This window comes from Cebidichthys violaceus, unplaced genomic scaffold (genome assembly GCF_023349555.1).
Source record: "Cebidichthys violaceus isolate CVI_PGR_0920_01 unplaced genomic scaffold, fCebVio1.0.p SCAF_28, whole genome shotgun sequence".
Taxonomy (NCBI): Eukaryota; Metazoa; Chordata; class Actinopteri; order Perciformes; family Stichaeidae; genus Cebidichthys; species Cebidichthys violaceus.
Window position 1 is genome coordinate 211399 of NW_027176461.1, and position 143082 is coordinate 354480.

General features: G+C 42.0%; 7 protein-coding genes across 10 annotated transcripts; 2 read left to right on the forward strand and 5 right to left on the reverse strand.

The window, feature by feature from the left end:
• Positions 1 to 1490: 1490 nt before the first annotated feature.
• Positions 1491 to 38841, reverse strand: stard9 (StAR-related lipid transfer (START) domain containing 9). The gene is made up of 32 exons (XM_068721467.1): positions 38613 to 38841; positions 36161 to 36230; positions 33115 to 33231; positions 22862 to 22978; positions 22714 to 22746; positions 22568 to 22629; positions 21870 to 21982; positions 19721 to 19863; positions 19562 to 19629; positions 19273 to 19370; positions 18886 to 19113; positions 18168 to 18265; positions 18000 to 18077; positions 17636 to 17713; positions 16897 to 17076; positions 15837 to 15888; positions 15324 to 15449; positions 14590 to 14672; positions 14322 to 14359; positions 13655 to 13848; positions 12985 to 13465; positions 6221 to 12808; positions 5667 to 5870; positions 5387 to 5570; positions 4964 to 5104; positions 4732 to 4831; positions 4121 to 4281; positions 3900 to 3964; positions 3531 to 3733; positions 2473 to 2552; positions 1876 to 2034; positions 1491 to 1749 (listed from the first exon to the last, which is right to left on the reverse strand). Exons 1-32 carry the CDS (start codon positions 38657 to 38659, stop codon positions 1624 to 1626), a joined length of 10515 nt encoding a protein of 3504 aa, XP_068577568.1. The 5' UTR covers positions 38660 to 38841; the 3' UTR covers positions 1491 to 1623.
• A 278-nt stretch (positions 38842 to 39119) lies between these two features.
• Positions 39120 to 49751, reverse strand: cdan1 (codanin 1). Its single transcript, XM_068721903.1, has 28 exons — positions 49672 to 49751; positions 48464 to 49182; positions 48162 to 48362; positions 47737 to 47927; positions 47535 to 47651; positions 47342 to 47420; positions 47118 to 47238; positions 46440 to 46549; positions 46187 to 46276; positions 45983 to 46058; positions 45617 to 45822; positions 45375 to 45507; positions 45057 to 45200; positions 44738 to 44904; positions 44490 to 44571; positions 44270 to 44359; positions 44128 to 44182; positions 43831 to 43967; positions 43634 to 43737; positions 43194 to 43343; positions 42955 to 43018; positions 42748 to 42826; positions 41628 to 41824; positions 41387 to 41494; positions 41234 to 41297; positions 40877 to 41088; positions 40226 to 40333; positions 39120 to 40099 (listed from the first exon to the last, which is right to left on the reverse strand). The coding sequence occupies exons 1-28, from the start codon at positions 49747 to 49749 to the stop codon at positions 39977 to 39979; spliced, it is 4005 nt and encodes a 1334-aa protein (XP_068578004.1). The 5' UTR covers positions 49750 to 49751; the 3' UTR covers positions 39120 to 39976.
• A 2172-nt stretch (positions 49752 to 51923) lies between these two features.
• ttbk2a (tau tubulin kinase 2a) lies at positions 51924 to 66758 on the reverse strand. Of its 2 annotated transcripts, XM_068721721.1 has the most exons (15): positions 66668 to 66758; positions 65106 to 65253; positions 63657 to 63730; positions 62314 to 62454; positions 61873 to 61977; positions 61554 to 61619; positions 61294 to 61386; positions 61034 to 61159; positions 60664 to 60821; positions 60299 to 60506; positions 59962 to 60185; positions 59307 to 59859; positions 58169 to 58510; positions 56369 to 57369; positions 51924 to 56013 (listed from the first exon to the last, which is right to left on the reverse strand). In XM_068721721.1, the coding sequence occupies exons 1-15, from the start codon at positions 66734 to 66736 to the stop codon at positions 55566 to 55568; spliced, it is 3756 nt and encodes a 1251-aa protein (XP_068577822.1). In that variant the 5' UTR covers positions 66737 to 66758; the 3' UTR covers positions 51924 to 55565. The 2 variants fall into 2 exon arrangements, with proteins under 2 accessions (XP_068577822.1, XP_068577823.1); XM_068721722.1 differs by lacking the exon at positions 58169 to 58510.
• A 6035-nt stretch (positions 66759 to 72793) lies between these two features.
• On the forward strand, positions 72794 to 81009 carry tmem62 (transmembrane protein 62). The gene is made up of 13 exons (XM_068721526.1): positions 72794 to 73350; positions 73733 to 73844; positions 73958 to 74095; positions 74531 to 74576; positions 75013 to 75154; positions 75463 to 75587; positions 75863 to 75985; positions 76558 to 76713; positions 77271 to 77430; positions 77606 to 77804; positions 77916 to 78011; positions 78197 to 78315; positions 78534 to 81009. Exons 1-13 carry the CDS (start codon positions 73150 to 73152, stop codon positions 78852 to 78854), a joined length of 1938 nt encoding a protein of 645 aa, XP_068577627.1. The 5' UTR covers positions 72794 to 73149; the 3' UTR covers positions 78855 to 81009.
• Positions 80948 to 84815, reverse strand: ptgr2 (prostaglandin reductase 2). Of its 2 annotated transcripts, none has more exons than XM_068721527.1 (8): positions 84562 to 84815; positions 84318 to 84436; positions 83853 to 84044; positions 83585 to 83755; positions 83035 to 83244; positions 82593 to 82802; positions 82426 to 82465; positions 80948 to 82348 (listed from the first exon to the last, which is right to left on the reverse strand). In XM_068721527.1, exons 2-8 carry the CDS (start codon positions 84318 to 84320, stop codon positions 82284 to 82286), a joined length of 891 nt encoding a protein of 296 aa, XP_068577628.1. In that variant the 5' UTR covers positions 84321 to 84436; positions 84562 to 84815; the 3' UTR covers positions 80948 to 82283. The 2 variants fall into 2 exon arrangements, with proteins under 2 accessions (XP_068577628.1, XP_068577629.1); XM_068721528.1 differs by having other exon boundaries at positions 84277 to 84436.
• Positions 84816 to 85140: 325 nt separating this feature from the next.
• On the forward strand, positions 85141 to 111872 carry mideasb (mitotic deacetylase associated SANT domain protein b). Of its 2 annotated transcripts, none has more exons than XM_068721554.1 (13): positions 85141 to 85507; positions 89966 to 91763; positions 93794 to 94063; positions 94648 to 94987; positions 95271 to 95337; positions 97838 to 97980; positions 98674 to 98777; positions 101936 to 102011; positions 103030 to 103118; positions 103889 to 104032; positions 104638 to 104757; positions 106425 to 106624; positions 108255 to 111872. In XM_068721554.1, the coding sequence occupies exons 2-13, from the start codon at positions 90225 to 90227 to the stop codon at positions 108493 to 108495; spliced, it is 3333 nt and encodes a 1110-aa protein (XP_068577655.1). In that variant the 5' UTR covers positions 85141 to 85507; positions 89966 to 90224; the 3' UTR covers positions 108496 to 111872. The 2 variants fall into 2 exon arrangements, with proteins under 2 accessions (XP_068577655.1, XP_068577654.1); XM_068721553.1 differs by lacking the exon at positions 85141 to 85507 and adding an exon at positions 87450 to 87952.
• Positions 111873 to 120629: 8757 nt separating this feature from the next.
• crip1 (cysteine-rich protein 1) lies at positions 120630 to 125692 on the reverse strand. The gene is made up of 5 exons (XM_068721802.1): positions 125518 to 125692; positions 122203 to 122297; positions 121374 to 121431; positions 121033 to 121077; positions 120630 to 120877 (listed from the first exon to the last, which is right to left on the reverse strand). Exons 1-4 carry the CDS (start codon positions 125555 to 125557, stop codon positions 121040 to 121042), a joined length of 231 nt encoding a protein of 76 aa, XP_068577903.1. The 5' UTR covers positions 125558 to 125692; the 3' UTR covers positions 120630 to 120877; positions 121033 to 121039.
• Between the last annotated feature and the right edge of the window lie 17390 nt (positions 125693 to 143082).

Below are 143082 nucleotides of genomic sequence, written 5' to 3' on the forward strand. Positions count from 1 at the left end.
GGGTATGTTCCTTCACTCTGTGTCTTCAGTATTTGCATTTCTTTCTCTTTGGTTCCCCCGGGAACATCTTTAGTCACAATCTGATCGCTGCCAAAACAGTCATGGACCTTCAACTACTGTAAATAATTATGGCTTCATATATGGAGACGGCTGACCTGGCTTTGACTGAGCACAGTCCTGCCTTTGACCAGCGTCTGCATAGCTTCAACACTGTACAAACAAAAACAAAATCACTTTTTAATATGTAACATTAATAAAAAAAAGGCATTAACAGTTTTGTGCAAGCGGCCGTAAACGCAGCACCGTGCTCTGCTCATAAAATATAATGACCCCATCACAACTACAACACACATTCAACAGCATTTTAAACAGAAGGCAAGAGGAACAAAATAAATACCACATACATCAAAAACAGGTGAGAACAAAAGGCTTTAAAACTGAGCTTATGCAGATTTGGGGTACCATATTGTGTCCATGTCTTACTGCAGCTTTAATAATGCATAAAAGGGAGGTTGGGGTTCAGCTACAGAGCATCATCTCTGGATCTTCAGTATCTTGCTCAAGGACACTTCCGCAAGCCAGATGATCTGGCTACTTTGACTTTTTATATCCCAAAAGGTTCTTAACACCACCTCCCTGTTTTGCTACAAAACCGTTTGTAAAGGGTTTGGGTTCCTGTTGAGAGAGAGTGCTGCTGAGTGGTTTCAAATGACATTACAAATAACGGCTGAGGAGTAGCTAAATCATTCTTAGGATTCCTTCGATGCAACACATTACCATCCAACAGGGACTGCACGGAAAGTATTGGAGTAGTTAAACCTTATTTCACTTCCTCCCCGGGGCTCTTAATGTTTTCTCTTAACCTTTAAAAAGGTCTTTAATTGTAACAATTGATGTAACTAACATATATATTGCAAAGAGAGGCTGAAATAACAATTCAACAACCCCCAAAAGTATTCATACAGTCCCTTACATATATTTACCTTTCCCCTTTGAAGTTCATGTTATCAATGTTTTATGTAACCTTCCGATTATCTGTTGATCGACTCTTTAAATTTGATTTAAAAAGGTTTTCTAGCTATGATGTTGACTTTGATGGCTTGGACATAATAGTCTGTCCACTTTACAATATGGTAGAAATCAATAGAGACTATACAGCTAACAGGTATTAAGGGACTTCAATGGCGGATACTCATCAGTTTATGTTAAACCTATTTCGTCACATTGATGAAGCGATTAGGTGGGGTAGCTTTGTAGCCTTGGATAATTAATTATTAAGTGGTCTAAACCTAAACGCAGTCATTCCCTTGGACTTCTAATTAATCTTTGGTACAATAGGATTGTTATTGTTGAATGCATTCATGTACATCGCAAATATAAAAATACAGTCTCAATATTTTATCAAAGAATACACACACATATATATATATATATATATATATATATATATATATATATATATATATATATATATATTAAAAAAAAGCTGCTTCAACTTTGTGACTGGAAAACAACATAACAGTGCTCTTGGAATAAAAAAAAGTCAAGTAAATGAATTTCAGGTGCAAATTCAAAAGACAGACCAACTCCATGCTGGAGACAGTTCAGTCTAAGTGCTCACTGCTAATGCGTCGTCATGAGGCCTGTGGATTTGGCGAGGACAACGTCAAGATCAGCGATGACTGCTGCATGTCTTCTGGCAACAGTGTTCAACAGTCGCTGAGGGAAGGACGGCGTTCCTAAGTCCACCTGGAGAAGGGCGAAGTGAAATAGCCATGAACTCTTTCACATGTAGCGCTGCCTGGCAGCCAATAATTGTAAGGACGAATCTGAGGTGGAATTAACAAAATTGACATTACAGCAACAATATCTCACCTGTAACAGGTAGACGACCCTGGTGGCTTCCTGTCCACTACGTCTAATTGGCTGCAGGATCCAGCAACTGGGCATCATCTCCCCCCGGACGGCATCCACACTGGGACGAGGCAGAGACTCCTCGAACACAGACTGCATTGCCAGCACACACAAGCCACCCTGAGGCCGAGGGCAAAAGACATAAATCATCAATAAAACAGGCAATGCAGCCTTTTTGATCAGCCAAGAGGCGACTGTGCACTGACACTGATAACCGAACAGGTTTCTTCCACACCCACTGCCTCTGGGTCAGTGTTGTTTACGCTCACTGTTGTTTCTGTGAGCGTGAGTAGTGTCTAAATAGCATGTTCTACATTTTGTGGATAACAAACTGAATGCCACGCCGTTTATCATAAATTGAGCTTCATTAAAAAAAGACAGCACTGTCTGGTCCTGGTTTCCTGCAACACTACTAATCTTACAGTAAATGGGATTTTCTCCTTCAAACTGAAATGTGATTTTGTGAACATCCCCGCTGCAAATGCTCAGTGGACCTCATACAAGGGCGACAAGCAGTAATCATCAATACCGGCTGGTTGATTTTGCAGCTGCGCTCACCTGTTTGGACTCGGTGCTGATGCAGCAGAAGTCCCGCGGCTGGCTGAGGTGGCAGGTGGACGGATCTGTTAGTACATAAACTAGACAGATATACAAAGACAACGTGTCAGATAAGAAGCATAGTTGATGAAAACCTGGAAATAAAAGAAAAAATATAAAAGAATTACGGCAATGGAACTCAATGGTATAGCTAAACGCGGTTAGAAAGCTATTTATTTCAGAAAAAAGGCAAAATTCAACGTAATAATATAAACGATGATGTTGCAAAGGTATTAAATGCCACGTACTGCAGGTGTGAGAGTGGAGTTGGTCATGCATTAACACAATAAGCTCGTCAGTGATGAATGGGACTGTGTACTGTACTGTACTATACATAGCTATTGGACGCAGACTCATCATTTGAAGCAAATACATTTGCAGGATCCATAAACGCCTCGCTAAAGTATAAATAGTTTTGCAGCAATGACAAAAATAGAAATACTTTTCTCTATTTTTATTCTTGCAACACTACAAATAATATTTGCAAAGGTAATCTCTTCCATCACATGAAGCTCACATTGCAAATAACTAGAATTTATCAGCATTTTATAAACTGCTACCTTCCTTGATGTGTATCGCATTCTAATGTTTCAGGTCTACTAAAGTCAACGTTATTAGCATGCATCATCTCGCATTAGCGCAACCGCCTACTAACATGGTGGAGAAAGTATTCAGATCCTTTAACTAAGTCAGTAGTATTAGCACAATGTAAAAATACTCCATCACAAGTAAAAGTACTGCATCCAAAATGTTACGTAGTATGCGAGTAAAAACAGAAAATGTTTCAGCATTATGTTCTATAAATGTTTTAATGTCAAATCAAAATGTATAAAGTAAGTAGTAACTATATTTGTCAGATACCTTTGGTGAATTGTAGTGGAGTAGAAGCGGCATACAATAAAAATACCTAAGTCTGCACTGTAGTATAGCTCTTTGACTAAACTTACTTTGTTGCTGTCCACCACTGGTACTGTGGTGTAAAGAAAGCGTGTGAGGAGGAAGCAGACATGTGAGCTCACCCAGCTGAGTGCTGTCATCTAGTGGTCGTGTCCAGACAGAACGGACGGACTGATTATACGTGTGAGTCTTGGACAGCTGGCAGATTGTGGTCCACAGACTGTCCAAAGGTCTGTCCAGCTCCACGGCTCCAAGAAAACCATGGACAGATGGGCTGGAGGAGGGCTTATAGTAAGCCTGGACACCTTGTTCTTCTCCCTGGTACCTAATTATACACAGAATTAATACATTAGCAAATTAATATTTGTGATTATGTGATTTTAAGTTGACTTTTCACTTTGCAGCTCACTAATCTCAGACAGTGACGGAGTCCTTATCTTGAGGGTAGATGATTTTTGGATGAGTTCATTAAAGAGAATGACTGAGCTCACCTCCAGCCTGCTGTGGCCTTGCTCATGAGCAGGTTGCTCAAATCCCCAGAGGAAGCCAGTCGCACCTGTGGAAGAAGACATTTGCAATTCAACCGGATACAAACGTTTGAAGGAGTAGAGAAAAACTGGGACAATCGTAATGTTAAGTCAATTACAGTGGCATTGGGTGTTTTTACTAAAATGTATTTTTGTTTTTTTTAAGATCAGGTTTTCTGAGGTACCTCAGCCAGAGCTCGACCGAGGAGACCAGATGTGATGTCCTGATAGGTTGTGGATATGGAAGAGGAGGAGCCAAAGGAGGCGGTGCGTTGGCGTGCACTAGTTGAGGGTGATGAAGCCATCAGTGGCTCAAACATGGTGACAGGAGGCTCAAGGCGGACATCTAGCGAAACACATAGATGTTAACATGGAATTTCAACAAAGAGAATGTGGGGAGGGGGGTTAAGTGCCGCACCAGTGACAGACATGGAACAAAACTATTTTGGAAACATACTTTATACTTTATTTAAAATTGAAAAAGATGTCAATGTTCTACACAATGGAATAAATGTCAGCAAAACTGCAAATGAAGATAGACATTTTTCAACAAAGATGGACTCCAGTTATTGACTTGACTGTCTAAATGTGAGGATGTGGACTGATGTGGACAGATGAAACAAAAGTCCTCTGTCAAGGACTGTTTAACACAGTTTGATGTTACTGAAACTGATATTTTAATGAAATTCAAATAAAGGCAATGGTTCTTTGTATTCGAAGGGGTTGTTCTTATTCTAAAAATTGAGCATACTTTTGAAGTCTGTTTGGGTTTTATGAATCACAGTCCAGTCCTCACCATGGGCAGATAGCCAGGCTCTCTGTGACTTCACACTTTGAGGACCACATATTGGAGGACGTGTCCTGAGCTTCAGCCCGTCCTCCTGGAACCCTGGGACCTGAAGGGAAACAGTAACAACGACACAATTACCCGCTGAGTTGCTTCAAAAGACAGATTTGCAGTGTAAAAATAATCCAAAATATGTATATACATTGCTGGATTTTCATTTCAGTTATTCAAATCTATTGACCTGTCCAGTCAGAAGTGGTCTGTTGCCGTGCTGTAGCGTGTTTCCACTGTTGTACCCCGATGTTGGTCCAGAGGACAGACTCAGGCTGGATCCTGTGCATAAGGTGCTGTTACTGATTCTTGTCCGATGTCTCAGGTCATCCTGAGCAGGGGGAAGGGAGATACCAGTGAAATTATACAGTGGTGTCATAAATAAAACCAAGAGAGTCCCTCACAATTCACTTCTCATATCTTGTAATAGATTCAATGTATTAGCAAATGAGGTGTTCTTATTTAATCAGAGAAAAACATAAGATATTTACATATTATATTCTATGATTGATAACTTATCAAATACATCTGACGCAGAGCAACTTGTAATGAAACAATGAATTTGATATATTAAGAAATAATCAACATATTGAGAAACAATACAAAGACTGACTGTGACTTCCTGAGACAGGGCCTGCTGCTGAAGCCTCTTTTTCTCCTGCTCAGTCCTTTCTCGCAGTCGTTCTCGTGCCTTTGCAATCTCTGTCCTGGCCTCCTCTCGGGCTCGGCCGTAGTCGCGCAACAGCTGCTCAATGTCAGACGGACAGTGGCCCTCTCCTCGTGGGGGGTCTGGTATTCTGTCATTTAGATAATTTAGTGTGAACTCAGTCACGTTTTCCAACACTAAGCCTGAAAACATTAATATTTAAAATGTAGGGTCTATAGAGTCTTACCTGGTGCTATCTATCACCTCTTGGCGGAGCTGTTGTAGGTACTCTTTACGGCGACTGGGCATGGCGGCAGACACCTTGGAGGAGGAAACAGCCTCTTGTGGAGATGAGCGAGGATGTTTGCTGGGACTCAGACTCCGAGCTCTCCGGTAAGTCTGGAGACGTTCCTCCCTCTCCTGCCTCAAACCCTCAATACTCCTGCGGTGTCTGAGAGGAGAGATTCAAAGAAACAATAAATACAAAAACACAAACTTCACTCACAACTTATTCACTGTGATCAGATATTTCCTGCTCTAAATTAGGAAAATTTGCCAAGAAAATACAGTCTAAAAATTTCTCAAAGTTCTCGTCTAGCTGCTTGTGTTGAAACAATATTAAACACTGATGCACTTAAGACATTAAACCTATTTTGTTAGATGAAAAAAAGAGTTTGTTTATTTATCTTTGTCATTGTACTAGCACCAGTATTGACATTAATAAAACTAAACCAAGCCCGAATCAGAAAGGTAACTGCATCATATGAAAATAAAGAGTGTTTGGGTCGTTTGTATCCTCACCTATCATACAGCTGCTGTTTTGTGGACGCAGAGGTCGGTGGCTCCAGCTCTTCTCTGGTCCTCGGGGACAGCATCTTTAACAGGGTATCAGTCTCTCCGAGGCCGTAGTGTAGCTTGGCCTCCGTCAGCTCCACAGTCAGAGGTGTCGGGTTCATGTTGAGGCTGACCGTTGCCATCACCTGCTCTCTCTCCTGTCGCAGCCTCTCTATCTCTCTGGCCCTTCTGTCGCTCTGCGCCGCGGACTCTACGATAGAGTCCATCTCGCCCCACTCGGCACAGTTTCTGCTCCCGCCGTCGTCTTTGGTAGGAAATGTGCTCGGCTTGTTGGAGTGTTTTGACTGCTGAAGGTTGATGCCCGACCAGTTGGTGAACTTGTTGTGCATGGGCAGGTCCTCTGGGGCTAATTGGTGGTGTTGAGACGGGGATGCGCTGGTGACGGGTTCCATGTTCACGAGGACATCTGTGTTGCACTCGCTGGGCGCCAGTGACACCGTGTCGTCCTCTTGGACGCAAAAATCGACTCCTGCAGGTCTTGAGTAGATTAGTGTCTTTCCATGTGTAGCTTTAGCCTGCTGTTTGTGCACACCAGCTGGTCTTAATATGGGAGAGATGTGGTTCTGCATAGTTAAACCATTTGTTGAAGTAGAAGTCCTCCACTGCTGAGAGGAACTCCATTTGGAGTCAATAGCATTTCTCCTGTCAGTGTCTGTATATCTATCCAGTGATGCACTGACGCTTATAGAGCCTTTAGGGCTTGAGCAACTCATTTCACTCACCTTCTCAAGGGATACAGATTCTGATGCACAAGAGGAAACATCACAATTGTGTCTAGGCATTTGCTCCTCCTCTGAAACAGTTGTGCCAGCTGATAGTTTGCTAGACGACACAGTCAGGTTGTCTTTCTCAGAGTTACGATGTTTATTTAGTGTTGATTTGTCCCCTCTCAGCTTCATACGTAAACTTGTTCCCACAGTTTGAATGGGAGATGACGCACGGTCTGTGTATGTAGCGTGTTTCTTTAAAGAAAGCGTTGGGTCATTCCTTAAAGAGGGACTGTGATTTTCTTCATGGCTGCTTTTCGATGACCTGCGAGAGGCTTCAGATATTGTAACACTTTTGTGACACAGGGCCTCGGGCGTGCTTTGCTTTGAGCCTCTAGAAGAAGCAGATCTTACACGTCTTCGACATTCGCCCGCCGTCTTCAAAAGAGGGGTTTTATTCTCCGATTGTGAGGCGGGCCTTTGTGCTGCAGCAGAGGTGTTAAAGCTCCGATCAGGCATGCTCTGCATCTTTTCATCCGTACTCTTCACCACACAGTGCACATTCTTGTCTTGGGTCACACCGACGACCTCAGAGCCGATCACTTTGACGATCACATTGACCTCATGGGATTTGGACCTTTCGCTGGGTGTTTGATGAGCAGCGACTTCCTTCACGGCTGGTGTTGAAGACCTCTCCGTCTGGATCCCGACATTGACGGCTGTTTGAGTTGAGCAGTCTCTCTGTGTGCAGTCATTAGACTCACTGTAAGAGACGCTAATATTTGACATGTTGACACTCCTCCTCGGACTGGACTTGAGGGCTTCGCCTGTTCTCATTCCCTGGACGTCTCCCAGCAGGTCAGAGGTGCTGTCAATCAGCTTTGAGATGTGAGCCGACATGCTTTCCATACTCGCCCACGCTTGAGATTCTTTTATTCCTACTTTGGTTTTCTGTGTTGCACGCACATCGGTGTTACTCCTTTTGTGCCGCTCTCTCCTCTTTGGAGCACTACTGCTGTTGCCGATATCTACTGTCTGAAGGCCATGCTCAGTTTGAGTGCCATACTCGCATGTCCTCCTCCTTTGGGCAGGTACTTTGCTTTCCTGGGACTCTTGCTCAGGCGAGTACACAAGCATCATTTCATCCATCTGACTGGAGTTGTGCCCATCGTTACTTGAAGAGCTGCCGGTCACTGTCAGATTTGCTAAATGACGGTGAATCCCAACAGATGCTTGTTGACAGGGCGTGAGCTGAGATGATTTGTTCCCTTGTTCCTTATAATCCTCCACACTGCTCAGCGTACTGGAGAGCCCCTTGTTGGTGGCATAAGTGCTCAGATGGGAATAGAAAGGCGAGTTCTGCCCGTTCAAACCATTGTCAACACTGCAGCATCTCGTTATACGTTTCTCAGCGCTGTTCAAAAGTGGAGATTTACAGGATAGGTCAGCAGCACTTCCGAACGCAGGGTTCTTATAACAGTGGTGGTTTGAGTCATCGCCTTGCCACTGGTGAACGAAAGGGTTGATGTCGCTGGAGGCAAAATGCATCGGGGAGTCCTGTTGTGATTCAGTTTTCTTTGCATACGGGAGGACGAGTTCTACATTTGTCCTTTGTGTCACAACTTGTAAAGAGTGTCTTTTTTGGGTATAATCTCTACTAGCGTTAACATCACTTTTACCCTGAGTTCCAGCAGAGCAAGACTTCATCTTTGATCTGCTCACTGACACTGTAGAAGACATATCTGCATCTTTACTTCTAACCTGTCTGACTTCTTGTTCGCCAAGCTTTACCCATTTAGACGAGAGCCGGCCGTGATGCACTCTGGTGGTTTTGTCATCCTCCTCATCCTCATCCGATGACTTAGGAGAGGACTCAGTGGAAGACATGGGATGAGTCTGGATCTTAGTCTTTCTCAACCTCTTTGACTTGGTCTTTTTAGACACAAGAGCAGTTCGGTTCTGTCCGTCACCAGGTGTGTTAAGCTGAACCTCTTTAGATATCACAGATCCATAGCATTCTGTATGTTTGACGGTATTCTGTGGTAATGTGTGTTGCAGCTGCACAGAACCAGAACTACTTGCTTCATGTTTTGACTCTGCGAAGATCTTTGGAGTCTCTTTGTCCTTTTTCATAATACAATCTTTTTGGCTGTCAATTTGAGTATCCTTAACAAATGTGCACACTGAATTTGATACATGTTGGCATTTGTTGTTGGGATTCACATTGATCACACAAGACTGAGTCAAGGTATTTGAATGACTCAGTGAACAACTGAACTCACCCTGTGCTGTGACAGAAGGTTTACCTCCTCTTGCGTTGTCACCAGGAGAAACAGCGACCTCTTTCGTAGAGTTGCTCTCATCAGTGGGTGTGTTCTGGCTGCTGTGACGTCCGTGCGGTTTGAACTGAAGTGTTGATGTGGCTTCCATACTGAGATCCTTTTCGTGACTACAGCCACAGTTTTCTTTTGCATCACCCATTGCTGAAGGTGTTTCCGGGGGTATTTGGTGAAGTTCAGGATTCACAGCGGGGGCATCCAAAGAGCTCCGTGTGTCCACCTCATTCAAGCATGTATCGTTGATGACAGGATTAAGATGGGACGTTACTTTTTGTTTACCTGAATCATTGATATCTTGACACGAAGCATCTTTCGCCACAGTTTTTTCTTCAGAATCAATGGCGGAACCACTAATTGAGGACAAACTAACCGGTTGCAGAGTAGGGTTGCCAGTGGAGTGCTCAGACTCTCTCTGGCTGCTGAGTGTCATATTTGATTGGACATTGTTATTTTTGGCAGAGGACATTTGGAAAGCACAATGATAGATCAGTGGCTTGTCTGATGTCACATCTGAGAAGCTATGCACATGGTCAATCTTCTGTGTTACTTCAGTAGATTTAAGCATTTTGCTCTCCTGGCTCGTCCCTAATTCAGCTGGTAGACCTGATGCCAGGTGTTCATTGTTGTCCAATGTGTTTTCAGTCTTCATCCTTTCAAGTGCAAGGTGTCCTTCAAGGATTGCTCCTTTTTTCACCTGATCACTCGATTTATCTCTCCACTGTTTTTCTTTCCATCCATTTTCATCACTCTTACAGCCAAAATGACACGCAGAGGACGACAAGGCATACATGCTTTGACTCCTGCTCTTCCTGTCATCCTCGCTGACAATCAATGACAATCTCATGTGCTCTTTGACCACTTCGGAGATTCTCAGGTCAATGGCACTACAAATAGCATCTGACTTGCATATGTGTTTTCTACTTTCTTGATGTTTTCTCGGTGTATCAAATTGTGATTCCCACCCTTTTGTTTCTGCAGATACTTCCTTTATTGTTACATCTGCCTCTTCAGCTACTTTCCTCTCTCCTGCAGAGGATCCACGCCGAGGGACATTGTCACCACATTCAGAGTGCTCAAAGATCTGTCCAAGTTTCTTTCTCATGGGATCAGGAACTGGCAACGCCTCTGAAGCCACCGTGTCTTGTATAATGCTGCCATCAACACAAACTGAATCAAATCTGGAGCTGTTATCTTCCACAGCAGATTGTTCCCCGTTTGAGTCACTGCTGTTATTATTGTCATCAGGCCAAATGTCTTCCTGATTGTCAACTGGTGCGGAGCAGAAAGTTACCAACTCACTGCCGTTGCTCCTTTTTGGAATTTTCAAGCTGCCCACGAAAGCATCCTGCTGGTCTTTGTTCCTCTTCCTGGAATGTTTACAAGATGATTTAACAAAATCCTGCTGTAGTGCAATGTGCTGCTCAGTCAGAGCTCCTTTGGTGTCAGCCTCATCCAACATTTTGTCCCGTGTAGAAGATAAATGTTTGGCGTTCCCAAGCTCATATTGGTTAATATTTTTTAACTTTTCTGTTGCACCATCTAGACTGCATAGTACTTCATCTTCAGTGGACGGTTTGAGGACACTTACAGGGTCAGACATCTTTTGTAATACTTGACCGTGGCTAGTGTTAGAGAGATGCATTACTGATTGACAACCTGCCGTCCATATTTCAGTGTCAGAGGACATTGTAGTGTCAACGGTCACCATGTCGTGGACATCTGTTAACACCTGAAGCAGTTGTGATGCTTGTTGTTTAGTGTAGTGGATCTCAGTGGCTGACACACAAGCGGTTTGAGGTTCTATGGTCAGTAAGAGTGCTGGACTTTTGATGCTGCAGTCTGGAGTATCCATAACTGCGGTCCCTGTATTTTCTGCTTGCTCCACACAACAACCTACTTGCTTCAAGGCTTCCTCTGGTGTTGTTAGAATCTGAGAATCTAATGTTTCTGATGTGCCCCTTAAAATTTCCCGGCCGTGTTCCTGCACTGTTACATTTACACCCTCAGTGCTGGTGGAGGTTGAGCTAGGTCCACTCTGACAGTCTGAGAGGTTCATACTGTTTGGACTGGGACTGCTGCTGCTGCTCTCTACACCTCTGAACATAATTTTTCTTTGGAAAGGCAGAGAATCCCTGTGAATCCTGGGACTGTCTGCTGCGTCAGTGGAGGACCAGGCATCGGTGAGAGCCAGCATGTTGTCTGGCTCCCGCACACTGCAGCTGCTCAGGGAGCGTGGGCTTACGGTCGAAGTGGTCTGCATGTTCCCAAAGTCCTCAATCAATTTGCGTACAGTGTCTCTGCCTCCGGAATCTGCTACTAATGACTTGTGGGAACCTTGCTGGCTCCAGTACGTCTCTGCTGGGATTACCTGAGGTTTCCGACTGCTGTCCCAGTCTAAACTGCTCTCTGCTGTTCTATTGTGCCCCATGGATGAATGGGAGCATTCTGTCACCAATGAGTAAGCTGGCACCACCGTTTGGCTAAGTTTCTCCACTGCCGAGTATTTCCCACTGCTCTCCACAGTCAAGGAATCTTTAGACATTTGACTGTCTTCGCTCTCTGCTTCACTCTGAGCTGCTTCCTCGTGTCTCAGCTGCTCCGCGAGGGCCGTCACATAAGCAGAGGACAGCGAGTCGAGAGAGAAAAGACTCTCACCGTCTGATGTTACTTCAATTCTGTCCTCTTGCTCTTCCTCCCATCCCATCAATCCCTGCTGTCTCTCGACCCATCTGCTGGTCTTGCTCATCAGAGCCTCGGTACTATGCCAGCGCTTCTGTTTAACGTCCTCAAACACGGCCCTTTGGTCAAGCTCCTCACACGAGACAGCTGCTTTGACAACACATTTGCTTCGGCTCATCTTGGTATCTTTAAGGCTCCGGTCTCTTCTTTGTCTCCAGTGAAATTTGCTTGCTATCCTCCCCAGAGGTTTGGGGTTTCGTCCACCATTCACACTTGACGGTGGTTTCCTGAACACTTTGGACAGAGCCATTTTCAACCTGGGCCCAACAGAACAAGAGAAAGTCTTCCTTGTGGTTTCCAGTCCATTGCTACCTGCATGGGGTTGATTTATCTCATTCATGCAAGGGACAATCTGAGAACTGGTTTTGCAAGTTGTGGGTCCTTGAATATTTTCTTTATAGACTGGCTGCAAAGTAGTTCCAAGTGGTGACTTCAGAGTAACCGCTGAGTTCTGATCCGATCTGTTCTTAAAAGACAGTTCTCGGTTCGGCAGCAGAGGTTTTCTTTCTGGTCGTTCCCGGAAGGGCTGAGCTTGGGGCTCCTCTTTGGCAGTTAGTCTGAGGTTTTCGGAGGAGTTTACTCTTGTCCGGCTTGCTTGACTTTGTCCTGAGAAAAGCGAACCGGAACAACTCTGGGTTCTTTCCCGAGGAAGACACTCATCTGAAACCCACTTCCTGCTGCCAATGGAATCAGAGGTTGCGAAGGAATTTGACGTCTGTTCTGTGGATCTGTTTCTCTTGAGGAAGTGTCTGTCGTAGAGAGAGAGAAAGAAAAAGACTACTTTAAGATCTAAATTTAAGAAAAATATGCATGCAACCAACCAGGAAAAACAGCCAGATAAAAAAATAAAAAACTGAAACATTATGGTATTAATATAGGACTAGGACCTATTAACTGTACAGGTTTAATGACTCTATGTGCTTACCTGAAGATAGGGGTGTTCTGTGGGTAGAGCCGGGACAGAAGATCTGCCGAGAACGAGTGTCTTCGAGAAACAAATGATCTTCCTCTGAGTTTTGTGGGGGAGCCCAGATCAGGAGACTCTGGGCTGTCTGGTCCCTGAGGCAGGTCCCTTTCCAGCCGCTGCAATTCCCTCTTAGCTTCCAACAGATGCCGCTTGCGGGCGATTCTCTCCAGCTGGTAGTGCAACTTTTTCCGTCGGATGCGGCTCTCGGAGCAGCAAAGGGCGTGATGCTTTAATAGTTCCTCCTGCACCGCCTTCTTCCTGGCCCGTATCACCTGCGATGGTTGATCCACTGTCTCACCTTCATGATCCTCACACGCATTACTTGCCACTCTCTCCAGGAGGGTTGAGGGGATGAGGTCTGTCTGAACTCCAGACTCTTGGGTGATTCTCAGCTCTGCAGTTGTTAGGCGATGTTTCTCCTGTATAATCCACTGCTGGACTGTTGGGTTAAGATTTACAGAAGGGAATCATTAGGTGTGGCTATCTTACAAATGCACAACATTTATCAATATTTCAACTAATTCTGAGGTACTTATTCAATATTCTATAAAGCTATCTAGAATTTTGCCTTGGATTTTGAAAAGTTGACAGTTATAACTTTTTTTGTGTAGATGGAAAGACGACTTACTCTCACTGTGCTGCTGTCGGAGGTGGGCCTGCTCCCTCTCCAGCTCTCTCTCAGCCCTCCTTTGTTCTGCCTGAATCTCCTGTCGCAAACTCTCCACGAAGCGCTGCTGCTCCTCCATACGTTGCCTCGCAGAGGGCTCCTCACTGGGGGAGAGACAGGCACCCAGCTGGCCTTGGAGCTTCACATCTTCGACACTATGAAACAGACCCATAGATACGGGGTAGAATACAAAGTGAAAATACCAGAAAGTAAAAAGAAATCATTTTACCTCACCTAGGTACAATTTCATGTCTAGAATTTAGCAGTGAGGTGGAGGCAGGTTGAAGTAAATGCAAGTGTTGTTAGTTTTCAGTTCAGCGTCTCAGCAGTAACCAAGCAACGGCTGAGCCGGTCCTGTAAACAGCTAACTGGGATTGTTCAGGAGGGTGGGGGCTACTGGAAACACATGCCATCTCCAACAACTGAACCGAAAGACGCATGAAGCATTGGCCTATTTCTGCTGCATGAATATGACACAACACATGTACGTAATCATCAAATATGTATGCTGCATGTTGGCAGAAAGAGCTCTCTGTGCACAACACACAGTATACACAGAGGGATGAATATAGGGCTGGGCGATAAATCCATCTATTCATATATATATATATATATATATCAAGTTTACCTGTGGTTGTAGGTGCAGGTCATGTCACCTTCACTGGCCTGAGAACATTTAAGAGAAGAAGAAGAACTTTAATATTTACAGGCAATAAACAATCACAACTATGCTCAGAACAAATGTACTGTAGAAACTTATCTGAAACAATATTGTGTATCACTAGCTTCACAGTATGTCAATTACAGCATCTCATTTATCTGCTCATCATCAATATTATCCCCGCTGCCATCACAACCAACAGCCTCATTTTCATTTTCAGCCGAGCGGCACCCACCCGTCTGCGTTCCCGGAGGACGGCTGCCTCGGCTGGGTGGTTGAAGCGGAACTTGTGCACTCCTCCCAAGGTGATCACCGTCCCTGGAGACAAGAGAGACGTCTCCTTCATCACAAGCTGTCCTCATCCTGCAGCAGTGTGTTGTGGGTGTATGCGCTGCAGTGTGGGGCAGGGTGTGTTTGAGAGTGTGTCTATACGTTTACCTTGAGGAAGAACCTTTAAGTGTATGTGCATACATAAATTGTCAATAATTAAATCTTATCTGTTCATTGTGTGTTCCTGGCATTCATTCTACTATACGCAATAAATTAATTTACAGTCATTTAACTCTTTAAGTGGTAGTTTGCAATGTCAGCAGCAGAGTCCGCCATGCACTGACCGTGCAGTGACCATTAAAGGTGTAAATTTGAAAAGAGGAATATTATTAAGATGTTCTCAGTGTCTTAATACTACAATAACAAGTAATAATAAACTAGTATGGCCAAATCAATGATAATTGAAATATTACGGATCATTACTTTCTCTTTGTGTACCTAAACTTGTACAGCTTTTAAATGCATGAAAGGGACAACAGTTACAGATAAGATAAACAGTCAAACAAAAGTTATATTCAAGGTTCATGCCTGCATACACTCAGATCAGATATTTAAAACATGCTACAGCTTTTTGTTGCTGTTCGCTTTGACTACAAAATGCAGTGTGAACAAACTGTTTAGTTGAGGACAGGAGCTGACCTTGAGCCAGTCTGCAGGGCTCGGTGACTTCTCGGTCGTTGAGCAGGCAGATGCAGCCCGGCAGCGGTCTGAGCGTTACCACACCTCCGTGGTTTTCAATCTCACAGCTGGCACTGCCCTGCAGAACTAGGAACAGAATGCAGAAGAAACACAATCACACATACTGAGTTAGAAAGCCGTGCAGCTACTGTACTTCTAAATATATTCAGCACTCAGTGCAGCATTTAATTAAAAGTGAACAGTCCATTTTATGATGTACAGTAAAAGGTTTTATTATGCATTCTCGCATATATATATATTTTTAGATTATATATTATTTTTATACTGTGTGTTTTATCTAAAGCTGGCAGTTTGCTGCATATCTACTCTGGGATATTGCATGGTTGTAAGATGCTTTATCGTAATTTATTGTAAGAAATTCCACTCTTGTAATGTACAAACAGTCTTATACAGTTTTAAAATGAATATTTGCAGCTGGATGAGGAAACATGGAGACAAATTAATGTATAATACCTATTTGTGGTTTTTCAAACTGTTCCTGAGGTCCTATGTGGGTAACTCCTTCCTGTTAGAAAAAGGCATTGTGTAAACATGGCAGCTATATATTTAAAATCTACATAAACAAAAACATCAAAAGAACTTTTATGCATTGGATATTAACTAACTGGATATTAGCTGGTTGTGCTCAAACCACAAGCAATAGTGGATATAATGACAATAATTTTACACAATGATCTTAAGGGAACTATTGTCCTTTCACTTCTAATCTGACAGAAAAATATCATTTGTTTACTTTGAAGTCTTATCTAACGGGATTAAAGGCTTTCTTATATGGTGTCAAGACCACATGCGTTCCCAGGTGGCCTCGGCTCTTCACATGCAGGAAACAGTGTAATTGTCAGGCCTAAGGGTATGCTTGTCATTGTCAGAATCAGGACAGCTTAAGTTCCCCCGAGTCCTAGCCTCAGAACTAAGAGCCTCTTATCCAACCGAGCTTTATGCATTGCGGAAGACACATACACGCAGAGATGGGAGATCGACAGGACAGTTGGAGGGTAGAGAGAAAAGAAAAGACAGTAGAAACGCACCTTTTCTCAAGAGTTTTTCTAGCAGAACAAAGAGAAATAGTGGGAGGAGGAGGAGGAGGAAGAATCTAGTAGAAAAAAAAGAAATTGGTTTAGTCAAGACAGCTGACAAATCAGTAACTTGAGAGTTGGAGAAAAGTAGAGCAAATGCAAAGAATATCAGTTTGTGGGAGTTTGCACCATGTTGTTCAAATGAGTGATGTGTCGCTGGGGATGAAAAGAAATGTACAAAGAACGAGACAGAGTGAAAGCACATACTTAACACCATCCAAAACAACAAACATGCATAACAATATCTTAATATTGAGTGCTACACTTATTATAGGAATTTCAATACTCAACAAATGTGTATTCCAATATTTACAGTAAAAAAGCACTGCACAAGATTTATCAAGAATAGACTTCATGAAGATGGACAATTAAATAATACCAAAATACAACAAAACATTCCTCTTCATGGACACAACACTTCTATTTCATCATCATACCCTGAGGTGATAAAAGACGACCCCAGTGCTGAGAACGTCTCTATCGAGCGTGACCAGGTGTGGTTGGAGGGAGTTGATGAGGAATCCGGCCTGGTCTCGGTTGATGTCCACACTGTACTGCTCCAGCAGCTCCTTCTTGTCTCTCCAGCTCTCCGACCAGTCCTTCGTCAGCTGCTCTACCTGAGGAGGAGACACGGATGAAGACGATGAAGGAAGGGAGTTAAGAGAGGGGGTTGAAACCAGGGTGGTAAATCTATCTACTATTTCAACTACCACTTACTACTACTACTTAAAAACAAGAAAATGATTTACAAAATTGAACTGTGTTACATGGTATGGTTGTACAGTTTAAACCCAAATGTTTCCCTGAAGAAAACAAATACAGTGTGACACAGGTTTTGATCTGCTGCCATCCCAATACAACAGAGGTGAATGGAATCTTGTTTATGGAGCTCAATCCATTGAAAAATTACATTTGAAAATGGGATTTTGTGTGTGTGTGATTTTTTTTTAAAGAAACTATATCCTAGTAACTCGGGATAATCCTGATGATAATGTTGCCCTGTATTTCTTTATAGTGACATTAGTGTCAAACTTATGATCCGTGATGTGTCAAGGACCATTGTCTCTGTCAGGCAGATGTAACAATGTGTGTGTGTGTGTGTGTGTGTGTGTGTGTGTGTGTGTGTGTGTGTGTGTGTGTGTGTGTGTGTGTGTGTGTGTGTCCACCCTGTGTTACCTTTAGTTCGTTCTGTAACACGATGTCAGAAAGATTTCCATCCCTCTCATCGCTCAGGGATGGGCTGAGATTACGCTGCTGTCAATCAAGTGGGTGAAAAATGATCAGTGAAAATACTGTGCAAAAGAAAAATGTGTTATAATGCAATCATTCAATCTTTACCATCCAGGGGATTAAAAATGTCACAAAGACACAAAGCACTGTATTAAGCCTTTGCTACAAAAACTTGTAATGTGGGGATCTCTTTTATTCAAAGCCTAACAGCACTAAGAGGGCTTCTTTCGGGGAGGGGGGGCTGCGACGACACTGTAGGGAGTACCCCAGGGAGAGAGCGCTATACTCTAATGATAAAAGGCTCTCATACCATTTCAAAGCTGAGCAGCATGCTCTTCAGCCTGTCAATCTCCTCTCTCAGTTCCCGGATCAGCCGAACACTGGCATCCTGCACACAAATCAAAGCTCACACCAACCTGCTAAAAACATTTAGCTCAAACATTAAAGTCTTGGCATCTGTCTCCAAACAGCCACTGACCTCATTAACCCGAGGCTTGTTGACAATATTTTTGGCATGGGCGGCGTAGCGCAGGGTGCTGAGGGTCTCGTTGTAACTGTTAGCGGAGGGCGAGACAGCTGCAACGCAAACACACGCACACAAAAAACACAAAAGTAAAGACACACAAACACAACAATTGGCACTCACATCACAGAAAATAAGCGTCATGAGAGAGACTTAAAGGACCATTCCAGTGGTTTTACCAGGGTGGTCACATTACTGCAAACTATTTTCCAAAGCATAACCATCAATTTTTAGATTTAATTTCCAACCTCCCTGCCAGCTATTAGATTACACACAAAAACATTGAAAAAGACCTTGCAGACATTTATCTTTATCACCATTACATTCTTTTGTTTTGACACTGCAGCAGCTACAACAAGTTTCATGCAAATCTTCAAAGTTAGTGAGTTCAAGTGCTTGCTAAAACACTAAAAAGAGAATTAAGAGTTGGTTGGCATTAAAAATAAAAAAGTAATTTTCGTTTTTCACGATCAATTATTCCTTTTATTTTCCATGTTTTGCCTTTAGGGTTTGATATTGATATAAAAACAGCTTATGATTGCAAACCATTCAACTTCAAACTTTCAGTTAAAGCTTTTACATATAAAACGCATGCAATTTATAGTTAATGGACCAAAACGTGCAAAATCCCTTCCATGGTCTTTTTCACAATACTGACATCTGTTCCACTTACTTGCAATCATGATGGTCTTTGAGTTGCCGCCCAGGCTGTCTTTCAGCAGCCAGGTTAGGACTGAGTCTCTGTAGGGGATGAAGCAGTGCCTCCTCCCTCCTCCTCCTCCTCCTCCTCCTCCTCCTCCTCCAGACAGGGAGCTGCTGTGGCTTCCCACCGTGCTGCCATCCCCCTCAGAGGCCATGCTGTTGATACTCTGACAGCTGCTGGACATCTGGGAGTTCTGGGCTGTGAAGGCATTGGGAAGAAGAAGTACAATGGTTGAGGGGTCTATGAAGAGTGTTACAGAAGAGAAGGGAATACCGCGAGGATAAAGGAAATAGTAAACAGGTAAACAGGAATTTGTGGTGGTCCATGTTAGATTTAATTCCTACTGTCTCCGTTTACCAAGAGCAGATATGACGATGCCCAAAGTGACGAGCGACTTGTTGATGTTAGAGCCCTCTGTCAGTCTATCCCTGCAGTAGTGGGGGTCCGCTCGCTCACTGTCAGACACATCATAAAAACAACACGTCAGTCGCAATGATTAAAAACACAGATTATCCAATAATAAAAGTGTGGAAGTGAACATTTTTAAAATCTCAGGGCAGTAGCCAAAGCCCACTAGGGGGCAGTTTAGTCAATGACTTTTACTCAAAAGATGTTGAGAAAAAACACACAACAAAAGGAAATTTACCTCCCAGCCAAGTCCACCAGGTTAATCTTGCTGACAGTTTCTGAAGGAAGGTTATTTTCTAGGATTGCCTTTGGAGAAAAGACAAGAGTAATCAGACGGGAATCTGCAAGTAAGTGTAGCTGTATATATGCTGATTGGGGGGCTGAGAGAGATGATGACCTGCGTGTACTGGATGGTGAAGATGGCGTGGGATCTGCTGCTGGCATCATGGTTGTGAGTTGCTGCGGTGATTCGGTTGGCGATGCCTTCTTCCAAAAGGTCCATGGCCTGCTTGCAGTCTGAGACGACGTGCTGGGACAGGTCTGATGAGAGCGGAAAGAAATGTTGAGAAATCTAAAGCAAATTAACCAATTGTGGTTAAGTTTTATACCAACTTTAAAATCTTTGTTAATTTACTGACACATTGGGAAGTAATTTGTGTGAAAGCTCCCAGTCAGAGTAAGACCAGTACAGCTACATTGTTATGTATCAAGGTGCACATTATACAAAAACATATGTTATTTTACAGAATCTTCTAAAGATTTTGAAAGGATTTTTGTGTTTTTGTATGGCTGCCAGAGGAATAAGGTTACACTGGTGGAATTAGTCAAATAAATAAAACATTATTGACCATCTGACACTTTTTGTAAACATGGTGTAGAGAGATAAATTTGAGAAAAAAACAACAACATAAAGCTGACATAACCTGACACTGACTCCTCAGGAAACATGGAAAAGACATTTAGGCAGAAGAATATAAAGACACAAACAGGAAATGTGTCTCATCAATGTTTGCTCCTGCTTGAACAATTGTTTTGAATAAAACAATAAAAAACTGCAACAATGCTCTACTTCCAGGTGTGAATCATACATTTTATTAAGAGGCTGTTAAACACACACAGATTACCACAGAGGTGCATGGTGCTATAACATGCGGTTACTTATTACTTGTTCTAATAGGGACATTTAACATAAATATTTATCTCATTCCAAAAGAATAAGAGTGACAGTAAAACACTGTTTGATGGACACGTGTTGATGGACAACAAGTATAAGCTGGTAGCCTTTAATGCGCTCTTTGTGGGAGGTGAAGTGTTCTCCTTGGAACCACGAGGAAATGACTTCACTTCCTCTGGTCAACTGGGATTTCTCCAGATTCTGACAATGAGTGGATGTGGGGCTTTAAACACAGTGACGGGGGCGGATGAGAGGGAGAGAAGGAAAGAGGGGGGGGTGAGGAGACTGAGGGGGAAAAAGAGAAAGAGAGAGAGAAAGTAAGACAAGCTAAAAGAGGAGTTTGGAGCCAAGACCGACAAGTCTGCACCAGATCAAAATCTCTATCAAGAGAACTAAATTCCCTCCCTGACCACATACCACAGTGACTTATGAACTAAAGTTACAAGACATGAGCATTACTTAGAATACTGCGGACCATGTTACACATCCAAGTCCCTCATTTGACAAAATGATGTGTCTGAGAGTGAAGAGCAAAGAAGATTTAACCTTTGGTTTCCACTCTCATCTTCACTCTCTTATTGCAAATTGTTTCAGACAGATTCTTTGACTACATGATCCATTCCTGAGTGTTTGTATACATTTTAAAAATGCTCATGGGACACTTGACAACTTTAAGCATCATTAAGACCATGCAATGCAAATATGCAGGTTCCACTGCATGTCTGAGACACAGACATACAGTGTCACAGATTTTATTATCTTAATCTTAGTGAAATCATCCTAGTAGGGTAATGAGAATTTGAAGCCTCTAGACCTCTAGTTAATTATTTAATCAGCAAGACCAAAAGCGGATATTATCTGTTGATTTTTGAGCTCATCATTTTGTGCAATTAGACCTGGAAATGTGGGGTCATGTTTGAACATTAAATTGTAATTATAATGTATTTAAAAAGGTCTTTGTACATAATCTTAACTCTCTACCTTTTCTGCACAGGTTTATTATGTCTATGAGTATGCCCGCTGTGTGTGTGTGTGTGTGTGTATATATATATATATATATATATATATATATATATATATATATATATATATATATATATATATATATATATATATATATATATATATATATATATATATATATATATATATATATAGTAAAGAAGTAAAGTTAATAAAAATAAATAAAACAACTTATTTTTGGGGGCAAGAGTTGAGAATCAGCATCTTATGTATCCTATTCTTGCTGAAATAGCAAAGAAAGGACGCCTTTCGAATTTAAACTGAGTTCAGCCCTGAGATGTACAGTAATAAAGTACATCATTGTTGTCCACCACTTTACAAAGACGGTGGAAGGTAACTGAACACTAACCTTGTACATAGGGTCCTTTCTCAGGGTGTTCTCTAACTCTCAGGGAGGCTCTCTTCTTCTGCTCTCCTCCTCTCAGCAGGTCTCGCACGCGCTCATTATAGATCTCCAGGAAGCTGCAGGGAGGACAAGACAACACACTGCTATCAGGACACACACTTAATGTGATGTCAACGGCGATCATTCAATGTCAATATGCATTATGTACTGTCCCATTATGCTTCATGTGAGTTGTTTTCTATGTTATATTATCTGCATTTCTCACAACAAACTTTAGGTTTACCTTTCTGGCATTTTGTCTTTATTGGAAAGTACAGAGAAACAAAGGAGGGGGGGGGGGGACACATAACATAATACACCCTGGCTTTATGTGAACCGGGTCATAGTCATGGTTACATGGTCTGGGTTTATGCTGGTCCAACCAAACGACCCAGACACACAGTCTACTCCTGTAATTATATAAAGCATAATATCTGCTTTGTCAAATTAACATTGCCTTCAAGAAGCTGAGGATGTCTCCAACACCGACATGGATACACAGTTTCTGATTTTCATTGTTTTGCCTGCAGCTTTGTGGTATAATTGTTCCGTAAGTACCCGTGTAATTTGAATGTCAACATCAGAAAACCAATTAAAATTGCGGTGATTAAAAAAGAAGCGGTGAGACAGTCGCACACAGTCAGGCATTTGTGACGCAATACCTGATCTCCACTCTGCTCGAGTTTTGCTCATCAGGAAAAGTGTCTTCAGACCTAAAGAGACCCTGCAAAGAAAGGAGAAATCTAAATGACTTCACACCACAACAACGGACACTCAAGTACTAGAACTGTACAAACCACTGACGTACCTGACAGATCCGAGGGGTCAAGCCAATGGAGTCCTGACATCATACAGAAGAAAACAATGAATGATTGCTTATTGTCAGTGCAGCCGGATTTGGGTTTATACTTTGTGTAACAGTTGCATTGCCTAAAATGCGCCTAGTGTCTCCTCACCGGCGTCCCCATCATGGTGTACGTCTTTCCAGATCCCGTTTGTCCGTAAGCGAATAGACACACATTGTAGCCCTCTGAGGCTCCGGACAGCACCGACACACCCAGGTCCTGGAACACCTGAGGAACATTAACGCACACCCTAAATCACAAATACACAAAGAAAGACTGACTAAGAGATGGCTATAAATAACTGGGTGGAGCAAAAAAATGTCTCGATAATTAATAAGGGTGCTGATTCAGGACTTCAAATAAACATGTTAGCGATAGAAGTCTTTTTAATAAGACTGGAAATGCCTGCAAACACATCTGTAGGCATGTTTGACTAGAAACGTAGGTGCTCTCGCGGGCTGCTGGGGTGCATAGAGTGTAAGCCGATGACCTTGATCTTACTTGCGTTGTGTTTTTACACGAGTGTAGATTTACACCGAGGTTTCACGATAACAATGCTGTGGCACCGGGCCAGTGGTGGGGAGGTAATGCTGCTTCCTGCTGAGGTGTTTGGGTAAGGAGTAGGGAGGTCAGTTAATACTCCGGGTAAACAACTTTGCAGAATGCGTATGTGAGAGAATCAAATGCGAGGGTGAAAAGACTTTGAGAAGTGAAAATAAACGTCGGCTAAAAGCACGGTGGTGAGACGTGGGATCAGGGAGAGTCCGACTGAAAACAATCCACTGAGGCCTTTTGTTTTCCTTCTCTCCGTCTGTGTTCCTGAGTCTGGAGATTATTAGCACGAGGGCTGATCACAACCACTTATTTTGTTTGTGAAAACTTGAACTAGTATGAAGCACATGTTAGTGTAAGAAATGTACCCAATAACAAACTCTATCATCCCAAAATCAGACAGCAACTCATGATGCTCATCACGTATTCCCTGCTACTGTCACATGATGGCATACATATCAAATCAGTTTTGCATAAACCAAATGTTTAGATGAGATTTTGTTTTAAAACCGGTTGAAGTATTAAAGTGCTGCATGTTTTAATGTCATATACAGGGAACTGTTATAAAGATATTATAACATTCCTATACCCAGATACAAATACAAAATTAAGATATACATCTACTGGAATATGCACTCAGTTGTCAGCTTATTAGGTACTACTTGGTACTACTGATGTAGTGTAACACAACAGTCCTAAATGACAATTGTAATGTTCAGTTTGTGTTGAAACCGTTTCAGAAATGTGTTGATTTGACTTTAGGATCATTTCGGAGGCTGCACTTTGGGGTGCTGTTGACTAATCGTTTCAGCTCTATATTTGGCACCAGCGTCAAACAGTGTGCCACGTCTAGAAACCACTTACACTGGTGCCAGGGGGGAAATATGGACCTAATTCACTTTCAGAGCTGACAAAAAGCCAACCAGCATATTAAGTTCCCTGTTCCCTTAAGCGTCAGCAAACCTGTTTTTCCATGTTATCATCACACAGGCATAAATTTGCGGATATTTATCTTCATATGGGAGTCAGTCAAGTATCCTGTGATAAGAACGGATAATTAATTAAACATTTTGCTGCACCTGACACATTGTGAATGACGAGTGTGGGTGTTTCTCATTTATTATAGGTCATCAGTGCCTAAAGTACTTTCTGTGCGTACATGTAGAGCTGCAGCCATTGATTGATTATTACATCAATGAATCGAGCAATCGGATGTAAAATACGTAGCAATATTAAATATACAAAAAATAAATTCAGACAGATAAGTAACTGGTGTCCGTTTTAGAACAAAAATCTACATGTCAAAACTAAACCATTGTAGTGCATTTAGGTGCCATATTACATTCTGGTTTACCAACAATCTTTTTCAAATGAAGACTTGTTGCAGATAGTCCGTTGTTCAATACTGATGAACAACATTGAAGCGTCATCAGAAGAGTTCCCGGGGACATGTGGCCCCCACCGGCAATCCAAAAGCTGAGTCCAAAGGCAACACATGCATTGGGGGGGCAGCAACTTGATCTGGATCAAACCTGAGAACCATAACACACCTTGGGGATCAGTGAGGGGTCCACTCCCCTGGATACTGGTGGGTAAGTACACAGCGGAGAGGGGAGGAATGCTTTCAAAGCTACCACGACCTCCACGGATCAAACACGGGAATCATTTCAACAAACCCTCTGTGTGTGTGTGTGTGTGTGTGTGTGTGTGTGTGTGTGTGTGTGTGTGTGTGTGTGTGTGTGTGTGTGTTTGTGTGACGACCAACCGCTGTCAGGAGAAGCAAGAACCTGGAGCTAAGCCTGTGTATACTCTAGGCTTACACAACGGTGGGAACAGGTTTTAGGTGTGATGTGGTAGAAAGCTGTTGGCCTTGTAAAAGCAATCTGAAAAGGATTCATTGGTCATCAGAGTGTGTGAATCTGTGTGTGTTAGCATTCATCAGCCTTGAGATTTCTCTGAGTAAAGGAAAATATTAAAACACTGACTCTGTGGAGTGAAGCTCACACAGAGACCAGCGTCTTATCTCACCACAACTGATAAAAGCAAAAAACACCCGAGTCTAGTACAGAGACTTGAAATCAGCACTGGAAGTCACTAGAATTTAGTCAAAATATTCAATAGTCACTTTGCTTTCAAAAGCCTAAGAATATGAAGTGGAAACACCAGTTTGTCAATTGAAGGGCTACCAACTAGTATTTGAACTATTAATTACTCTACAAATTATTTTTCCGATTAATCGATCGGGTGTTTAGCCTAGAAAATGTCCAAAAAATGTCCATAACAATTTCCCAGAGTCTTCAAATGTCTTGTTCTATCCAACAACAAGCTGTGATCATTGCTTATTAATTTTCTGTCAATCGTCTAATTGAATTATTGTCTTATCCTTTCATCTCTAGATCATTTACAGACAACAAAAAGAACAATATAGCTAATCTGCTTTTTTCCATTTCCCATTTCCATTATTCCTTCACAAACCTACAAGTGCTGAAAAGGATAGCGGGTAATTAATTCATAAGAAGCAAAAACAAAAATACAAAACGTTCTCTCCATTGTCTATCATTGTAAATTGAGTTTCTTTGTCTTGTGGACTGTTGAGCAGACAAAACAACACATCTACAGATGCAGTCACGGTGCTGGAAACATTTGTCACCACTTCCTGACAGCTTAAAGACAAAACTATTCACCAAAAAAAGAACTCTACAGATTAATCAATACAGAAAATAGCTGTTAGCTGCAGCCCAACAAACACATTTTTCATTTTAACGTATTGCTCTGTAGCCTAGCCAACCGTGTGCAGACAACCGCCACGTGTAACTAGTAAAAGTGCTGCCACAGCGGCTGTCTCACTCTGTGACCTTATAAATCACCCAACAGGCACTGTGGTGCAGACATCTAACACAACGTTATTCCTACCTATGGAATCCATTTTAAAACCTGGGAATTTAAGACCGTTTTTTAGCCTAACTGGGACTGAAACTATTTTCATTACGGTTGAATCTGAAGAATATTTTCTGGTGTCCATTATAATTTCTCAGTGCCCAATCTGACTTATTCAGCATGCTTACTTTATCAGTTTAAAAGCCCAAAGATAACACATCTACTATTCTACATGAAGAAAAACAAGCATTTCAGGACTATGAAACAAAGATGGTTTGGTCTTTTTTGCTGAAAGTGTGACTGAAGTGATAAAACCAATGAAAAATGTTGCCGATTAGTTTTCTGTCAACTGACATAATAATATCAATACTAATAACTAACTGCTGTTACATTTATTGCCTCAGGGACTTTGCTGAAAATATACTGTACATAAACCTGGACAGAGAAAACCTGAATTTGAGTTCTCCTGTTAAGAAGAACATTGAAACCGTGTGTTACGTAACTTTTACCCAATAAATAGTGATGTGACAAAGTGTGCAGCCCTCTGGAGACCAGGCCACCTGGAGCTGCCCCCTGCATCTCGGCTGAATGGAGGCTTAAGCATGAAGACAAAAAGCAGCGCCGCCCCGGTCTTGTGCTCATCCAACTATTCAAAAACAGACTCAGACAACCTGTCCTCCCTCAAAGACAGAGAATCAATACAGCTCTTGTTAAAATTGACCCTCTTAAAGTCACTCTATGGGGGCTACGACAAGGCCGAGTGTCCCTCCAGGCTGAGCACAAAGACCAGGAACTTCACTTCAACGTGTGCTCCGTCTCTGAACTTGACTCTCTGTACACTATCTCTTTTGTTTTCTCTGTTTCTACTTTGTTTTGGTTTTATTAACAAAAAAAAACGGCAAAATACTTAAAATAACCGCAGAGCAAAACCACAATAGGAAGCATAGATCTATTTTAACCTCTTGAGAGAATTAAACCGGCGTGTGTGAGTTTGTCTAGACGATCATGTCGGGCAACATTAAAACAATCCTGTTGTTTGTCATCTCTGTCACACCGATATTAATCAGAAGTTTGTAATTTGTGCTCTGACTGCTTAATTAAATGGACATGAAGGCCGTCTGCCACAACCTACTTTCACAGTTTCCCTGCAGCATTGGGAGGTATTTTTGGACGAACAAAGCAGTTGAGGTAGGCGGCAGATTGCATTGTGGGAATGGAAATGTACCCCAGGATCAAATGAAGCAGGAGAAAAACAGCCTGGAGATAAAGAGACTGGGCCAGAGCCATAGTAAGCGTGCAGGCTGCTTGGTCGCCTCAGAACACACAGGGGACAGACTAAACACCTACATTAACAGGAAGGCGGTTGTCATCAGCATGCCGCTGCACGTGTGTGTGTGTGTGTGTGTGTGTGTGTGTGTGTGTGTCTCTCTCTCTGCTTGGTTAAGCCATTTAGAGGAAACAGCATCCACAACAGGGACAAAAGCTTCAGAGTCTGCTTCCCTCTCTGAGGAAAAAAAAATGTACAAACAATCTAACAATGAAAGAGGAAAAGCAGAATATAGATTTCATTCTTGTACAGGAAATGCAGGTCAAACTCCTCCGGTCAAAACAGAGAGAAAGGAAGGAAGAATAAAAGAGGCTTTGGGGTTAGAAGGGGCAGATCTCGGAGAAAGTCAAAGAAAAATAAAGGTTGGCTTTGGCTAACATGCATGACATATACTGCTGTGTATATATGAGGTGCAGGTTATAACTCAAACATGACCTTTTCCATATAATCAAGAAAAGGTAGAAAAACAGCTTTCAAAGAAAAGAGATGTTACTGTATGGCATGTCACAGGCTGCTGCTATACAGTATGTATAATCCAGTCCACAAGGATCCAAATGTCAAGCAATGCAATGTCAGGAGGTGGAAAGAGAGCAGCTAAGTGTTCGACTAATTTACATTTATACTGCCACATGATATATATGACTTTAAAATAAAGTGGTGACAAACAGATGCCATTATCTTGTAAAATCCTACCGGCAACAGATCTCAAATGTAAAGTAGAAGTGGCATGTACATCTAACTAGGTTGGACCAGACCTCTCTGAGGAAAATGAAGGAACCAGCTGGGTCTCATGCCAGAGATCTGCATCGTGATAAAAACTGTGTTTTGAAACACTTTTTCCCCCCCAAAAGTGTAGTCTTGGTGGCCTGGTAACACAGAAAAAAAAAGAAGAGAAAGGCAGCGAAGTGGGGAAGAAATGTTGAAAAAGAGCGGCAATGATGAAAGAGAAGGACAGCATGAAAAAGAGTGAAAAAGTAATGGTGTAATGGCTCTGTAATGAGGCAAGTCCTGTAATCACTGGCTGTGGAAAAAGCCAAATGCTGGTCTGGTTTTATGTGGCCGGCTCTACACTAAACCCTGGAGAAGTATTTATGTGTAGTGTGCACAAGAGAGTAAATGTGTGTAACATGTCGTCAGGGGTGATGGCAAAAGGCCAGACAAGCACAGTGAAGCACTTCGCCACATTTAAAAACTTTAGCCCCTCATTGCTTTTGCCAGGTTTGATGTATCCTAGAGGGCCGAGATTCATTTCCCCTCCACAATTGCTCTCACGGGAAGGACCTCTCTGAGCTCAATGCAAAAAAAACTTGGGACTGAAAGTGAAAAAATAAGTGGAAAAGGAGATGCAACTTTCTCCCAAACATGATATCCAACAAACAAAACTATCAGCTCCCGTGAAATGGACTGGACAGCTGCAGAAGAGGCGAGGGTCGCTCAGTTCCCGTCCCACGCTTTCCAACTGGGTTAGACAAACAGCTGGGCTCTGAGCAAAAGTTAAATGCTTTGGTTTAGACACAGGAAAAGAAATGTCACTGGAGACATCCTTGTCCTTACTTCCTGTTAGAAAACTGGGTTAGAGAATCAAAAGGTGAACGAGGGAGAAATGTGTCGAGTGGACTACAGGGAGGGAGGACACAGACAGGGAGACAGAATCAGGAGCAGAAAGAGGAGACATGGAGGAAGCTGTTTGGCCGGAGTTCAACAATGCTCTCGTTTGTCACACTCGGACAGAATTTGTAGGTCAAATTAGTATGGGGAGGGAAGAGAGGGAGGAGGGAGAGACAGGGATGTGCAGGCCAAACAGATAGGCTGCTCTTCATTACTCAGGCCTCCCTCCACTGTGGGGGAAAAAGAGAAACAGAGACAGGAAAGTGAAAGAAAAAAAAAAAGGCAGAAGTCTCTCTGGCTGAGCGTTCCATTTATCAGTACACACACTCTTGTTGCGACTGGGGCAAAAGGTTGGACTTAAAACAAATACATAACACCATATCTGGAGAGAGTTTGGGGATTTGCTGCTCCTCCCCCCATATCCTTGTTAAAGGGGCCAAAGCACAACGCTGAACAGTGGAGCGACATGGAAATGACTTCTTCAGCCTTCAGACTGATGGGAGCTGTGTGTGACATCCATAGGGTACAGTGGCACCATTTACAGGGGTAACCTGGAGCAGTATTACTCGCTCAACTAGTATTCTTACACTCTTTGAGTGTGTAATGTGAAGATCCACAGCCAACAGTTACTCCATAAATATCAAAGCTATCAAAAACATGTGATGTTTAATACACATGACGTCAGACAATGAAATAACAAGGCAGAGGAGCTTCTAGTTAGATCTTCGCCAATCAGTTAACAAAAGATCCAACTTTGGCACCCAGATTGCCGATTGACGCGTCTCTGTGACATGACGACTCGGGACCGAATGAGCCGGAGATGGACAACGTAGAGCTGCAACACGCGTCTTTAATTACGGGCATTCGTTTTTTAGAAATGTGTTTGTATTGTTATTTGTTATTGTATAAAAAACATTTTCCAAAAGGTTTGGTGCGTTTTAAGCATGTTTGTGATTTCAAGGGGTTAATACAAGTAAGTCCAGTAAGTCCCTACATAGATCACAGGTGTGTTTCCTGTACCCATATGTTGGAGGTTTCGTATTTCTTCATTGACTGCATGTGTTATTTGGTGACCTGTTTGTGGTTAATTCAAACCAGGCCGGACTGTGTTGAGGGGGAGCAAACGCACATGTGTGTTTGGAAGATTCTTCTCATACACAGAGAGGCTATTCTCTCACTGACACACAGACCTAGAAACACTGTGAGAGCATAATCAAATCTCTCTCACACACAAACAAGAGGAGGAGAAGAGGGAAAAACCCCAGCAAGCCGACTCCTTTCGGCAATAAAAACCAGTATTGTGCGCTGAGATTAATCCTCAGCAGTGACGTCTTTGCGCTGAGATTTAACTGTGAAAAATGACTTTGCGAGGCAGCTGTGAGTTTGGCTGAGGAGGCACCGAGGATCCTTTTGCCCATTCCCCTCCTCCTGCTCCTCCTGCTCCTCCTCTACCCGAGGAATTTACATTTGCACTCTCTCTCTTCGTGCCTAATCAGTTTCTCTTGCCTTGTCTCAATCCTCTGCTGCTTTTTTCAATTCACTCGGCCATGTTTCTCACCGTCAGAAGCAATAAACAAAGCTGAGGGGTTTGTGTTATTAAATAGTGGAAAAAAGTTTTTTATTAGCTTAATATATAGCCTCAACACAAAGGCAGCATTGAGACAAACAGTTCCAACAGCTGGTTCCCATTATGGATTATGTTTCTCTTCCAAACTCTTACTTCTTCTCACCTGGCAGAGCCGTACTCCTTCCTCTCTGCTCAACTTTCTTCTAAAAACTTTTTTCACTCAAAGACACAACTTAAAAACAAGTTGTTTTTCTTGTCGGGAGCCTCCAGCGACAAGAATGCAACCACGTCTGCTGCACCCCAACATACAGTCAGACACCACAGTTCTGTCTACACTATCTGCTGTAACCGTGTCTGAGGACGTCAAGCCCCACAAGTATCTGGTGTAAACTGTCAGTGATGCATGGACAGGTATATGCATCACTGATGGAAGGGTCTCTGAGGGGCGCTGGACCGGGAAAGCAAGAGTTAAGATCCACTTTCCCCATGTCTCATTCCACCACTGGCTCAGATTGTCTTCGTCTCGTGGGGACTACAATGCAAGACGAATTCAGAGCAAGTCCCTCTTCCTGGTCTGAAAAAAAGAAAAGCATGCTAAAAGATGTTTTAAAGTAGAAACCATGAGAAAATCCAGCGCTGGCAAAAAAAAAAAAAAAAGAAACGCCCCAACTCATTAATGGTTTAAAAATATATGTGGTTGGATCCCAGATAAGAGAGGAAAAATCCCTCACTTGAGAATTACTGCCGAAACGTAATGCCACTACGTGAAATGAGGCAACTCAACAGTAGTGGGAAATTAACATCAAGTCCCAATATTGCTGTAAAGTTTTGGTTGGGATAACAAATCTCAACACGCCACTGAGACAGGTCCTTCACTGCTCTAAAAAGCTATTCGTCTGCTCAAACAGTTAGAGTGGCTCTTGAATTATAGGTGCCACTGTGCTCCATTCATCTGGCCTGCTGCTCTACAACACAAAAACGGTATTCTCTGCTTTTTACATCAAGTACCGCGTCTTCAGATCCACCAGAGAGATGCCGTATTCAAATAAATTCAAGTGTGATGTGATCAGTTAACGGCTGACGTTGGTCTTCTACGAGATTCTTTGTTAAAGAGGCAATTCTTTGCATTCTGGTTCAGGAAAAAGAGGTCAGATTTAAATCCTCTGTCCTTCAATGGTGTCCTTTTTTCGCCCACCCCCGGGACAACAGAGGAATGTCTTGTGGCAAACCGGGCCGCTGTGACTGGACACAATTCTGCTGAGGAAAGCGGCAGCCAAAGCCAGAGCCAGCAAGAGAAGAATAAAAAGAAGAAAGTGCTGTGTTGTCCGTTGCTCTGAGCAGTGAGTAGGCCGTCTCTCAGCCCGGTCTTTCTCAAACACATACAAAGACATCTCTGACAAGAGGAGAGACAGTGAGGGAGTGGCAGAGGAGAGGAAAAGTAACACTAAGGGAGCAGCTATGGTGTTGAACAATGAAAACTCGATGGAAATACAAATTAATAACAAGAAAACTTAGAACTCTATATGAATAGGTTTAGGAGAGATTTCCTGTAATGGACTTGGGGACCACTTCCCCTTGATCCGGGAGCCTGTCTCGGGTTCCAGCAACACCCTCCAATCAAAGCAACACAAAGATATCTAATAGCCCAATCAGAGCCAGGACATGAAAAGCGAGCCGACTCTAGCCATGCCATGTCTGAGGCAAAGAGACTTGTGAGTAACAGATGGAGCTGATATCATATCCCCCGAGTGGCCATCTGTGAACACAACACACACACACACACACACACACACACACACACACACACACACACACACACACACACACGTCTCGTTGTGGTTTGTCTACAAGGACTGTTTCCTCTGGGCTCTTTTCTTGGTACAAAGCTTGTGTTTGGTCCAGTGTCAACTCGTGACCAAAGGCCTGGATTGGCACGCACACAAGAGGGCATCTAACATGGCATGGAAACAAGAACAATCTTTAGGCAGGGCTGCTCAAATGGCTATGTGTCAAACTATACTTTGGATCCATTAGAAAGGACATGGAGCGGACAATAATCTCACTCACTATACTAATACTGACTGCAATATTCAAGAAAACAGTCAGGATCAGGTTCTGGTTCTCCTTGTGTATATCTGTAAGAGAATCTGTCAAAGCACTGTTTATTTTGCCATCTTTCCACTTAGACAACCACAAGGAGGAACCACAGTAGCAACATCACAGAACCGTTGGGTTTGAGGCTGAACACTGGATGTAAACTCTGATGTTGTGACATAGTGTGGAGGGTTCCCTTCTGTCATTACTCAGGCTGTGCCCCATAGCATGTAAATGGGAAAAGTAGGGGAATTTTGTAATAGTTCATGGAGCAACCAATGTTAAAAGCCTATCACTGGAGTACTGCCTTTAGAGTGAGGTCAGGTTTTCGGTGATTACCTCCTCCTGCGAGGCATAGTGAGGCTCTGCTGGGTCCACCGACCAGTAGCAGTAGTCGAAACAAAACTCCAGAAGCTTCTCCCTCGAATCCACAGCACCATCCGAACGTCCATCCAGCTTCACAAGGGAAAACAGAAGAACAAAGCACATAGGGATTATTTTTTACACTCTTTTATTATTTCATACGATCCAATAACAGTCAACATCCTTGAGTTTCTCTTAAAGTATTTAACAAGCGATTAGTCTGCTAATCATTTAAGAGGCAGAAGCTTTAACCTGCTTACATTTAATAACATACAAAATGTAGCAAAAAGAAATATGAGCTAAAAAAAAAAATCAACTGATAAAAGCCAGGTACAGTAGCTTTTGCTCATTGGACCGCTATGGGGTGGAATTGCAAGCAAGTTGTTTCCAATCATTAACAACGCATTCACTCCTCCAGTTCTTTAGTTGCCTCACTGCATTAACAGTAAACACCTTTCTGCTTACTGTGAGGGAGTCCTGAAATGAGGAACTACATCAGAGCAGTATTTGGACAACAGTTGCACTGGAAAAACAGAACTGAATCGAAAACATTTCTTCTAAAATCACTGCATTCAACCTGGAACCTGAACCAACTGAGGAAAACCATGCGCTCTGATTCTTACGCTGTTACTTTCCATTTGTGACATTCAATATATACTGTATATGTATATACTGTATATGTATATACAGTATATACATAGGGTCATAAATCTATTCAGGTGTATCCAGTTTACCTAAAACTTACCCCATCTATTTGCATATAGAGGAATTTATTCTAAGTAGACAACAGGTTTGTGAGCACTGGGGCGTGCATGTGATTGTAACCTCACTGTAAACACAAGATGTATTGTCGCTGCATTGAATCTTGGTCTATTGAGGTAAAATGGTTGAAAGGATGTCACAGCTGGGCAATATACAAATATAAGAGTATTATAAGACAATATATCGGCTGGGTTACATACCAGTTGTTGTAAATGACTAAAACATCATTCCAGCACCAGAGTTACAATATTCTGGGTCTATTTGGCTGGTTGTAGTTTGGTTAAACAGATTTAACTCTAATTAAAGTAATGATCTGATTGAAATTGGTCATTCAAAATGATTATCTGTGAGCTCTACTTCGTTAGGTTTTATGTGTGTACCATCACATTATCAAAGTATTCAATTACAGAGCTCGTGTTTAACAGCGCGAAGACTCTTAAGCCCTTTCTCCTTAATTCTGAAGACCTGACATTTATTATTCATTTTTGACAAATGAGATTTTGTGCTACTCTCAGATTCCAATGCAATTAAAAAAAAAAGAAACAGTTTGGGATGCCATCAAGGTATCATGTTTACATTTGCCGAGTGCAGGTTCAGGTTATATAAACGGCTTATTTAGTCCCTGCTGTACTTCAAACCAAGCTGTCAGTCAATTAACTAAATCATTATCCAAACGCTGAATCCACCCGACCATCATGTAAATAGCCTTTTCTTTCTCCAACTGCAGTATGAGGCAGCACTAAGCGCTGGGTATCAACTTTGTTCACAGCAATTGGTTTGCCTGAAAGCGTGATTATTTAACCCCTCAGCACATTTCGGACATTCAACGGTGGCCTCGTAGTGTAAAGGGTTAGCCAAGAGCAACATCGGCCACAGGCAACAGAGTGTTTCATAACTAAGTCTTTTTATTGTTTCACACTTTTTAATCAAGTTCAGTAGCTCTTTATAGCTTGGATTACTTTATGTTTTATTGTCCTTTAAAATCCATCCTTTTTTCTTTCTGTCTTGGATCTTCCAAAACGGTCCCACTTTCCATTCATAATTATTCCCACGAGACTCCCATGAGCCCGTGCAAGGGCCTTGATCCTTCTCCATGGCGGAGGGAGGCCATATGTGGTTTGTCTCCGTCACATCATTTGGAACAGATTCTCTCCTCCCCCACCCGACTTCTCTCCGTACACCAGAGTTTAAAATGTAAACAGCTCTGTAACTACCAACGTGATCAACGAAAGGTCTCCATATACGTGTGACCAGGTTCTAACTAAACGAGAGTTTGGAAATGAGTTGTAAGCCGACTTTCTTCCATCTTTTTCTATGTTTGCCTCACATTAGAGATGGACGTTTATATATACTGTATGTATATAGAGATATATATATATATATATATATATATATATATATATATACATACACACACACACACACACACACACACACACACACACACACACACACACACACACACACACACACACAGTATATGATCCTCAATGAGGCTTTCAGACACACAAAGTGTAATCATGTCAATATGAGCTAAAGCAAACATTCACAAGAGAAAAATGTGGTGTAACAACACCAGGCTTTCTGCAGGCAATGCAGCTCAACCAATCAAGCAGGAATACTCAGCCGTCTGACGCAGCAGGTCGGTAAGTTAGAAAAAGTATCAGCTTACAAGAATGTGCAAGTCACATCATAATTATTTCCAAATGTGTCCGTGAAACCTAAACTAATAACTAAAACAAACAAAAAACTAAAAACTAGCCTCTTTAAACTAACAACTTTTCAAACTGCTATTTTCTTGCTTATTATTAATAAGGTCTGGGGCAAAGCTATTATACGTGATATTTTATTTACTACAGTTTATTCTTTGTGAGGTTTTAAATCTCTATCCAAAAATAATGAAATAAATTCAGTCTGTAGTATCTGAAGTCTGCTGTAGTTGTGTTGCTGTTTATATTGGGGTGTCAGAGTGCATGTGTTTGGGTTCTCAATCAGTGTGTGTGTGTGTGTGTGTGTGTGTGTGTGTGTGTTTGAGCTCAACACATATAATAAACAACAGTAACATCAAGCAGGAAGTGGCCGATTCAAGGCTGTAAACATCCTGTTGCTGTGACAGATACCCTCTACACACACTACTCCCACTTCGTCCTAAGACACACAAATAATAACAACAATATTGGAGATATATATATATATATATATATATATATATATATAAATAATGCAGCAGTTGGGACATTTTCACACCAAACATACTCACCTTTACATTTTTGACCCTTACAAGCTTGTCCTCCACCTGAACCGCCAGCCTTCCTTCATCCGCCCTCTCCCTGTGAGCAAGAACACAACCACTGCTTCAGTCAAACTCTGTAAACATCCAACATTTGGAAGCGTAGGGAAATCTTTCGGACAAGTGAGAGAGATCCGATCGGAGAAAACATTAAGACACCAATAGAGAAAAGAGGATCGGGGGGGGGGGGGGGGGGCGCTATCAGTATTAATCAGTGTCTCTCACTCCAAACCGAAAAAGAGATTTAACAAAAAGGTTTCACAGATTCAAATAGGGTTTAAATCTTTTTGCCGATGCAGATGCAATTGAAAGGGTGTTCAGATAAATTTAGACCACTTGACTTGAGGCCGTCACATGACAGTTAACACAATGAATCTGTGTGTGTGTGTGTGTGTGTGTGTGTGTGTGTGTGTGTGTGTGTGTGTGTGTGTGTGTGTGTTCCATGAAATCGCCAATGACCAGCTTCAGATTCAAATGAAAACAGACCCCGAAGACTTGACTCTGATGAGTTCGTCCTGGGCTGTTTCCACAAATCCGAGAGTTTGTGCAAGTTTGTGTGTGTGTGTGTAAAACAAGGTCAACTCAGCTATGTGCGCTTCAGCAGCTGGACCGAGCACATCTGATGCAACACACGCGAAACTGGAGGCAATCACACCATTAGAGCCGAGAGAATTTCGATCTCCAGGAGCGATAATGACGGCGGATGCTTCCGGCAGTGCAAACGCTGCTTCTCTGTGGTGGGTTAGGAGGCTGTCGTAATCGTGCTTCACCATGCGGGACTCATTTTGCCAACCCAGCCCAAAACCACCAACCTTCAATCTCAGGCCACAAGTAGCATGGAGGAGAGGAGGCTGGTGGTGGAAAATAGTAAACCTTGTAAAAATGTGTGTTGATACAAACCCAAGACGAGCAATTGCACAATCAGCACCGACATGTTTTTTAGCACTTGTGAGTGGCATCTTTAATTATCAGGGGGGGACGCACTGAATCCTAAAAACAAGGGAAAAACACACTTCTGTTCCCCGGGCCGAGTGAGAAATGTAGCTGACCAGTCTGGTGTTAATGTTATCTCTGTCTCACAGCAGGCCCTCATTCAAAACATACAAGTAAGGAAACAGATCCTTCAGAAAGGAGAAGAGGAAAGTGAGACCGACAGAATCAGAAATCAGGATGCAGAGATTTGCATGACAGTGAAGATTATTTATGAGAAATGCTTTTGTTATGCAAAATACCAGGAAGACGGGTTGAAAGAATCATTGTCTGACCCTTCATAGCCTGAATAATGCTTTGTTATGGAACTGTAGTAAGCACCCCTACAAACCATCCTGCAGGGCTTCAATCGAACTCAATGTACTATTATACTTTATATGCACTATACCCCTAAATATCTGTTATCAAACATGTTGTAGCAATTTACCTCCAGTGGAGCCAAGTCACTTTACAACCTCTCTGTGTTACTCTGCTACCTAAACAGCAGATTTCACAGCACTATTAAATGAGGGGTAACGTTTTTCCATAAATGCCTCTCACTTAACAAAGGGAATAGCTTAAAAGTGTAATAGGAAAATTAGAATTAAGTCTGTTTGGACTAGTTCATTATCTGATCAATAGAATACATTAGGAAGCACATACAAGGCCTTTGTTACATACTGTAAGTTAGTTTGTCCAATTACTTTTGAGCCTCTGAAAATGTGGGGGGGCTGTGTAAAAAGGGCTGTAAGTCCTAAATGGTTATTGTGATTGTTTTGTTGTTATATCCATTGAATTAAAGCTGAAAGTCTACACTTTAAGCACATATTGACTGCTTGATTTCAAATCCATTGGAGTTGTGTAAAGAGGCAAAATTAGAAAAAACATGTGTCACAGTCCAAATACTTATGGCCCTTACTGTACTATGAAATGAACAAAAACAATAGGAAAACACCATCAAACGTGCTTGTTATAAAAAACATTAATATTGATTCATACACGGGGCAGTCGCACATAAAGAGATAGCAAAGGTGCTTTGAATAAAACACATTATTTTCTTTATAACTTTTCTTTATAACTAGCTCCAGCTTTTTTGTGTGCATTACTCAGCACCACACACAAGCTGCTCAGTCAGACAACACTACTGACAGCCACAGTTGTCATCGTCCACCATGTGCACCACTCCACTGAGTTTTAAGCTAGTTAGCTTAACGTTCGTTTCTGTTAAGTTATGTTACTTCGGTAAAGCAGGTTAGTGCTATAATAAAGCAACACGAGAAGCTTCATATTTTTGTGTTACTAGTATTAACAGCCAAAGTCACATTACTGGTAACAACAGGTCTGATATGACTTGAGATGCGGAGGCAACTTAACGTCAAAACACTCGAATAATGTCAATTCAAACCGCCGTTTAATTACCGTTAAGTTAATGTTGTCTACCGTTAGAACTTACCTTGCGTTGAGAGGGCGGACTCGAACGGCAACTTTAACGTTTGCCATGTTGCCTTCTAGACGAAGACAACTCTCTCAACAGTCGACTAACTCGGAGCTGGTGTACAACAACAGCTCCCGTGTGGACATTGTTGAGTCTTCTTTCATATTAATCCGATAAGAGTTCAAAGAGCGGGAGGTAACTGTCCAGCCATCCGCTGTTCAAGTCACCTCTACCGGCTGAACGCGGGTTCAACCGCCCGCCGCGTCACAACTAACGTTCAACTCTCAACCGGAGAAGTTAAACTTCCTGCTGGAAATAAAGAGAGGAGAGACGCTCCTCCTACAACTCCTCCTACGACTCCATATTAAAATCCCCCTTTTAGTTATTACTTACATCTACTATTGAGATTGTTACACTGGAGATTATACTTTGTTTTGTTGGCTGACGATTTATAATCTGATTAGTGGATCGTTTCAGTGATACATTTTCCCGCCATTACGCCACAATAACGACAACACAAAAAAATAAGATTTAAAAGCAGAATACTTCTTTATTATTATTTTTGTGGCAACATAAAAATATTTCACTTTTAAAAAGCAGCAGGGAATGCAGTGAATACTCGTTCAACATGAACTAAAAACCAATCACAAACTGCAGTCTTGCATTCTTAGAACAAACATGCAATCACTGTGGTGATCAAAGGCAGTGTGTGAAAGTGCTATACTAAAATTAAGACTTTCTATTTTCTCTGGTAAGTCTAAAAACCAACAAAAAGTAGTTTTATTACCAAGAGTTCCTTTAAAAACTATGGCTTGTCCGATAGAATATTTCATGTAAAAAATTGGGAACATAATTGCATGTTTTAAAGAGTCTTTAAGGTGACACTGAAGTTACTCAGTTTGAGTCCTCGGCAGTGTGATGCTGACCCGTCTTATGTCTTTGCCAATTCTCTGCAATGGTCTCGACTGTTTGAAATGTTTCATCTACTGTACTAGTATTTCCCTTCGGACACAATCATATATTTACCAGGTGTGCTTGCAGGAAAGTTTAACAGACCTAAAAGAAAGGTGTGTAATGGTGTCGTCCCCGAGCTACTTCTGACTGGCAGGGCTCTCTGGTTGTCACCTCAGCAAAAGAGCAGAGGGATCCATGAAAGGCTGCTGTCACTTCACAGGAAGAGACCAAAAGTCTGAAGCTTGCAAAGCTCTGTGCAGAGGCTGACTGTGGTACAGCTTTGATGGCAATTCGAGAAGAAGAAAAAAAAAAAAAAAAGGTCAACAACAACAAGTCACCCAGATCTGTCTCTCTCCTGAATAACACATTGACTGATGTGACATAAACACAGTGTGGATAACAGAAAAGATGCTGTAGGGATATTGCTGTCATGTAGCTCCCTCTACTGTCTGTTGTGAGACCTGCAGCATATCCAAGCGGCTCTGCAACTCAGCCAGAGGCAAGGGTGGTTTAATACTCTGTGACCGCAGCTGGAAATTCTCCATCAGCTCCTGAAATGACACAGAATTGAGAGAACAAAGTGAGCAAGAGAAAAGAGTTGAAAGGGGTCAAATCGCGAGCAAAGATAATGGATTTTCAAGGAATAGAAGATGACAGAAATGCAGCGAACCCCTCACCGCTGGCAAGGCCAAGTTTGTTAGCTTCTTCCAATGAGATGTGACCTCTTCCTCGCTCAAGACTTGTCCGTCAACCAGCTTTCTAACCAGAAACAGGTAGTTCTTCCACTAAAAAGACACGGGAACGCATTACAAAAGGTTAAATCTAACAAAACATGTCATCAAACATCTGTTTTGGAGCATGCTGGTGGCATAATGGTTCAAGTCAGGTCAGGGGCCTTTGTTGCATGTCCTCTCTTTCGTCCGTCTCTCTACTATCAGCAGTAAAAACTGATGCAAAAAATCCTAAAAAAAACCTTTTTATAATAAAGAATGTAAAATACCTGCAATAGGGAATACAAACGGAAACAACATGCATCTCTCAATCAAAAACTGACCAAAAAGCTCATTTTGAGCTCCATAAATAAAATAAAACTAGTGCATATATTATGCTGTGAACACAGACGATGGCATCATTTTAAGTGTTTTTCACACCTGTTGCTTTAAATCCTTGATGTGTAATGCTTACAGGTGTACAGATGGCCGTGCACATACAGTATGCAGTGAGGTATTTGGGGGGAATAGCCTATAAAACATATATAAAAAAAGGTAGACGTGGTTGTAGTAGCATCATTAATACTTGTGTATCAGTCATCGCACTGGCAGACAAACCTCAGTGTCGCTGGCCTTCAGCACCGCGGTGACGGTGAGCGGGGTGAAGAGCAGGTGGAGGGGGGCGGAGGAACAGCGGTCGCCTTGCCACAGCTCGGCAAGCTGCTCCAGCAGCGCTCTGACAGGAGGCTCTGATCCTGAACCAGGACCCACAACAAGACCTTCGCCTCCGCTGCACCCTGACAGAGACAGTACGGGCAGCTCTGCAGACACTGAGCAGACAGATACACACAACAGGTCTGTTACACGGTACGGTAACCAGACTTTACGTTGCTATTAATGAGCTTATAGCTAAACAGTGAACACGTTGCATGTCATCAAGACATAGCTCTCCTGGTATTAACCGTCTTCTCTTACCCAGCTTGCAGGCCAGCAGGACAGTCAAGTTCAGCAGCATCTGCTCCGACACCACAGTTGAGAACTAAGTGAAGAGAAAAGAAGAACAGAGTGTGATGACTACTGGCAAAAATCAGTAAATCCACAAGTTTTGCAATTGTGTGCTTCATGTACCTTTCTGCAGGCCAGTGTGTCTACCACTCTCTGTAGCAGAGTTTTCACCTGACAGCTGGTGAGCAGCTCCTCATCAGACCGGGGGCCTACTGCAATGCTCAGCAACTCCTAAATTAAAATTTCAGACAGACATAATCTATTTTTCTAGGTAAGGTAATTATCTGAAGATGCAACTTATTCTTAGATTTACTTTCCTCGAAGTAAATGTAAAGGAAAACTTCCTCCTCTCATGCAGGCCTACCTTCATCTCAATGATGATGTCAGAGGGCAGTGAAGCGCTGTGGTCGCAGTGCGGCGGGCAGGATGTCACTCTCTCGCCTCCTTGTTTCCTCTTGGGAGTGGTCGACGGCTCCTCCTTGGTTACCAGCTCTAGCAGGGCCCCCTCCACGGCCTTCATCACACGATCACACCTGCTCTTCCACTCTCGTCTTATCAGGGCTGATAAGAAAAAAGAAAGAAAATCCTAGATGGATGTCCTCAGGGAACTTTAAATCGCAGCACTGGTTTGGTTTTTCCTTTCATCTACAATGACGTTCTGTAACAAGATCTCAGCAGCGCAGAGAGCTTTAAGGTTCTGGATCACACCAGAGTTTTTGCATGTTCACTTCATAACAGTATCATCGCATAGTTTTAGTGAGCAGAAAAATAAGACGTCCTTGCACAATTTCAAATCAGTCCAGTGCAATAAGAAAAATAAAAAACAGAATATTTAGAGTTTTACATTGGAACCCAGGCATGTAACAGTGTTTTACTTTAGAGAACTAAATGCTTTCTCCTGCCTTCATGGAAGCCAGCAGCTATTATTCATCGTGGCATGAAAATCAATTTGCAGCGATATCAAAATATGGATCCACTGACCCGAGACGCAGATCAGTTTTGGCCCAAACACCGACCTTGTTTAGCAGATCGGTATGAATATATTTTTGATAATGTTGCGTTTCTGCTCATTCAACATTCATTCAGTAACGGCGGGCCACCAACGACCCCTGGCCTCCTGCTGCCTTAAATATTAATGATTTCAAATTAAATTTGTGAAAAAAAGATTCAATCACTGATTGGTGTCGGCAAAAATCCTAAAGTTGAGGTGTCAGAATCCAGAGAAAAAAGTTGGATTGGTACCTCCCTACAGACAAGTTGCTTAACATTCAAAATTAATTATTCAACACATTATTAAAGAATGTCTGGTTTCAAGTTAGAAACTACTTTTTGAAATCTATTTGGAATACAAATAACAAGCAACAACAACAATGTCTCATTGGTTGCACGTCTTAAGCAACAACAGACTGGAAAACAGAAAGAATCAATTTAGAGTGTGATTTGTATTCAACGCAGTGAAAACATGCAGAAACACGAGCGGCTACCTGTGATGTTGGCGGAGAGCCAGCTGCAGGCCTTTTCTGTAGCAAGACGTTTGGTGATGTTTTCAGATGTGGTCAGGACCTAAAAAACATGGAAACACACACACAAGTGTTTAAAAAAAATAAAAAAAATAAAAATAAAAATAAAAAAAAACCTTGCTAGATGCGTTTGTGGGAATCATTTTTGCACGTGATTTAAACAGGACGTACAGCAGGGGACGTCTCATCGGAGAGCAGAATCCGTACGGCCTCTGGACTCTTCTCACAGCAGAATCTGAAAAAACACATTGAGATTACCACGCAGTCGTGAAACGCCAACGGTGTGTTGAGCAACCCAGAAGGGCAACCTTTTCTTTTACCTCCAACACTAACCAGGTACTAATATCCTATTAAATCTATGGACTTGGAGGAACACTGTTGCTGGCTGCTTGTAAAAGAAGCCGTCGTACCTGGTGGCTTTTGCCAGGGCCTCCACTCCAGCGACACACAGCTGAGCACAGATGGAGTCATTCAGCTTTGAAGGATTGGAGTTTGGCGACTTCAGACCATCTCGCAGCATCTTCTCACCGCGCTCCACCAACTCACTCACTAATGTGGCCCTGATGAGGATCCCCAAATAAAACGGAGTGAACACACACACACAAAGATAAACAAAAATGACTAAGATGACATACAGTTCAGGTTTGATGATGTGAGTTTACATCTACAAAGGGTGGTGAATTCACACCTAAGTGCTGGTAAATGTGGACTGTTGCACAGTCACAAGCCTCTTAGGAAGGCAACCAACCAAAGTTGCAGGTTGATTAACTGCTATTCTAATCAAAATAAAGGAAAGTGAAGAAACAGTTCATTTAGAAATGGGTTTCTGCGCACACTCTGTGACACTAACTTCATGTGCTTGACGGCGTTGGATCCAACTCGCTCAGCTATAAACTCCACGGTGCGACGCAACGACGGCGGCTGGTTGTGAAAGAAGGCTTGCTCGAGGTCCACCTGTCACATGCAAGTGGTTTAAATACTCGCACAAAAGGTAATGCAGAGACGTCGTTCCATATTTCACTTCACCCGCCACTCCTGTCGACTCACCTGTAGCTTCTGCTGCGACCTGTTGGTGGTCGGCGTGTCCTTCAGCTCGGCAGAAGTGGGAGTGATCTTGCGGATGATTCCTCCACTTTTGGCGGCGCTTCCGGACACAAAGGCAGCCAAGAGCTTACGGAACTCACCTGAAACACATTGTTAATATGTGCATGTTGCTTCATGGCCCATTTGTAGTGAACATACCAAATGTGATCGAAGCTATCCGGCTCCTGATTAACAGGGTTTTACCTTAAAACTCTAACCCTAACCACAAAATGTAAAAACGTCTTTCCACATTCCACTCACCAAGAAATGGACAACATGTGTAGAGAAGCTGCTGATCCACCAGAGGAATGCAGTCCTACAAAATGTCAAGAGAAACCTCAGTACAACTGACAAACCAGCATCATTTTATGGACAAACAGCTACTTAAGAATGTTTGACTTACGAGCCCCGCAGCACTCGTGGTGCTGTCCTCCAGCTTGGCCACCTCAGTGAACTCATTGGTGAAGAAAATATCCTCAGGAATCACCGGGATCTACACAAGTTCAGTTACATTTGACTGTTTTGTAAACATGAATATCAGACAAACACAAAGAAGTGCACTCTGCAGGTCATGTTTTACAACTCAATCCACGATCAAATAACATCCACAAGTCGTGTCTCACCTGGAAAAGCCAACCCAACATAGACACCATTAGTAGCTTGTTCAGGTAACACATTTCTCCACATCTGGCCAGCAGCATCCTCCTACAAGCACACAGAAAAAAAAGAGGCTCTGTGAGACAAGTGTTTTTTACACTACAAGTTGAAGCAAATGGTATGCCACCAAAAGTGCATTTATTTGACATTTTACCACAGCTGTCTCTTCTTTAACAAACGTTTGTGGAACAAATGTGCAGAAATGGAGACAGACCTGTACAGGAGGAGCAGCTTGCCCAGTGCCGTCCTATAGCAGAGCAGGAGGGGACCAATGAAGTCCATCATGGAGAGGAACTCCACCAGCCAGGGCACAGTCAGGATGGTGCGCCTCCTTCTCATGCTGTTCCTCAGCACAGCACAAACATCCAGCACTGGAACACTCTGTGAATACACATGTATTCATTGATCTTAATAGGGACATTTTAGAGGTTCCTTAATGAGATACAACACACCCACTGAGAGGAAAACAATCATTTAGCTTGGCTTTTATCTGCTCTATTTTAAGTAGTTTATAAACCTTTTTATTCCCTCACCTTGCTACGCAGGGCTATAGCAGTGTCCTGTATCTCCCTGGATGGTCTCTCAGACGTTTGGTAAGGCAGAAAGGAAATGAATCCCAGAAACTTCGCCAGAAGACGAGCGAGGAGCAGCACTGAGGTGAACCGCTGCTTCTCATCCTGATGGACAGACAAAAGGTTTATATAATGATTAACCGCATGTTGGTCAGATCGGTCTTTTCTGAATCCAGTGTGTTTGCAATTTTATGGACTATCCACGCTGAAACAGTTTCAGCTTGATCCAAACTGACAGGGCACACGATAACATCCCTTTGTCTGACTCTGAGGGCATACCTGCTGCTCCATGTCCCCGTCTCCGTCCACCTCTACCTCCGCGATGGAAGCAGGAGGACTCAGGATGGACACCTCGTCCAGCTGGAGGAGCTGCTGACACAGGCTGTCCTGTAGGTGCTGGTTCAGCTGGCAGCTGGTACACAAAATGTTAGACATGTTAGATCACAGAGACTAAAAGCTTCTCGCTTTATATATATTATATACATTTTTGATATGATCTAGTGTAATTAGTATTTGCCTACCAGCTAGCTGTCTGCAGGAAGTCCCTGAAGAACTCCTGGTGACCAGGAAAGGATGGTGGAGGGCAGGGCCCGACGACTCCCTGAGGCTGGATGAGACGCTCCTCAAGACGCTTCAAACGCCCGAGGCTGTCGGCTCCCAGCATGCCGAGCAGGTCCGCATCAGGAGTATCCCCGGGGGAGCTGTTCACACGGGGGCCTTTACACGTCTACAAAAAACATAAAAGGATTTAGTGTACCAACTGTGTGCAAGGTGCCACTATTCTGTTTAAAGGAGAAACGTTATCACGGTAGATAAAAGCCCATTTGATATAGTAAAAAGTATTTGTTAAGATCTATAGTTTAGGTGAGAATGAGGTGCCAGTCTACCTGAATAAGCTGCTTCAGGAACAGACGAGCAAAATGAGAATGGTTTCCTGCAGAGGTCAGCTGACTCATCATTCCTCTAAAAAATGTTTTAAAAAAGCAACAAAATATAAAAATAGATCAGAAAGATGCATTAGATAGAAACCATTTTTTAACATTTAAATAACTCCACAAGGTATAAAAAGACTGAAAGTCAACTGGACTTGCCTTATCCTGCTGCCGAGAGCAGCGTCAAAGTTCCAGCCCTGCTCTTTGTGAAAGTCCTCCCATTCTCGTAACACCTCGTAAAAAATATCTCTGAGAAAAGAGCAGAAACACCAAACGCAAAAGTGACGATTAGCTCTAATTCAGCTGTTTCTTGTAGTGCGGCGCCTGTAGCCCGGTTCTAATAATGAACTATTTTTACTGGACATGTACTGAGAGGGCAGCTGTGCAAAAGAACAAACACATCGTGGTATACCTCTGTTTTTTAAAGGTGTGGAAGGCCTTGTCACTACCGAAGTTGGACCGGTTGTCAGTAGCAGGCTGGAACGGGACAGAGTGGATGAAAGTGGAGACTGAAGGAGAGAGCTGGAACACATGGAGGAATAAAAACACATCAACTAAACAGGAAGTAGTTTTCTATAGACAGATTGTGTTAGTAGTTACTGTATTATAATAATAGGTAAAGGGAGAGGCACATACAATATATTTATTAAACAATATGGCTGCAACCAACTGCTATTTTTTCTATTATCAAAGACTGTTTTGTCCTAGCAGCAGTCCAAAACCAAAAGATATCAACTTAATATCATGTAACTGAAGGAAATATTGCCATTTATCCCTTTTGAGAAGCTGATTCAGTAAAATATTTTGTATCTTTGCTTGAAAAATGACTCAAAATTATTTATTATCAATAATTGATAATAAACTATCAAAATAGCTGCAGATTAATGTAACGCAGATGGACTAATCAGTAAATCAACCAGCTTTAAACATTATTAACATAATCTAATAAAGATATAAATAAATCTGAAAACAGGTGGCGTCTTAAAAAAAAAAAAAGCATAAAGTATTGGTACTAATATTTTATCATATTCAGTAACACTCGGCCACTAATAAGCATTGATGGCAGTACAACACAGTACAAGTGTGTTACCTTGGAGGTGCTTCCCTCCTGGGCCTGAGCCAGGTGGCCCCTGAGAGCCGGAGAGAAAGACGCCACCCGGTCGTTCTCTGCCAGTAGACGCAAGGTACACTTGTCCAAATGAGCTACCAACCTACCAAAGAATACGTATTTAGGGATCAACTCGGGGAGACCGGATGAGCGGAATCACTTAATTAGGGAGCAAAATTCAGGAAATGTGGTATAAAACAACTCACTGAAACTGATTCTCCAGAACCTTCACCGCAAAATACACACAGTTGTGTACTTGTCTCAGGTAACATCTCTCGAGGATTTCTGAAAATGTAAAAAGAAAGTTGCTCAATATCCATTTTAATTCAAACAAAAAGTTGAAAAATCCTATTATTATAGTTATATAGGACTAATGTGACAAACATACTGATTACACACCTGAATTCACTGTACACAAACTTTCCTGTTCATCCTCATCGTGAGTGTGAGGGGATTGAGACGTTAGCAACTGCACCACAAAGAAAAGCTCAAGGAAAATGTTTGGCACAAGGTTTTCTGTAAGACACGACAACACAAACAAGAAAGTGTTATATATAAACAAATTGTTTTAGCACATTACCACCACCTTGTGGTCACTCACCAGTAATGCAGGTACAGTACAGCTCTGCTAGGAGATCCAGTTCCACAGAGAAGGTGACTTTGGATGGTTCAGGACAGGCTGTCTGCAGCTCTGGTGTAACTTTAGACCCCGTCCTCAGTCCTAACTTGGTGGGGGTGCACGGGTCCAGAGAGGACAGTAGAGGAGAGCCAACCTGCTGAGCTCGCTTTGTCCTAAAAACAAGAAATCTCTGATTATGAAGCAACAGAGGTAAAATAAAGTTAACAGAAACAGCAGAGGCTATCGTTAATAATGATGGGAAAATATAGAAAGTGTATATTGTGACGTATACGTAAAAAACTGTAAAAGAATACCAGCATCATAATGAGTGTATAGACTAGAAAGCCTTGTCCACTCATCAAATAATGTCAACTTTCATGTCAGATTAATCCTGCATGTGCACTTACTTTTCTCTCTTGAGCAGCTCCCTCTCTTCCTGCAGGCTCAGAGGACTGCCCACCGTCAGCGACCCCTCAAGTGCCTCTACAGCTAACGAGGGACTAGAAGATTCACTGAACGGGGTGGAGGTGAAGCACGTCTTAGGTTTGGAGTGAGGCCGTTCTGCACTGACTGGCGTTGGGTTTATTCTTCGAGATGGTTTGGATGCCCTGAAGGATAATGAAAACGTTAAGACAAATCTAAAAAAAAAAAAATCAACAATGGAGTCAGTGTTGTTCTTTTGTCTAACCCTATAGTTGTTTGGACTTACGCAGGTGAAATGGGTGATGACCCAACAGGAGGGAAGTCCTCCAAGTTGTTGAAGTTGAGCTGCCCCACAGACGGAGGTGAAGCCTGCTCGCTTAGCCTACTGTTCCCTCCTCCTCTACCCGACCTTCTTCCCCCGCTTTCCCATCGCCCGGTCTCATCACCTTGATGTCCTCCCCGCCACCCTCCATGTTTCCCTTGTCCCCCCGCTGCCGTGTTGCCACCACCTTTCTTGCGACCCTTCTGGGACTGGAAGCTGGGGCTTTTCTGGAGGTCAGGGGGAGAAACCATGTAGTCTCCCAGACTGATCCTCTGGCCGGACCGGCGTTCAGAGCCTGAAGGCCTGGAGGCGGGGCTCCATCCTGTAGCAAAGGAGGAGGGGCTGCTGAAGGCGTTGACCCCACTCAGAGACTGGGACCCTGACTGACCGGTAGAGTCCCACTCTGAACCAGGCGACACTGAGGCAGATGGAGAAAACAGCTGGACCCGGCTGGCACTCCGAGAACCAGCTCCACCACCACCAGCAGACCTGCAGCCCTTCCTGTCAGTGGCGCACTGAGTCTGGGCACCAGGTCTGGGGTGGCTGGGGGTCTTGGCCGGCGTGGCGGGGCCATGAGTCAGTGCTCGACTGCTCTGCTCTCTCAGGAAGTTTAGAAGAAATGGGACAAACTCTTGTTTGTGAACTGTCACCTCAGGTTCTCTCAATGCCAGCCGTTCACCTTCCTGTTGAAAAGAGAGACATACGTGTTAGGAAACAATGAACTGAGACAGATATATAATTCATAAAGATAAAATAACTGCCATAATCAACCCTATCTAGTGCATGATGAAGTAGAGAGTAACGAGGTCGTTTTGCTGCTCAGCTGCAGGACATTGCAGAAAGTAGCTTGTTGACCCAACATTAGCTAACAATGCACGGACTAACATCCGCAAAACTGCGCAGCTCTCTTCAGATAGTAATATTACTTACAACAGGAGCAAACGGCTGTGCAAAATTATGTTTTAATACAACATTTTCTGGAAAGATGGTTGACAACGTAATGGTCTCGTCTGCAGTCCATCCCATTCAAGGCTACAGCTAACCTAGCTCGATAGGCTAAAAGTTTTGTTTACAATCACTTGTTAGCTATGTCATCTCTTAAAACACATCATATAAGGGCGAGCGCGCGTAAGACGTCTCAGTCACGTGGCTCGTAATCATTTCAGACATACCTCGTCATTCTTTAGCCAGTCCAAGACCGTTTTAACGTCCACTTTCTTCCACAGAAGAGATTCCAAAAGAGCCGCCATTCTGCGCGGCTGAAGGGCTGATGGGGAGGGGGGCGGGGTTAGCGCGTACGCATGCGCGTAATGCGTATGACGTATGCCAGCCACGTGTTTCAGTTAACGGGAGCTGATTGGTTCGTTAGGCTCGTTTGAGGTGTCCCGTGGCCTTTTTTGTTTTTTTGCCACGATATAAAATGGAAAGAAATATTATATTAAGCAAACTGGCAGATGAGACAACTTTATTCTTAAAAAAAATATTTATTTATCACACAAATCTACATAACTATATCACCAGGAGACTATAATCCCATACAGGGACTGGCTAAATGCATTGAACAAATCAACAACTGGATGTGCCAGAATTTTCTTCAATTAAACAAAGATAAAACGGAAGTAATTGTTTTTGGTACCAAGGATGAACGATTGAAAGTCAGCGCTCAGCTTCAATCACTGATGTTAAAAACCACAAACAAAGCCAGAAACCTAGGTGTAGTTATGGATTCAGACCTCAACCTGAACAGCCACATCAAGACAATCACAAAATCAGCCTACTATCACCTGAAGAACATATCAAGGATTAGAGGACTTATGTCTCAACAGGATTTGGAAAAACTTGTCCATGCATTTATTTTCAGTAGACTGGACTACTGTAACGGTGTGTTCACAGGTCTCTGTAAAAAGTCAGTCAGAAAGCTGCATCTGATTCAGAACGCTGCAGCTCGAGTCCTCACTAAGACCAAGAAAGTGGATCACATCACTCCAGTTCTGAGGTCTTTGCACTGACTTCCTGTCCAACAAAGAATTGACTTTAAAATCCTGCTGTTGGTTTATAAAGCACTGAATGGTTCAGGGCCAAAATACATCTCTGATCTGCTGCTATCCTATGAACCATCCCGACCCCTTAGGTCGTCTGGGACCGGTCTACTTTCTGTTCCCAGAGTCAGAACTAAACATGGAGAAGCAGCGTTCAGTTTTTCTGCTCCACATATCTGGAACAAAGTCCCAGAAAGCTGCAGGTCTGCTGAGACCCTCAGCTCCTTTAAATCAAGACTGAAGACTTTTCTGTTTGCTGCTGCCTTTGATTGAACCACATTCAAGGATTTTAATCAATTTCTGCATTTTACTACTGTATTTTATTTCTTAAACTGCACTGCAACTATTATTCTGTTTTTAGCTTTTTAGTATTTTAATGACTGTTTTTAATGTTTCAATGAATATTCTTAATTGTTTTTAAATCTCCTTTTCTTTTGCATTATGTTTTGATGCTTTTAATGGTTTTATGTGAAGCACTTTGAATTGCCTTGTTGTTGAAATGTGCTATACAAATAATCTTGCCTTGCCTTACAGCTGAAACCTGCAACTATGCTTATTAGTATATTTTTTTAAACTTCAGGTCTCTGTCTGGATTTAAACAGATATGTTAACTCTTTTGCCTTAAAAAGTAGTGATATAACTTATACTGTCAAGAAAAAAGTTAATTATTTAGGCAGCCTTGTAACCAAAGTACAAGACAGGTGTCTTAATAATTTTAGATGATTAAAAAAGTAGAAAATAAATGTAATGTTTATTTACAACAAGGTCTGTCCCTGGAGAGCGTCCTCTTATCGACAGCTGAAGGCATCGAGATTTGTTTAAGGTGAAGTTTGTTTAGTGGAGTAACTTTGCAAAGAATATTCCTTGGATAAAGGTTTGGTCATTGCCCACATATTACGTATTGGGATACGTAATAGGATTAGAGAGGTTTCCTTTAAGATTATACGGAAGTTTTACCCTGCAAAGCATTTTCTCAAATAATTATTTAGGTATAAATTATATATTATATTTTTCCCTGTTAAAGGTTTTGTTTTGGGGGAGTTTTTACTGTCTCTTGAGGCAATTTTTTGTAATTGGGCTATATAAATAAAAATCAATGACATGAATCAAATGGTTTAAATCTTCCCCAAATTTTAGACTTTTCTTGTTGCTTTTCTGCCATGTTTGGTGGTATTTTGGTTGTATCTTTTGTATTCATTTTGAATGTTAATCTGATATTTGACTCTTCTACCTTTTGTTCAATCTGTGATGTCTACAGATGATAAACAAAACAGTCCAGTGAATTAATAAAAACCTAGACGATTAACCATTATAACCTTTATGTCCTGTTCCAGTGGCCAACATTTCAGGATTAAAAACAGAAACCTTTCACAAGATTCTGTCTGCATGCGGAATGAGTATTTTATTTATAACCAGTTTATAAAAATAAAATACAAAATAATTTTAAAACAAAAAAGAAAAAATAAACACTGTACAAGGCATTGATATGATACAAATGATAGAATAAACATAAATAATTACAGTTATATACAATGCAAAACTCCCACATGTTACATTCTTTCCTTGAGACTGTACAGTTACATTTCAAAACCATGACAAACATTACAACACAAAATATCAACCATTAAAAAATTCTGACAATTGAAGTCAAAATGATGGATGGGCAAATTAGCAACTGTCACAATAGATAATCTTTGTCAAGTATTTATAAGTTCCTAACAAGTAATCCGATGTTATGCCATGAGAACCAAAGCTTTCATTAGTTTCCTTTCTTTCAAAATAAAATAAAAACAGCTGGGTTTGTTCCGTTGGCCTTTGGGTATCTGTAACCACAAATACCCTGGAAGCTACTATAAATATGACACTTTTCTATGAGCAGGCCACTTTCAAAAGTGACAAAGAAAATCTCATCTGGAGGGTAACAATAGTACTACAACTTCACACCACTTATGTGCAATAATGATTAAAAAACCTGGAAATCTGATTATCTTTTAGAACCAGCAGCACTGTTTAGCGTCTGTTCCTCCCTTCCACTGAAGCCTGTTAGCGTATAAGTTATGGTTTTACAATAATTATTGTATTTAAATAATTACTTCATATTTTACAGGTATATATTAAAAGTCTGCGCAACAGCGCTCTGAACTTTGAAAGCTTGCAATATCTTGAAATAGTGAGTTAAAAGAGGGAGGATTCAAAGACTGATTGCTGGCGACATGTAGAAATTGCCCGCCCCTTGTTGTGAGGGCTACAGTTATCCCACTGACGAACACACCTTGAACGATGCACTCCGGCCTCCGCTCACTCTCACAGAAAAGAACGGGGAGCTCTCTCCGGTAGAAGCACAGCTGTGTAAGCACAAGAGTCCGACAGCACTGGTTTCACTGGTGATATATTGACCACGCCGATACAGGCACGGTAGCACATGCCCATTCTCACACACACACACACACACACACACACACACACACGAGAGAGATAAGTGACAGGAAGGCTTGGCCGAATAGTGGAATGATGTCCGACACAGACAAGGCTCAGTCATCCCTCGCTACGCACAGAGGGGCAGAGAGGAGACATTAAGGCGACTGACTGACTGAACGCTGTCTGCCTTCAGGATGAGTCATCATAGCTGCAAGATCTGCATGAAACAGCACACTTTATATATATGTACAAAGCAACGTGCCCATTCAAATCACTATACGCTCCCATGTTTATCACATCTCAATTCAAACCACATCTGCAAAATCTATCAAAATATTTGTCAATGTGCAGCCATGTCTTTGTTATAACTGCTATTGTCAACTGGTGCGTTTCTCCTACAATACAAGTGCTTTCAAACACAGTGAAGACTTTTCTCCTTTATTATAATTTTTTCTGGTTTCATTCTTTTGTGCATCATGTCAGTTAGTGGCACTGGTAAAAAATACAGTCTATCATATTCCAGCAACACAATAAATCCCAGGTCAAGTGCAGGAAGCGCAGAAAACTACTCAGGTGGGAAGAGGAACAGTGAAAGAATACTGAGACGGGAAAGAGAAAATATGTAGATTTAAAAAAAAAGAAAAAAAAGAAAAGGTAATGAAGTCACTGCTGGGTTAAAATTTTCACGAGATAAGACGACGTGTGAGCGGGAAGTGGTATGCAGCTTTTTTTTACTCACTAGTTGATTCTGTGTTTTCTCTGTTGTGCATGCAAATAGTAGCATTGGAAGGAAGCTGGAGGTATTATACAGTATCTTACAAGCAGAGGAGGTTGTGGAGGAGAGTTTCAATGAGGAATCCTAACTAAATCAAACACAAACAATACTCTGATCCCTTCCCCGTGTGCACAAACATATGTCATTATATGAAAAGACATTCTGCGGCGCAGGAGGAACAAAAAAAAGCTAAAACATTCTTGCACATGGAAGCATGGAACATCATTTTTGATGAATATATATGTACATATGGCCTCCATTTTCAATAGTATTTGACAAAATGTTTGAGGTCTGAAATTCACAATTGTTTTTCAAAGTTTTATCTCCAACACCGACCTGGTGTGGACACACAGGACAGCAGAGACAGGTTGTACTTGAAATATTTCCTTTTTGTCTTTACAAATAAAAGCTACTCCAGTAAACTGTGGCTCAAATTGATTTACAAACATTTGTGTTGCTACCTTTTCTACATCGAGAGAATACTGGTGAAAAGGGTCGTCTTTGAACCGCTGGCACAAGTTTTTGGCTCCTTTTTTTTTTTTTGTCTCATTACAAACAAAGTGAATCCTCAAGCTGCCCATAGTGCCAAGGCACACGCTGAGACAAACATCTGTGTCTGAACATTACTCATCAGTAATGCACCTTGTGTTGCTTAAGCCTACTTCTGCTACTACTGACCAACTACCATTCTAACCTGTAAAGCCTTCAGCCGTCGGGGCGTTTTGATTCCCTCTCAGCAACACAGTAGGCACAAAAAGGTGTGTGTGTCCTCACGCACTTGACAAGATTGATTGTATAAAAGGGTCACTTTGGAGTCATCCCTTCAATTTTTAAACATTTAAAAAACTAATGTGAGTGACACAAAACCACACATCCACTGTCACACCGAGGAGGGTAGGAGTCGAAAGCGTCGCTAAGCATCAAAATAAATATCTCAATAAATACAACTGTACACAAAGTCTGGCTTTATGCATTCACATGTAGCATAAAGTAAATATCATACCCTGCCTGCAATCTCCGAATGCAGAGGAGACAACTGAGTCAACCCCAGGCCAACATCTAATTTAGTTGTGAACAGCTACACTGATATTCCATCAGTATCATCCAAGTGCATCAATACTGGGGATAAATAAGTTACATTATGCTGTGGTGCAGGATGCATGAAGATGAATAAACAGGAAACTGATTTATTTATGTGCCCACTGGCCCAACTAACTATTGATTTACATATCATAGTACTGGCTGCATTGGGTTAAAGTTTGCAGCTGTACTATTTCGCTCTCCAACATGATAATATAAATAAAATGAGGACCCTGACATGTCTATATCGATCGTCTAATAAGTTACCTTAAAAGGGGCACTCCGCTTACACATGAGGTTCAGCTGACTCGTCATGAAGAGTACTATTCAGCCTGTGAACGTTAGTCTGTGTTCGAGACTTTTTAACAGAAAGCCTTCATTGCAAACTGGAGGGATTATGCTATTGAGTTGCATTATGGGAAATGTAGGAACCAACATTTTTGGAGCTTAACGGACTAAAAGTGGGGATATCTTATATTTTGATTGTTCTTTTTCAAATCCATTTCTCGGCCCAACAACTTTATGGAAGTGCATTACCAAATTGCCGGAGTGCTCCTTTAAAGCTGGGCACATAAATGAATGAGTCTGTGTGCAAATAGAAGGACTGACAGGAACAGTGGGAACAGAGGGACAAGTGTAAGGTTCGGACGGACAGCGAAAAAAGGGGAACTTATACAGGTAGGACACTGTGGTCTACCCTTTCATAATAAGAGTCTTCCCAGCCTCTGCTCTGGCAGCGCAAGATGGAGGGCGACTATCTGCTCAGCTTGCTGGAGCACTTGCCCTCTCGGCTACAGCCTTTTCCCCGGGACAGGTGGAAGGGGCCGGTGCGAGCCTGGCGGCTGCAGCACGTCTCCTGGTGGTGAGTGTAGAAGCGGCGGGGAGGCGGCGAGCCCGAGAAGCTGGGAGGCGAGCGGCTGCGGCCTAGGCAACCCCCTCCCCCGCCTCCACGGTGCTCGTGGCGGGAGGGCGAGGAGCTGACGGAGCGCTGCAGGGAGGAGGAGCTGCGCGGGGAGGCGCTAGAGCTGCGGTGGTGGTGCGGAGAGCTCGTCAGGCTGCAGACGCCCGTCCTGGAGCCCCCGTGCTGGGCTGAGGAGCGATGGTGAAGTGGCGAGCCACGGGAACCGTGCATCAGCTGAGCAAGGCATGTCAGGAGGTCTGAGTCACTGTTGCTGCCCGCCCGGATGCGTAAACGCCTAAGCCTAAGTGGGCACAAAATGCAGGAATATCAGCCAAGTCATATGTTTCAAAGCAAACCAGGATAACGGGTGGTAAATCAAATTGAGGGTTAGAAGCTCAGCCAGCCAGTAGGTGGTTAGCTTTGCTTAGCATTAAGACTAACAGACTCTTGTTTCATATTTAGCGTACAGACATTAGAGCAGTAGCTTTCTACTCTCACTACTGCAAGAAAACAAATAAGTGAAAAATGTCTCACAATTTCTTTAATCAAAAGAATCAATCAGCAAAGTGAATTTAAGTGTAACTGGTTGTCTTATGTTTTCATAAATGTTTGAGAACAATAATGGTTTGGTGAATTATCAAAATGTTGGTTCTCACCTGCCCTCCGCTGTGGGGCGGCACGGTGGCTTTCCAGGCGGCGGGCGCGGCAGGAATTGGGCGGCCAGCTGCTCAGCGGAGGAAGCCGAGTGAACAGGACGAGGGATCCGGCTCTTGCGGGACAGAGGGCTGGAGGAGGAGGAGAGGGAAGGAGCATCGTCTCCCTGGCGGTCAGAACGGGAACCCATGAGAGAGTCCTCGTCCTGAGAGCGGTCAGAGGCGGAGGACAGCGGGTCCCTAACAAGGGAGGCCACCATGGGGCCACGCCTATCGGAGAGCGACGGCGAGGCAGTGGGAGAGGGGACCGGGCCCTGGTGGTTAGCTTTCTTCTGCAGGAGTTTCTCCTTAGCAGACCCTGCAGGAGGGAGCTCCAGCAGGCTGGAGGGCTCCAGGACCGGGATGCGACTTTGCCTCCGGCTGGGGTCCTTACGGAGGGTAACCGGGGAGGAGGAGACTGGTCCGTTGGTCTGATCCGGGGCATGGTTCGCTTCTCTACTAACCTCCCCCCTCAGCTGAGGCTCCGTGGCACAGAGAGTTGAGCCAGAATCCTTCTCAGGGTCTTTCAGCTTGGGGAATGCTCCGTTACTTAAATCCCTTTGGCTGTTAACAGGAGAGGAGAGGTGGCCATTGGCAAACACAGGGCTGCGAGGAGAGTGAGGAGAGCGAGGAGAGCATGGAGAGCGTGGAGAGCGTGGAGAGGAAGGCGAGCGCAGAGGAGGCGAGTGAGGAGAGCGGGGGGAGCGTGGGGAAGATACGCGGTTCGGAGCGGGGCTTTGAGCTTTGGTGTGGATGTTTCCATTGACCAGCATCTCAGCCAGGGGGTCTGTGGGTGTCCCTGGATGGCTGAGCACATGGTCCCGGGGGGAGCTGATGTCCGCTGTATGCTCCTGGAGCTGTTGAGCTTCAGCTTCAGCCTCACCACGCCTCTCCAGCAGGAGGCACTGTGGCGCGCTGTCTGATCCTGACTGGGAGGACAGCCCAGAGGGACGCTGAGCCGTCAACTAGAAGGGAGGGGGGAGGTGGAGACACGGGAGGGAAGAGAAGGACACACAGGTGTTATTTAAAGGATCGACCGTACTAAGAGTGGGAATAATATTCTAGCTGTCAAAGGCCTGTTGCTGATAGACTACAACATGTCGAGTTGTGCTGTAGTTCTGTAGCAAGAGCCTGATGCAGATGTGTGAAAAGAGAAGTGTTGTATAATGTGGGGTAATAAATGGTGATTAGTTTGGCAACAGCATGCAATACCATAGCTACCATTATCAGACCGAAACACACACAAGTGCTATGGCAGTGTCAGTCAAGCTGTGAGTACTAAACCAGCAAGTAGGACAGGAAAGGTTCACGCAACTTCGCAGGGGGCTTCAGCGAAGAGAGGGTGAGGAACAAATACAGGGAGAGAGAGAGAAAGAGAAAGATAGAGAGGACAAAGACGATCTGAAACAAAAGAGACCATGCAACCTGTAGTCATGACTCGACATTCCAAACACACATGCCACAATCAGACAAACACACACCCCCTATTCAGATCACAAGGACACATGTCCAGACACAAGGACACATCTGACCCATGCTCTGGCTGGCCTGCACAATGCCCCTCATGGTTTCTGGAGAGAGCTGCCTGACAACAACACAATAAGCAAGCCAACTGAACAAAGAAGCCAAAATAAGCAACTGAAACAAAACAACAACAACAAAACAAAAAGAAAGAACAAAAAATGTTGACAGCCGGAGTATTGCTACGGACGTAGAGGAAGCTGAATGGAGGTTTTTTTCGGAGATTGTGATTGGGCTCATCACCTGCTGAAGCTGGGCGCGAGTGATGCGTATGACAGAGGGAAACTTGGCGTTGGCGGCACCCGCCGGGATGGCCGGCAGTTTCCTGCGACCGGGTGAGCGGGTGCCGGGGGCGGGGTGTGGCGGTAGCGGTAGGGAGGCGTGGCAGGAGGAGGACGAGGAGGGGCGCTCCTGCTGCTGCTGCGGGTCGACGGACTGGCTGCGCCTCATGCCCGGCGGATGGCGCAGGTGCAACGGGTCCGACAAGGTGGTCAGGAGTGTGTGAGGGCTGGGAGAGCGCAGAGGGATGGGGCTGGATGTCCGCATCGCGACCTCCTCAGGCAGGGATGGAGGAGAGGTGGGGAACTAAGAGAGAGGGGGGTAGGAGAGAAGTGGGAGGTGAGGGAGTGAGAAGATGGAGTAGGTATGGTGGAAAGGCTTTGATGCAGGACAAGCAGGCGGGGAGCACGATGTTGAGTTGTTTTGAACGGGTGAAGCGACTGGGGGGGTTATAAATATAAGGGGATGATCTAAGGCCAGAGAGGGAACACAGAGCCGAGGTAGGTAGATTTTGGGAAGGCCGTATACATTATCAACTTGGAGGCAGTTGTTCTGGTTGTAGGAGAGAATGAGGGGAAGGTTATTCCTCCTGTAGTGTAAACAATCAAAAACTGCATAAAGGCGGTTTATGCTGAACTTGTAGATTGAGCAGGATTTCGGTAGGCTGGCTGAAGGTTTAAAAAAATAAATAATAAAGGAGCAAAAAAGTAATTTAAACTGAGGAAACCAAACCATATTTTGTAATCAAATTATTGGATTTGCGAAGTAAATTAAATACATTGCAAATAAGATCAAATTCTGCATGATATTTAAGGCAAATCAATGTGCATTTCAAAGCCACAAGCTCTCTTTCCCCCCATGCTGTGATCTGATAAGCTCTGCAGTTGTGACACAAATATACTTTTACTAACAATAAACACAAGCGAATAAGCCAGAAAACATCAAGCAGTAACATTTAGCTTTAAACAAGATGCAGCTGGTGGAACTGTGACTGTATAAGCATTGAGGTCCTAAAGCTAGAACTCTGACTCTGTAAAATGCTGACTACAGTCAGTATCATGTATGCCATGTTGTGAGATGGCCCTCAGGTGAAAGGACTTACCTGAGTGAGAACTCCCTCAGCCAAAGCTTCAGCTGGGCTGGTTGGAGTGACGGTGGGCAGAGCCCCTGCAGGGCCCACGCTAAGCTCCAACTTGTCCCCTTTTGCACTTCCCTTGGAGGAAGCCATGCTCTCTTGTTTAGCTTTGCCAGAGTGAGGGCCCGGGTATCCCCTTTCCCATCCAGGAGACTGATCCCCTGGCTGGAGCACCTCTGGCTCCTCGTCCTCCTCCGAGGGGCTGGTGGCAACCTTGGCTCCTGGAGAGCCACTGGGCCGCTCCACCATTACCCACTCCCTCGAGTCAATGTCCTGCCTCCCAGAGCTCAGATTGAGGGCCACAAAGCCCCCGCTGCTGGCTGCCCCCTCTCCCTGCTCCAGAGATCCACAGGATGCTGGCTTAGGAGAACCACCACCAGACAAGAACTCCTCATCATAGTGCCAGACCCTATCGGGACGCTCCCCGGCAGGTTCAGCTTGACCCTGAGTTACTGGGATGACTGCAGCACCGTCGGCCTCCTTCTCCTGGTGCTGGGCACCAAGCTGCTGCTTTCCTGAGCTGGACAGACACAAGACAGATGCAAACAATCTATGCTGCTCTAACCTCAGGAACATTTAGAGAAACTGATGTTAACACAGATCGGTTACTTGATAGACATACCAGGCCTCCAGGAAGCGCTCTGGACTGGGCTTGGCCTCTAGGGTAAGCCTCCTCTCCAGGTCAAAACTGTGAATGTTGCGGAGCTTCCTCAGCAGGGGGCCATCACGGTCTGAAGCAACCACCTCAGACTGCAGTTTGACTGGGGAACCCAGGCTGGGCCCAGCATAGGGGCTCTGGTGTCCATGGTTGCCCTGGTTGTTGCTGTGTTCCTCCTCCGTTGCTGCCTTTTGAAAGCAATTAGTTCTGTTAGTGAGTTACTAAAAAAAACAACTGGTGTATTTCAACGAAGGTATGGCTTCTCTGAGAGCACTTGAGGTGATGAAACTATGTATACTACCTTCCAGACTGCCGTTCGGATGCGGTTACGGTTGCGGTCCAGCTCCTCCCAGACATCCGCCTCCTGGTTACGGTGCGGGTGGAGGGGAGAACCCGGCAGGCGCTCCGGAGCGGGGTTGTTCTCCACGTCGCTGAGCTGCTCGTCCTGCAGAACCTCGTCTGTGTTTTCCCTCAGCAGGTCGCCAGGTATCAGGGAGGCATTCGCCATACTGGGGCAACAAAAAGAACATTGTTTTATGTTTGAGGCTATGAAAGACTTTTAGAGGGAAGTGTGGAACTTCAACCACAGCTGGAGTCTATACATTCCCTACTTACATATATAAGCTAGAGAATATTTGTGGTGTTTTTTATTTCAATCAAACGTACCCCAAGTGTGCCGGAGTGAGGCGGGTGTGATGTTGCGGCGTTGTGGCAACGGCAATGATTGTCAGAGTGCCATCGGTGCCGGTCCGCTCCCAGTCATAAGGGTCATTCTCCACAACGTTGTAGGTTTTCATGCTGTTGTCGAACACTGACATCAGCAGCTGTAACAACACACACGAAAATAATTATACATTTTTTGACGAGGTTTGTATTCTGTGATTCCAAAGAAATAGGTCTTGAACACAAATCAACTTTGTAGACCTTTCTAGATCATGTACTGCACAGTTTACTAAAACATCAAACTATATTAACAACAACATGGTGCACTTGTTATAGTCAGAAAAAAAGAATCAAAATTAGACCCGTGTGTCACCTGGTAGTCAGGCTTAGTGAAGTAGTCGAGGCTGGAGATGTGCTCCAAGAACACGCCAAACTCTGCCGGCAGGTGTTTGAGCATCAGACGATGGTCGTAAGTATCCTTCAGCTTCCCCACATGTTCCTGGAAGCAAACACACACACACACACACACACACACACACACACACACACACCTGTCACATCTCATCACCTACAGCTGCATGGACAGGGCTGTTTATTTTCCCGTGAAGGACAGCAATCATTGGTTGTCCTTACTTTATCCTTGATCTTCCTCCACGGCAGCTGACCGACCAGAAACTCCACCAGCATGTAGAAGAGAGACCACAGGTCATCGTGACGGCCCATCTCCTGCAGGATTACATCAGGGTTGAGTTAACATTAATCAATTATATTAAAATGGACAAATCTTGACAAAAAAAAAAAGAGAAGGTTGTGTAAAGCACTTCAATAGAACACGTGTGGGACAGCATCACTGACTACACAAGCGCTGTAGAGCAGGGTGGGTGGAGACTGACCTTATTCTTATGTGCATTGACGGATGCATAGCGGACCGTTCCTCTGAACCCTGCCACGGGCCGGGGCTGACAAACAAAGACAGAAACAGGCATTAAAATGCTAATATAGTTGTATTTGAATGATAGATTTTCAGCCAAAGATAACATAGTAAAAGTATTTTCTATTTAAATTTAAAACGTTTACAATGGTCCCTACAGTCAAGGTCAAGTGCATTATATGAAATTATCATATTGAATTATCGCCCAGCCCCAATTCATCAGCATTGATAAGTGCAGCGTTAAGCTCAGTACACACTCAGTAACAGAGGAGGACACTTACAGGTCGGACCTCCTGGCAGGAGTTGGTGAACTGACGAGCCAAACCAAAGTCCAGCATGTAGCAGGTTCGACAGGTGCTCGGGAAGCGGCCCATTGCGAAATTGGACTGAGGCAGTAAAACAGGAGGCAACGGTTAAAGGAATAATAAAAATAAAAGTGTTCCTCCGCTAGAATATAATTTAACACAGCAGCTCGGAAGACAGAGGATATTTACATTCAGCTGCATAATGGGCCAGCTTACTGTAAGTGCAACAAAATACTGAATCAGCAGACAATGCTAGCAGCCAGTAATAAAAAAAGTGCAGGAGTCACAAACACTACCCAGACAGCAGAAATAAAACATATTCTCATCTGTCAGGGAATATATACAGTTGAAGCTTGGTAATGAAATAAGAACCAAGCAGTACATCTCCTCTGCTGCCTCCAGCTAACCGTGACTCACCGGTTTGATGTCACGATGCAGGAAGCCCACGGAGTGGATGCTCTCTATGGCCTCCAGGATCTGGCGCCCCAGACGCAGGGTGGTGCTGATGCTGAAGGTTCCCCGGGTCATACTCCTCCTCAGGTCAGCCAGGTTACGACCCTGAGAGAGCACATGTACGAGATCAGTTAGTCTGATGAATTCCCCCCATTCAGGAAACACAGCAGGACCTCTGTATGTCATAAAAGGGGAAAAAAAATATTTATCTGGTTCTGGTTTGGACGCAACACCCAGTAACAGGAATAAGAGTAGAAATAGAATCACTATTAAAAGTTTTACTGGTTGAAATGTTGCCAAATGTGTTGAGTGGACAGAAAACAAGCCAACAGTGAGAAAACATAAATTCAGCTGGACCGATCATCTATAATTAAACACATGGTGCGGTCGGGAGACGGTGCAGTAAACCAAAACGTACCATTCCTGTGGGTGTGTTGGTATAAATCAAAACAAGAACACATCAAAGCCCAGATTAAGTGTTTGTGAATTTGAGATCATGACTTTAGTATTACAGCCTTGTGTGCTGGATGAAGTGGTTGAAAATGATTTGATGCCTCGGTAGATCACAGCAGATGATATAGTATGTGAACCGTCTTCAGTAGCGCTGCCTGAATCTCTATATGGAGAGTATTGCTGTTATAAATATACAGATTTTTTGCCATGTAAGCAGGATGGGATGTCACTTTTGTCCACACTAAATTGTGTGAAAATTGTGAGAAATGTCACAATTATTAAATTGCTTGTCTTGTACGACCAACTGTCTAACCCCCTCCAAAGAATATTCCATTTACAATTATATATAAAACAGAGAAAAGCTGTAAATCCTAGTTTTATAAACTAAAACAAGCAAATTAGGGTTGCAACTAATAATTATTTCCAATATCCATTAATCTGCTGTCTATTTTCTAGATTAATCGATTAATCGTTTGGTCTATAAATTGTCAGAAAATAGTGTCTAAGTTTCTCAAAGTCTATGGTGATGTCTTTAAATGTCTTGTTTTGGCAGTCCAAAACCAAAATATATTCAGTTTAATAATACATTTATTTTAAAAAACAGCAGGAAATTTCCATTTTCTGCCATTTTTCCATTAGAAATTAATCAATTATCAAAATAGTTTAGCCAATTTTATTTCTTTTGATTGATTAATCAATTAGTGGACTTATCGTTGCAGCTCTAAAGTAAATGTTTGGCACTTTTGCTTTATAAATTATGTGAACAAATGATCAATTATCACATTTGTTAACAATGATTCATTTGTTTGATAAACCCGGGAGATCAGTTCAAAGTCTTTTGCATTTAGACCAACCTGAAGCTCCATCACCACGTAGTTAAAGCGGTCGTTGCGGCCACATCCCACAAAGCGACACACGTGGTCTTTACCTGAGAAATAGAAGAGGAGAGGAGAGTTTCAGGATGCTTTTCAGAAGGAGAAGATGAGGTCACCTAACGCCAGCTGCATCATTCGATCGTAAGATGCGGCGGCATGCTGTGTGAATCATGATGACGTGCGTGTTCATATTTCCCTCTACAGCTCACTGCCCTCCCATCACCAGCGTACGGCTACCCTGCTGATTTATAGGCTATAGCGCCCAACACCAGGTCTAAGCATGTGCATGAATTTGCCTTGTGTGTCTGTGCCTTTAAGGGTATGTGTGTGTGTGTGTGTGTGTGTGTGTGTGTGTGTGTGTGTGTGTGTGTGTGTGTGTGTGTGTGTGTGTGTGAGCTTATGTGTGTGTGCTCTGAAAGGACATTGCTGCACTGGCAGCTGGACTGCAGCCACACCCCAAACCCTTCAGCACGCAGTGAATGCAAACCGTTTCTCACAAAACCTCCAAATTACAAACACTACTTTTTAGAATCGCCTACTTTCGCCAAATTCCTACTCAATATTCTGAAATAATCCAATTAAATGAAACAAAATTAAAAACAAAGAAGCTATTATTAGCTCGATATGACCCACTAGACTTCTTATAAGGCCCTTGGTTGATTTTTTCTTGGGGAGGGCTGGAGTTCAGCCCCTCTCCAGTTACATGCTGGTTCCCTCAGGAGGCAACAAACCCATGATGCCCGAGGCCGCAGCCATTAGACAGCAAACATGATCCCTGCCAATTGATTTTCTTCTCAGGTTGAGAGAGAGAAAAATAAAGGAGTAGTGGTCAAAAGCCAGGAAGGGAGAGGGGAGGGAAAAAGACACGGTTGAAAAATAGAGATAGGAGTAAAACTATACAACCCCCCCTGAAGGAGCGTGTTGATCACGTGTCTCTGCTGTGAGACGCTGGGAGTGTCCTGACACACGAACATGTACTTCCTGTCGCACTAGCACTTTGTCACTGCTGTTACTGCCATCTGAAACTTTTACATTAAAAGACAATGTGGAACGAATGATGGTGTGTTTTGCACTGCAGCGACTGAGGCAAACTGAGCTGGACCCTGGGCCGAATTGTGCTTTCAGATGAGTCGAATAATCAATATTATAGAGGGATTATTATACTCTTCTATCAATGCACAAAGGCTATCTTTATCTGTATGTTCTACAAGCATAACATTGGTCTGCTTCTTTCCCATTTTTGTTTTACTTGTTTGTTTGATCAATCCAGGATAAACTATTGACATAAAACGTCTCCAAAGCATTTGTTTTTCTGCCAAGAATGATTCGGTAGGTGTCCTGTTATCAATAGGTCAACGTGGATGAGGAGGTGGAGGATCAATCAATTCCACAAATGTAACCAAATCCACCGAATCCATTTGGACTCACCCTGGAGCTTCTTGAGCACGGCGACCTCCATCTTGAGCACCTGTTTGGGCTGCTGGGCCGACTCCACCTTGAGCGCCACGCTGACCCGCGTCAGCAGGTCCACCGCCTCGTAGATCTCCCCGAACCCGCCGCCCCCGATCTTCTTCACCTAGAAGAAGAAACACTGCATTAGAACAAACCTCATTTACGACCTGTGTGTAATGTGCATGGACAGTGAGAAGTACATTAAAAATTAACACGTTTAGCGGCACACAATTTAAACCATGTGATACTATTGATTTAGGCATCTTAGTGATTATGTATGCATGCACTGTAAAACTACCTTTTTTAAAACTTTTAAACTTTTAGAACTTTATTTCAAGTTTTATTTGTATTGTTTATAGTTATAATAAACAGAAAATACGTTTGGTAGTCGAACGGTGTAAAACACCCTTAAAATATTTATGTCCAAATTCATTAGAAAGATCAAACAGACAGTCAAAAACAGCCGAGAAAATCAGACAATTTAGTGAGGCGCCGGTCAAATGCAAGGAAAACTACCATGCTGTCTTTGTTTGGACTATATTCAACAGTGATATCACTAATTATGAAACTTACTTTTTTGGGTAAATAGTAAAACGGCAACAAATAATTATTTTATTTCAGATTCATTTGACAACTATTTTCTTTGTTATTATGAATATTTTGATCTGTTAAATCCCAAAAAAACTGAAAATTGCTCATCATTAACAGTCCAAAACCCCAAAACATTCAGTTTACCATCACAAAGGACAAAGAAGAAATGAAAATGCTTACATTTGAGAAGCAAAAACCAAGAACTGTGTGAAATTTTTGCTTGAAAGATTACTTCAAAGAATAAATATCAAATATATAAATGATCAGAATACTGATTAATTTTCTGTCTAATCAATAAATTTACTTATTATTACTTGATGCTGATAGCATTTGCACTGACGAAAGCCTAAAGCACGCCAAAACCACTGCACACTGCGATTCATTTCACAGCTCTCTCTTCCTCATTTCACTCCTTCAAATTGTCCCCAAACGGTTCCACCTTTTCACTGCCGCCTCTCAGTACTAGCAGAGCTTTAATTTCTCCCACGTGTCCTTCACTGTCCTCCATGCACACACACACACACACACAGTCCTCCTGTGTCGCACTAGCAGCTGAAGTCGTGGGATTAGCTGCAGCATTCTTATGTAACTCTGCTCCTCGGAAGACAGGAAGTGTTGCCAGTAAGGAATAACAGCCTCACATGGCACCCGGGATGGCACAGCAGGGAGAGACACTGGGCCCTCCCGCAGCCTAAAGCACACTGCACCGCCACAAATAGCTACAGAGGCTATTTTTGGATCCCCTGTTCTGCAGCAGCCCGACCTGGACGGAGAGACACAACCCCAAATTGTCCAAGGCCACAGGTTAGATAGAGGGAACGCTGGACTCGTAGGCAGGGGAAAGCATTGTTGGAGGAACAAAGAGTTGTTGTTTGTGAGCCAGGGACAGTCAGCGATGGGGCTGGACAAACACACCGCCCATTGTCGCTGAATAGAGCGTCACTTACCACTTTCCATCGTTCCTTGACCAGGGAGAGCACGCTTAGGATGTCAGCTTGCTCCGCTCCCCCGCTCATCCCGTCTATGGACCCGGGACGCTGTCCTCACTGCTTCCCCCCCCCACCCCCCTCGAACCAGCAGTCTCAGACTGGGCCGGGCATTTGGGCCTTGATGGAGAACCCTACGGAAGCACAAGACACACAAAACTGTCAGAAATTATGGGACAAATGTGAAGGAAATCAGTTTATTTAGACTCATCTGCATTAAACTTCAGCATCTTGAGATATTATTGGGGATTGAACAAGGAGTTTTCATAAAGTTGAACATGCAAAAGGCCTGTTTTTATTGGACCAACATGTGAAAGTTTGAAAGTCTCCTCAGTTGAGAAACAAAGTTAAACCCTTGGCTTAATGGCTGTAGCTTTCTGATACTCGACTAACGCTGCAGCTGCCACACCTGCTGCCAGCAGCTGTCCTTCCAGACAAACACCCCCCTGACAAATCGCAGGCAAATGTCCAGCATCTAAAATTACAAAAAGGCTTCATCTTAGTATCACTTTTCACAGAAATATGTATCTTCTGTGTCAACAACCACGGAGCTCTTATAAAGAAAGCAGTCTTGTCAGACATAATGAGACTGTTCATTATGCCTAATTTTACCATAGCTCTGGTTGTGTAATACAGCAGAAAAAGTAAGATAATGATATTATTTTTGAAATAAAAGATATTATAAAATACTGTACCACAAGTTTTGTATACATATTGTATTAACTTTCTTAATTAATTAAATTAATTTGCTTCAGATTTTTGCAGCGTTCAGTTTTACTTTTATTTAAGTCTACGGAAATGTGCATCACAAGAATTTGGTATAATAAATGTGATTAATAGGATTATTTTAGGTGAGGTTACATTGCAATACCAGATTTCTTTCAAAATTCAAAGAACTAAATGTTGCTGTCCAGGACCACCACCTTAAATAAATCTGATGCCTAAAGATGAGTTATTACCACTTTCTGAAAAGTCTCCCTAAAAGGTTTGTAAGTTGGTTAATGCTATTGTTAACGGTAATAAATTATTTACTAATGCTTTATAGATCCGTTATAAGTTAAAGACAAAAACCAGCTTGTGAAAAATCCATCTCATAATAAAGTCATGAGTTACAAACATTTCTATAAAGGGTGACTCATCAGACTTGTCAATACATTCATTGCCATGTGGTTCAAGCAGGCTGTCTGTACAGCAAAGATCAAATGGAGTGTACGCTCCTTTATTATACAACATCCATGTCATAGATGAGCGTTCCTCAGGAGAGAACACGCTGCTAACTTCCTTCAGTCTGACTTCAAACGCTCAAAGCGAACCCAGCAAACCCAACGTAGATTCATCATTCTGCACACGGCGCGCCGGCATCTATACGGTTATGCAACCAGCCTTCAAAAACACTATTTGGTAACGGGGGCATGATCCCGACATCAAGGAGGCAATCAATCCCATCATGCATCAGGGACGAGGTTGGGGAGATGGAGGAGGGCAAAGCGTGGTTGGACTAGATAACGGTGAAATGAGGAGCATTGAAATGTGACCCGGGGTTGAGAGTCAGGAGTGAGGTGAACTCTAACACACAGATGAGACCGTTGGACGAGATGTCTCATCATTATGAATCTCTTCTGAAGACATTTTATCACTCCAATAGTCTTTGAACTGTCCTAATGTCTAGATGTGTTTGAATTACTATGAACCAAGATTAAGATTTAATGTATCTATCTGTACAATCTATATTTATATTTTTATAAATAATAGAATATTCCCTTTTTTGTGCAACTTTGTTTAAAAACTGCACTATATGGTTAAATTCATGTTATCCTAGTGGAGTTTCAGATGAGCCTTTTAATAACCAGTATAACATTAAGAGAATTACACACACACACAAAAACACAAAATGTGTAATTTCCTTTAGAAACTAATGATGTGCTTAAAATACAGAGAGTGTACGGCCATGCTACTTTCGGGACACTGGTGCTTTGAGCTAAATGCTAACGTCAGCATGATGCTCAACATAACATTGCTAACATGCTAACGTTTGGCAGGTAATGTTTACCATGGACACTGTTTAGCGTGTTAGTATGTAATCATTTCAGCTAATTAGCATTAACAGAACAGTTGAGGTGTCATTCATTTTTGTAGGTTTTGGCAAATAAAACAAAAGCACAATTATGACCCGACGACACTTGATAAAAGGTCGGGGGGGGGGGGGGGGGGGGGGGGGGGGGGGCACCATAGTTTGTATAGTTCATCTTCTGGAGAACATGGAGGTGTGCACCAAATCTCAGAGCAATCCAGACAACAATGTCAAATATTTCACTCAATATCACACGGTGGTGCTGGAGGTAATATCAGGGGATCATTAGGATTCATCCTCTGGGGATCATGAATCACTGTACAAACTGTGATGGGAATTCATCAAACTGTTATCAAGACATTTGACTTTGAATTAAAGTGGTGGAACAAAGCTTTTTTTTTTCAGCAAAAACTGAACGAAACTTCTGTAAACGTCTCTTTCTGGCAACAATTTATGTCAGCAGAGGGATTCTTGATATTATATTATCAGTGATTAACGCAGACATATGGAGCACGCCATCAAAACCACAGAAGACACATGAACTGTAGAGAACCCTTTTGACCACAGAGAGCTGAGAGAGATGATTAAATAACCTCGGCTGTGAGCCTGATGATGTCCGAACATCAAGGTCACCCCACGTCCCGGCGTTTTCTTTCTTTTATGGGGACAAAAATAACAGTTCTGTCACATCTGAGCCGCCGTACGTGATGAGAACATTACTTTTAAGGATGAGCGAGTCATTTGGGAGAGTCGGCTGACATTCAACCTCCAGTGTGAATGTGACAAACACATAAGCCTCTGACATAGAAGATGTAGAAGAAAGGTCTCTGCTTCCTTGTTTTAGGTAAAAAGTCTGGAGAAGTCAAAACCATCTCATGGCTTTTTATCCCTCAAAAAAAGCGCACGTGTGTCAGAATAGCAGGAGATACGACCTGCCGATCAGGCCCGTACAGACTGCGTATAGAAAGCCACTTCTCCAACACACATGCACTCAAACACAAGCTTGAACACACATTGCTATGACACCTATGCACAAGCCAGGCTGCCTCACGCTGTGAATAATCTCACACCTCACAGAGAGGCTGTTCTTCCTCCTCCTCCTCCTCCTCCTCCGTATGAACCACCATCAATGAACACATAAAAACACCAGCTCAGGAGGAGCAGACTTTGGACCAGAAATTAAACCAATCTGTGACAACCCTCTCCCGTCTCATCGTGATGAATCACACTTCCTGACCCCCCGCATCTCCACACGCCGACGATGCTGCAGTGCCTTTTTCTTTTGCTGACTGCAGCTTGTCGTCGCCTCTGCCCTTTTTTGTGGTCTAGCTGGAAGTTTTCACAGCTTCATAAAAGCATCATGAAATGTCAATGAGTGATCCAAAACACACATAGCATTCCTGCTGCTTCCTGGATATGTTTTGTCTGTAAATATTGACCAGAAAGCAAGAAAGCACTGGCCCTAAAAGCAATGTTATGGGTGCTCGAGTGAGAATAACTGGACTGTAAAATCAAACGTCTGCTTCATTTTCTGTCTGATCCCAGTGTGGTTTGGCTCAGTAGACAGACGGGGAGACTTGTTGGGCTGCTGCTGGATGAAATAAAGTGTCTGGTCTGACAACTCTGTTTGCAGGACAAGCCCTGGAGAGGAGCCAGCAGGGGGGGAGGCCCTCCAGCATGGATGAAACTGAACCAGTCTGAAGAATCTGTGAAGGACGAGCGTGTGTGTTTATCTGGCATTAATGGCTGTTATCAAAGATGCACTCACCTCCAGAGCAACTTCAAAATCCTGTCATTTAGAAGCCATTTATGCAAAACAAATACAGGTTTTTAAAAAGGATACAAACCTCTGGTGCGATGTTTTCAATGGGATGTGAGAGGTAACAAGCTGCAGCAATATTATGACCAAAACCTCCTATCCTGCCTGCAGTGGACGCGCTGGTTCTGGCTTTGCTGTGGAGAGCTTGTTGCATAGCGAGTTGGTTACCACAGCAGATTTACTCAGGCGCGTCCACGCACATTGACCGTCCACACACACACACACACACACACACACACACACACACACACACACACACACAGGGCCACGCGACCTCATCTTTCCCTGTGTGCCGTGTGTGTGTGTGTGTGTGTGTGTAGGAGGTTAAGCTCTGACAACATGCAGGATAACCAAACTCCAGGCACGTAGCTGCAGGCGACAACGAATGATTAAGATGGGTGGGTGGGGGATATAAAAGGGGGCGAAACATGGGTCGGCCTCCAGGTTTTTTTAAAATCTTACCTCGGGTCTTTGCTGCCAAATCCTTGATCCAAAAGAAGAGCCGGGTGTGGTTACAAAAAATCCTCTAGGTTTGAGGGCGGCGAGGACGACGTCGAGCGGAATCCCATCGCGAGCGAACCGTGCATGAAGAAGAAGAAGATGGTGGTTTAAAAAATAAAAAGAGCGGAGGGGTGAAATATGTCCGTGTGTGGTCGTCCGTCCCTTTTTTCCTCCTTCTGCCTGTCACCTCAGCATCTCTATCGGTCGCTGCGGATCCGTGACGTGACGACTCTGTGATGATCATCAGCCTTTCCTTGCGCGCGCGGGCCCGATTCGATCGCCCCTCGCAACAAGCCCCGTGAGCGCGCGTACCGGGGTCTTTTTTTTTTAAAGCTCGTTCTCAGGCGACGCGCGCGAACTGTTCACAGTCACAGATCAGTTGTTGTTGTTTTACACAGTTTTAACATTTTGTCAATTTATTATAGTAAATAGACAAATAAATAACTATTACAGAGCCAGCAGGGGATGTTCCTTAAAGGTTTTTTTTTTTTTTTTTTATGTTTTACTTTTTGTTCAGAGAATTATACTTTGTTTAGAATATAATATGACACTTTTCACAAAGACCACTGGGAGGCGACATTATGTTAAAGATGGCGTTAACTGATGGCGTCGTCTTCACAGGGATTTAATAATAATAATAATTCATTTTGCAATGTGTTCATTTTCTATCCATCCGTGAGTTTATTTTTATTTGTATGCATTAACTACAAAAACAAAAAACACAGCTGTTTAGAAAAACATTATTGCAAATATATGCCTATTTTACTTCTGGGTGTTTAACACAGTTTGCAAAAAAGTAACGTTTACCCAATCTCACTATGTTCCCATTGACATTAATGGATGAAATATATTCAAGACCACAAAATGTGGTTTAGTAAATTATCTTTTCCATTTAGTAAAAAGCAAAGGAACATAAATATTATTTTACGACTCAATTTTGACCTCAACAATCAGAATTATCTTTAACACATTCAAGGAATTTGGTTGTGGTTTGCCATTGCTCTTACACAGAAATATACACAAAGCTGGAAAGGGACAACATAAACATTTGTTTTTATATATATATATATATATATATATATATATATATATATATATATATATATATATATATATATATACTACATAAATGTGTAAACAGTAGGACAATAGTGCAATGGTGCAGAGTGAAAAGAGCGCTGGAATAAATATGATTAATGTCACAGGTTGCTTCATATACATATAAATATATATATAAACACATATATATTTTTATATATATATATTTATATATATATGGGCCTCCTTATATGTATATATATTAATGTTAAGTAATGTATAGGGAAATACACTGCGCAATGATAGTACCACAGTAATGCATTGTACAGTTGGCTCACAAAGGGGATATTGTATATATAGATGCTGGATTTAGTTTGCATTGATCAAATAAAATCATTGATCATATATGTTGTGAAGTTATGAAATGATAAACAAAAGATAAACAAACACTATATAGATCTATGTACGATATTTACTTTGATTGCAATATTACACATTTGATATTTGTTTCAAAATTAAATTTTTTCTTAAAAAAAACAAATTATTATTATTTATTTTTTATTCTCGCAAGTCCTCGCGATGACAGGAAGCAGTGGTGTTGCGGTCGATTGCGGTACCCGGAAAACACCGTCAGAGTGAGAGCTCCTCCTCCTCCACACACACTCCGGGTGACGTTCCACATCCAACAGGTCACAGTGTGCCGTGTTGGTAGCTGGTAGCTAAGCTAGCTAGCTAGCTGACCTGCCGGAGCTACCTCCTCCTCCTCCTCCTCCGCCTTCAGAAGGCAGCTGAGCGGAGAGCCGTCGCCTCAATGCGTCTCCCGTGGCCGCGATGGCAGCGACAGAAACGGTCTGAGCTCTTAGCTATGTAGCTAGATGGTTGACAATATATCTGTAGTTTAATGTTTAGTGTGATTCGTGCCCCCTTTAGCTATTTCCACCAGTAGCTAGCTTTTTTTTTTCCTGTACGGGACAGACGGCGGCAGCTAGCCGCCTCTCTCGTCGTTACAGGAGGATGCTGAAGCTGTTCGGTGCGCTGGTGCTCCTCGGACTGGCCCTGGCGTGCATCACCTCCTGGGTGCTGGACAGCTATGACACGGCGTGGCACCCGAAGCGGAGCGTTCATCAGCAGCCGACTGTCGGTGATGGAGATGGATCCAGGAGCTCTCCCCCATTCCCCGGCGGCGAGTTGGGCAATATATTCTGGTTTATACAGGTGGGCTTTATTCTGTCTCACCAGCTAGCTTTCTTTAGTCTCTAGTCTCAATTTAACCAATATCTAAATGTTTTTAAATCTTACATTTAACATAAATGTAGACGACCTACCTTTTGGCTTTTGCCGTTGTAATTCACCCGCTGAACTCTGAACTGTGAATGATTGACAGAAAGGGGTCACTGACCACAGAAGTGTGTCATTGTCAGGTAAAAAAAAAAAAGGTGCTTCAGCAACACTGTAATTTGTAGTCAGACTTTGTACCATTCTGTTTTACAACTCTTGTACTAATGTGTTATAAAGGCCAGATAAAGACCAGATTCAAGACCATTTGTATTATTATTTATTTATCACTGATTCTGTTTTTATTTATGTCTGCTTCAAGGTCTCTGACATTCACATTAGCCGTTTTCACGACCCAAGACGCATTCCCGATTTTGAAAAGTTCTGCACTGACACAATCGAAGTGATCAAGCCGGATCTAGTGCTCGCGACAGGTACAGTAACCTGCCACCCATCTATAACTAAAGCCACCTGGAAACACATTACAATGTCTTGTAATGATGTAAATGGGCGTGGCCACGTTGACTCTTTTTTTCCCACTCCACAGGGGATCTGACAGATGCCAAAACGGAGAGTAAGGTGGGCTCCCTCCAGCACGAGGTGGAGTGGCAGGCTTACCACAACATCCTGAAGAGGTCGCGCGTGATGGAGCGCACGAGGTGGATAGACATCCGAGGAAATCACGGTGATTAACCGCAGCACTTTGTTATCGTTACGGTCTCTCCAATAGAAACATCCCAGAGTACAATTAAGATTTTCTGAAGAACCCATTAACTGCAGCTCTCATCCCACCCCTCCTCTTCACTGCTGATGGCCCGCTCTTAGATTAGATTCTATGTGAAAGGAGATATCTTTACTTTGTAACTGTGGAAAAGAAGTTATTAGATCTGGAGTTTCTCTGACCGCTCTTATTCTGCTCTTATTGATCGCAGTTGTTGATGTCAGTTTAACTGTTTGTGGGTGATTTTGTTCTATATCTTCCCGTAACACAAGGAAATCTGATTCCTGGAGTAAACATGTATCGGTCCTTTGGGAATTCATTCATTAGACATTCAGTAACCTCTTTCATCGTTTGTATTCTGCTCAATCTCACCATTTTTTTTTACATTTCTTCTGACAGATGCCTTCAATATTTTTTCTCTGGACAGCGTCAACAATTACTACGGGTCAGTATGAATTGGTCAACAGTACAGTAAATGCCACCCAGTCTCAGTCTACTCCTGCTTGTCTCGAGTGTGAAGTGGATCAGACCACACACAGTAACTTCAATAGTTGCAGACCTATTTATTGACAATAATCCCGAGCTTCCTAAGGACTAAAATAGAAGCAGAATCTGCATGAAACAGAGACCAACTCGCTTTTCTTCTGACACAAATGATGTTTTATGTGACACTGCGGCTCCTGTTAATGCTGATTGATCTTTTCGTCTCCTTAATATTCTTAATGTTGTGGTCCTCCTCTGCCAGACACAATCTGTCTCCTATGCAAGCCTGATTTATTTATTTGAAATTCATCGAATTATCTCAGGACTCTATTGGAGCTGCTGGCTCCGTCCCAGGCCGCCGCATCTCGTTGCTCACATCGACTTTTTTTTTTCTCCAGGAAATACTCGGCTAATCAAAAAGTAGGCTCCTTCCACTATGTTCACAAAACACCCTTTGGCAACTACTCCTTTGTCTGTGCGGATGCCACCCTGACTCCAGGACCCAAGAGGCCGTACAACTTCTTTGGTATTCTCAACCAGGTACAACTGTCTCTAGCACCGTCACTGAATTTGTGTCAAATTTCACAAAGCAGAGAGGCTTTGAGTACTCACTCGTTAGAGGAGACTTAAATGGTTCATGGTCATATTCCTCTATAAGGAAATGTGGCCGTTGAATAGTAACGTTAAATTGAGAAATAGGCAAATAGAAGGTTGTACTGACACGTATAAAGTTACAAAACGTACAGTATCCTCGTGCTTTAAGTGATAAACGGCTGTAAATGTGTCTTCAAAGCACTCGTACACGGCGGAAAATGAATGAAGTGTATTTTTTACTCTATATGTGACAGACTCAAATGGACTTGCTGGACACGTTCAGAGTTGAGAGTCTGAAAAGCAACCAGTCGATCTGGTTTGGCCACTACACCACCTCCACCATCGTCTCCCCGTCTCCGGGAGTTCGGGACGTGATGAGGTAAGAAAATGCTGGGTGTCAAACCAGTTTGTTTGAAGGTGTGTGTGAATACGTATTGTCTCGTTGACGTTCAGTGGGCTGCTCTTTTGACACGCAAACTGGATTTTTAATCTAAGTGACACATTTTTTATTTAGATTTGTTAAATCTAAGTGATGGGAGATTCCTTTATTTTGGATTTTCAGGAACACACAAAAGTATTTTCAAGCAGTTGTTGTGATATTACGACAGTGTTGTTTTCACAGTTCTCTGACATTTGAGACTTCTTGTGTTTTAGATCTGCCGTTGCATATCTGTGTGGCCACCTGCACACACTGGGCGGCCTGATGCCCGTCCTCCACAGCCGACATCCTCAAGGCACCCTGGAGCTGGAGCTGGGCGACTGGATGGACAACCGCAGGTACAGAAAATAACAGGATCGCAAAATATTGTTTATTTTATTTTACATTGCTTGTCTTAATAGGGTTGTAACGGTATGAGATTTTTACAATACGATAACTGTCTCAGAAAATATCAGTTTCTTGGTAACAACAATCACTATTATTAGTAGAATTACACTTATAATGATAAACAGAATTATAGACCTGATAAAAATAATTGTATGTATTTATTTATATATATATAAATAAATACATAAAATAATTTTTTGTATTAAGAATTATATATATATATATATATATATATATATATAATTCTTAATTTAAATTTGAATTAGCTTAAATGAATTAATACATTTTTGATGACGCGATTTATCCAAAATCAAGGTTGCCTTGATTTAATTAATTGTATCGGGTGGAATTATTGTTATAAAGGCTTAAAAGGTACTGAAAAAATATGTCATACCAAAAAATAATTTTAGGCATATCGTCCCTGGTTTTCATACTGTGACAAAGGTATTAAATTGCACTCTATGTGATATTAAAAAAGGCCTTGAAAACGTGCATAAACCTCACATCTCACATCTGTCTGCAGGTACAGGGTTCTGGCCTTAGACCACGACCTGCTGAGTTTCTCTGACCTGAGGTTCGAGCAGTGGCCGGCGGTGCTCATCACCAACCCCAAGGACGCACAGTACCTGCACCCCGGAGCGGAGCCACTGGGTCGAATACGCAGATCGACACACATCAGGTGTCTGTTCAGTGTGTGTGTGTGTGTGTGTGTGTGTGTGTGTGCGTGCGTGTTGACTGTTTGTTGAACCATAAACCCCTCGATGACACATGAGACCACAACACTAATTTATACAGAGCACCTGCCCCCGATGCGTAATATACCCAGCTTGCAATGTTTATTATTACATCACTGTTAAACTGCGGTTACTTTGGCCCAGGAGGTTATGTTTTTGGTTTTAGTTAGTAGCAGTACTATATATGTAAATATCTGGTGACAGCTTTCGATGCCATTTAGTAGAAAGTTAGCAACAAGTAAGGAAGTTCATTTTTAGTTAGGTAGTTAATCTTTTAAATTACCTTTTTTTGGGCTATTTCTCACAAACACTCACTTATTTAAATTTAAATGTAAATAACATATGTTCATGTGTTCCTGATGCACATCTAGATGCAGATTTTTGCAACCTTGGCAGAAGTTCATCATAAAGTGTTTTTTATTAGGCGACCAGTAAGCATAATACACACTGCTTTTATCTAATTTTCAATATGAAAACATTCCTTTTCCGTGGTTCTCAATAGGATCTTGGCCTTCTCAGAGGCCCCAATCACAGCGGTGCATGTGAGCGTCGATGGGGAACCTCTGGGGACCGGCCACTCTGCTGGAGGTCCCCTCTACGTTCTGCTGTGGGATCCGTCTCTCTACCTCACTGGACTGCACACCATCAGAGTTAAAGTGAAGGTCAGTACAGCCGTCATTTATCTTCCCCTTAAAGTGTTAAATATTTCATAGGTCTTAATTACATTCGGTTGGTTCAATGGAGTTCAATTATGATTCAGTTGATAGATCTGCTGTCTGTGCACTGTGGCTTTTAATGCGCTCTTTCTTATAATTCTTATTGTATCGTGTGAGTCAGGACTCGGCAGGCCGGTCGTCAGTGCGGGAGCAGCACTTTACTCTGGAGGAGGACCTGACACCAAGCTTTGGTTTCGTGCAGTCCTTCATCCTCCTCACAGACCACTACGTCCTGGCCCGAGTGGCCTTCATTTTGGTGATACTTCTGAATGTCGGGGTGCTGCTGGCCTTCAGGTTCCTGCGTGTTCCTGTTGGGAGAGGTGAGCAATTATCTGATAGCCACGATCAGACTCTAGGCTTAAGTAATTATTTAAATAACAGCTATTGTTCTTCATATATTCATGCATTTTTGTTTTGTTTATCGTCTCCAGGATTGACCTCTCAAGCGTGTATGTCCCTCCATCTGGTCAGCACAATGGACACCTTCTACTACTCTCTGCTGCTGTTTAACCTGTGCACAGCCTTAGGTGGGTTTCCTCTCTTTGTCTGGTGCTTCAGGCAGAACACGCCTCTACTTTAAGAATAATGTTGTTCTCGCAAATCACAATATCTCAGAATTTAAGACTCAAATCTACTACGTGACATGGTTCAAATATTGGTTCTGTTCCTGTATGAATAACTCCTGTGTTGTTTCCGCCTCTCTTCCCTTCAGGTCCGTGGTTCATAGGAGAACTGATAGATGGCCATAGTGGTGCCTGCTTCGCCTTTGGGGTGTTCATCGATGGACACTTCCTGGAGGGCAGCCTCACTTATGTTGTTGGAGTCGTTCAAGTAAAGAATTACATTTTATCCAGCACGTCCACATCTCGGTTATGTGTGCACATGAGGAAGACCTTCTGCAGATATGTTTTGTGTCTATTGATGTTTTTCTATTAGCAAAAGGCCAGATGTCCTATTTATATGTGAAAGGGGTCACCTGTGGTCATAAACGACCCGCAGTGATAATCAAGTACTAATCACGTCTAACTGGAGCCATTTCATTTCCCCAGATGCTGTTCTTCAACATGCCCCTCACCTGTTACCTCTGCTGGAGCATCCACCACCGTGGCAGAGGCAACACCTTCCGATCCCACTTCCTGCGGCCGGGCTGCCGCTGGCGGACTCTGGCGGTTCACCTCTTCATGCTGCTGCTGCTCACTTGGCAGGTCCACTCCTGCTACTTCCTCCTGGAGACCTACGGCCTAATGGCCTTTTTCCTGTCTCCGGTCCGCACGTGGGCATTGGGGCTCAGCCTGCTGTTGGTCTACCGCGCCTGGACAGGCCCCGCCCCTCTGGTTCGCGACAACAGCAAGAGCGTCTCTCCCTCTTGACAGTAGTTTCACTGTGCCACCACGACTCCTCTGAAAGCCTCAATTTTCCCAAGACAGCTGCCCCCCCCCCCCCCCCCCCTTTCTTTCTCTCCTCCTTCAAATAGCCACTTCACAGTACATCACTCACTATCCTGTTTATAGATAGTATTGTTTGCTTAATATGCATGTTATTGTAAAACACCGGTGAGCACATTTCTGGCCATATTCATAGCAATGTGTACAGTGTAAAAAGAAACACCACCTTGGATACATTGGGGATAAAATAGCCTGTTTGAGCTATGTGAACTAGTCCAATGTATGCCACAGTTAATATCCTGCTGTGGTTTAAGCTGACTCATTTACTTGAGCTTTAGCACTTTTTGGAAGTGTTGCCTTGGCCGAATGCCACTTCACCACTGCCAAAGGACGAATAAGAAAGATACCAGCTTTTATTCTTCCCTCTGAAAATCATTTTCATTCATTAATGAAGGGTGGACGTGCCAAATCGAACCTCCTGTTTTAACTTCCGACACACAAACTGTGTGGATGAGAAGGCGTCATTTTGTACACTGTGAGCTTTCCTAACTCCCTGTGGCTGACAGGGAGTTAGTTATAGTAACTTTGGTGAAGATGACACAGGTAATGCAACCTAGACGATTATATTCTAAGTTTATTCTACACATGATTACAGGAAATCAAATGAAGGAAAATACAAAATCAAATACTGTAGTCGATCTGTGTGTACAAGTAGTTAATAACTGAAACTGAAAGTTATTAAATTAATTGCATTGCACACAACTGCCGCATAAAAAAAAGTATATTTGCATTGAATAGTCATACGAAAAACTTTAATGCCAGATTTCACCAAAACACAACGAGCTGGTCTGACTCTTCGTGCTCCTTCAAACGTGACTACAGAAAGCAGCTGTTTGTTTCTCAGGAATGTGAGCACTTGAACAATAGGCTGGTCCCAGTAGTATTTCAGGACAATGTTTTTATACTCCATAGTAGCTCAGTGAACTAAAAAAAAATCATGTTAAACAATCCAGATGTGTGGTGGCTAAAAAAAGACAACAAAATGAATGTGTTATGTGGTGAAATGAGATGAACCAGTACTACGCTGTTTTTATTTATTCTTCCTGATTGTATTGAGTGGTTTCTTTTTTTTCTCCTTCATGTTATATATCTGCACTGGTAAAGGGCATCCCTTGCGTTGGAAGTTATTTTGACAGTTTTGTGTGGGGAAAACAATATTCGTCTGTATTTTTCCCCCAATTCCTTTTTTTTGTGAAGGTGTGAGTGAAGTAAACTGTCTGTTGCACTCTTAATTCAATCCTTTCTAGTCGGAGGTAACAGGTGCCTGGATTCCACAAGAACAAACTGATCTAAAGACAAATAGGGCAAAGACCACATTTATCAAGTCTTTTAATAGAAGCAATGTTCCAACAGAGTTAGATCCGGGTTGTTGTTGTTCTTTTCAGAACCATACCCAGCATGAGTGCAGAATAATTGCTCAGTGCTGTGATAAGACACAGTTTAAGATTAGAACAGCTGCTAGACAATGAGAAAATTAAATTATGTGCACTCTTGCTGGTAATGGTTTCATAACTTTCTCCCCCTGCATACACAGTCTTTCGTATTACCAAAAGTATAATTCCATAAAGATGGATATTAAAAATTGATGGACTTCTGTTACTGCAGTTATTCTCTAAGGATTCTCAGTACAATTTTTGTAATCTGTCCACAAGGAGGCGGTATTGTGTTGCATTTCACTTCTACCCTCCAAATTATGCATGGAACTGTTTTTTTAATCTTTGCAGAAAAACCATATCTGGATGAGACAATTTTGATAGTTGATACATTCTCACTCATTATGTTTAACTGTGAATCTGGTTGGTTGTTCTGTACCGTCCACTGATTTGACTGTTGACGAGAACAACAGACATCAACCACCACCACCACTATGTGTCTGAGAGAAACCATGTACTAAGTGTTCACTTATTGACTTATTCTGCATCCCCTCCTATGTTCAAACATTGAAGTATATGAATGAAAAGTTGACGGTTTTACACCGGCCACGTTTTTTTCTGGCGACAACTAAAATTAGAGCCAACCACTTTTTTTTATTTTATTAATGGTTTATAGTGCTGTGGAATAAAATGTTCATTACAGTAAATCATGTGCTTTGCGTTTGTCTTCACGTCATTGTCACATGTTACAAAAGGGAGAAAACGAGAATATGTAGCCCAACACTGACAAAAGAAAAGAAACTGATGTCAATAAATAAAACTATAGTTAAATAATTAAAACAGAGTGAGAAGAAAAGCTTTATATTTCAGCTGCACGATTCTTTATCTTTTTTTCCTTTTTGTTTAATCTTGGCACAGATTTAATGAGGTTGCTATTGGTATGTAGTTGAACTGAAAACATTGGTAGAAAATAAACACACTAAGTAGCCTTTTCTGCTAGTTAAAGCTCTTCGCTAACAGTTAATATCTGTACTGTTGAAGCTTTGCTCTTGTAGTCTTTGTAGCTTTTCCTGGAAAGCTCAAGCAAACCAATTTAGTTAATGTTAATGCTACTTTAAAATCTTTAGTTTAACAGTATGAGACAGGAGACATCAAGTCACATCTACACAATGACAGTGATGACTAAATAAAGTCTAGTTTTCTTCTTAAAACTAAGCCACCCGTATTGTTAATTGTGTGCATTCTGCTGGCGTATATTGTATAAACTCTTAAAGCAATTTAGCCAGCAAGCTAGTGTACACAAAGTTACATTACATTACATTACGGTCATTTAGCTGGCTAGGTAGCTAGCTGAGGTAGCTGGTAATGTGTGTTAAACTAGCAGTGTTTTCAGTTAACGCTAAACTAGCCAGTTTTCTTAATTGTTCCACTGATGTTTGTTTTACCTCCAAATCAGATTTTGTTTTTCAACTGATTGGAGGTAAAAAGAAAAAGCTCTATATTTCTTTGACACTCAATTGTAATTATTACACTAATAGTATTTTGTCTTTGACAGGTTTGCCAGTTTTGGGGCTCCATACAATAAAACAAGCTGAAGTCTTATTATGGCATTGTTGTTGTTATTGTTTTACACACTAGAAGATTTTAAAACCATGACAAACTGTTGCAATTTAGAAGAAAGTTAATCTCATGAGGTTATTACACTGCTGCACCAATATCCAAAAGTCTAAATCATTATTAAGTATTCAAATTCAAGACTTATCTAACCTCCAATCACTCTTCACATTTATTTTTCACAAGGACACAATTTCAGATAACACTGTGTGATTATTTTCATTCATGGTTCATAATTGTAATCAACTTGTACCAGCTAATTAATGCAATATCTCATTTGAGTTTATTAAGTTAGTGTTAATGGCAGTGATAGAAACTGTAGTTTAATTTCTCCAGGCATCTGCCAGGTGAGAGCAGCTGATTTTCTTCACTCTGATATCTTTATAATTTGCTTGCCAATGTTTCCCCCTGTCATCATAGAGCAAAATGCATCTGCAAGAAAATGAAAACAAATGATTCAACTCCTGCCAAGTTAACAAAGAAACATGCAACAATTAAATCTTACATACCTCCCATATTTTCGATACCATTCACCACAGTTTCCAGCACCTGCAGAGTGAAAGCATTACTACAACTAAATTATGCAAGGAGACAGAGAGAGAAGAGGTTCGCATTTTGCAAAAGAACAAGAACACCCACATACTCAACCACGCATCATTGTGCATTTCCTCCTTACATTGATTTGACCTGATTGAACTCGCTGGCTGAGTTCACAGAGGGCAGCTTCAGCATAGTTCATGTAGTTAAGCACCGTGAACCGCTCCCGTGTGATGTTCTTCCTTCGCAGCGTTTCCTTTATCTCATCGCTCAGCGGCGGAGGATACGGCACATCCTTGTTGTACTGTGAGATCTGCCCACACAGGATCACATGGCTGTCGTTGTTCATCTGGAGGTAGGAGGAGGGATGGAGGTCAATGTGTGACATCGAGTTCATGAGACACAAAACACTCACTGTTGGAACTCAGGAAGAAGCACTTCTTCCACAGCCACAAGGAAAGAACAAAAACAACTAACACCTCAAAATTCACATATTTTCAAGCCTAAAAAAACCCCCAAATGTACAAGTACAACATCCACTACATTATGTTCTGCGCACACAGACACAACTCAAGCAGTACCTGTGTAATTACAGTATCACTGATGGCACCTCCCACGTTGTCAAAGTAAACATCTATCCCATCAGGGCAGCACTCCTTGAGCCTTGAAGCGACGTCCTCTTGGCGGTAGTTGATGGCTGCAGAGAAGCCCAGGTCATCCACTAAAGCTCTGCACTTCTCATCAGAACCGCAAATCCCAACCACTCTCACACAGCCATCCAGCCTGCCAATCTGGAAAAATAAGAGCAGGGTGAAGTGATACAATCAGGATTCACATCCCCTACTCTGTAATCGCATCTCTGTTTATGGTTAGCCAGATTAGATCTGCTACCCTGAGTGTGGTTTTTAAAAAAATAGCAGTTATAGTTATCACCAACTATCTTGCCTTTATCTTTCTTACATTTAAACATTTTAAAGATAAAAAAAAATTCTAATTGACTCCAAGAAAACTAGAAATAAGGCAATTTTAAGATGCTGTTTCTGAGTATTTTGCCAATATCTCAGATAGCTATAACTGTGTATACAACATTAAAGCCGGAATGGACCCAAGGCTGAATTGTGCTGTGGTTACCTGTCCAGCTATGGAGCCACAGGCCCCAGCCGCGCCACTCACCACCATGGTCTGATTGGCCCCTTTGGTCACATTACCCTTCTCCCTTACGCCCAACAGAGCAGTGAGGCCTGTTATGCCAACTGCGCCCAAAAAGTAGGACAAGCGCCCATCAACCAACTGTGGATCAACCTACAATACAAACAGAAGGTGTTATCACACTTGGTATTTATTCATAACAGGCTTGCAGGTAACTTTTAATGCATGCGTGCATTTTCAAATGCCACACCTTCTGTAAGACACTTCCTTTCATAACAGCATCGGTCTGCCAAGGCCAGTTGAAGGAAGTGACCACATCTCCCTTAGTGCAGGCACTGCAGCGGCTTGACTCGACCACACCAACACCTCCGCCGTCCACACACTCAGACAGTTGCCACGGAGTCACATAATCAACACCGGTGTCTTCGTTCATTCTGCATCGCTGAGAAGCAAAAACAGGACGATAGGTAAGAGGATTTATGCTCAACTCTTGTCTTAAACTTTCTATGGATAACACAGGTGGTCTAGTTTGTATGATATAACTGTGGTTGTGTAACTGCAGTGGCAAGAAGAAGCTTGAGTACTTGCTTCTTCAACTTTTATTGTTTTGTAACATGTATTTAGCTTGGAATCTATTTATGCATGAGCAGATACAATAACTTAAAGTTGATTACCATTCTGACTGCACCAATACTACAGACTGTGAGATTAATACCATGTAAGGGTCGACTGATAGGCAAAGCGTCCGAACAAGGACCTCCCCATCTTTCAGGTCAGGTGCCAAAGTCGTCTCCTCAAGACGGAAGTTTCAAGGAACTGGCGCCCCGTTGTTACCTTTATGCATACATAAGTAGTTTGATTAAATGTAAGACACACGTGTGCATTAATGTTGCAACACGACAGACAAAGAACAATGTCATCTTCTGTTATTAAATGAATTATAATAATAAGTTTCCAACCTGGTCGTGAGTTGAGGACGATTCTCTGCACCTGCATCCTTGAAAAGTCACGTTAGCCTTGACTGGGACAACCGGACCTGGCAACAACCATCAGGTTTTATGTGCGCTAAAGTCTCAGTGTTAAAAGGTGCAACACGAGTTGTGTGCACCTCGTGAAAATTGCCAACTAATTAAATAAACACTGTATTTACTTCACCGGATAAATTCCTTCTGAATCTGAGCTAGCAGAAAGTCAACAGACCACTGTAATGGTCTCGCTCAGCGCACAACAAGATAATTCCCTGCCACCAGCTTCCGCCTTCGTTCAAATTCGGTTAGGCAGTTAGACCGATTTTCTTTAGCTGGAGTCAGTTAGCATGTCGTCTTTGATTCTGTATCCGTTTTATTTTTAAACACATTTAATCAAAATAGTGACGGCCCTGCGTAACATCCACTGTCGATGTGTCTTCAATTTAGATCTAAAATAATGACAATGTGAGGTATTATACGCAGATGCGACATTAAGTCCCCGATATTCCGGTATAGCGGGGGTTTACTCTCTCGTCGTTCATATGTCGTCTTTTGAGTGCCCCAGTTGAGCCGCTACAGCAGCCCTCAACGACCTATTGTTAATCCAGCTCATTAGCACCGAGTGCTGCTATTAACTATACTCGACAGTGAAATTGAACTGCAGTTACAATCGATGTTGACAATGCAATCAAAGATCGTAAAACGTTGGGCAGGTCCCATAGACGGGTTTGCAGGATCGATTGCTAGCTAAAAGTGTTTCAAACTGGGGAAGTGACGCTTTGTGGAGGAATCTGAAAAAAAATTAAAAAAAGTTTAGGGGATTTCATGAGTATAACGCTGCCGTTGCATTAGTTTACGGTCAACTGTAGCTGAAACATGCCATCGTCAACACAGGGACATGAAGGCGTATGTGTGCCATGGAGGGACAGAGCTTAATGTAAGTACAGTTATGCATGCTAACATATTTAATTAGTTCATGATGGCTTAGTAACAGAATATAGCTAACGTTAGCATCACCTGACCTGATCTCCACCACCAAATGTCAAAATACCAGAGAGATACGTGTGCCATTATGTATTGCCTGTAGCTAAAGTACTTACTGTTGTATTTGTTGTACAAAAACTGTGTCGTCAATACAATCAGCTGACTATATAATATGCTTAACTCAAATGTCAATAGTAACAGTGACCTTTAATTACCTCAAAATCGGCATGTCTAAAAATAATCACCTGTTGTGCATTTTATTTTGCATTTTAATTTAATTTTTTTAATGCATTTCAGTTTGAGTGAGGTGAAATACAGGATATTGGTGTCTAGGGCTGCATCTGCTAGTTCAATTCTTGATTACAGGTGTGGACTATAACGTGTCGTAAAATATAGAAAAGAAAAGTGCCCCAGCACTTCAAATTGCAGAATTGCAGCAAATCTGTGCTGCAACCATTAAATACTTGTCTTTTTTTGCTTGAAAAACAACGATTAATCAATAATCCAATCACCACTCTTCTGTCAGTTCGACTAAGCAATTGATCCAATAATCCTTCCAGCACTACTGGTATCGGCTTCAAAGAAACATAGTGGTGCAGCCTAGAAAAAAAGGCTGTTTACACACACACACACACACACACACACACACACACACACATACATCATCAGTGGCAGACATGTCAGTCTGACTTCGACGGCATCGGTGAATGTTTTCAGGCTTTGCAGGTTATTTTAAGGGTCAGAGAGACGAGAGACTTGGAGAGTCAGACTGCAGCCCTGCAGAGTCTGGCACATGCCTGGTCACGTCCACTGCCATGATATTGCAACAGTTCCAACACCTTCCCATTGTAATAGCTCCTTTTCTAAGCAGACATTTTGCATTGTCATGGGAACCAACAACAATAACGATGATTTGGTTCTTCTCAAGTGTCCCAGTAAGACGTGGCAGTGAGCCAGCATGCACAACACCAGGACCCTGAAACTGCACCAGCCCAATTAAACCCAGCCATCATTGATTTTTATTATTTACACCTGTGCTTTTCCTTTTGTGACACATCAAAAATGCCTGCTGTGAAAAAGACCAATGCAGCAGTCTATCATTCATTCATCATTTTATTTGTTTGACATTACATCACTGAATTGTCCACAGATCACCTTGCAACATTTGGGCCTTTGTTAAGGATTCACTATTTCATTCTGAAACTCTCACAAACTCAAATTAAGGCCAGATAATGCTGTTTGTAACTATAATAAGTGACACTGTTTATTTTACAATATGTTGTGTTTTGATAATCAATTTAAAACCATTTTTCATGCAGACATTTTTAAATTTCAGAATAACAATTCAACACGTGATAAATTGAGAAAATTAATCAAGAATTATAATTGTTTATTGCAGCCTTTTTATTCTTTGTGTTGGCCATTTATGAAGTAACATTGCCAAACTGGATCCATCCTTTTCTTTGATTGTCAGTCTAAAATTCAATACTTTTATCATTTTGTCTGCTAAAAAAGTTATCATCAATTCGGGATGTTTTTCATGTTTTAGACTTTTCTGCAATTATTTGGAAATCCGATTTCCTGCTGAGAATACCACCACCAGCACAAACAAAAAAAAATGTGTTCTCATACATTTATTTCCCCTCATGGAGCCTTTCTGTAGGTTCTACTTGCTGTGTCACATGCAAATAACCACCGCATGCAGGAGGAACGTCGTCAGTAATATCGAGTGTGTGACTTGGAATGAAAAGTGAACGTAAGACGGAAAGTAGCCGGGCGCGTCCTTCCCCTTAATCCCCGCGGTCTCTCCTCCAAGTGTGTGTGTTGGAATTTCCCGCATGGACTGTGAGGGATCTTGCCCCGTAAATTACAGCGCCTTGCGTGTCAGAGGAAAGCCTTATATGGGCATGGAAGTGGGTGTGGCCACCGAGCTGGTGGCGGCGGAGGGGAGAGGAATCACAAGACAGAGCAGAGAGACACAGAGAGAGAGTCGATGCACAGCCAAAAGGCCGCATTGCCACTGTGAGTTGTTTGTGCAATCCCAATGCAATAACGTGCAACAGACAGCGGCGGCATTGCGCCTGCGTTTCTGCACATTAAGCGCGTTCCGGGTTTTTTTCCGACCGGGGAGGACTGTGTTTACGCATCGAACCCCTCTGTTCCTCTTCACTTTAAAAGCGAGGAAAGGAGGGAGGGAGAAGGAGAGAAGAGGAAAAAGTACCAGTGAGTGAGGTCAGCAGCATAGCATGAGTCAACCTTGGGGATGTATGCAGTCATCATCGCATGTCTGTATTGTGCGGGCCTGCCGCCGCCGCCGCTGCTGCTGGCCGCACAACGCTGCCAGTGTGCGATCCTGCGGGCTGAGCTGCCGCTTGTAGCGGCTTTCATGACGAACACAGTAAGTATCGCTGCTGCTGCTGCTGCTGCTGCTGCTGTGGTCGACAGTGCATGTTGTTGTTGTTGCCACGGGCTCGCTGGACAAACTTTTGTTTACCTCGATCGAGACGCACTGCTGTCGATCGAGGCTCCGTACGGATGTTGTGGGTTTTTTATATGTCGCAATAGAAGCACAGAAACAAGACATGTGACGCGTTAAAACCCCCCTGTTGACAAGTTGAGGCGATCCGCGGCATTTGTTTTGCGCGCTGTGCCCGTCACACTGCTATGTTGCAGAGAGGGCTGCATGGTTGGCTGCTTGTTGCAACGGGACATGGCATTAGTGACTGGATAAGCTGTGTTCTGCAACAAAGGGCTTCTCGTAAATAGCGCTGAGCTGGCTGGCCACAGAAAGTGATGTGGAAGGGAAGGGGTCAGCAGCAGCAGGAAGAGTCCTCTCGTGGAAGGACTCAGCATGTTTTTCTTCTCATATCTTCTGTCATTTGTCGCGTCTTGCACGCTTGCAGGCCTCGCATGCCTCGCTCGGTTTGCATAGCGGTGCCACTCGGGGCTGGTTTAAATTAGGAAACAGAGATGGATTAGGGCGGGTGACGGTGCCCGGGGGTGTATTTTAAGCCAATTAAACGTGTTACTTCGTCTACTGGGCTAAACCCCAGGCTTGTGTAAGGTTTGCACTTGTGATGCGTCACGATGATCCCTCACCTCGGATGTTTAATGCACAGAGACCTCTCACACGTTTGTTTGTTTTTGCTCGTCCTGCAAGGAAAATGTGATTTGTATTTATATGCACCTTTCTCCCCCCCTCCCATAGTGGATGTCTCATAGGTTTTTGACAACATGGCTATGGGCATGTGCGAGTTCGCATGGCATTGCTGGTGCGAACACGCGCATGCACACAGTCTGCCACAGAGCGTGGTCATCCAGTGATGCCCTGGAGCCAGTGCAGGATCTGAACAGCTGCAGCTGTCTATTTTAAGAAGCCAGTGTTTTACTAGGCCACGGGAGTAAAGGGTGGCAATCATCATTCACTTCCTAGGTTGTCAGAGATGTCGTAGAGACTCTAGTATTGTTTTATGTTAACAGCATGTGTCCTGCATGTTATGGTGATTTTCGCAGCAATAAAAAGTCTCAATGTTTGTGCCATGGTTATTATCTATACAGATGGAGCGGGGATTGAAATCTTAACAGAAACAGTCGGGATCTGTGTGCTTCTCGGAAATTTGGCAGACTGCACCGTGTCAAAAAATCTGCTCCAAAACCTCAGATAATAGTTTTGATAATCGCCACGGGTTACCATGGCGATTGTCAAGAAGCAAGCTATCAAAAAGCCTCCAAGGCCATTTTGACTTTTTCCCCCTCGCAGAGATCCTTTCATCATGAGTCATGCTTGCTCACTTTCAGTTGCCCTTCCTCTTTTGAGTGTGCAGCCGCGGTTCAAAGGGCACGAGTCCCCCCCCCCTTTTTATTCTCCTCTTATGAGTCACACCGTTGTTAAAAAAAGAGGTTTTCATCTCGTTCAACTTGCTGTCTGCTCTGTAGTTTGGCGGGAAAGAGAGCGTATGTTACGGGTCAGTTGAGCTGGAAAATTATTTGTGTGTGTGTGTGTGTGTGTGTGTGTGTGTGTGTGTGTGTGTGTGTGTGTACAGTATGTCATTGACTGCTGATGTCACGGTCCGTGATTAAACGTTGAGCAGTAATGACATTTACACGAACTATTGATTTAGCGATCGCCACCTATACCTTCCAGTATATGCAGGTCCGGTATACGTGTTGGCCTGAATGCTGGACCTTATCCCTGTCACGTGAGCTTAGTGAATGATGACACAGTTTAGACCCCCCCCCCCCCCTCCTCTGTTCTCACACCCGATACATTTCAATGGAGGTCCATTGTTTAAAACGCAAACAGCAGGTTTTTACATGGCGGAGGCGCGGGGGGGGGGGGGTGATAATGAGATGCCCCCGTGGGGACCCCTTTAGTCTGGTGCTTGACCTCTCTCTCTCTTTCTCTTTACAGGGTGTTGCCCATGAATGAGAAAAACACACGGACTCCTTTAGATCTGCTCACCCCAGGCCCGGGACCTCTGAGTGGGCCTCAAAGAACTTCAGAGGGGAAGAGAAGATTATCTCTGATGTCAATGTAGTTTTAAAGCTTTACTTCCCAATTGTTTTTTGGATTGATATTTATATATATATATATATATATATATTCAAGTCATCCAGTGGAGCATTGGTAGCTGGTTTGGTTGAGAACATTCACCTGACTCGGCTTCTTCATGCCCGTCATGAGCGTACCAGCCCAGCAGAAACCCAGCGCCAAAAGAACGGGCAAACGTATCACGTTTTTCAGCGATCAAACCATAGCAATGAAGGAGACTCCTCAACACCCTGAAGGGTCCTACTATGTCCCCGGTGGCCCTGCCTCAGACCCCGGACAGAGCGAGGCTGCAAGTACAGTGACCTCCAATCCAGAGGCCCCTCACATGTACCTGAACTCTGTCATCTTCAGCCCAGACAAGGGTGACCAGAGCAGGGGTCATTATCAGCAGACTGTGCCTATGAAATGGGCCCACCAGGAGCCCAGTCAGCAGCAGCCATCCGTGTCCCAGCAGCAGAGAGCTGCCTCCTGGAATACCATGACTAACTGGGGACAAAACTTTACTAATTACATCGGGGGAGTCAACGTAACGGACTCAAGGACCCAGAATGCATTTGTGAAGTCAATGCACGAGACTTCTGGTTTACAGCCACATCAACAGCCCCCAAACAGAGCGGCAGACAAGCAACAGTTGGGGCCAAACCCTGCAGTTGAAGCGTACAGGGATGCGGCTAAGGCTCGGGGACTGGATTGGGAGCAGCAGCAGTCCCAGGCCTTTCAGGAGACCTTGAAACCTGGGGCGCTGAACACCCAGCAGCACAGCACATCGCATCCAGGAGGAAGCTCAGTATTGCAGCCCTTCCAGTTGGCCTTTGGTCAGCCCAAGCAGCACCTGCCAGCGTACTACCAGGCATTTCCAGGCAACAGGACGACCCTACCCAACCCACCTAACTACCCAACGCAAGTGAAACCCCCACACCAGTTGCAGCAGCAAGAGCAAATACAATGCCAGCAACAACAACATCACATACTTCAGCAGCAAATTCAGCAGCAGCACCATCAACAAATGCAGCAACAACAAATCATTCAGCATCAACAGCATGTACAGCAACAGCTTCAGCAGCAGCAACAAATGCAGCACGAGCAGCAGCAGCAACAACAAAAGATACAGCAACAACAGCAGCAGCAGCAACAGCTTCAAATTCAGCAGCAAATGCAACATCAGCAGTTGCAACAACAAAACCCTCATGTGCTTGACTATTACCCCGGTGCACAAAATGCACACCCGCATCCACAGCCTGTGGTGGTGCACTCCCAGGAGTCCTCGGCTCCAGCTCCCCCAAATATCCAGGAACCAATTATCCAGGACATCACCCCAGAACCCCAGCAGCCTTCGGATCTGCTGCCGCCCATTCTCCAGCCCGAAGCCCCGTCCCAGTCACAACCCCAAACTCTTTCCCAAACGCAGCTTCGCAGATCACGGCGGCTCTCAAAGGAAGAGGGGGCGCCGTCGGACAACCCTTTTCTCTCCGTCTCTTCGGATCAGGCTGCCCCGGGGCCGCAGGGCTCCCAGAACGGGGCCCGAGACGTCCAGGCAGCCCCGACAGGCGTCATCCAGAGCACGCGGAGGAAACGCAGGGTGTCCCAGGAGGTCAACCTGGAGACTCTCGCTCAGAAGGCCTCGGAAATGGAGTCTCTACCACCACATATTGTAAAGGTATGTACTTTGACAACCATTCTTCTTTCTTTGCTTTCCTTTTCTGTCTTTCTTGTTTCCTTGTTCTTTTGCTCTCCCATGCGTTTCTCAGCTGTTTCCTCTCAAGCGAGATAACCTTTAACATAAAAGGACAGAGTGTTCCGAGTCCCTATGATTGCATATCGGTTCATATCTTGGCTGTAAGCCTTAATTGTGATTATCTCAGCGAGAGCTAACATTTTTTAGTGTTATCCGAGTGTATAATTGCAGTGGGACTGTAGCTCCCCGAACAAGAGCGGGAACTGGAACAAACTGCCAGGGAAAACTGTGCCAGAACTTGTGTTGTTTGTGATTAACGTGTTGCTGGAAGAGATGCTGAACGTAATCAACACCCTACGAAGTTTACACCGCAGAACAGGGCTGCTCAGCTCTGCCTTGTGAGGGAAGTCTGTTGCTAAAACAAGACCTTGCATTGTGAATGCTGTCGTAAGGTGAATATGTACTTCACAAATATGTGCCTCTCAGCTCTCACGAGACGAATCGGTGAACAAACCTGATGAAATAGCTGTACTTATCTGTGTTGAAGGTGCTGAATGTGTTGATTGTGCAACACGTTCTGTCGCCAAACAGCACTGACTCAGTGTGTCTGTAGTTCAGCATGGCCGTGCCCTGGATCCGCCTCACGGCTAGCTGATCATACAGACACTGTGTTTGGTTACATGCCTGCACACCTCCCCCCATCCCATCAAAGGAGAGAAACTCCAGCTTGGCCTCGACTGCCCTCCCCCCCCTCTATACAGGGAGGGGTGCAGGGTTGCCCTGCCTGCAGTGCTCAGCAGAATATCTCTCCACTGGTGGAGGGACTGGAGTTTTCCACCAGCAGTAATGAGCGCAGATCCAGCGTAGCCACACTGCTGCATGCCTCCCTGCCCACGAAGATGCATTGTGCAGTGACGGAATGCATCTGTCTTTAATAATGTGGTGGTTCAGATTGCTTTAAAGTTGCACCAGAGTTGCTCTAAAGTACACAGGCTGCTCATTCCCACTCATTATGGTTTTGTCAAAGAAAACAAATGTGGAGAATGCTTTTTGGGGAGGGTTCCTTTCACGTGTATCTAAGGTCTGTCACTTGAGTGCTGCCTCTAACAGTGCTTTATCAAGGTGTTCATTGTTTGTGTTTGGATTCTGTCAATCAGTAATGCACCTCAGGCTTGTTTCATACTGTATTGGCTGTCTGTTAACACTCCATTGTAGTATTGACATCATTTTATCTTCGATCTGTGTTTTTGTGTGAGCTAAGGTTTTTAGGGTTCCCCATTTACTCTATCGATTATAATTTGGCAGCCTGCCCTGGCAGAATGAACAGATATGTAACCACACAGCCAGGTACATTTTTGGTTAAGATATATTGTGCCGGGTTGTGCTAAGCTACAATAACTGAAGTTGTTCAAAGTTATGATTATTTCTTTTTTTTGCACCTGTTGCGTGTTGCACTGTATCCGTTACACAAGTTGATGTTTTTCAAAATGTGTCACCTGAGAGTCTTAATGTGATTAGCTTGTAAGTAAGTGTTGCAAACAGCAACAGATGAAAGTGTCTTTGATAAATCAGTCTTTTAACCGTCACAGCAGTCCAGCTTGAGGAGCCCCCCCCCCCCCCCCCCCCCCTCCCCGCCCACCCGCTTCACCTGCAAAAGGACATAATCTAATCTAATTTTTATTAGCAATTATTCTGACTATTGTTTTCTGATTAAATCGTTTGGCCCATTAGGATTTCCTTAATCCCACAGATTTAGTTTGTCATACAACTTGTTTTGTCTGACCAACAATCCAAAAGGTTTTTTTAATCATAGTAGAAAGCAAATGGTAAAAGCGGCAAATAATAACACTAAAGAAGATTAAATAGGTGAATTTTCAAATCAAAATTGCTGCCGATATGCGGTACATTTGCAGTTTGCAAGCAATGCATTCACTTATCCTCTTAAAGTTTTATATTAAACAAAAATCCATTCATCAGTTGCATTGTAACACCTCACCCACCGTCTTTATTAGGAGCCCCACAGGCCGTGGAGTCCCACTGGAACAGGGGGTCTGAACGCCAAGCGGCCTCGAGACGAGCTCCTGCCACTCGTCATCCCCGTGTCTGTTCCAGTGCGAAGGCAGGCTGCCTCCTCTCCTGACAGAGACGAAGCAGCCCTGGCCCCCAACTGGCCCCCCAGGCCTTCAAACCCCCTGGACCTCGGCCGCCCCGACCACAAGCCCTCTGTCATCGTCACCCGGAGACGCTCACTCAGGAACTCCGTGTCGGAGAGCTCAGAGCAGGTAGCTACATACTCATTCAGTGATGCTTTTGTTTTTGCAGTTGGTGTACTTTGATGTCGTCTTTTAACTGTTAGATGTCCATACTTTTACAAAAATGATTTGTTAAACTGTTTGAATTCATTTACAAAGAAGGGGAAGGTAGCAGGTTGGTGTTAACTGTCTTCCTCATTCTGTTTTCAGTCGTTCTAAACTCCAGCTATTAAATCCTTGCATTTGTGCCACATCGCCCCGCCAACATGCGCTCCCTTCCCCCCATCATGCTCCATGTCTCCCCTGCCCCCATTTCAGTCCTCCACACTTTTCTCCTTTTCCCTGTTTCATTTGGAGGGGGGGGGGGATTTGGTGGACTGGTTGCCCTGTCCCAGATCAGGCAGATTATCAGGGTTTAGCACTGCCATACTGTACATTATGTACCATACAGTAGAGGGTTGGGGTGCCTTGTTCTTTCTCTTTAGGATTTATCAGGATAAATGCATAAGAAGCCAACTGTATGAGCGTGCATATATACTGTCAAGTTTTTGTAGGTGCATGTATCACGGTGCATTTTGCTAAATCTACCTCATACTTTTTTTTTTCCCCACTAGAATGGAAGAACCGAAGGGGAGAAAGACGATGACGGCAAAAAGTTTAAACGCCGTCCACGGCCTGAACCCCTTTTCATCCCGCCTCCCAAACCTGGTTTATTCATCGCCCCTCCTGCCTACTCCAGCATCACACCCTACCAGAGCCACCTACGATCCCCCGTTCGCCTCGCCGAAAACCCTCTCTCCATTCCCCCTTACACGCCGCCGCCAATCCTCAGCCCCGTCCGCGAGGGCTCCGGCCTCTACTTTTCCACTTTCCTGTCCTCTGCCGCAGCCAGCGGCCAGGGACTGCCGCCTCCTGCAACGCCCAAGTCGGCAACACGCAGCCTGTTGCGCTCCAGTAAGTAAGACAAGCTCATAAGACCTCCCTGAATTATCCACAGCACATCTAAACTGTGGGAATTCAAATATGAAGCTCCGCACGCTCGTAAGAAGCATCTGGCATAAACAATGTGCGATTTCAGACTATATGCATGATTTGGAAGGGAATTAGGGTAGTTGCTGTATAAATATTAGAAATAAGCCTGACTTATATGTGCGTTGAATACTCTTGTTTTCTTAGCTCTTTTTATATATATATTTGATAATGTCACTGAGTGGATTTTGTGTTGCTGCTCTTTCAGACAGCTGCGACATCACACCACCAGTTCTGTCTGCTATAGGCGAGGCCACTCCAGTCAGCATAGAGCCGTGAGTATTTCCCTCTCAACATCCCCCAAAATATATCTTCTTTCATTGCGGAAAGGTTTTGGGGTTTTGGTGGGGAGCGGGGGGATGTTGTGTGTCAGTTTCAAAGGGACGCTCAAAGTAGAGCGTGCATTACCAAAGCCAGAGTAGTAGCTCTGCAATCAATTATTCAAACCATAACACTGGGCTGAATCATGAAATGTCTTGAAAGAGAACACCGACTTCTTGAAATGCTAAACCCGTCCTTTTAGGCGGACCTCCTCTCCACCGCTGTTACCGCTGGAATCTTCTGCCCTGTCATCCGCAGCTAGCGCTAGCGCCAGCAGTCGCCCTCTGATCTAACTATGCAGTCTAATGTCTCTCTCAATAGAAGTGCATCCTGTCATAACTGCTCCGTATTAACTGTCAAATGAAAGCCTTAAAACCTTGAGAAAGCTAATGGCAGTGAGTGCATCAGAGGCCGGTGGTCTTTAATGTCGTACGTACTGAACAAGATGTAGTTTTAGTTATAAAGTTGTATGTCACGTTGTTTTTAATTAAGAAGTCCGCCAATCTGATTCCAGCAACCTTGCTGAGGAGGAAATTAAAAACTGTTCACTGTCGAGGAAAAAAAAGTAAAAAATGGCTCATCGTCCTTGTTTTGTTGACGCATTCTTGATCATCCTGATAAACGGATTCTGCAGTCACATGTAGAATCTGTAGGCAACAGGATAAGATGTTGGTGTTGGAAGTGTTTTGGTTGTTGTACTGAGTTGTACTGACCAATCACGTCTGAGCAGGCTTTGGTTGAATGCAGGCACAATGTCTTTGTGGAGAGCAAAAGAGGCGGAACACTTTGGCCAAAATTCAAACTCTGGACCCATCGGCTATAGTCGTACCATGATTCTGCTTTTTGTTGGTTTAAAATTAGCTCGTTATCTGGATTTTGTGAGCGCACGGAAAAGGAAGTCTTGGCCCGGATATTTGCTTCATGCACCGCATCCCCAGGATTATGGCCCCTCGCCCCCGGAGGCTCATCCATCGTCAGAACGATAGCCGATGGGGTTCTCAGATTGCATTTTTCATAAGTGATCGTGGTTAACCTTATGACAAAAAAACATTTCCCATGGCTGCTTCACAATAAAAGCAATCTTGTGTTTTACAGGTTGAACTCTTTTAATGTGAAGCAGCAGCAGAAGGATGTTCTGTTTGTAATGGCTGTAACTTAACACACCTCTAACACTGTAAACAGTGAAGCCGTCGTACTCGGGTGGATAGGCAATCTGACCATAACAATAAAAAGAGGTAATTATTACTGAATACATATAATAAGAATACTGACCATAAACATTAGCAGAAATGTGGTTTGATTTCATGAAAGTCTTAAGGATTATCACTTTAAACTTGCAGGGTATCAACGGTGCATGTAAACAACTTGAAGCTAACAAGACCTTCAGTAAAACACGGCCAAGTTACTCCATAAATGTAAACACAGCCACTGATACCTTGGATGTTTATGAAAATTAGAGCAGCAGAGAAAGTGGAGCTTTAAGGACACCGAGGCTCCATTTAGTTTAACCCTTAAACTATTAGTCAGGTCTTTTTCTTGTTGTTTTTTTTGGAGTTGCATCAACCGTGACGTGCAGTTTATGGGGGCTGCATTGTGCAAGCTGTTTCCTCGACTGGGGCTGCTCAGCAGTCAGTCGAGCCAGTGAGGCTTCCCATAAATCAAGCTTTCAGCCCGGGCCTGCTGCACTCCCAAACACGCGAGAGCCAGCGCAGTTCAACTGTTAGCAGCCCACCTTCCCTGATGGAGGCTGCCAGAACACACACACACACACACACACACACACACACACACACACACACACACACACACACACACACACACACACACTCACACACTCAGCTGGAAATACTGCAGGCCTACTGGAAATGCAGGGGTGGGAGGGGGCATGCTGGAACAGAGTTGTCTGGTATTGTAACACAGCATGAATTTCACAACTATAATACCGAGGTATCTGGTTTCAGTTGACATGTAGGTCTACAGAGATGCACGCATTTGTTGAATTATGAGCCTTTCTTCCTACTTGAATACAACCTTGTGTCCCACAGCCGGACGACGATCCGTTTACTTTCGGTTCAGTGAATTGAAGAAGTGCGCTCTGTTTTAAAATACTAAATTGGAAAAGGAATTTGCATTTTATTCATTATGCTGAGGGGACAAAAGAGAGCTGTGTAACGAGCTGGAAATACAGTGCAAGGATTGTGGTGCTCGGAGCCAGAGAGCCTCAACAATCTTCCTGTGCCTATTTAAAGATCACAGCAGAGAGAAAAGCCAAGTAATCAAAATGTGATCTCAGAAATGAAACAAGCGCTTACTTTTACAAGTAATCTGATGTTGATATATGATGTCTTAAATATACAAAAGTGACTGAATGTATCTTAACAGCAAAGCCACTCGATGAGTTTTGAATAGATCAGATTCAAAGCCCTGTCGCTCACACTGATGTCCCGTTCCCAGACGGATAAATATCGGGTCACGGTACCAGGCCGAGGTGCCAGAGCTGAGGCAGCGGTCAGCTGTTGAGCTGGATCATCGTCGAGCGGAGCTGGTCTGGGCTCCACTCAACGAGCTGGAGGAAAAGCCTGACTTGCAGCAGAGAGGTACCCAACACAGTATTTCATAGTTGTTACATCACCTGAAACTGAAAGTATAAATACTGTGAGACAGACTGTTGTTGCAAGAGCAGGATTTGTTGACGTGCATGTGGGGTGATTATTTACCGTGAAGCTGACCCTCTGTTCCCAGAATTCATTTTCTATTATCTTTTTGTTTATAAATCAGGAAGCCTTTCTTTCTTTTTCTCAAAGCTTGCTAGTTGAGCTTTTTCTTGTTTATGAAGTGATTTTTTTGTTGTTGTTATCACTAGAGTGTGTTCAATAATTCATTATCGAGCTGTTGCAATTTAAGATGTCTCCAGCATCAAATTACTTCTTAATTTTCCTATATTGCATTAGAGACATGAGTTTCAGTGAGGAGATGCAGGCAATTTTATTTCTCCAGGGATAGAAATGCAATTTAATGTGGTAAAATAGACTTAATTGTCACTGCGGGGAAGTTTTGTTTTGGATTCGGAGTACTGCTGATCGCACATTATTAAAAATAGATGTTTTTCTTTTTTACATAAATAAAACTACATGCACAATGCTGTTTCATAATTGAATCAATTATCTTTTAATTTGACATTTATTCTCTCCCATACAAGAATAATATTTTGTCACCACTGAATGCAAAATAATTATAAAAGAACTGTTTATTCTTCCTGTGCTCACAATCACTCTCTCTGTGTCTTACAGTGGAAGACCTCATGCACCTGGCCTGCTCCAGTGTTTTGTGTGGAGGAGGCACAAACCAGGAGTTAGCCCACCATTGTCTGTACGAGTGCAAAGGGGAGATAATGGTGAGCGCAACAGAACAATCCATATTGACTGACAAGGCAGGGACAAAAAAAACAACCTCCAAACACCGGTTTTCCCCGTAAAGATTGCCGTGACACATAGAAAGTGCAAAACCTGTGTTCCTATTAAAACACTTAGTGTCACAAATATATATATATATATATATATATATTTACATATTTCTGAGAGATCTACCATTTGGAAAGACGCACTTAAAGGAGCTGCACATGTTGTTTTCCCTGAGTGATGGGATCTTGTATAAACACAGTATTTGTTTTTAATATTTTTGCATGCGAGAAACCTCTGAAGCTGTGTTTTTCTCTTTGCTCTTCTTGCTGGTTTGAAGTGAGCGGGGCTCAGTTGGTAAAAAAGCTGATGTCAAGTACTTCTGTGCACCCATCAGGATTTAGCAGCATGCCTTGTTTGGACACTGTCAATCAAGTATGATGAAATCAAAATGCAAACTGCTGATTTGAGTGGTAAAAGTCTTAATACATAATACATAAATATGGTTTATATAGTCATTAATATTTAATGTTATAGAGAAATAGTTTTCAGGGGCTTTTACAGAATTATTCAAGTGAAAGGGATTATAGTAGTTCATAAGGGTTGCGAGTATTTTAGTCATAAATCACTTTGAAATGAAATAATAAATCATTCGTTCTAAAGTGTTCCTGTCTTGAATGACAGGAAATGTAAAACTTGTGAACATAATTATATTCCATATTTCCATGGTAGCATTAATAGAATTCATGACCAGCCTCGGCTGCAGTTAGTGCACAGAAACAGATTACAGCAATTCACCAATCAGATCGTTTATATGCACTTAAGTAACTGGATTATTTCTAACCTGATTTCTTCATGTTTCTCGTCGTATAAAGGAGAAGCTTAGTTTCCTTAATCAGGGTTAGGGATTTATAAAATCTCACTAACTCTATTTTTTTTCTGCTGGTAAATCCAGATTTTTTGGTCTTATAAAGTAAACCCTTAATGTTGTTCCAACTGGGTGAAAATGCTCCAAGTTAGTGGTGTTGTGAGGTGGCATCATTAACCGTAGCAGAGCATCCTCGTATCCATAATAATAAATCCAAAAACCGAACCCGGACAAAAACATGTTGAAGTGTAGCTTCATATCTCACTAACACACTAAGCCAGGCTTAGTTAAAAAATACATTGATTTCTGACCAGCAGCATGTAAACGTGACATTTAAAGTAGCCAGTTTGTTGCAGTGCACCTACACAGTGTCCTCTGACTTCCTGCCTAAACCTATCTTCCAATAACGGGTTTCTCATGTGCAGGTAAATGTAGTGATTGATCTGAGCTTTCAATGATTACTGAACGGAAGTGAGTGATCTGTAGACTTTCAGTATGCTTTGCAGTGAAACTGATGTGGTGGCCTGAGATGACTGAGATAGCGACACGGTTTGGTTATTTAGTGCGTGGAGCTGCACATGTTGTCGGTGAGGTGTGATGCACAGCGTGAACTGTAGCGCTGAGACAAAGAGGCAATTAATCCATAGTCGATTAATAGTTTGTCAAGCTTATCAATCAAAAACTTTCCAGTTCCCGCTTCTCGGACATGCTTTTCTTTGTCTTATGTGATAATAAACGGAGTATTTGGGGCTTGGGGCTGATTGTCAGACAAAACAAGACCTTGGAAGATGCTTTGGGAAACTGTGATGGTGCTGTAGTGTTGTACCAATGCTCCATCTTGTTTTGTCCTGAGGTGAAATGTACAGTATGTATGTATGTATGTATGTATGTATGTATGTATGTATGTATGTATGTATGTATGTATGTACAGTATGTATGGGGTGACCGTGGCTAAGTGGAGAGCAGGGCCGTTCTTCAATCGGAAGGATTGGCGGTTCGATCCCCGGCTCCTGCTCTACTAGTCGCATGTCAATGTGTCCTTGAGCAAGACACTTAACCCCAAAATTGCTCCCGTAGCTGTGCCAATGGTATATAGATAGATACTGAATTGCTGCTAAATGACTGTAATGTAAAGTAATGTACAGCATTGTATAGCATATTGCCTTTAATTAATTCATGTAATTATATAATATAATAAATAAACATATTTCTTAGCACTGTGAAACGTTATGAGGCAGCATCTCGAGTGGCTCTCTCCTGTCACGTCACCCCCATTGAAATACCAAAAGTCACTTTTATTATGATTGAAGAGAAGCAGAGGGTGCTGGGATAATAAGAAGGAAACATTAAAGCTTAGCATCCCAGAATAGCCATGCTGCATGTGACCAGCTTGTATCCTCAAAGTTAATGTCCAATTTAAATAATTATAATGATAATAAATAGGGCTGCGACTACCAATTATTTTCATTAATTATTACAATATAGTTCATTATAAAAATACCTGTCGCAATTTCCAAAGAGTCCCAGCAGATCAAATATCTTGTGATATCGGTGTTAATTAATCTTCCGGAATATTAGGGGGGGTTTTTTTAAGTCATATTTTGAATCCATTTTTGTCTCGTGTAAAGAAGACCTGTTTTATAACGATAAAGTTACAGTGGATCTAAAAGACGAAATATTTTACACTGAGAGTGACTCTCTAATTTCACAGAGAAAACAAATGTGTTGACTGTGCATTACTTTGTGTTCACAGTGACTTAAACGTTGATCCTAAATCAATACTTCCGTTATTGAAGATGTAACAGCAGAGCTGTCAGTGCTTTGTGGTGCTGAAGACCAACACTGGTCCAACGTTGTCAAGGAAACTACTAGTAAGGGGGGTTGGGGGGGGGGGGGTGTCAATGCGCCCACTCTCTGCAGCAGTCCGGCTCAAACTGCCGTCTTTCAACATTCATGCACGGTCAAGACTTTTTCTTCTTCTCAAAGAGCACAGTGTAATGAGTGTAATCATGATGTGATGCACTCGGATACCGGATACATGCAGGAGAAATGAGAACGATGCTTATCTCTCCCTCTCCCTCTCTCCCTCCCTCCCTGGTTACCTGTAAGCAACTGGGTCATTGTTTGGCTCAGTGTGTTTTTAACGGGTTTATGAAGCTCAACTGGAGTCTCTGATTGAGCTAAGAGGCGGGAGTGACCCGCTGTATAAAGGCTCATAACAATCACCGCTGTGCCGCTAATGTTTGTTCACTTTCCAGCATTGTTAAAGTGTTGTTTGTTTCTCAGGCTGCTCTGTCCCTCCTGATGCTGAGGAATCCAGTTTTCCCCAAATCTCATAATCTGGCAAACTACCACTACTCAGGTGAGTCATTAACAAGTATTTTTTTTTCCCAGTCTTATGTGACGATACATTTATTATATTTGGATTTTTAGACTGTTGAGCGGACAAAAAACGTTATTTGAAGATATTAACGGTCAATGTTTACTATTTTCTGAACCAAACAATGAATTGATTATTCAATTATCGGTACTGACGATAACCGTGCTGTACAAAAATACAAATATTATAATATTGTATAATATCATATATCATGCTTTTGTACAGTTATGGTTACAGGCTCTCTCTTTACATCCCGACACTCATTTTTTAAGTGCTCAATGAACAAAGTTAAAGATGAATTAGACTGATAGGATTATTATTATTATTAATTTTAAATTTTCTTTAGATTGTGATAATGGCGTAAGGCTACGATAATCATGTAGTGACTATCTGATATCGTGATAGCCTTATAGTCATTTGATAATTAACATAATCCTTAATTGCAGTTGTAGAGTTACTGCACTAATGTAGTGACGAGTAAATTATGACAGAAAGTTGCCTGAATTCTTAATAACTGTCATAATATTCTGGCGTTCAGAAAAATGTTTTGCCTAATCTGATGAACCCCACCCAGCTGGTATCCAAACACGCATAATCATTAGAAAATTCTGATTTCAGTGGTTATGACTTCTGACTATGTTTGTGTTTTGGTTCATAATAATGGGTGTGTCAACCATCTAACAGCGACTTTGCCTCAGAGCCACGGCAGCTGCAGTAGTGAGAGTGTCTGGGCTGTGGTGTAGGGGGGGGGTAGTGGGAGACTGTGGAGGATTGTCAGGGTCAACGCGATGAGGGAAGGAGGGGTTATACAGCATGTGGTTAATCCCAAGCAGAAGACAGGAGCGCCATTGTTTATGTGTGTGTGTGTGTGTGTGTAGGGTGGGGGGCTGGGATTGAACTTGTCAGGGTCTCCACCCATTCAAAATATAGTCTGCAAGCAGATACTTGAGTGTTTTTAAAGGGCTGCGTCTCTCTCTCTTTTTAAATGTCTCTCGCTCAGGATCAGACAGCTGGACCGCAGCTGAGCGACGCCAGTTCAACAAAGGCATCGCTGCATACAAGAAGGACTTCTTCATGGTGCAGAAACAGGTATGTGTGTGGTTTCAAAACACAAGAAGAGGAAAATAGCAGCTCTCCATTCTAGTGAAGGCTACATTGTAGCTGTGGGCTGATAAACCTTCTCCCAAAAAAGAAAAAGAAAAAGAAAAACATTTGCACACAATGTTTTTCCTGACAATGGGTGGGCTGAGAAGGGAAGTCCAGTCACTCTGCAACAATGTTTCCTTCTTGTTTAAATTATTTGCAGTGTCGCAGTCAATTATTATTTTTCCATACTGCAAAGCTATTTCATTTTCTTGTCCGCACCACTTCATTGATCAAGAGGGAGGCCAAAGTATATACGTTTTAGAGTTTTTCAGTGTTCATTCGCTAAAAAACCAGATTAAAGGCTTTTAAAATGTGATTTGTGAATGTGCTTTAGGCTGTTATTGTGCTTGGCCCTGTCTTTGCTGTAGCGGGTAGCAACAATGAAGCTTCTCAAAACAAATCCTATGTTATTGTATTATCTGAAGGACATTTGATATACAGAATGAAAACAGACAATGAATGGAAAAAAAAGCTGCACATCATCTGAGGTTACCCGTCTGTCCTCTCCAAAATGATCTAAAAAAAAATTGACCTTATGTGCTCAGTAACATGTAGTGACATTTAAAAGTAAAGAAGAGAGAGAGAGAGAAACTCTATTAAAAAGGAGTGTGTGTGTGTGTGTGTGTGTGTGTGTGTGTGTGTGTGTGTGTGTGTGTGTGTGTGTGTGTGTGTGTGTGTGTGTGTGTGTGTGTGTGTGCGCGCGCGCTTCACAGGTGACCACTAAGTCAGTGGCGCAGTGTGTGGAGTTTTACTACACGTACAAGAAACATGTCAAGATGGGCCGCAATGGGATGCTGATCTACGGCGAGGTGGAGCCTCTTGAGAGCAAGACCACTGAGGAGGAGACGGACCACAAGGTCAGTGTTGTTGCCTTGTTTAGTATCTGCGCTGCAGATACAGATGTGTGTTGCTAATCCTACCCTAAAATATAGATTTTAAATGATTTTGTAACTGAGAACAGTTTCCAAGCTTTCTTAAAAGTGCTTCAGGAGCATTTTGTCAAGTAGACAAATGGACCGATCTGAATGACTGTAGGCGGATCTGATTAAACATGAAACAGCAGAGTTTTATTTAGATGTGAAACTAAAAACCAAGCTCAGAAATAACACTGCTCAGAATATCTTCATTGACCACCGGAGTCTTAAAATGAACTGTGTTAACGGCTGCAGCTCTCTCCGGCTACGCCACCATATTGTCCTCGGTGTTAATAGTACAGAATTATTTCATCCACGTAAACATTGCAGGTACAGTTATGGTGGTTGTTATATAGTGACTGTGCAAAGTTACATGCACGTATTGTTGTCAGTGTTGACTGCATGTCGCATAGAAATACCTTAAAACTAATGTTAAAGAGATTTGATAGTTATATTATGTATAAAACTAACCACAGAGCTTTCTACACAAGCATCTAGCTGTACGGTTCTCTCCTTGTGTCTTACACTCTTCCTCTTTGGGCCAGCAGGGCTATCACAGATTGGAGCCACAGAGGGAGGAGGATAGCAGGAAGTGGGAGGGGTCAGCTGACAGGAAGCAGGAAGTCGGCCCCACCAGGGCGACACACACGCTGCAGTCCGCTGACAATGTGAGTGTGAAATGCATTATCAGCACCGCATGGGAACGGAAGGGAAATAAAATAAGTAGATCAGGGGAGGAATGGTCATCCCACATGAGGAGTCTTTGCCCTCAAAGATGACATGGAAAAATGTTAAAGGATATGATTTAATTACTGTACATCATAACATCAGTGTTTTGTAATTTCCAACATTAACTGAAAACTTTCATGGGAAGAGACATCCAATTTATGTTGGTTGTTTTTGTCTGTGATCAGTTTGCTCCTTGAATTTACAACTAAGGTAGTGTTTTAAGGTAGCAGTTAACGCTTCATCTTTTTCATGAGTCTCACACACACACACACACACACTCACACTCGGAGGTGTTTAGAATGGTTTTCTCTCCTTTTTTTTTTTAAACACCTCATCATGAGCTTGACAGATTATTCGGTTCCTCGTCTGTTTCTGCAGTAAAGATTGAAGTAAAGTTAAAATGTTTTTCCTCTGTGGCAGAAAAACACGTTACATTTGCAATCACAAACCCTCAACGGTTTAACTCGGCTTCTTGAACACGTTTAGGACTGACAACTTGTCAGCCTAGCTCCAACCCATAAAATATGATTAAATAAGATGGAACTTTATTTTTCCCGAGGGAAATTCCCGTGCCAGGTATTGATCAAAGATTACAACAGAAGAAGTAGAAAAAATATAGTGAAAATATAAATATATATGAACAATAGAGTATTAAGTGTTTTAGAAGTATTACTGACACGAGTGCAAAATAAGTAAATATAGTAAAAGAAATTCAACTGAAATAGAAAAAGTAAATCACAAAATTGCTACACTCTCTGTAGGAGTCAGTTCAGTGTTTAAAAAATATCTAATGTTGTGAATACCTCACTGTGTATAATAATAAATTGAATAATAATGGTATTCAAAAATATATGCATGCAAAATCATGAAGTAGGTCAGTACCCCAGAGGGATTACTGTCATTGTTGTATGTGTTAATTAATACTGTGGTGGTTATATTCTAATTACCATACTGTGTTTTGTCTCTTATTTCTGCAAAAAGTGTAGTTTCTCAAAGCCCTGAAAGTACTTTGATCACAGGAGTTATCAGTCTTTTTGTTTTCACACCTACATTTACTCAGATATACATGAATTTAAGGTAAACATAAGCCTGTGCAGGGGAGGTAGGAAGCTAAAGGCTACCACAATAATCCTCCGCGTGTTACTGCTTAAAATCCTCAATTGAACTCACCAAGCTTCGACACATTTCACCTTTTGAACTCTTCGTGTCTTGTCCCAGCGGCTGGGTGTTTGATTTGCTGCCCCCTGCTGGATGTTTTAGAGGAGATGACTTGGCTGACGTCCACCTTCCTGGATTGTGTAACCCCATTATGTCCGTCGGCAAACAATGACTCGGCGAGAAACCTTTATCCTCGTTAAATGCATTGCATTTTGCCGTTTAGCACACATAATAGGTTGTTGATAAAGGCTATGTGTATTTTTGTTTTCTTAAACTGTGTGTCAATGTGTGTGTTAACTGCCACATGTGTGCATGCCATTGTAACAGTATCCTACATAAAAGGTGTTCATAAAGTAGCTTCGGGCTCACGACTTTCTTTGCTAATTGCTCTCAGCGACCGTTTCTCTCATGTATTAACTACACCTCTCACTTTTTATTGTGCGTGCAGCCGGGGACCGTCCTGATCATGAAAGGTCAGGAGGACGTTGGGAGGGACCAGCTGCTGTCCCGGGTCATCCACCCCCCTCAGCCACCCCCTCCCAGCTCCAAATCCCGCTACGACGGCAACGCACGCAAGACCAGCCCGTCCACGGTCAACAAAGGCTCAGCTGGTCAGGAGGGAGAGTTTCCCTGCAAGAAATGTGGCAGGTCAGTGATCCGAAATATCCCATCAGTCACCGCTGTTGTGTTTGGAGACGTTGGCACGGCTCTGTTTACTTATGCAAAGCTGACGGCAGCAGTTACACAAGTGGCCTTAGACTCAACTGGCTGGACATTAAATACAACATTTATGCTGCTATTGCCCACTTGGATTTTGTATTGGTAAACAGAGGCAAGTGTCCCATGGTGTTTGAAAGAATCAAACCGTCCTGTCATGCTTTTGATTAAATATCAGCGCGTCCTCCGGCAACACCGGGCCTGTTATTGCCAACTGTGTCCTAGCAACTGAAACACAAAGTAGAAACGGCACAACGCAGCTCTGCCCAGTGACTTGACAAGAGCTTCGCTCGTTCCTTTTGAGTACTCGCCCTGCTCAAAGTGTGCTCATTGTAGATTATCCACCACTTCAGAGTCTGATAATGTGTTTACAGGAATTTCACCCGGGCTTACTAGCCGTCTTGCAGTCATCGTATCACATGGCTGCACAGACCCGCTGCGGAGTCACATGCTTTGATGTTCATTGTTCTCTTTATTTCCATACATTATGCTGAACTTTGACCACAGTCTTTACGAAGACGGACCAAGAGAGTGATAACTATTATTATAAAAATACGGACTTTAGAAACATATCTAGTGTTATCGCGAAATATTATAAATAAACATGATGAGAGGGCTCGTAGTTAATGTATTCCAGTCATTTATTTTTCTGCTTTCCAACCGTCTTTTGGAATACTAAATCAGACAAACCAGACAAGCACTTTTTTTTTTTTTTTCTTTTTTTTGCATACGCTGTTCCATTTCAGAGTCTGGCTGATGGACGATGTTAAGTTGTGCCTTGGTATGCTGGGAATTTACAGAAGGTCAAAAAACTCCTTTAGTGCATTGGCTTTTTGCTTTGTCCTTCCCTACACTGATATTTTCTCCTTTCAGACATGCGGCTCTTTGCATAAATTCTACATGTCGGTCTTGTGTCTCCAAGTAACACAGCGCAAAGCTGAATTAAATGCTGTCAGGTTTAACATCCACAGCAGCACAAAGGTTGAATATACAGAGATTAAGAGCTCTGTAGTAAATGTATCAATCAGTTGTCAACTTCTTTACAAAACTATAGAAATCAGTTTAATAAACTGACTGTGGACAAACCAAACTTTTTAAAGTCGTGGTGCGTGGCAAAAGACATGGGGCAAACAAAACCAAAATAATCAGACCTGCTGTGTCCCTCTTTTTATATATTTAATTTGTATCCACGCAAACCGCATGAAATGCTTGGTGAGTAAACAGAAATGATGTGAGAGTCCCAGCTTAACAACATGTCCTTTTATGCTTGAGAGCATTATCACATAGGCAGCATGATTACCCATCTGAGACATTATTAAAGTGAAAAATGAAAAGTGGGGAAAGCTTCCTCTGCGCCCACAGTGGTCATTCATTAATTATTCATTTCCCAGCGGCTTTAAAACCTTGACATTGTTTCTTTACAACCTCAGCAGTGGCGCAGCTTCCTCTGGCACACCAGGTGGCAAATACGAGAAGCCACGTCGAAGCCAGCAGTGTTATAGCCATGTTTTAAAAATAAAAAAAGGGCTTTAGCAATAAACTCTTCCCTGTTTTCCTGTAGGGTTTTCTACAAGGTGAAGAGCCGCAGCGCCCACATGAAGAGCCACGCCGAGCAGGAGAAGAAGGCCGCAGCGCTGCGGCAGAAAGAGGCCGATGAGCGAGCGGCGGCGAAAGCGGCAGCCGAGGCTGCTGCGCTCCTCGCCGCGCGGCAGCTGAACGGGACGAGACAAACGGGCGGGGACAGCACCAACGACGACTCGTCGGCCGGGGACGACGACGAAGATGATGAGGACTGGCAGTGAGAGAAAAAGGTCCGCGCACACTGACTGCACTGTGCAGCGTGGCTTTACTCTCTGGGACGGGAGGAGGGACATTTAAAAAAAGAAGAAGAATCCCTCCTGTGAACTTTGTGAATATCTTTGTGGAACAAGAAGACTTCCATTGCTTGGCACATTCAGGGACAGATTTACTCCCGTGTATGTGTGTTAGTGAATGTGTTGACTGTGTGTGTGTGTGTGTGTGTGTGTGTGTGTGTGTGTGTGTGTGTGTGTGTGTGTGTGTGTGTGTGTGTGTGTGTGTGTGTGTGTGCGTGCGTGCGCAACAATGAGTTTGTATGTGCTTTTCAAAACACCCCCTTTACTCTGCTTATAAAGCTTTTCAAGCGTTACCTCCCTTGGTCACAGGGCTCGGTCAAATCAAAGCCATGCCGCCTCTCTCGGCGCTCTCCTGCTCTCCACGCCAGGCCGTGGCCTTCCTCAGCACTTCGAGTCTCGTTCTGTTTCATTCAACGGTTGAGGAACTTCTTGGGACCCCTTTTTATTCTCTCGATTTCTCTCTCGATGAGCCACAGCACGCGCTTGCTTAAGCTGTATCCCAGTTGGATGTTTTGGCAATATAAACACTGAAATCTGACCGGTGGGGGAGTGCGGCGAGGCGAACGAACGGTGGGTCGTGCTGTTAGTTTCTCTGCTCTAAGACAGATGGACGGACGGACTGATGGCATGTACAAACTGTTGCCTTTTTGTTTTCGACGCTCTCCTGCACTCAAGGCTGCCAAAAGCTTTCTCAGACGCATGATGTGCACCAAATGAGTCCCCCCCCCCCCCCCCCCCCCTCCCCCCACACCTCCTTCTCTGTGAGCGTTGTTCTGTGAATCCCCCCTCAGCCCTCGTCACTTTTTATAGCTCCCAGTTTGTTCCTCACTGTTGATGCCTTGGATGTTTTGATGCTTTTTATCTTGAAATGACAATCAATTTTACACTGTTGTTGTTGTTTTTTTGTTTTTTTAATAAATATATATATATATATATATATATATATATATTTTTTTTTATACATACATACACACACACACACACACACACACACACACACACACACACACACACACACACAGACACAGGTCAACGTTACTTTTACTGCCTGTGTCGTTATATATGGTTATTGTTGTTTTTGTGAATATTCTTGTTGATGATGATTATTATTATTATTATTATTATTATTATTATATCATCCTGGTTTGGGCTGCAATTTAATTGAGCGCTTTTCCCTACTTGTCCATAGCATTTTTTTCTTTCTTTCTTTCTTTTATTTTTTTTTATTTAAACAAAAAAACAAAAAGAATGCTACTTGCTGCCTGTTTATAACTGTGAGATTTTTTTTTTTTTTTTCCTTTGGGGAAGCCAGAAATGAAGAAAAGGCAGAAATGTATGTGCAATAGAACCATTTGACCCCCTGTTACCAGAGCGTCCAAAGCCCCCCCTCCCCCTCCTCTCATGCTTTCGACTGGCTTCTCTGGATGCCTTGTTGTCAACCCTGTAACCGATAGGAGGTACTGACTCAGACTGTTGAAAACCGCAGGTCTCTATAGATACAACAAACCACACAAACAGATTCAAGACACGTTGTGGAAACGGATATCATGCAGGCGACATGCTTATTGACCTGAAATTTTAGCTAGAGTAAATAGTTTGCTAAGAGAAGTAGAAGAATTCTCTACTGTAAACCAAACTTAAATCTGATTTTGCAGGTTTTAACAGGAGATTTTGAATGCCGACATAAGACTTGATATTTAATTTTCTTCTTAGAACCATATATCAAATGTCACTAAATTATTAACCAACATCAACAAATGGGCATTAAATGAAACGGAAGCATTCTTTACTGTAAACCCAACGTAACCTAGATTTATAATGTTTTAACAGATTTGTAAGATAGTCACAAGATGTTTTCTTTCCTTTTTTTTTTTTTTTTTTTTTTTAGAATAAGATAACATCTCTGATAAATGTTCCCTACTTAAACATTTAATCTTGACTTTTTTTCCCCCACTTTTCCACAGACTTTTAAGAATTCAGTAAATGATTTACTGTCCTCGACAAACATGCATTAAGAGAGGAAGAATCATTCTTTTTCTGCAAATCAAATCGTGCAGGTTTTTACAGGGGATTGTGAGTGCTGTTATGAGACTTATATATTCACGCTAAAATCCCAGTTTGCTGATTTTTGGTTGACTTTTAAATTGCAAAATGTTATGCCAGAAAGTGTTGGAGAGTGGTTTCTTGTCTTGTGTCTCAGATCGTTGTGACACCAACACACTCTGTTGAAACCTCGACTATGTGGGTCAGCAGTTTACTGAAGGACAGCGTGACTTAACACACAAACTGAAAATACAAGTGCAAATATAGTAAACATATAAATGCAGTTAGTGGTGGTTTGGAAAGAATTCACAACATCTGAGGTGGACAAACTGCCTGGCTGTAAATACCGTATGCGTGTCTATGGTTGACTTCTGTTTACCTTGCTGATAGGACTGATTTTGACTTTTGAAAAGACTTGTTTTGATCAGTCCATCTCTACGTGTCTCTACGTTAAGCCCTTCGGCCCGGAGCCAGCTTCTGTTGCCATCGCAACAAATGGGTTAAAGGGTTATTTTCCTTTAAAGGACAAACCACAGTGAGGAAGTTGTGGGGGGGACGACTCCAATTACCAGTTACTCCACAAGTTAAACTGGGGTCTATGCACAGACTGTGTGTGTTTGTGTTTGTGTGTGTTTGTGTGTGTGTGTGTGTGTGTGTGTGTGTGTGTGTGTGTGTGTGTGTGTGTGTGTGTGTGTGTGTGTGTGTGTGTGTGTGTGAGTGTGTGTGAGTGTGTGAGTGTGTGAGTGTGAGAGAGGTCAAAAACTGTACGCCAGTCAATTGAGGAAAAGAATGTTTTGCAGACTGTCCACGTTTGGTATGTTAATTTATATTTCCTTTTTATTTGGGCTTGTCTTGAGGTTCTCACGGGGGGGGGGGGGGGGGAGTTGTCGCCACAAAAAAGGTTTTTCAAGCTGTTTTTAAACAAAACAAAAAAAAGCAGAATTATGGATGAAATGGAGGCTGTCGACATAAACGCACAGCTGTAAACTTTTCTCATTTCATCCAGTTGGTTAAGGGAATTTTAACGGGACAAAATGTTTATTTAGCTAAAAATTAGAAAAGAATTATATATGAATGAAATTCTATGTTTGCATACTTTCTATGCTATTTTCATATATGGGGTTCACACTAATGAGGAACAATGGAAAGGAATCTCAAGTGCTTTTTACTACAGTGTAACTTATTTGTTTCGATTTGATTTTTACCACCTGTGTTTTTAGTAATGATTTACAAAGCACTGTATATTAAAGTTTTAAAATATTCATGATGCTTTTCAGTGTGTTTTTCATTTCTTTACATGATCTAATATCATAGCAAGAGAAGAAGCTGCACAAGGGGGCAGCATTGTTGCAGCAGTTGAAGCACTACAGTACCTGCGAATAACAGAGGAGGGCGCCGTTGTAACATCAGCCGAGAGCCAAGCTGTGCTGCCGTTTGTTTGTTTGTTGGGGCCCTTTGGTTGTCATGTAGTGGTTTGATGGCTTAAAGGTGTCAAGTAAAATGTATTTGTCGCTCATAACCACAAGATAAGTTTCAGAGGGCTTTGCAATCTGCACAACGTACAGAAAGTCACCTTGTTACAGAACTTGTTTCCTACTGTTAATTTTAAATTCACAACTATTTAGTATTATAATTGTCTTACTAAGGACATGCATCAGTTTCATTGCATTTAATTTACTTCATGAGAATACCTCAAAATATTTCTATTACTGTGACAGCATGCTAATTTTCTTTCTTGTCCTTTTACAGTATGTCTATGCTGTATTTCTTGTGGCCAAGTATTGCCACCATGGAAGTCATTAAGGCTGTTCTAGGCAAGAGTTTAACTTAAATTACTCCCATTATATCGATATTAAACGTATGGAACGTATTAAAAGTATGGAGCTGCAAGAGAGAAAAGCATCCCATCTAAAAGTATCTTAACCTTCACAACTTGGTATCCTGGTATAGAAGTTAAAATTGAAGCTGCCAACATGCAAATACACCCTGAACAGTTTATTGCTTCTGTTTTCTTTTATTAAGACCTGTCACCATATTGTTGTATACCCCAGTGTGTTTTTACCTCGTTGATGAAGCAGGTACAGTGTAGAAAATGTTAAATACCTACCATGTCTATGTGTGTATATGACTGTGACTGTGTAGGATGGTTAATAGATCACTGTAGCTCAGTAGCATCTGACAGTGGAGATGAAATGATGAGGGGAACTGCCAACTCCCTCTAGCACCAGGGCCAGCAGCAGGGCAATCTGGGAAAGGCAAACAAGAACAGCATGCAGCTCAGATGTGTCCTCGCGTAAATTCTTTTTGCTTGTTCCAAACCGTGGGAGGAGGAGGAAGGTAGGAGGAAGAGGGAGACGAATAGGAGAGATGGGAGTTGAGGAAGGGAGGAGAGGATTGGAGAAGACGAGTGCAAGAACACCATTTTATCTGACTATCGTTCAGCTGGAGAAAATTAGAGATCAAAGCGAGGTCTCACAGGATTTCAAGGAACACACTGAATCACAAAATTGCATGAAAGCTCATTCGCATCCATCTCTCAATGTCGTGTGAGTTTGAAAAACTGCATTTATCTTTTCCATTTAGAAACACACTTCTGAGGAAATTCCTCCAGCTTAATGTTAACTTACACTTGCGATGGTTTTGCTGAGCATCCATCACTCGGACACACGGAGAAGACCACAGGTTATTTATAACAGCCGTTGTAAAATTACACTGTCAACAAATCCCTCGGGGCTCACAACATGTGTCGAGAGAAAACCCAGTGATCCCGGCCAGGTGCTGTGAGAACAAGAGTGTGTGTGTGTGTGTGTGTGTGTGTGTGTGTGTAGGAGGTAGAGAGAGGAAATGAATGTGTGTGTGTTTTTTTTTTTCATGCCCCTTTCACACATGCAAGAACACTCATCAACCTGTCATTATGCTCAACCTCAATACTGTATTAGCCTGGACATCAGATCTAAGACCAACAGGAGGTGTGATATGAGGACTCTCAAGATCCTGCCAAGTCCAGGAGGTGATATCTGCCACAAAGCAGTTTAGTCTTGAAAACATCACCTATTACAATATTCCAGACCCAGAGGTTTTTGTTTTGTCCGGCTAACAGTCAAAAAACTGAAAGGTATTCAATTAAAAATGATACGAAACAGAGAAAAATAAGCATTTTTAGCCGAACTATCAAGGTGACTTTGATCCACCACTTTGGTCCAGACTGAAATTAGATTGCAACTAGATTTGATACACATATTCGTATCCCCAGAGGATTCATTATGATAACTTTGGTGAGGCCTTCATTTGACATTTTATGTGTAGCGCCACCTTCGGCTATAAATTGTTCCAATACTTTGATTAAGTAACAAAATACCAGCATTAGCAAATGTTAGCATGCTAACAGGGTCTACTAAGATAGTGCACATGGTACATATTTTATCCACATAGCATCTGCATGCTAACATTGTTATTGTAACAATAACATAAGCATAAGCATGCTGGTGTTAGCGATTAGCTGGTGTTAGCGATTAGCTCAAAGCACCACGGTGCCTCAGTACAGCCTTGCAGAGACACTAGCAAGTCTGTAGACTCTTCAAGCCACGAGACAGAATTAAACAATTGTCTGATTGCAAAGTTTATTCAATATTAAAATATTAGGTTAAAATGAGCTTTCTATCCATCCTCCAATCACTTCAGTGCTGGTTTTAACAAAAAAAATAATGTACATATACATTAATCATAGACACAGGGAGAAGAAGGTGCAAAGTGTCACATCAGACTAATTTTCATGTTTAATTGCATTATAGTAGGGAGTTATTAAATGCCCTTGTGTTGTTGAAGCTCCTGGAAGCATTGGATGAGAAGGGAGTTTACCAGACTGTTACCCTTTGGCTTAAACGGGAAAAAAGGCATGATTGATTCACCAAGATAATATTCGGAGATCCAGGCCCAGACTCAGAGGCCTGGCTGCCTCATTATCTACCCCAGCGCAGAGGTTTCCTCCTGAGCTTGGAGTCACTGATGAATACAAATGCTCATGGCAGCAGCTCTTCCTTTTTTTCTGCTCACACACTGGATCCTTATTAGCAATTACAGCACCAGAGGGCCTATTTATACGCATGTGCTGAGACGGGGTGCCGCAGTGGAAACAGATGCATCCAGCAGCACTAATCAACTGCAGCCCAGTAATGGCAAATGAGATAGGTTGGAAGGAAGGAGGAAAGGAAGGATAAGAAGGAAGGGATGATAGGGGGAGGAATTGCGAACAGAGGGAGTATCTGAGACACCCATACATATTCAATCAGAGCAATGAGGACCAGATTCTGCTCAGCAACCACCACAAGGCCTGGCTGGTCATCTGCAACGAATGAAATTCTTCTCTGGAGGCTCTGGATTGATGCGTTCAGCCAGACTCCACCAGGACTGAACCTGCTCCTTGACTTACCATTTCTCAAGGCAAGAGGTTGTACGGGTGCATGTTTAACCAAATTCACACATTGGATTTTATTTGGCCAGCGCGAGGCCAGTGATGATGATAGTAGTGGTGGCATGGTCTGATTATGAGACAATAGGCCCCTAGAAACATGCATGCAAAAGGCCCCACCATCTCTCCTACATAGGAGCAAAACACAGACTAAATATTTCATGTTTTGTGTCTCTTTGTAGTCGTTACCATCTCTCTGTGGTTTTGTGTCTCTTTGTGTGTAACTCTATTGTTTTGGGTTTTTTTTGTCTGTGGTTGTTTTGCCCCTTGAAGTAATTATTTTTATCTTTGTATTTGTAGTTGTTTTAAGTCTCTTTGTGGTCATTTTGTGTCTCTTTAGTAATTTGGAGTAACTTTGTAGTCACACTGTGTCTCATTCTCGTTATTTTGGGTCTGTTTGTTGTCATTTTGTGTCTCTGTAGTCATAATGGAGTCTCTTTCTAGTCACTTTGTGTCTCATTCTGGTAATTTTGTGTATCTTTGTAGTCATTTGGAGTCTGTATGTAGCTGTTTTTTGTCTCTTTGTAGTCATTGTGTGCCTCTTTGTGGTAGTTTTGCCCCTTTTTGTAGTCTTTTTCAATCTCTATTTGTAGTTATTTTGTGTCTCTAGTCATTTTGAGTCTCTTTGTAGTTCCTTTGTGTGTCTTTGTGGTTGTTATGCTTCATTTCATAGTTGTTGTGTGTGTCTTTGTGAGTCTCTTTTTCAGTTTTCCACTATTGTGTCCCATAAATTGTCTTGTGACCCTTTAAATTTATATTCGGTTTTAGCTGTCATAGCAGTAACCCATATAAGCATTGAAGCAATTATGTATTTTGATTTAACACTTCAACAACCTTGTAGAAAATTATAAACCTTGGCTGCATTGCTAATGGGAAAAACGTCTCTGACATTTGTGTTAACAGTTAGTTATAATTATTTGTTAAGTAATTTTTAAGGGTAAGCTTTAGAGTGAGTGAAAAGTATATGGTGGATTTCCTGTTCTCGTCTTTCTTTAACGTTCTGAAATGACTTTAATATGTGTTTGGGAGTGGAAACTCGTGGACCACGTGTGTACAGACTGGTGAATGTAAAGATTATTTACACAAATAAACTTTATTATTTTAAGTGGTCTACTTTAGAAAGTTCAATCTTGTAGGAAAGACAGATGTTAAAAATAATAAAAGCCTGTTGGCAAAGGCATGTGTGTGTCCATATTAAAACTGGTAGGGCTGATTTTATGGCTTCCACGATTTCACACATGTGATACAGTTTAAAGTCCTCCGTGTTAGGCTTCAGGATATGAAGTATTCTCCCCATTCTTTAGTCGCACTTATTGTCTGTTAGAAAAGCAGGAAGACCAGTAATGCTGTGCTAATCTCTTTAAGAGCCTAAAGATCCTCTTTTACAAGACTTAAGAGTGTGGTTAGGAGTAGATCCATTCATAACCAACAATAAAAACAGTAAACTACTTGTTAACTCTGACATGCAGTTTTTAAACTGCATTTCCAGATGTGAACACAAATGTGCAGGTTGAACATTAACACGGGTATTTGTTCCATAAATTCTGTGGCACCTTTTGGTCCTGTGATGCCAGTAATTTGCCTTTAAAAATTAAAGAAACTACTTATCGAAAGCCTGTATGTTGTAAAATAGTAATTGAAACTGATGCAATAAGTTCTTGGCTGTGTCCAAAATCCCTCCCTGTTTACTTCACGGTGCACTATTGTATATTTACCCTCCACAATGTTATTTTAATTGTGAAACGCATTATAGTGCTCTGCAGTGGTGGAAGAAGCATTTAGATCTTTTAATTAAGTAAAAGTACCAATATCACTCTGTGAAAATAATCTGTTGTTAGTAAAAGTCCTGTATTCAAACTTTTACATATAAGTATTTGCAAGAAGTGTTTCAAATGTAAAAGTACTCATTAAACAAAATAATGGGCCTTTAAAATGCTACTTTAACATATATTATATTATCATTGTTACTATAACACTTTATACTATCAATGTTGTAGCCGGTTGAGGAGGAGCTAATTACCACAATTTATATACATTACTATTTGGCAGTTCATTCAACCTTTAACAATATACTGGTTTAAAAAAAAACTAACTTTAGGTTTTCTGTGTAAAATATTTATCTGAAAAATAAGCAAAGCTGTCAGATAGAGTGAAAAGTACAATATTCTCCTGCAAAATATAAAAGAGTGGAAGTACAATGTAGCTTTACTCAAGCAAAGTCAAGTAAAATGTTGTAAATCTCTAATTACTGATTGCTATAGAGTAAACGATCATGTGTGTATTAGGGAATATCAATGAGACGTATCAGTGTATATTTTTATAACTACCACTAGGAGTCACCAAAGTCAGACAGTTTCAAATCCAACCAAGAGCAGCCTTAAAAAAGAAGGTACATTTGTTGTTTGCCAGAGCTGCATGTGTGCATGAGTTGTAATAGCTGTGAGATACTTCAACTCTTATTTTCCAGCCCTTAATAGGTTTATGAGTCTAATTTTACGGTTTCATGGGCCTCTGATTCACGCTGATACAGCAAGTTGTCGGCTTCCCTCTCCTCCTGCTCAACAGGGGAAAAAAACTGGTAACACTTCACTTTAAGTGCAGTGTAAGTCACCGTAAGTGCTTTACAAATGCACTTACTGCCTCCACAATGCTTTCATTGTGATCATGTCAGGATATTATCCTCATTAGCTCTCGACATCATGGACCAACTATGTGCTGTTAGACTATTATGAGACAGAAATATATCTTCTTGGTATTTACTGTAGCCTACTTACCCACAATCAAACTGTGAACTTTATTACTGCTGTAGGTTTCACCCAAACATCTGGATGCAACACCATGAAAACCAAGATGTTTTTTCTTTTTCTGTGCAAAAAGCGAAAGAGTGATGGAGAGAGAGTTCTCAAAACTATTATCAGAAGAGGAATCTAAACACACTCCACCAGATCGTGTCAAAACACAGAAACACTGCACTTCAGACAGGGAGCATTAACCCCCTCAGACCTCATATTTTTACACATCACAAAGACATTTTCCACTTTATTATATCCGTCTCCCATGTAGAAATAAGGCTAACTATTTGTTTCATGTCCGCTACAATAGACATTTCAATAAAGACAACAATTTTAGCCTTTAGTAAACCAAAAAACACATTAGTGTTAGTTTGTTTATCTAGATAGCTTACCAGTAACTGTTACTTCCAAGGGCGAGCATTAGTTTGTGGGTTACAGGTTTTTTGAAAAGAGCACCACATACATGACCCCACTGTGTGCAGACATGTCTTGGTTGCTACTATATCAGAGTTTAGGGTTAACAATAGGAGCTCTGTCCTGCTCTTTATTGAATTTGGGAAAGTTTACCAATCGCATGAATTAGCCCTCATCCTAATAAGCTTTTGTTTTCTAACATTAAAAATTCAAATATATATGTTTGAGCGTAAAATGAGGATGCTAACTATTGCCTGGGACCTGTTAGCTTTAGCTGTAGTCTTTTAGCACAATATTCATGTATGTAGCCATTAAAAGTATACTATACTGTGTGTGTAATTTATGTATCTTTATACAAGATTCTTGTTTTAAAACAGATTCTTGTGAACAATCAACTCAGAGTCAACGTTAGCTCAGTTAGCTAGCTAGCTAGAGTTGATAACCTGCTAGCAACAGTTGTCATTTAAGCTAAAATCTGCGGATGTCAACTAGAAATGCTTCTTTTGTCTGTTTTAAAATGACTACAAATTCTTAGTAGAAAATCTGTGGTCATCCATGCATGTGTTAACTATAGGCCTATGCAGCAGTGAACATAGCTTTTTGTCATTGCAAAAGCATTGTAGCTGAGTCCTTTTAGCATTTTTGTTCACTGTTTTTTAATTGAATTTATCTTTATTTCTGTCTTTAAGTTAAAAAAAAGTTCTTAAACAGCCACAAAATAATGAGTAAATGTCAAAAACAAACGACAGCAATGACTGAAAAGGTGTAGGCTGAAACCATAGGTCATGTTATAGGTTATGCATGAACAAGCTTGTGTTTCATTTAACAGCCAGTATAGAGAATAATCTGAAAAATGCTTCATTGCCAAACATCCTCTGCATGTTTTGCAGAGTTGCCTCAGTGTCTTTGGCCTTGGTCGTGATTTCCTGTGACAGTGAGCGTCTTTGTTGCAGAATTAAAAAAATAGGGTGACAGCCAGACAGACGGACGGCTGGGCACACTGTCTGTCTGTTGGGGCTTGTTTGTGTCTCTTGCCATAGCAACTGTTGGGGTAGGATGGCAGGGGCTTTTGGTGGTGGGTGGTGGCTGCTTCGTCATTCATGGACAGCGAGGGCGGCCGTGCAGAGCAAAAGTTTGACAACTGAACCCAAAAGTAGCAAAGAGGAAGTATCTGGAAAAACTCGGATTCAGCAGCCCCGTCTACCCACAAAGCACCAGCATGAGCGCTGATTCCTCTAAATGTGTGCATTTGGTAAAAAACATTTGAAGGTATTTTGAGCAGCATCAACCAAATCAAACATTACTGCTATTGAGATTTAAAGTTAATTCCCTGACCTTCGAAAAATAGTTGGCAAAATAATCCCACAGATGGAGTTTGCCCAAATGTGTATATTGCCCAATATACACATTTTTATTTTTGTCCAGCACTGTTTTCAAGAACAAGAATAAACTTTCAACCTCCATACTTAACATGGTTATAACATCGGGGCCTGTATGTGTTAATGTGATGCTTTAAGTGAATTTTGTTTTTGTCATTCAGTGTCATTCTAGTTGAGCTATTGATCTGTATTTGTTGTATTTAGTTGTATTGATGTGGCTATTGATTTTGGTTTAGTTTACACTGACGTAGTTTTGTTTTTAAGATTCTGTTGTCGCATGTTTTATGCCCGTCTTTTAACAACTTGGGAGCATGTTAGAAATAAGTTTTCTCACTTTGTCATGTTATGTGGATTGTAGATTGGTGTGATTTCACAAATTCCTAAATGAATTCAATTAAAAAGAAATCGAAAATGGGTGTCCTGCTTATGTCATAACCCCTCACTCGTCCTGCGTTTCCTGTCTCTCTAAACTGACATATTCTAATTCATCTAGTTTTTAAGACATGCAATTTGACTAAAAGCTCCAAAACATTAAGCAGATTTGTACTACTTTGTTTATGGTCAGGTATAAATCATGCAAATTGTATCGTCCTCTAAATTGAAATTTAGTATTGAGTTCAAAACTCATATTACTGCATAACTTTGAATTGAATCTGATGTGATAAAGTTAGAAGGATTATGTAACCAGACAACATAAAGCTCATGGGTTTAAGGGTCTCAAAACTTGGGGCAGTCATATTTATGTCAGTAGAAGTGAAGTAGTCATGTGTTTTTTTTAGCAGAGAGACTGTTTTGTTAGAAATCTCCATATGTCATGGGTTGAAAAAAATGTAGATTCAATTACACATTGGCACTAGATGCATGTGACTTGAACGTCGTCATCGGCAAAGAAATTGCTCTACTGCAAAGGTGTTTCATACAAAGACCGCAGAGAAAATAAAAATACAATAAAGATGAAGAATGACACAAATTGAAAAAGTTTAATCAGAATGTCCTTAAGAACAGGAAGAGACTAGAGGACAACCACTTCATTACTATATCATGGGAATGATACACAATCATCTTCAGAAACCAGAAGTAAAAACAACAATAAAATAAAAACACACACACACAAAATGTTTCTTCTGAATGAGAGCACAGTTTGTTTGCCGGTTTTTATTGGGACTCGGGAGCAGTGCTGGCTTCTTCAATCTAGTTTCCAGGCAACAATGAACCTGATGATGAAGCAGAGGAAAACACGCATGAGGCATGCGGGGCAAAGTACAAGAAGGGATTTGCTTAGAGTCAAGGTCTGTTTGTCTTAACAAATAGTATGAAAATGTATGAGATGAACAAGCAAATGAATGAACAATGAATGTGCGCACCCTACCTGTCTATTAATACTTGTGGCTCTCGGTTCCACCATGACCAAATCCTGGGAGGAAAGAGACAGGAAGGAATTACATCAGTGAAATAACACTAACATTCAAAATCTTTGACTTTTACTTTGAATATCTGAGAGAGAATTTATTCTTTCACGCAAGATTAGAGTTTAACAAAATGTTACCAATTATGTAAGGACTGGTTTATTGGGTGTGTGTGATCCCATCCGGTGACAGTGTGTGGTTTTATAGGACCGTTTACAGCCTTGACACTATCAGACACAGAACATCGTCCTCACACAGAGCCGAGAGTCTTACGATTAAAGGTGACTGAGGTGAACATGCTTACCTCCAGGTCCAAACAGTGCACCGTAGCAGGGTTTGTGGCAGTATGGCTTGCCTTCATGCTGTAAGAGGCAGAGTTGTATTAGCACAGCAAAAACTGGGAATAGACATGAACTAAGCATTGATATAATACATAAAAATAAGTCTATTTTAGTCTTTTAGAGGCGGTCATGCTTCTTATCTGTGCACATTATTCTGTCCTCTCCAATATGCAACCTTTTTGAGTATGATTAATGTATGACCAACAATTGTTTATTACTTGTAAAAACTACAAAAAACATTTAAAAACATGTTAAAGCAACTAATGTATGTCTGTGTTAATTGATAATTTTTCTCTTATATTATATATACTTGTATGCTAAATATATGTCCAATTAAAAAGTGCTTCAAATCAAACCCCTCTTTTTTCTCTTCCTCTAAAGGTTCCTCACTCAGGGGTGTATACATACATTTATCCAATCAATTATGATTTTTGGGCAACTAGCAAACTCCATCCATCATCTTGAAGTGCACTTGATTGTAGCCATCAGAGCGATATATGAGATTCTGTAAAATATTTCTAAAATGCGATAATATCTAAATCTCTTAGTGCTTGTTCTTCCCCCATCATTAGCCAAGTAACAAATATATAAACTCTTAGTAAGCCTAAAATTCAAAGTCAATATTTGAGGTTACTTCTTGAATATTAGCATATTTATAACATTTATTGATTAAAAGTGTTGAAAGTTAAACCTGTAAAATCAATAGCAGAGCGGGGATTTAATAGTGGATTCAGATTTGCAAAGCAAACCCTGTGCACATTATTAAAGATTGCAGGATATTCTTGTATGTACCTCTGCATGTGAGCCAGCTGACAGTGTCTTGCCGCACTTCTCACACTTCAGACAGGGCCTGTGCCAGTCCTTGCCCAGCGATGTCACCCTCTCGGCTGCCAAACACACATAAACCACAAAATGAGCCTTAAACGTCCAGCACATAGAGAGCCACTGTAGTCTGAAGAGGAGATGGAAGTGTCAAAGGGTCACAATATCAGTTTTAGATCATGCCGTTGCAGATAACTTCGAGGACATTGTTTGGGTGGGGTGCTGGAGGAGAAAAGAGGTCTGAGTGTCCCTGAGGAATCTATCCTCCCTCATAAACTCTAATAAAGACCGTCTTTATCTGCAGGGCTGATCTGCACAAACACCCATCAGGAGGACTGTAAAAGTGGGGAGGAGCCAGATGGACAAGATGGAGTTAACTTTTGAGATTTGTCAAATGATTAAGAGCAAGAATCTGGCCAAGAATATGCAAAGATGAAAAAAAGGCTACAGTGAATGCACAGGAAATGCTGAACTGGAGGATGTGTTATCATAAACTGAGGCTGTTTCTACCAAACATGTCGTAACTCGTGAGCAGCACAGAACTTGATTGACATCTGCAGATTTTCTGAAAAAAAAACCAACCCATAAAAGATATACAAAAATGACTGCAGATGTATGAACAAATAACGCAGGTGAAGCCCACTGATCTCCAAAGCTTCCCACAAAATCAGGATATGACATACTTCCTCCCTAAAAATAACCCGATGTCACATGAGATTATGTAATGTGCAGCGGAAACGGGGAAAGTGCTCCAGGGCGAGGTCAGCCTCTCAAGGCAGTTGCATGAAAACATTTCAACAAAATGTGGGGGAGCTTGTTTGACCCGAAATAATTACTGTATTTCGATTAAAATAACTAAATAATTAGTGGACTGAGCAAACAGTGAGTTCTTGTCAATACAAGCAGTAGCCCGGAGATCCTGATCAGGTGCGTTGACACCCATGTAATGTTGTTGCACACTTTATTTGTGCACAGGTTTTACCTGACGATAAGAGAGTAAATGGGGCCATTAGAGACATAAGAAATAGTCAGATCTGTTCTCTGCATCAACTCGCCCTGTCTGGAACTTTATGGAGGCAATCCAGTATACACAACCAGACACAAATCTTCATTCCATCCTAAAAAAGATTCATAGAGTGGTTGTATAACAGTTTGTCAAGCTAAAACGGATGACGGATGAACTTAAATACAATAATAATCTGTAATACTGTCTTTATTGGTTAGGCATTTATTCTTTTTCTGGACAAGAGTTGGATGAGGAGATTCATACCACTCTCATGCTTAATATGAAGCTACCGCCAGCAGCCAATTAGCTTAGCAAAAAGACTGAAAACAGAGGAAAACAGCTAGCCTGGCTCTATCCAAAGGCAATAAAGATCTGCCTAGAAGCACCTCTAAAGCTCACTAAGTAAGATAATGTATGTTTTTTTGATAACTTCCTGCACAATCTCTGCACAAATAACACTCAACACGTTAGCTTCTTTGTTTCCAGCGCTTATTCAAAGTCCTACGGTGCATGAGCACTGTACTTTTTTTTTTGTCTTGTGCTCTTTGTGCTTCTGGACCTGGACCAAGTTCCCCCCTCATCATTTAGTGAGGCAGCAGTAGCCTGATTGTTTCCATCTGAGAGCTTAGAAACATTAAGACAGATGAGATGCAAAAGAGATAGAGAGAGAGAGACAAAGAGAGAGAGAGAGAGGATGGGAGAGTGGAGCAGTGAGGTGCGATGTAGGGTGACAGGGGTGAGACATGGAACTTATAGAGGAGGTTTGGGGGAGAAACTGATGCAGACAGTTCAGGATAATGATGCGACTCTGCTTCCATACAAAGAATGCAAAGCTTTGTTCCAGGCTACATTTAATCTCAGCTATATTGGAAAAGTGCATATTTTCTTTGGTTGGCTTGTTCTGGACGAAACACATTGGTTTGCTTGTTTTGGCCAGATGGGGAAGGTTTATCCATGACAAGGAAGAATAGGAAGCCTGGCTCCCCAGTCGCACGGTCAATTCATCTGACTGACAGTCCAAAGACTTGGCTTTGTATTCTGCATTGGCCCTCAGCCTCTGAGCGTCTCCCCGGAGAAGATTTACTCCGTTGCACTACTGAGCTGCAGACAATGTGGTAAATGGATTAAGTCACAAATAAAATGGAGCTGTCCCTGTCCTCCCTGGATGCAGTAATAGCTCCCTGCTTTGATGGTATACTCATGAGACAGACCTGCAGGGACGGAGCCGGCTTCCTCCGCTGCATCGGGTCATTATTCATCCAGCTCATCAGACAGCAGGAAAGACAATTCAATTTCAGGGAGCACAGATCTTATCTATCCAAAGTAACTTGATAACAAGAAAGCTTCCAGAGTGCAGTGGCCTTTTGAGGCTATACATCTCTAATGTGCACAAATGTACACGTATAAATAAATGTAAACAACTAAGAGGGTAGACTGACAGAGATTGAGCAAGTCATTATTGTACTTTTAACTCTATGGTTACTCTTCAGATTTATATTTTACATCCTAAGCATCAGTGGTGGAAGAAGCATTGAGATCATTAACTTAAGTTATAATCCAAAAAACACTCCATTACAATTCCTCAATTGTAATTACTTTTGCAAAAGTGCACAAGTATTATCATGAAAAAGTAATTTAAGTTTCAAAAGTACTCAATATGCACAATGGCCCTTGTATTCTAAGTGGTGGAAAGTAACCATGTACATCTACTCAAGTACTGTAATTCGGCCCAATTTTGAAGTATTTAACTTATACAGCCTATTAATATATATTTAGGTAAATAAATATTCATATTTCAACTTATACTACACAAACTTTCACAGGGACATATTGTACTCTTTACTTAAATACATTTATTTCACAAAGATAGTTAATGATTTCTTTGCAAGTTGTGATTTTACATACAAAAGATTAGTATATGTATGTGATATGATGCATTTTTTATTAAATGAGCAGTTAAAATCAGCTCCACTTTTACCAACTACATCAAATACTGTTGTTGCAGCAGCATTAATAATGATGCAATAATATGACAATGACAGGAGCCATTCTGCACACGTACTTTGGATACTTTAATTTGACTGATAATACTTCTGCACTTGCACAATTCAATTCAATGCATCATTTATTATTTATTTTCTATTTAAGTCCTTCACGTGTTATTTAAAATATTGTAAATCTGCTGTTTCCTGATTTGTGCAGAAAAGCCGCCAACATCTCATTAACCAGGAAACACGACATCCTGCATGTAGAAACGAAAACAAGAGAACAGATCTTACCGAAGTAAACCTCCTTCTGGCACTTTGGGCACTTTGGCATTTTGCAGCTGTATGTGTTAGTTTACCGGAGAGAAAACGCGGTAGGTATCCTGTGGATGAAGTGCGACTGCAGCTGTAGCGACGGGCCCACCTGTTAGCTCTGACTGACCACTCCTTGCTCTGAGGTGCAGATGTGCGCTGCGTTCCCGTATTTATAGCACAGGGGAAATAGTAACCGAAACGTTTTCTTTTTTCTTTTTTTCTAACAGTGGGAGCGGCTTGCGTGGAGTCTGTTCGAGTGTAGACAACATCACATTGGGACACTGGAATTTAAGAATTAATCGAAACTCTTCCCCTTTTTTAGAGGTTTTTTAAGTAAGTCTATTATGAGGAATGCAATTTTCCTCTATTTAAAGTAATCAATATGGTCTTATCAAAGTGATAATTTTACTATCATCATTATTATTCATTTATTTTCTTATTACAGTCTCAGGCGGTTGGGTACAGGATAGTGGAGCAGGATGAGGTAACCAGTAAAATGTTTCCAAGGAGGTTAACAGTGATGGAAGTACAATCACTCAAGTAGGTTACAAGTACTTGAGTATTTACATTTTCTGCTACTTCATATTTCTACTCCACTATGGCAACTTTGTACTCCACTACATTTATTTGATAACTTTGCAGATTCAGATTAATAGCCACATAAAGTATAATAAACAATTAAATGGAGTATTGTAGATTAAGAAGACTTAAAACTAGCTTCATCTTTACCTGTTGCAACATTAAAGTGATATACACAATTTCAATATTTATAATCCAGTAATATACATTATTCTGAAATGGATCATTCTGCATAATGAGTACTTCTACTTTTGGTACTTTCGTATTCAATTCAAAATGAATGCAGGACTTGAATATAGTTTTATGCTGTAATGCTACTTTTACTCAAGTAAAAGATTTTAACTTTTTCATGGAAAAAGCAGACAATTTTGTATTCAAAGCGAAGCAATTGCAGTTGTCTTGAGGGGATATTGTACAAAAAAAAAAAAGTTTTGCACCCAGACTGACTGAAGTTCAGAGTCTGGGTGCCAACAGCCGGACCTCAGTCCTCAGTTCATTACTGGGATGCATTTCACACTCTCATAATCTACTAATTAGTCATCACGTTGCCTGCAGAATGCCTCTGTGGAATAAACACTGAATTATTAATACTCTCTACAAAAGCATTTCCTTTGTTCTCTCAAGTCAGGCCCATTTCCTTTTTGGCAACTTTATTTCACACCTTCCCAGAGTTCAACAGAGAGAACTGCTGCAGAGCTATGTGGACATTTATATGTATTAGGAACTGTCATGATCATGAGTGTATTGTAGGTCACACTATCCTTTGCCAGATAGACGGTTAATCTTGAGGGGGTTTGCCTTGAATCTAATAAATGACCATCTGAATCACCCAATGCAGATTATAGAACAAAATACCCAGGAATTAAAACAACATTAAACTGCATTCCACAAGTAAACTGTCACCAAAGTCAAGTTGCTAAGTTGTCAAGACCTGATCCTTAATTATTTACTTTCTGAGTGTGTAGCCTGACGTGAGTAAATGGACCTCCCCGCTGACCCCATTCACTGCTGAATGGCAAGATAACACACCTGATAAATAACCAAACGCAAGGTGAACAACAGAGTTGGCAGTGACTGATGACAAACACACTGTGCGTGAGTCTTCTCTTTCTGTGGTTGTAACTCTATATCTATATTTATAGTACTTTGTAACAAAAGATGTGATACACCTGTGATTCCCAACCAGCTTGCACTCCAGCGGATGGTTGAACTTCTGCATTTTCCAGGGGTTACGTGGAAAGATAGTTGAATATCTAATGTATTTAAAAAAAAGAAAGAAAACATTTTGATTTTAATAGAAATCCACATATTGCTCCCACCTGAAAACAACACGTTGCAATTGAGAGTGCTCGAAAACTAGTTAGCAACTAGCCAAAAGTATGGATAAATGGTTGAAATAGTAGTAATGAACTAGCCGTTTAGATACTTAGCTAAAAGTAATGGATAAATCGTTGAATTAGTTAGCTAGCATAAGATGAAATAGCTAAGTAGCCTATGTGTAAATGGTTTAAATAGTTAAAAGTAGTGGAACGTTGAAAAAGTTAGCCAAGTAATGAATTAACAGTTGAAATAGTTAGCAAAAAGTAAGTGATAAACAGTTGAAATAGTTAGATATAGCATAAGGTGAAATAGCTGCACTGTGAAATTTAGCCTCTGCATTTGATTAATTCGGGTATTAGCAGTGGGCAGCTACTACACAGCGCCCAAGGAGCAGTTGCTATGCTCAAGGGCACATCGGCAGGTGCCCAGGAGGCAAATCTCCAGCTACCAGAGTACACTCCGGACTTGAACCAGCGACACTTCGGTACCCAAAACAAGCAGAAAATAACATAAATACACACTAAATTCAAAATAGCTGACATCCTGTTGGGTTTAGATCATGGCACTGTGACGACCTTGTCTGCCTGTTTGGCTGCTTGCCTTGCAGGTGTGGAGGTGAGTGTGGCAGAGGATCGTCAGGCAGAGTGGAAACACCTGAGGCCATTAACAACACTGGCCGTGTGCCAGTGCACCCTTTATAAAAACCCTCTGGATCCACAGTCTCTCTCCTTCCTGAGACACCAATTTTGGTTTTGGTTGCAGTTATGGTTTGTTTCTACACCATACAACACTACATATACACTTTCCACGCACACACTCACTTACACTGCTGACATTACTGACTTCACATGTCACCGTTAGTTTATGTTTGTCTTCTATTTTGCTTTAAACCTAATAAATAATTGTTAAACTGCTTCATTGACTGCATCTCCCTTTTTTGTCATGGCCGTCCGGCCCGGTTTGTGACAGGCACCAAGAGACTTTTTTTAGGTTTTTGGATGTAACCTGTGACTACTAAGTTTCGTACAATTAGGTGAAATGTATCAGAGGGCTGATTTGTTGAAACGCCAAAGCGCAAGAATCATATCCGATAACAGATTTCATAATTTTTAATGCGTCGAGCGTCTCTTGCCCCTAACTCATTTTGAGATACTAACTCATTAGTTTGGAGAAAGTTTCTCATTATTTAACTGTGATTAGTTTGAGATACTAAGTTATTATTTTGAGAAAGTTTCTTCGTTTTCTTCTTTCATCACAGTGGCGCAATTGGGTTTCCATGAAAATGGAACAAAGGAATGGCTTAAAAAACACCACCGGATGAGCACGTCAAGTGACCCAAATCAAACACACCTATGTGTTACGTCACCAACAGGTGGATGCTGCATCTAGCGAACACGCTAAATGCTAAAATGCACAGGTAGATCAGTGATTTCTGCGTTCAGCAATGTGTGTGAGACCTTTCTGCCGTTTGTGACAATATAACTCCCGATAGGACAGCAGAGCCACATTCAGCTGAAATACGGTGGAGACTCTAAGGAGCACCGTTGGACCAGAGAGGCCGAGTGGACTGGTTTAGATGCCTCGAGAAGACGAGGTGAACCTGGAGCAGCAGATGGAGGAGGACTTCACGGTGCTCAAGACTCGCTGAAGACAGGTGAGTAACAACAACAACAACGCACGTGAACTCGATCAGAAGATGTTATTTTTGTTAAGAAGTGATAGGTTATTTTATAATTAATGATGTTAGTTTTTATTTATTATTGCTCGTTTTTTGTTTTTTAAGTTGTCTTTGTCTAGTTCGAGTGAGGATAAACAGAGAAAGTGATTGTTCATTTATAATCGAGGATCAGTTGTATGGGCTCCAAATGCAATTATTGTGGGTTTGGACATTCGGGCTCATGTTGCTGATGTTGCTCTGCTAGTGTACACGCTGGTATTTAATGCAATTTATTTTGTAGCCTGTTGGAAATGTAACAGTAGTGTCATATATCATCATGTAACATCCCCCTCCTCAGATTAGTAGCCACACAGCTGCTAGCCTGTTGTTCTTTGGTGTAGTCTTGGGACTGCACCCCGGTGATGATGATGTCAGACGCCTCTCTGGCCCGGACTCTGGATTTGACATTGAGCTCATGCTTTGAATACTGGGTATTCTACAACTACAACACAAGCCGATCACACTGCCCAACCCCAGGGCGACCTTTGACGTTTTCGGTGGGTTTGAAAAGATAACTTTATTATCTGTATCACTACGTGCATGTGGGGTTGTAAAGCTGTTGCGCTCACTTTTTATGTGGCGTCTACGCCTGCTGTAGATACGGGCACACCTGCAGAGCGAAGCCCGTTTCTGTCTGTTCTCACAGTTGAGTGACTTCTAAAAGATAACAAACCCTTCTGAGGAGCTCCTTTAATGAAATCCTCATGGCAACCAAACAAAAAGGCTGATCTTGTGAGACCTCTGGTGCTTTCGGAGGCATTCTCATGTTGACTGATTTAACTCATCGAGATGACAATTTCATAGAGGCGCATTTCCATTTTCCAAGTTAAAGCACAATAAACACACACAGATTAATATCTTTGTAGTGAAAGCTTACTAAACATCTTGTCTCAAGCAGGACACTGGAGGGATTTTACTTGTCTTATTTGGAAGACATGTTGCACAACATTTAACAGCAGTGGCCAACCTGTCCAAAGAAAGAGAAAACCACTCAAACTTGTTTTTGGCCACGCCAGCAGCATGATTTGAATAATGGCTTAGTCAGTGAGTTGGTTTTGGGCTGGAACTTTGTGGGAAAGTATAACAACAATGATCGCATGAAATAATGATTCAGCCAGTGATGTACCTACAGTGACAGATTTACCAGCAGGTTTTGCTGCGTGGGGAGAATCTCCAAAGTCCAGCGAGGACTTTTCTGATGGGATGGGTTCCAATAAATTCGGGATGCCAGGCAGAAGCTCTGCCCTCTGCAGATCAGAGAATCTCTCCCAGCCACCCAGGTAGCTGAGGGTCTCGCCTCAGTGACCTGCTTCGTGCCGCCGGGTCGGCTTTGCCTCTGGTCCAGCCAGCGAGGTTGTGATGTGTCTTTGTTACTGCCTTGTAATTATATATTGCAGTGATCAGGCCTCCTCCCTTAAATTAGACGAGATGGAGATGGAGGCAGGTTTCATGTTCCACATCACTGATCAAGTGGATACACGCAAAGAAGAAGACGTTAATGAGCATAGTCTGCAGGAGAGACATGCAGTCTAGCAGATTGTTCAAAATGCTGCACAGGCAAACCAGTGATAACACGGAGGTCATTAATTGACTTAGAATCTAAAATCTTACATTTGTTAATTAATTTTGTAGGCTGATTCCACAACCTTTTAGACTCAAGATAGTTACATTTCATAAATGTTGGGCAATAGATGAATAAGTATAGGATTCAGTCTTTTTGTTTTTTAGGCACCATAGAGGGGGTCAAGCAGCTAGATTTTGAGTAAAATAATATGTTTCTTAGCTTAGTTTGCAGCTGAGCAGAATTTTTTTGCAGTGCTTTGGGATACATTTCAGCTTCACAGTCACCAGAATCTACCTAAAGAGCACATTGACATCTTGTAAAGCAGTCAATAAAAAAAAGCTTAAAATATTTTATGACTGAAAACAGAGGGCTGGATCTGGCAGCCAATATTGGGACTGAAAAATGATGTCATGATTTCCTCTAAAAAAAGGGATGGGCACACTACTTTTTTGTGTGTGCTCCATTTACATCATTCAAACTCATGCAGATTGTGCAAGTGACCTTTCACCTGTGAGTTCTTCAGATCCTCTGTGTTTGAGTTTCTCAAACGCAGAGGAGCTACTGTGAGAGCAGCTACCGTGAGCTCTAAAGTATGTTTCCCCTTTGGGAGCCATAAATTCTGTAGCATGACATCATAGCCTGTTATATTTGTAAGGAGAAAATCTTCTCGCTGTGAATGTTCTTCACATTCGTGAATAGAGAAAACATTTAATTTGACGGTTTGAATTGCATGAGCATCAATCAGGAAATTAGAGGAAAATTAGAGAGGCCCCTCGATTTGAAGATTAATGGAGGAAAGACTGAAATTACTTGCAGAGCAGCAAAATGAACCCAGTACACTTCTTGCCATGGATCAAAAATAACCTCTACTCTGTATGTTTTAATTGTACAAAAAGTTTTGCTGAGTTTATGTGAGCAGCACTGTAATTATACACAGTGATGGATCAGCGTCTATGCAAAGCACAAGACAAGCAAACATGTTCAGGGAGTGAAGTAAAACAAGCCGTATCTGGGTGAAGCACATGCTGTCAGAGCGGCTGAGTCATCAGTTTTATACACCTAGAAACAAAAATAATCTTATACACACATACATTTATTGTAGCTGTATTCAGTTTCACATACTGCTCATGCATGCATACTGTCCATTAGCATGGACACAGTATATTCACATGCTACTATGATCTGCAGCAGATGTTCATACAGCCGAACCGAAAGCAACCAGTACATTTGCTCACAGACATGTACAGTATATGTACATGTTCATAAAGTGGCTAGAATCAATACATTTGTTATTCACGTGATTACTTGTTCATGAAAAGGCATTGCTCGGAGTGACAAACCAATGGAAATTTTCACTGACCGATTTTAAGAACTTCTCCTGCCAGGGTCTCAGTTTCTCACACTTTTCCTCTCTCAGACACACTCCAGGTTTTCCCAAGGTCGCTGTCTGCACTCTTATCTCTGCTCGCCTTTGATGCTTCCATTACCTCACGCTCAACACTGTGATTTTAGTCGAACTGGGAAACACCAGAGCATCTGCACTCTGTTGTGCTTTGATTGCTGATAGCGATTCGTCATCTCTGGATTGATTACTTATCCCCACATCAGAGGTAAAGGAGTTGATTGGTCCTGGACTGTTGTCAGTGAGGGCTGTAATGATACGTTTCCATTCAGAGGAAGAAAAGCTCTCTTCCAGAAGGTCTTGATGATCCAAGCCATGGACGATGTATGTGTTGTATTTTGACCTAAAATGTTGTGACGTGTAACCCGAAGTGATCCTTTAAGTTGTTTCTCATGCAATTCCATTTTTAGAGGACATGACATGTGCATTACAATTTGCATTTGACTACTGATCATAACCATCCCACAACACTGTACGCTTTCATAAAGATTTCCCTCAACTGCCCTGAACATCAGCATCACTCAGCTCACTGCATGTTTGTGGGGTCATTTGTCTTGCGTCACATCATCTCAGAGGCTTTTTTCCCCTCTTTCATCATGTCTCTTGCCCTCTGCTGAGTTATACTTAGCTTGTTTGAACGTGCTTAGGGTTTGCAAAAAGATCCCTTTGGCCCCTTGCAGGATACTCGGTGCTCGAGATGAGTGGCTGCAGGAAGTGTCATAATAGTGAGTGAATCCTGGTGTCATAATGACCACAGGGGAGATTTTGTGAGCTTGCCAGTGCTGTGGAAATGTTGCCATCTGTAGCCACAATCTCCTGCTGATCAGCTCTGTTGCAGCAGTAACTTGTGCTACTTGAACTACTGTAATGGTGTCTTCACAGGTCGGCAGCTTATTCAGAAAGCTGCTGCAAGAAAGTCAATCACATGTTTGCACCAATGTTGGTTTATGAATGGTATGGTGCCAAATTTATGCTCATGCGTATGTGGAAGAAGTAGAAATACCACAGGGAAGAAGTACTCCGTTACAAGTAGAAGTATTAACATCAAAATATACTTTGAGTAAAAGTACACATTAAGCAGAATGTTTATGTTATTGGATTATAATTATTGATGCATTAATGGTTTCGTCACTTTAATGTTGCAGCTAAAGGTGGAGCTAATTTGAATTACGTTATTTACTGCTTGGTAGCTTGTGAATTTCCTGCCATGGATCAATAAAGTATTATCTTAATCTATAACAATACATCTTTATTTAATGAATACATGTTAATCTGAGCAAAGTAACTTAAGTTTTGTGGAGTAAAAATTACAGCATTTGTCTAAGATGTAGTAGAGCAGAAGTATAAAGTCGCAGGAAAAAGTACTTCAGAATTGTGCTGGAGTGCAGTGAAAATGAGTAAAACAGAAAATAATCACAGGATGTAAATACATTGAATTGCTGAAGAAATGCTGACCACAGATATTGTCATAAAGTTTAATTTCATGAAAATCTTAAAGATTATAACTTGAATGCTTTTTATGTATATTACTTTCAACTGTACTATACTGATAAACTTGCATTGAACACAGTTGTGTTTAAAGAGATGGGAGAGCAACTCTCTAGTCACAGGTTTGTGCCCACGTGTTGTGTACTTTTGTTTCTTTTTCTTCCCATGGTTGCAAAGTGTCACCAAAATATTTTAGGCCCTCTGTGCAGGAAGCCGGAGATGGCAGACGAGCTCAGGCCGTGTTTGACTTGGATGTCTTTCAGTTACGGCCCCTCAATCAAAACAAATACTCTCATGCGCGCACACACACACACACACACACACACACACACACACACACACACACACACACACACACACACACACACACACACAGATTCCTGTACAAACACGGCTGGTCGGGGTGAGAACAGGTCAAGCATTTGAATCTTCATGGGAACTGTCAAGGGAGGAAAGCCCAAATTGGGCACCATAACGAGAAAAACATTGCTGCAGACGTTTTCCGATTAAAAAAGCATCCCATAAAACCAGTCAAATTGCTACGGTAAACCATTTTCATTAAGGCCCATCTAATGCTGGGACCTGGCACAAGCTCAACTATTCAGAAGGAACAGAAAGGTCAAGTAAATAAACACTGGGGTAAGCTGTAATTTCCTTGGCAACTGGGTAATTGTTTGTCAGGGAGGTTGTGTCCGCTGCTATGACAACTGCAAGTTCCTCAATAACAGGAAATGAAGAGGCTGAGGCTGCATGCTTCTGAGGATACTGCGTGATCATTTCCTTTTACAGACCCAAAAGACAAGTCACTTTCAGTTTGGTAAGAAAACAGAACTTGTGAATGAACGTATCCTCATACAACAGTTCGTATGTAGATATCTTACAAAAAGTTATTCCTGATTTTTCCTGTGTTTTCCTAAATTCCATCAACTCCTGTCAATTTCCACTCGTTACATGCATACAGTCTTTTTCAAAATAAATCTCTGTCTTCACAGGAAACCACTTTAGGTTTTAGGCAACAAAACTACTTTATAAGGTTTAGGAAAAGATTGTGAAATACTTACTGAGATTTAGGAAAAGATCTTGATTTTGGTTCAAATGAAAGTGGCATTAATAAAGTAAGGAATTTATGTGACAAATAAATAAACACTTCCACCTCCACTCACGCTGCCCTGTGTAACTTTTTGCAGTCTTCATACTTCCTGGTTAATGATAACGTGGATTAGGTCAAAAGTGTGTTTCTGTGCTCAAAAGTAAGCTGAAAACGTGAGCATGTCATGTGAACTGGCTTCACGGTATCACTTACAGTAGTAACCTTACCGATCTCTCAGCGTTGCCAGATGTGTGATAGCCTATTTAGTGTTTTTGTACAATTATTTTCCATCAATAAAAGCGCCGTTATGTACAATAATTTGACCATTTTGTGATGCTTACTATTACCTTTGCTTTAAGTCTCATTTTAATCAATGCAAGGATGGTGAAATAAAATGAATTTAAAATTGGACGTGTGATTAAATAATAGAAGTAGCCGGCTTCTTGGATGCGTTGGTTAATATATTTATCCACGAGTGCCTGTAAATCATCAACATCTGGTTTTACTACCACAGTATTTAGCCTCGCTGTTTTCCCCGGAGCCCCATTTTGTGCCTTAAGATTTGTTGCACATACTTGTCTATTGATTGCTCTGTAACCTGCTTCACATTATTTGTTTTCTGACTGAGAAGGGAAACATCATATTTCACTCTTAACTATGCAAGTATGTTTTCTGGATCGCAGCTCCACATTCAGGTCTTTTTTTACATAGTCTGATATTTTGCTTGTTGACGGAAAGCGCCTCGTGATAAGCTGACTTCATGCTCCTTGTCAACAAACGCCGAAACCTGTTCCTTTGCTGGTTTTAGAACCACAGTTTCACAATATCACCTTAAATTTAGTCTCCGCCTTTGCTTGAACTCATTATAGCTGAAAGGTAGCCAGGCATGCTGGATGGAATTTAGGGTTTTATTCTAAATAAAAGCGTGACTCCAATTTTCCGAATTCAGACAATTCGCTTTGTATAAAATGTCTGTGGGATATTATTTTGAATGAGTAAGACTGTGGAACAATACAACATGTTTACTTGATTTTAGTGGTATTCTTGTTTTTGCAGCACCGATTTAAAGTGTTTCTTGCTGCAAAATGGCTTCTTATGTCTTCTGCTCTTCTAATGTTATTTCATTTATTTATTCATCACTCCTCCCACAGTTTCCCTCAACTCAACAGAGTGTTTCAGTGTCTTTTATCTCAGTATTTGGGCTTTTAAGCCCACAGCTTTCCTGTTTTCTGCTTCCGGTCACATAGCGTGCATTTCAGCCGCACCAGGCAGATACAGTTAGCAACTAGCTGGTGAACATGATGGAGCATTTAGCAGCTAAGGTGCCAGATACTTTCCTCACAGTTGGTGGAGACAAGAAACAGTAAACATTGGATTTGCATTCATCAAATGAACACAAAAGCAAATCCAAATGCATGATAATGTTGCTCCATATCTGCTGGCAACTGTTTAACACACCGTAACAACTTTACAAGGTGATAATATCTCAGTGCTGTGCTTGCAACGTGTTGCCCTGCACCAAAGGAGCCAAAAAAAGAATTTAAATTAAACTTAAATTACTTGTTATATAATGATATATTCTTTGTATTGCCACTGCTTGAACACCAGTTGCATAAACAGCCTGCCATGCAGTTTTTTCCCCTCTGCCTTCTTTTCTGATTGCGATTCAGAGCTTTGATTTTTCCACTTAGATCAGTGAACGAGAAAATAGACAGCAGAACTATGTCCAACACTGTTGGCTAAATATTTACACTCTGTTTGGGTTGGAATGGGTTTCTTCCCCAAGCTCAATAAGTGATCAAAAGACACAATCCCCTCTTTGTTCCCTGGCCTCCACAACCTCTGCTGTCAGTAAATCAAGTTTCTCTCTTCTGCAGCCATGAAAGCGACTCTCATTCACTGAAACCAGCAGAACAGCCTTCTTCCATAAACCTCCACATAGATCAAGCCACTTTCCACTGAAAATTGTAAAATACCTCTTCACCACAGCCCTGTTATTTAGCACCTGTTCCCTCTGGTACCTCCAAAACTCTGAATATGTTAAGATATCTGCTCATTAGAAGCCCTATTTTGGCCGTGATACCAACTCATACTGCTTTATTCCAGCACCATTGGGCCCATTAAAGGTTCAAGAAAAGTCAGCAAAGATATTTCAATATTTTTTGGAACATAAATGGTGACACGTTAAAGCAAACATGGGATTTGCAGTTGCTAGATCCAGACTCATTTGTCAGTTTTTAGGAACTCAGTGGGTCTTGTATCACCTAATTGTAGACTTGGCACAGAGTCAGAACTGTCACAAGTCTATTTCAGCTACAAGCTTGCTTTCTTTTCTATTTCTTGACCTTTTTAAAGTTTACAGTAGGTGGACACATGTTGGACTGGCTCGCAGGCTTTGACTTGGACAAAAGATGGCTCATTAATGCGTCCCGTGCAACACTTGGCAACATGATGCCACGTTGGGCTTTGAGGATGGACCTCAGGACCGGACTTTGTGAAGATTACTCTGAAGTTTTGCATGCTTCTGCCATGGTGACCAAAACTTTTGAGTGCTATTTGTAGGAGGACATCGAGCTTCTGTTAGAATGGCTACTATTATAGTGTGTAAACACTTTATGGCGGTTCTGTCCTCTGCCAACTGTGGAAACTATAATGTCAAACACACTCATGTTTGTGCATTCAATATAGACCTGGAGCCATGAGGCAATTAGATTAGCTTAGCATAAGACTGTAAGCAGGGGAAACAGCTAGCCAGCTCTGACTAAAGTTCATGGTATGTCTTTAGTGTTCTGTACACAAAAAAAACAAAATGTGGATTCATGGGAAGACTCTGCTTCCAGTATTATGCTAAGTTAAACTTTACCTCTTGGCTTCATTTCCAATGCAATGCACAGACAAGGGATATTGATCTTCTCATCTAACTTTTAAGAAGATGAAGATAAATGTGTGTTTGCCACAATGGTAAACTTCTTTCAAGTAGTTGAGTCTTTTTCAAAGACAGGTGGTTACTAGGGGGGAAATAATTGAGAATCCAAGTTGCCTCTTCAATGGTTTACTCTGCTTTAAGGAGGGATAACCACACACACTTTCACAAGGTTGGCAGGTCTGGAAATTGCTCCTGCAGAAACCCACCAATCCGAGTGGCTTACCTCATCCACTGCTCCAATTTTCATCACACAGCGGTTTTCTTTTGATTCTTTTTAAAGCTTCATGGTTGGTTTCCGTCTCAGTTGAAACTGCACTTAAATCCTGAACACTGTGAGCAATCATCGAGCGAAAAAGCTTTGGATAGTTACATTTTGATCCTGTAAATGCCACATAAATCCCTCATCAAATCAAACACCAGACTAATGATTCATCAAGTGCACAAAATGACATGCTTCTGCTCTCCTTCTCCCCGTAAGTCACGCTAAAGAGACTCAGCAGGAACAGTGACCAGTGACCAGTGACGGGCTGTACATTTTACTCGAGCTGACTTCATGGTCATTCAGTAACTGAGATTTTATTAGAATGCTAAAAAAACAATGGTATGCTTCATTAGGCTCATAATGTCGTAGAAGGACAGTTAAAATCATAGAGACTCTATGGATGTATTTATAACCAGATAAACACATTAGGTCATTCATTGTTTTGTTTTGACTCTGATAATCGGTAAACAAAATCAAAGCATTGATAGCAACTTAATGAAGCAGCTGCATGTGCTGTAACACCCATAATTAAAGCCATTATTGGTACTTAAATAATTCAGATTTCACCCCAAAGGAATGCTTACATCTACAAGATTATCTAAACTATCTTGTTTGAAGTATAATAGTCTTCTTCTCTGCTCTCTCACACTTTCCCACATGCCGCATTTAGGATATTAGTGGACCAAAATGACGGAATGCTGGTATTTGGAGAGTTACCACTGTACAGTATTCTCTGTGCAACTGGAGAATCCATTGAGTAAATGGGAAAAAAATAGATCTCAGGATATTCATGACTAAACGCCTTTCCTTCAGACAGCATCTGCGAATCCCAATGAATGTCAAATCGCAGTTGGAGAGCCATTAATCATCAAATGTGCACGTCTGTTTTGTCTGTATTTCCATGAAACCTCATGAAGTTGGTTCAACAACTGAGAAATGTAATACTGTAGAGAGCTGGCCAGAGTTGGTAAAGGTTGCATTATATAAACTGGGGACTTTATTCAGACAGTTTGTTTCTTTGTCCCCTGTGCACCATCTCATTTCAAATCCATAAACAAAGAGCAGTTTATATATCATTTTAATCCTAATGAAATACATACAGTTTCAAAGAATCTGTGGAAACTTGACTGACTTTGTGGTTTGTTTGCTGTTGCTGCTTTCAGATTTATTTACACAGGTATGGCGCATGGCCACCGTTTGTGGTCTTCTGTTTGCGATTGTTGTTGTTCTCGTCAGCCCATTAAAGATGGCGGCAAAGACCAGTAAATCAATGGGAGGGTTTAAACTGCATGATTTTAATGCGGTAATGCGAAGCATGCACACAAGGATCATAGTTTTTGTGTAAAAGAAATTGTACCGTCTCTGAGTCCCAGAGTGTGTTTACGTTGCGGTCAAGGCTCAAGCTTTTAGTCTCTGGTCTGACAGTACGCAGACCAGTAAGGCTGACCTCCAGAAAACCAAACTGACTCTATTTCGTTCAGCTCCATCTGGATGAAGATAGCCCCGTTTCCAAAACGGTGCTGAAGATTTTATAATTGCCCTGTGTGATGTGGTCCACTTCTGGCCCCTGTGTGAGCTGTATCTCAGCGAGGGATCTGGATGTTGCATTGAACAGAGCTCCAGACACCGAGTCGTGTTTTGAAGTGGGTGTAGATGTAAATGGCTTCTGACAAAGCCTTACATGCAAATTGGATCTATCGTGGGGTCTTTAATTGTCCCGAAAAATTTGACTGCATGTGTGCTCCTTTTCATTGATGACATCATCATATTAACATCTGGGAGCTCTTTTTTTTTAATCTTTTTGAACCACTGTTTTGTATCTGAGCTGCTGCACTGGAGGAATTGGTGTCCAGGGTTTCCAGTCAGCCTTGTAAATGGAAGGTTTCGTCCCTGTTACAACACACACTAAAACAGCTTATAAAGAAACATTCTTGCACGGCACATGTACAGTTTACAGTGATAATGGTCGCAGATTTTCCAGTTTCTTCTTTCTAAGTGATTTTTTAAACAATTGGTCTTTGATTTCAGATAGAGGTGGATATAGTAGCTGGCAATACTCAATCTGTACTGCATACAATTTATAATGCACACTGAAGTAAACTCAAGCAATAGTGTGTTATGATTTAGTATGATTTTGAACACAGCGTTTGTTTTTACTTTTAACACTAGAAAAGAAAAGGCTTTTAGGGTGAGAATTAATCAATGTGTTTGGCAAACGTGATGCCATTTTGAATAAGGTTGTTGTGGTGTTAACTTTCCCAAATCCAATAAAAAGTTAAACAAAGCAGCTAATGTTAGCAGTATTTTAACCGGCGCAGCTTTTTCAGCCTTTACGGCACTTGTTCAGCGGCGTAAATCACATCACGTGATGTAGCTCAGCCAATCAAATATGAGTATTCTGATAAGTTTCCTGACTCGAGTGAGATGAACACACACAAGGGAGACGAGGAATGAGAACGAGGAGTATTATTACGTGAGTCAGAGAAGTTATTTCACTTGACGTTCTTCAAAGAGAGACCAGAGTCTTTAACCAACAATGAACAGACTCTTATTGGTGAATTCTTCACACGGACAGTTTAAAACAGTGTGTCTCACATGTTCAGAGACCGTGACGATTATTAAAGCGGTAATGTGAAGCGTTACTACGAGACAAAGCACAACTCTTTTGAGCAAACGTACCCACTCACATCTGAAATGAAGACAGAAAATAAACCTAAGAGCCCAATATGATCAGAATCCTAACACGTTAATTAATTAACCAACCATGGTGTTAACAGAGAGAATAGAGCTGAAACAAGTGGTAATAACCACAGATAGTCGCTGCACACACATTTATCTTGTTAGAAGATGAGAAAAATATAATATTGTGGCTTTTTTGATTGACATCACTTCACACCTGAATGAACTGAAGCTGCAGAGCAATTCAGTGAAATCGTTTTTTTTCTAAAATTAAGTGATTTATTTTAAGATGCACATTTTTCAAAAGCTTTCTGTTTGTCAGTTATTCTTTAATCCAGCCCTTATTTTACTTGAAATGAGAAGAACATTTATTTATGTATTTCTATGTATTATTTATAATCCATCAAGTTAAATGTGAAAACTGAGAATAATAATTGTTAAAATATAATTGATGTGTACTTTCTTTATTTGATTTGACAGTTGTTGACTACACAGAGACGTTGTTATTACTAGGCTTCTTGAATATATATATATGGCACTAAATAGCGCAAGTTAGATATTGTAATGTTCCGGACCTTTGCCCGAGGAGATTTGCTCAATCTGGACCTTTTGGAATGTTAATTGAATACCCCTGTGCTAACGTTTGCAGCTTACGTTAGAGTAGATACAAGCACTGATTGATCCATTCCTTACACTTTTCATACAAGGTTTTATTTTACCATTTTTACTACAACCCAAACGCTTCAGCGTGGGGGAAATCCAAAGCTTGGCAGCCTTTAAAGTGACAGCATATAAAACACATAAACGGTATAACATGGTAGGAACAGATCATCCACACTCATCACATATCCTCTAAAAGACAGTTTCCTAAACAGAGTGTCATTTCCTCCATCCTGTTGGAGGGAACCATATATATCTTGTGGTTTTCCTTTGATTAAATCAAATAAAGGTTCTTGTGGCAGGGGGATTTTTGAGTCACATTTCTTTGCATCGCCACTAAGCATGTCCAACCACAAACCAGTGAATAATCAAGCACTAATAACATGTTATACCTATAATAAGTATGAATCTTGAGACATGTTTGCAACTGGAGTAGAATACGTTTGTGTCTGATCTCTCTGTCGACCGCTGAGAATATCATGGAGTAATTTCCGCTTGAAGATGTGTTTTTATTAACAGTAAAGTAAAGCTCTCCAGATCATACAATACAGTGAGAGATGTTTGAAATAACTTGGCATGCTGCTCGTCTGAGAAACCCGGGTCTCCTTGACAACCGCCTCACGCATAACACAAACATGCCTCCATTCCCTCGCCAGGCAAATAAAAGGCAAATGCAGAGAAAATGTTTTCCCAAGTGATAGGCTCTGGAGGGTCCCTGTGGTGGGCTTACACTATGTGGGAACGCTCTGTGACCGCTGAAGAAGTCTGTGAATTAATATCAGAGCAACAGCTGCGGTCTTTGCAGGCTGAAGTGTGCAGAATTGAGACCCTTTTAAGATTGTCTCTGGTTCATGATCCATCTGTTGTCTTAGTTATTTGCACTCTGGCTTAAGCGCAGATTTTAGAACTCAACTCAATTGAAATTTGTAACCTATGATATTGCAACCCAGGTCCACAGACAGAGTGTTTGCATTGAAGTGATGCCATTTGGACAAAAAAAAAAGTCTTTTCCCCATTGACTTACATTGGGAAAGAGACGTCTCTAAATCAGTGGATAACTTTTTTTGGGGGGAAACCAACTTCCCAGTCCGAAACGCATGTATAGCTTTTATTTATATCATACATTTCTAAAAGTTGTAAAATGCACGGTGCAAACATGGATGTATAAAGAGGAAAAAAAGTTTGACTAACGGGTATAAATTTACCGGGATCTTCTGCATCCATGGGGCCTACAAAGCAAGCGTTTAACTCTGCCTCTGTCCTCAGCTCACATACATGAACAGCATGAACAGTTCCTTATGCCTCGGGAAATAACTCTGGATTCTGAATGTTTAGGACTTATTGATTTAAATAAGAGCGATTTAAGTGTTCTTACTGGGAAGTAAGAAGATTTACCTAAAAAAGAAGAAAAAATCACTGATTTACAGACGTCTTTTTCCCAATGTAAGTCTGTGGGAAACAGTATTTTTGAGCCCCATTGTGTTATGTGACGACCTGAAAGTTTCAATTCCAAAGCCCAACGCTCTTTTTTTGGGGCTTAGATGCAACATTTTAGGGCTGGCGTTGCTAGGAGATGCGTTGTCAATCTCTGTTTAAACACCAAAGCTGTACAGTATATACTGATTTAAGTTCAGCTTTAAGAACATCCTGTGTCAAGAGAAGAGAGCCGACCCTTGTCTACCTGTCATCTCCTCTCATTGACATTCCTGTCATCTCTCATTCTCGACCACAAGTGACTACAAACTGCTTGCAGCACTTTTAGCTCAGCGCCCCTCCTCACTTGTTTTCCATCTCAGTCTGGCAGCTTGCACACTGGGTCCATTGTACACAGAGAGGCTTTGGCCATTTACCGGATAC

Bases quoted from the DNA above. Each gene is read 5' to 3' on its own strand.
- mideasb (XM_068721554.1), top strand. From the start codon at position 90,225: ATGCCCGTCATGAGCGTACCAGCCCAGCAGAAACCCAGCGCCAAAAGA. The intron at 102,012-103,029 runs GTGAGTCATTAA...TCTCTCGCTCAG, and splicing joins GGCAAACTACCACTACTCAG to GATCAGACAGCTGGACCGCA. The intron at 103,119-103,888 runs GTATGTGTGTGG...CGCGCTTCACAG, and splicing joins TCTTCATGGTGCAGAAACAG to GTGACCACTAAGTCAGTGGC.
- stard9 (XM_068721467.1), bottom strand. From the start codon at position 38,659: ATGGCAAACGTTAAAGTTGCCGTTCGAGTCCGCCCTCTCAACGCAAG. The intron at 18,078-18,167 runs GTCAGTGGCTGT...ATTTGTGTGCAG, and splicing joins ACAAGCCTCGGGTTAATGAG to GATGCCAGTGTTCGGCTGAT. The intron at 13,466-13,654 runs GTAAGTCGTCTT...TTAACCCAACAG, and splicing joins CCGACAGCAGCACAGTGAGA to TCCAGCAGTGGATTATACAG.
- crip1 (XM_068721802.1), bottom strand. From the start codon at position 125,557: ATGCCAAAGTGCCCAAAGTGCCAGAAGGAGGTTTACTTCG. The intron at 121,432-122,202 runs GTACATACAAGA...TGCCTCTTACAG, and splicing joins CAGCTGGCTCACATGCAGAG to CATGAAGGCAAGCCATACTG. The intron at 121,078-121,373 runs GTAAGCATGTTC...CTTTCCTCCCAG, and splicing joins TGCACTGTTTGGACCTGGAG to GATTTGGTCATGGTGGAACC.
- ttbk2a (XM_068721721.1), bottom strand. From the start codon at position 66,736: ATGAGCGGGGGAGCGGAGCAAGCTGACATCCTAAGCGTGCTCTCCCTG. The intron at 60,822-61,033 runs GTGACACACGGG...GTGTTGTTACAG, and splicing joins TCACTAAGCCTGACTACCAG to CTGCTGATGTCAGTGTTCGA. The intron at 57,370-58,168 runs GTGATGAGCCCA...CCTCCCTTCTAG, and splicing joins CTCGCGCCCAGCTTCAGCAG to TTGACGGCTCAGCGTCCCTC.
- tmem62 (XM_068721526.1), top strand. From the start codon at position 73,150: ATGCTGAAGCTGTTCGGTGCGCTGGTGCTCCTCGGACTGGCCCTGGCG. The intron at 75,588-75,862 runs GTAAGAAAATGC...CTTGTGTTTTAG, and splicing joins GGAGTTCGGGACGTGATGAG to ATCTGCCGTTGCATATCTGT. The intron at 78,012-78,196 runs GTGGGTTTCCTC...TCTTCCCTTCAG, and splicing joins TAACCTGTGCACAGCCTTAG to GTCCGTGGTTCATAGGAGAA.
- cdan1 (XM_068721903.1), bottom strand. From the start codon at position 49,749: ATGGCGGCTCTTTTGGAATCTCTTCTGTGGAAGAAAGTGGACGTTAAA. The intron at 49,183-49,671 runs GTATGTCTGAAA...TCTTTTCAACAG, and splicing joins ACTGGCTAAAGAATGACGAG to GAAGGTGAACGGCTGGCATT. The intron at 46,550-47,117 runs GTAACACACTTG...CATGTGTTCCAG, and splicing joins AGGAGGGAAGCACCTCCAAG to CTCTCTCCTTCAGTCTCCAC.
- ptgr2 (XM_068721527.1), bottom strand. The intron at 82,803-83,034 runs GTACTGCTTGAG...TCCTACCTCCAG, and splicing joins GTGATACTGTAATTACACAG to ATGAACAACGACAGCCATGT. The intron at 82,466-82,592 runs GTAAGGAGGAAA...TTCACTCTGCAG, and splicing joins TTCAATCAGGTCAAATCAAT to GTGCTGGAAACTGTGGTGAA.